This window comes from Dipodomys merriami, unplaced genomic scaffold (assembly GCF_024711535.1).
Source record: "Dipodomys merriami isolate MVZ:Mamm:240054 unplaced genomic scaffold, mDipMer1.0.p SCAF_12, whole genome shotgun sequence".
NCBI classification, from domain to species: domain Eukaryota; kingdom Metazoa; phylum Chordata; class Mammalia; order Rodentia; family Heteromyidae; genus Dipodomys; species Dipodomys merriami.
In genome coordinates, this window is record NW_027202493.1 from 9097624 (window position 1) to 9241802 (window position 144179).

The window sequence follows — 144179 nt, forward strand, 5'->3', positions numbered from 1 at the left end:
GCCAAAAAAGAATTTTAATACATATATAAACATTGCCCTACACATCATATAAGGAGATACATCTATTATAATCAATTGTGTGTTGTTATGTAAGAAATATTCTAATTGCAAAATGCTACAGAAACAGAACAGTAATGAAAAACTGTGTAGGAATATTAGGAAAATTAAGGAAGTTAGGTCTTTAAAAGTTTATTACACTCTCCAGATGAGAGACAGCATAGAAATAAATGAAAGAAATGTCTATTTGTGTAAAGAAATGATTGTTTCGTGATTATTATACTTTTCAATGGGAATAGAGGATCAAGTTAATTGTAACACCTGCACAGCAGCACTCGCCCTCAGGCCTACCTTCACCTCACCTCTTGGGGGCTCTGTGGATCACAATTTGGATTATAATGAACTATCAGACAGTAGCTTTTCTTCAAGACAATTTTTTTTTGTCTGTCATGGGGCTTGAGCTCTGGGCTTGGGCACTGTCCCTCAGCTCTTCAGTTCAAGACAAGTGCTCTACCATTGGAGTCACGGTGCCACTTCTGGTTTTCTAGTGGTTTATTAGCGATTAGAGTCCCACAGACATTCCTGCCTGGGCCAGTTTTGAACCGAAATCCTCAGATCTCAGCCTCCTGTATAGCTAGGATTACAGGTATGATCCACCAGCACCTGCCCAAGATAAATTATTAAATAAGCAGATGGATAATAAGATGAGTTGATATAGAGAGTTCTCCTCTGGAATTGCACTTTTAGGAGTTCTTTCAGGTTTTGGCATCTGATACACTCTTTAATGTATTTTTACATTGTGTCCACTGAAAGTCTGTGATGAGTTTTAATATTACCTACTTTGGGGTCACTAACTTAGTGACTGTTGTAGAAGTCTATCAAATAACTTTTATTACCTTTAACTGCATGCTACCATCAAGTAAATCGAGAAAGACTTCCCTCACTTCTGGACTACTTCTAGCTGGAAAAGGTCTTGGCAAGCCAATGGCACCTTTCTACAAATTAGAAAAAGCTAACCATTGGTTACTTAAGCACATCCAGACCTATGCTATATGTGGGCCCAATCATGGTTGGGTTTCAGTTCTAGCTTCATGAAATCTGTGCCAAAGTTGATTGAACTTTGTGTGCATAACTACATGCAAGCCATAAAATACTATTATACTTAGCTCCAACTCCAATTCATTATGAGATGCTTTAGAAACAAAAAAAAAAAGGTTTATATTTGTTCTAGATCCTGATGAAGTCTTATTTTTAAGAGAATTCCAAGCATAGGCAATATTTTAAGCTATTTTATGGCACTTGAAGACTTTAATAGGGGATTTGGGGTATCTATTTGTCCCTTTGAAATACCCTCAGTGGTGTCATTTCACATTCCAAACAATGGCTGGCACGAGAGACTGAAGCAAGCAAGGAACTGTTGGCAGGCAGGAAATGAGAGAAATACATTTCCTAGCACTCACCCTGCTTCGTAGGAATAAGCTGTAAAGTTGTTCCACACTGGATATCTTGAGGAAAAGCTTTAGGCACGATGTGCAATTACTGTAGACACAAGCATATGAGTCCATGAGTAAGAGAAAAGTTACTTTATGCATAACAAATGAATGTGAGACCTTCAAGAGAGGAAGGCTTTAAAATTATATTGTCTAGAGCTTTAAGAGCCTGAAGCATTGGAATAGAAAAATCAGCTTAGAGGAGGTAAGAACGCTTCTTAGGTACAGAGCAAGTCCAAATTTGAAACACAGGTTCTGCTACAGTTAACCACTTGAATTCCACCTGCCTCTGCCTTGGCACCTTCATTTTTACATAAAGATACTATCTCCTCTTGTGATGGTGAATACATAAGATAACCTATATGACAGTGCCTGCAGCCTAAGACATATTACATTTTTCTAAATGATTTATTATTTAGAATATGTTAATCTGAATTTTATCTTCATTCAATTTGAACCCCGGGGTCCATGAGTTGGGAATGGGGCTTTCTGACAGGATTGTCTGTAGTGATGGAAATATTATCCATTTGTGCTGTAGCCCCTAGACACCTTGAAATTATTGTAGGCCATATGGAATGATGTGATGAAGGAACTGAATTTTTAATTAATTGAATTTTTAAAAAATCATACTTCTAAGGTATGGATAATATACACAAAGATGCTCATGTCTCAGTGAGTTAGGAGATAAAGGATAATGTATGAAACCATTATTACTATACAGGACAATTTTTATGGAAACACAATTGGGGTTTCCATATGATTACACAGGATACTTGCATTGCTTTAGGTTGTCTGGCCATTCTAACAATATTAATTCTTTCAATCTGTAAACTTGTGTTTAATAACCTGAAAGTTAAATCAAATGTTGGATACTATGTGGTAGAATATTGTTTTAGAATTGAATTTAGACCCAACAGGAAGGCCTTGTCACAGAGCACTCCAATGGAACATTTTTCTAATTCTCTCTCATCTTTCCCAACACATCCACGCCCTCAAGTTAATGGTTCAATTTCTACATTTGTGTTTTGAATATAATGACTCTATTTGTCCACACTTCCTCTCTCCATATGTCTGCCCACCACCTTGACATCTCCAACCCCCCAAAATTATGTTTCATTTTAGAAATCCATTGGCTACTAGACATGATAATTTTTTACAATAGAGGTAAGAAACTAATGCTCTCTTTTGATTAGTTCTACATGTGTTACATATAATACATGCAATGTCACCTCATCTTAGTAGTTGTCTGTATTAGTTTGTTTCCATTTATAATATTATGTGTAGTTTTCAATGCAGTCTCCACATAAAGGTTTGAACATAAGTATTTGAGTATATAGGTTTGTAGAAGAGATGACATTACACAATGAAGGATTTGCCTAATAAAAAGGTAAATATATTCCTATTCAATATGACCCTTTTCCCGCAGTGTCTGCCTAATTATTACAGTCTCTATTCACAACCTAAGAGGCTTGGTGAAGCATATCCTTGGCCAATAGGATACCAATAAGAAGAGACCTATATCTTTGAAGCCGTGTTGACTAAATGCAAATGGCTCACGCTTACAATATTTCCTACTCAGGAGGCTGAAATCTGAGGAACATGATTCAAAGCCAATTTGGATAGGAAAGTTTGTAAGACTTTTATCTCCAATTAATCACAAAAAAGAAAGAAGCAAAGCTGTGGCTCATGTGGTAAAGTACTAACCTTGAGCAAAAATGCTCAGAAACAATGCTCAGGGACTGAGTTCAAGCCCCAGAACCAGCATACACACAACATACACACACAAACACAAACATACACACACACACACACACACACACACAAATCCAGATGAGATTTGATTCAAATATTTTGGTTTGAGTGTCCACCCAAAATGAAATAACTTGACTATGGAGAATATACATATATATATATATATATATTATATATATATTATATATATATATATATATAATAGAGATAAAGAATAAAAAAGACCTAAAAATAAAAGCAAAAATACCAAAGGATAAAACAAGGATCAAAGTATATATAGAAATTAAAATTTATATAACTAAGAAAGTAATAATAAAACAATAGTTTGGTAAAATATCAACAGTCATAAAAATGTTCATAATCAGTGCACATAAAGTACTTTTTTTCAATGAAACAATTCCACTTAGCTGAATTCCCAGGAGGAAGGTTTTTTAATTGAGGTTTATGGTAATAGATTGCCTAAGTAGTGAAAGAATAAAAGTAACCAAGAAATAAACATCGTTATAATTAGACAGGTCAAGGAAGATCTGACACAGCAACCAATAGGAATATAATGAAGCTACGAAAACTTAATGGAAATAATTATGTGGAATCTCGAGTCTATGTGAACGCCATGTTCTTCACAAAGATTTTTCTGTCTTGTTCACTTTTGTTCCTTGTAAGGCTTCATGTAGAACTTTATGATGTTAGTCTAGCATTCATCAAGATGAATTATGTTTGTTGTTTTACATTTTTATGATTCATTTCTGGATTTCAAGGTCTCCAAAGTTTGTGTTAGGTTTTCTTTAACATTCTGACATAGAGTTTATGTTTTTCAGTTAAAATACACTCAGCCATTGTTTTCAAGAAAAACAAAAAACAAAATTGTATGTAGACCACAAATATAATTATGTAAAATTATATAAATATGTTGATACCAACTAGAAGGAATGAAAAATAATTCTTGCAGCACAATCAGAGGCTTATAGGTGCAGTTTCAAATAATTATTCCACAAGACAGGGTTTTTAATGCATAATAGAATAAAGGAGAAAATTTGCATGATCCGTAATTCTTACCTCTAGAGATAACCTTTGTTAATACTGTGGCCTATTCCTATTAGAGCCTTGTTATATCTTTTAAAAATTATTGAAATCATTACACTAATAACATTTTCACTATACTTTTTCTCCTGTTTCACTTTAATTTACATTTTAGCTCTTTATTTCTAGGTCCACAAAAGTAGTGTGTCTAGCTGATTTTTGGCATTTTAAAGAGCAAAACAAGGCAAATCAAATATCCCAGGGAAAGTGAGAGGCCCAGAACAAAGATGTTCATTGAAATGGTTATGGGCTCTTTCAGGAGACTTAATTTGTTTTGTTTGTTGCTGCTTATAGTTGTCTTTGATTTACTTTCTGTGGGCAAAATGACAAAAGGAGCTCTCTTAGGCTCTCTAATGAACTGCAGTGAGGGAATCTATCTCTACCTGAATTAGCCTACAGTAACCAAGAGTACAGCATGAGGAGCTTTAAATACTCAAGAATTAATTTTTATATTTTATTTAAATTTAATCTGTTTAATATTATACTGAACTAGCCTGATGTAAGGAGGAGATACCATATTAGGCAGCATGGCAGTAGCAATGCCTTTGTCTTCATCTCTTTATAGCTTTCTCAATCTGAACCAAGTTGGGTTTACATGTAATGGTCCAGTCAAAACCTCAATCTTTGATGATGGTCTACCCTTGACACAATGCTGCAGGCTCATAAGGATTTCATGCTTGAAGTCTGTAATGATTCTGCTACATGAGGTCTTCGTGATGATCTATTTATTATCTAAATATGATTCACCTTTGCAAGTAGAGTGCTTATTTTTAAAATAGAAATAAGCAAAGCATAAGTGACTCACACCTCTAATCTTAGCTACTTAAGAGGCAAAAGTCTGAGAATCAAGGTTCAAAGCTAGCCTGGACAGGAAACTCCATGAGATTCTTATCTCCAGTTAAGTACCAAAAAGCTGGAAGTGGAGATGTGTCTTAGTGGTAGAATGGTAGCTTTGAGCAAAAGAGCTTAGGGACAACACCCAGGTCCAAAACTCAAGTCATAGGACTGGCATAACAAGAAAGAAAGAAAAGAAACAGAACTATAGTACCTCTTCAGTATTTCCTGGTGGTTTACTAATATCATACATGTCAAATTGCTCAGTCCTGGACTCATTTTATGTAGCTATGCCATACATATATGCATATATGTGTATTTATATATGCTTGAGTTTCATTTCCAAAAGGGAAAATTGAAGTAGCTTTTGCTCTAGTTTAAATTATTGATATTATTAGGTAGTTTCATAAAAGTTTTGAGGTTTTGAGTAAAATGTTTCTTGGTCAATGTCACCCCTTCCTTCATTCTCCCTCATATTCTCTGTCCTCTTCCTTCCCTCAAGTTGCACAGTTTATTTATTATGTAATGTACATTGAATATAATAACCATATTGGCTCACACTTCCTCCCTCATTCCTGTGCCCTCCTCTACCTATCTGCCAAATCATTAAATCAATACTGAATAATTGACTACAAACAATGTGGTGACCTGGGAATAAATATTCCATGCGTGCTAATATGCCCAAGACCAGCTTTTCTCTCTCCTCCTAGCTCTAACTGATCAGACTCTTAGCAATCTTTCATTATGCGTCTCAATATTTGCTTTCTGAGGATGGTCTTCTTCCTTTGCTTACCCATCAGAACAAATGGAATAAACGGTTCAGGGAGATGAAGTCGCTGGGATGAAACTAACGTACCATTGAGCTACTGAATAAAAGGGATGAACTTCAGCAAACCTTTGAGTGGATGGGAAATTAAGAAGGCTGAATTAAGCTTCCTGGAAGATGTACCTGCCGAGATAATGCTTCTCTGGTTCTCAGTAATGAGCTATAAGGGAAATTCAGTCCAGGGATCTTTTTCTTCCTTTGACTTCTTGCTGTTTGCCTCTCAACAAGACTAGCGCAGAGCTGGGTATGACAGAGGCTTTTGGTGGATGAAGGTGAAGCTATGGAAAGCTAGGTTTTTTAAAAAAAAAGTTTTCTTAGAACCTAAACCAATTAGAGGAGTAAATGAGAGACAAACTGCTGCCGGGTTCTGAATAGGAAATGATCTGTGAGTAAATTGAACAAGCTGGGAGACAGTAAATAGGCAATTAACATTCGCTTTGGCAAATCTGCACCTGTTGGAGCTGAAAATACAAAAAGAAACATAAAGGGAACTGACAGAGCTCTGTCAGACATCCTAGTGTCAGGAGGTGTTCAATCCTGAGCTCTATGAAATCATGGGTGAAAATAAATGAAGCTGCAAATTTTGGTCAGACATCAGGAAAGACACAAAGAAGTCATGTTTAGGCCACCTTTTGTCTATTTGAATTTGTCTGGAGAGTTGTCATGGAATTTGGTGCAGATGCTGGTGTCATTTTAGATGACTGTTATCCTTGAATTTTTGAGTCTTGATTGATCTTTTAGGGAGCGGGAAGAAATGATTTAGTGGATGCCCTCCATTGTCTTCTTCCAGAAGATGACATCTTCTCACAGAGATGCCAGGCTTACAAGGAGTCTACTAGAAATGTTAAGGTCACATTTTAGAGAGTTAATAACTCTGCTCTCCTGGGAAATGGCCTATGGTCCTCATCTTACATCTTTTGTCTTGGGTGTCCATTTCTACTATCTAAGGTCTAAGTAGCTCTTACAAATCCAACCCCTTGGACTTAGGACTGCCCTTTGCAACTCTTAGTTTCATTTCAGCAAGAGCTTTTCTGATATGCTTCCCAATGGCAAACAGAATAGATGGTTAGAAGCCTAGGCCTCACTGGAACCAAAAGAGGATATTCTAATGCAGGTAGGCATATGGCTTTAGTTAAATACATAGAATAGGGAAGCCTTTTGATAAGGAAGTCTGTAATGGGAGAATGTAACCTAACTATAAGGGATCAACTCTTCTACTGGCTACTTAAACAATGAAACATCTCTCTTCTCTAATTCTGAAATTATTTTTATGTTCTTACTCAAGAAGCCGAACCAATAGATATTTTAGTACATACCTGTAAGCTTAGCACTGTGGAGTCTGAGCCAGGAGGATCAATAGCCTAGCCTAGTGAAATACTCCTTTAAAGAATAAGGAAGGAAAGAGGAAAGGGAGGGATGGACAGGGGGAGGAAAGAAAGGAAGGAAGAAAGGAAGGAAGGAAGGAAGAAAGAAAGAAAGAAAGAAAGAAAGAAAGAAAGAAAGAAAGAAAGAAAGAAAGAAAGACACGTAGGAAGGAAGGAAGGAAGGAAGGAAGGAAGGAAGGAAGGGAAGGAGGGAGGGAAAAAACAAAGAGAGATGAGAGACAGAGAAAGAAAGAAAGAAAGAAAGAAAGAAAGAAAGAAAGAAAGAAAGAAAGAAAGAAAGAAAGAAAGAAAGAAAGAGACAGGTAGGAAGGAAGGAAGGAAGGAGACAAAGGAAAGAAAGATGAAGGAAGCAAGGAGACAAAAGGAAAGAAAGGCAAAGAAAGGATGAAAGGAAAGAAGAGGGTGAGGAACAAGCTGGAACTAACTGCTAAGACTGTGATTTATGATTTAATATCACATATCTTATTATATTCAATAGAGTATTTATATCCTGAAAAATGTCAACAGGTGTTTTCCATCGGTGGTTAGTTCTAAGAAAGCTGTGGCTCTTTATACTATATTTGAAAAGTAATAGTGAATAACTGAACAAAAATTTTGGATTATATTTTTATTTTTTGAAGTAGTTGTACAAAGAAGTCACCATTCAGCAAATCAGTGCATAGATGCATTGTCACTCCTTTTAGCATTCTCACCCATCCCTTCCATAAGGGTAGAAGATGCTTTGTGGATGCATGAAACCAGCAATCATACCAAAGTCTAAACACATTATGCGACTCTCTATTTGTTCTTAGCAACTTCAGCAGATTCCTTCTTCCTTTTAACTAAATCAGTTAATTAATTTTTTTACGGAAATGAAGGACTTATAGCTTCTTTTTTAGCATACCAATAAGTGCCAGAATCACTGTTCTTATACTGTAGGACCATTCTGTACAAATAACCTCCACACAGTCCTGTGATTTTGCAGCACTACTTCTGATAACCAAAGTCTTTGCCAAGTCATAACGGGTGGGTAGCCTAAATACTGTTGGTACTGTGAACAAAGGAATGATTGATCCCCTGAACTGGATGGAGTGAAAGAATGCAGGATTTCATCTTGCTCCTCAGCACCGTGCACAATTTACAATGTATAAATTGTTCATTTCTGGAAACTTCCATTTAACATTTTTCACTAGAGAGACATGGCTAAGAAACAAATAAACTGAAGCCGCAGATAGGGTAAAACTGCTGCATTTAGTATATTCTCTTGCTTTGTCATATGCTGTAAAAATGATGACTGAATTTGTAATATACATGTATCAGCCATGTGTTTATTCATATTATTAATTATATTATGTTATTAAAATATAAGGTAGATCATGTCATTTACTCTCTGTTTGCACAGTAGGAAATTAAGCCCGGAGAAATTAAGCAAAAATCACTTGGATAGGAAGCACATCTAGAAGCAAAATGAGTTCCCAGATAGCCCATACCTTGAGGTCGTAGTTGTAGGAGAGGACAACAAAAGAAAAATACTCATACTGCAAGACATGTGCTGTAATTCTAGGTTTCCCGTCTCCCTTTTATCACTTTGAGACTTACTTGTGTACTTTTAATATGTGTTCCTTGTTTCAATCTGTTTTATACTACTATAACAAAAGAACTGAAACTAGGTGATTTATAAACAACATATACATATATGTATATGTATATATATATATATATATATATATATATATATATATATATTCATAGTTCTGGAGGCTGGGAAATCCAAGATAAACCAAGCAGCAGGTTTAGCTGTTGGGAAGAGTTTGCTTCTGCATCCAAGGTAGTGCCTTGATGCTGCCTGCTATGGAAGGAAGGAATGTGGTAGTTCCCATAACAGAAGTAATGGGAGAGCAGAAATGAAACCAATCTCTCCCTCAAAGGCTCTTCTATAATAGCACTCATTATCTATTTATGATGACACAGCCCTTAGGACCTAAATATATCTCCCCAAACCCAATCTTGTCAACACTGATGTAGTAGGGATTATTTCCAATATATGACATTTGAGGAACACATTCATACCTTGCCCAATCATACTATGTGTCCATGTTACCTGAACACTTCCCAGAATCCTGTGCAAATCAATCTCTGCCTGCCGTATCCGTCCAGAAATGTAGAGTTTGACAATGAAATAAATATAATTAAATTCTATTTTTTATTTATGAGTTACATAAGAAACCAAACAAATCCAATTAGTAATTCAAAATTATCCAATGCCTCTATCCAGTATAACTTTAACATCTTATTTCCCCAAAATTTCAGCTAAACCATTCATCCAATCCCTCTGTCAGAAAGGAAATAATCTATGTGCTGGTGGCTCACACCTGTAATCCCAGCTACTCAGAAGCTGAGATCTGAGGAATGCATGAAAATCCATGGGACTCAAATTAACCAGCAAAAAGCCAGAAGTGGAGTTGTGGCTCAAGTGATAGAGCATCAAGCTTGAACAAATAAGCCCAACAGGAGTTCAGAGCCCTGAGTTCAAACTCCAGTATGGACAAACACACACACACACACACACACACATACACACACACACACACACACACACACACACACACACACACACACACACACACAGAGAAAACAAAAGAAACTACTCAATACCCAGATCACATGGCTGAATGGCTCATGCTCTCATTTTGTCAAACACCTTTTACCTTTACCCACATCTAGTTTATCTTCTACATTTTATGCATACAGAAGTTTCAAGGGATCAGCCTCAAGTTAATAAATCCTGTCAACTTCACTCCTGCCTTAGAGCATTTACAATGTTATATATTATCACTCTCTGCCCACACACACGTTATTCCAATACTCCCTTTCATAGGGGACAACTTATGTGACTATTAACTCTCTTCCTAATTAATTTTAAAACTGCAGTGTTTCAGTCAATGCAAACTTAAGCTCAAGAATCATGCTGTTAATATCGATAATATGCATTTATAATTACATATTTCAGTTAACTATAAAATCTATTATAATACTAATAAAATGTATGAAACTCCCAAAGCACAGCCAGGAACTTGGGGTGACTGCCACATCAGCGCATGCCATTTTACTGTTGTGCACAGACTGTGCAAATTAATGTGTAAAAAGAGTAACCTGAGGTGTCAGGAAGCTATTTTTGCATAAAATCACAACATATTTTTAAACACCAAAATGCCATGCAAGACCTTGGGTTAGAGAACGCAATAATTACAGAGCTATACACCAAACTGTGTTTAGAATAAAAAAACATAGTAGAAGCTTTGACGTGCTTGATAGAACAATCAGTAGGTACTCCTCCACTTACAGCCCCCCCCCCGCAAAAAGAAAAGAAAATACGCAGAAAAAATGAACCATAAAAATGTACTTATTACCTTACTTATGTAACTGTGACCCCTCTGTACATCACCTTGACAATAATAAAAAATGAAAGTCCTTTGAAAAAGAGGCTGCTTGCTGTGTTATTTCAGATTCTTGAAGCAAAGCTTGATATAATAGAGTAGTCCCTTACTATCATAAGTACCTACTCAGCATAATCAAACAATTGTGGAGAGAAAAATATTCAGAAAACAATTCCATTTGTACTAAACATGTACAGACTTTTTTCCTCTCATCATTATTCCTAAAACAATAGTGTGGCATAACAACTATTTGCAAGGCATTTACAATGTATTAGGTAGTACAAGTAATTTACAAAAGACTTAAGATCTCATATCGGAGGGTGGGTATAGGTTATATGCAAATACTGTGCCATTTTATACATGGGACCTGAGCATATGCAATTTTATTATCCAGGGAGGTGATTGGGAAAGTCCTAGAATCCATTCCTCCTAATTCCACTGTCCTCAGTAGATGTAGCTAGCACCACTGTATTTGTAGAATAAATAAGCCTAAGCTCCAACCAAGAAGTAATAAAGCTGATCTCTACCATACAACCAAGAAAGTTCAAGATGAGAGTCAGGGTGCATCTTGCCTAACAAGGAGGAAGTTCATATAAGAACCTCTTACATATTCTGGGCTCCGAGGTGATGAAGGTAAGCCAAAACTCTAAGCAAAGCCTTTACTCTCATTCTTTCTAGTGTTCCTTGGCTCTGTTGATAGCTGAATGAACTCAATGGAGATAATATGAAGTCCAGTATTGCCCTGAGTTAGTCCTCAATGAGAAATGCTGAGCCTGTATTCCTTCTCTTCCCTTACTGTTCTCTCACAGGAGGAGCTGACATACCCTTGTCTTTCCTGTGTTCATTCTATCTTGAATGTCTTTATCCTGCTTCCTTTGATCTATCCTACTATTATTTTCTTCTGTATCTGATTTTTATTCCAGTCATTCCTTTTATCCATCCATACAAATGTCTTGCTTTGTCAGATTAGTAACTATGAATCAGGTCTCTGTTACTTGGCATTCATGGCTCATGCCTATAACCCTAGCTACTCAAGAGTCTGAGATCTGAGAACCGTGGTTCAAAGTGAGCCTGGAAAGACAAATCTGGAAGACACTTAGCTCTAAGTAACCAGAGACCTGGTAGAGCTATGAACAGGAAAGCTAGTGTGAATGTGAGGCCCTGAGTTCAATATCAACATCTGAATAGCAATATTTTTATTTTTATATGAAAAATGATTGCATTTAATTTAAGGAATGGCATCCCAAAGCCACATATAATTTGAACTTTGCATTTGTAAAATCATATGCTGTTTACTGGCTAGAGTGGCATTAATGTAGCAGTTACAGAGTCAACATAGCTCTTGACATGTTGAGGTTTGAACAAGACACTATTAACCTGTCAAGAATGTGTAAGATGATTGCACTAATCAAGGATTGGTGGTCCAGATACCAGTGTTTGAATGCATAGTCCAGAAAGGAGTTCAGAGAATCTAGGAAGAAATACCATAAAGGTAGGAATTTAAAAGAAGAAATCAGGTCGAGACTCTGTAGGGAAAATCCAAAGAAGTACAGTGGGGAAATGAACTCTCCAGTAAGAGCAGATACAATGGAGGCAATAAACAGCATGTTTTTGGATATTGTTGATGGGGCAGGATTTTCACAGGACCGTTAGGAAATGTTGATGGCTTTAATTTTGGTGGTCATCTTTAGCCTATCACAGCTAAAGCTACAAAAGTAAATGGGTATCATTGAAAGAGATCTTTCTGAGAGAATAAGCTGTGAACAGAAACCAAAGTAGGAATCAGGAAAGAAATGCAAATCCGAAAGTTCAGTATTTTCTGAAAGATAGCAGATGAGCTTCAAGCAAAGGGATAAGCAACTTTTCCAAATATTAGAAGCCAGCTATATAAGACTTGGGTAAAATAAAAAGTGCACAAGTGACATTTAGGAAGATCTGAACGGATAGGGAGGATCAAGGTTCAAGACTAGACCAGGCAGAAAAGCTGCTAGACAACACCTCTCCAAAATAACCAGCAAAAGCAAGGCTGGAGCCTGGCTCAAGGGCCTACAGTGCCAGCCTGGCAACAACAAAGCTGAGTTGAAATCCTAGAACAGTGAGCCAATAAGCAAGAGAGGAAAGGGCAGGGGGAGAAACAGAGACAGAAACAGAGAGACAGAGAGAAACAGAGATATGATAGATGCATCAAGACATACAGGAGTACAAGCTGCAAAAGATGGGCAAGGATGAGGAAAGGTGTTAAGCTTTGCCAGAAAGAGGATAAGGGATTATGTGAAGATAATGAAGAACTTGAAACAGAGATCAAAATGGAATGAATCATCTATGGAGAACCCTTTAACTTGATTACATAAAAGTAACATCTATCTGCTGAGATCAAGTAAGATTCTGGAGCCAGAACTCGAGGTCTTGGAAGATTTAAGTCATTAAAGTGGGAACAGCTTAGCGTGAGGACTCTTAGAGAAGCCTTCAAGTGACCTTCTGATTGCAGTCTCCAGTGAGAAAGCAAGAAAGAAGGAAGCCATGTACCGTGTCCTGAATCACAAGAGCTTTCTATTTTGTATCTTACTCCCTGCAACTTCAAGGAGCTAATCTACAGTCCATCCTGGACTTCCATTACAGACTAATGTAATACATCACTGGCATTTGTGCTGTAAAGTTTTGTTTCCCAACAAAATTCAGCGACAACAGCATTTGCTTTGTATCAGAATTCCTGTAGTTTCTATCATTGCCTAACGAACTACCACAAATTTCACAGCTTAAAACAACATGCTGGTTATCCTACAATCACTGCTTATTAGGAATCCAGTAAGAGCTTACCTGAGCCCTCACCTAGACTGACTCTTTCTGGCTCTCTCATAAGGCATCATTTGAAGATTCTAGATACAGGAGGATTTCATCTGGGGTCTAACCAGGAAAAGATGTCCTGTCTTAGGCTAAGAGCTTCAACCACTTGATGGCTGTTGATCCAAAGCTAGCTTCAAGTCCTTGTCATGTGAGCCCCTGCATATCACAAAATAGCACATCCAAGTTAGCAAGGAAAAAAGGCAGTATACAAAGCCTACTGATAAGATTGGAATTATACTCCTATGTCATCTAATCATAAAAAACGATGTCTGTTACCTTTTTGCTTCTGTTGTTAGTAGCAAGTTGCAGGTCTGGCTTGAACTAAGGGAAATATATCAGGTCTTCTTTGTTTCCATTACTACTATTGAGTACTTTACTATTGTGAAGTACTATTGAGTACTTTACAAAAGAGGTTTAATCAGCTCAGTTTTGGAAGCTGAGAATCAGAGAACCTAACAGTGGTTCTGATAGAGACACCTAAGTCATATCCCATGGTGGGTGTGCACAAGTTATGCACATGGTATGTAAAAACGGGAGCCATCCCATAGTAGCATGGGACTCAGAAATGTTGCAAAGGGGTCAAGTTTGTTGTTGCATAGCAGCCTTCCTACAAGAAGTAATAATTTCTTCCCAGTGTCATGCCTCCAGTAACTTCCCATTAGTTCCCAACTCTTTTTTTTTTTTTTTTTTTTTTTTTTTTTTTTACAACTCAAGGTCGTATACTTGCTCAAACGACTGCTTTATACTGGTTAATTGGTGATGGAGTCTCATGGACTTTTCTTCTTGGGCTGGCTTTGAATCTCACTCCTCTGAATTTCAACCTCCTGAATCACTAGTATTATAGATGTGAGCCACTAACATCTGGCCTTGCCCCTCCTCCTCTTTATATTGCTATGTTGGGGCCAAGTCCCTAACACGGTAACAGGGAGGATTTGGACATGGTGGGTCCACGGAAAGTGGACATAACTAAGGACTATTTGAGAGTATTCCTGACAAACTCTCCTATCTTAGAAGAACGACATTCTCTCTGTGGCAGCAAGGTGATCTGAAAAGCCACTGGGAAAGACATGCAAGAGTGGTATAGACATTTGACTTGTGAATCCACATGTTTACCTTTGTGAAAGGCAGAGTGGAAGACCCAGGAGAGAACAATCTATGTGGTCCACATCTGTATATGGGCAATGATCGAAGCAATAAGATTAATATGGGAATTGGACATAAGTTCTAAGTAGTTTAGATCTAAGAAGTTGTAGTTTTTCCCTTATAATTAAAATATTTATTTTAAACCCATGTAATTTTTTAAGGTAATTTAGGCCCTAGCACTTGCTAGGTAAGTACTCTGACACTTGAGCTATATTTCCTTTTTACTTCCTTTTATACACCCCTTTTTACTTGCAGTATTTTTTCAAATGAGGACTTATTCTTTGGCTTAGAGCAGATTTCAGATGTAAATGTTCATGTCTCTGTCCTTCCAAATGGTCAGGATTTCATGTTGAAATGAGGTCTACCTAACATTTTGTTCAGGGCCAGCCTTTAATTGCAATCCTCCCAATTTTTACTTCCCAAGTAGCAGGGTTACAGGCGAGGACCACCGCACCTGGCTATATTCTGTATGTATGTGTGTGTGTGTGTGTGTGTGTGTGTGTGTGTGTGTGTGTGTGTGTGTGTGTGTGTGTGTGTGTGTGTGTGTGTAAGGGACAGCCAGAAGCTGTCCCTTAGCTTTTTTTGCTCAAGACTGGCACTTTACAACTTAAAGCCACATCTCTACTTTCAAATTTTTGTTGATTAATTGGAGATAAGGATCCCATGAACTTTTCAATCTGGGCTGGATTTGAACTGTAATCCTCAGATCTTATCCTTTTGAGTGTTTTAGAATACAGATGTGAACAACATCTATTCTTGATGAGTAAAAATGATTTACGTTGATATAATAAATATCAAGAGATGCATTTTAAGATACAATTTGTTAGATTTCATCCAGCTTAAAGGAAACCAACAGGATCCAGGTAAAAAATTATACTTAAATGATAAATTACAATATTATCTAAAACAGAAGTGAATAGGAAGCATAACCATATATCAGTGGGTTTAGATATCTATTCGTGTATTTATTACAACTCATTTCATGAGCTTTCTTACATGGCAAAGTGCTATTTTTGTAGCCACAATAAGAACCATCTCTAGACATGGCTGACATATAGATAGATACATACAGCAAGCAGCGTATGTGAATAATTTTGACCAAAAGGAAAGAAACTTCCCAAAATATGTTTTCTTAAAAATGACTACAAATTCATAGAAAAAGAACCTCAGGTGAGAAACACTTTAAAAGATATTTGATTTCACCAGTATTTGGAAAATATAACATAGATGATAAGACATTTTCAACTACAATTAAGAAAAAGTTTATATATTATCCATTTTTTGGCAGACGTGTAAGGAAAATGCTCTACATTGTGAGGGAATAATTCATAAGGTTTATCATAGTTTTCTATGCTCACATCTAATCTTCATGCCTACTTTCCTTCTCAGCATATATTGAAGAAGACAATATGCTTACAAACATACACAGACACAAATGTTTTACTAAGATATGTTTTTTTCTTTTCCTTTTTTTCTGTTTTTACTGGTACTTGAGCTTGAACTTACAGCCTTGCATTGAGCTTGAGCTTGATTTTACTAAGATATGTTTTTTTCTTTTCCTTTTTTTCTATTTTTACTGGTACTTGAGCTTGAACTTACAGCCTTGCATTGATACAGCTGGTGCTGTATCACTTGAGCCACACCTTCAACTTGGATTTATGCTAGTTAGTTGGAGATGGAGTCTCATGGGCTTTTCTTCCAGGGATGGCCTCTTAAATATCGATCCTCAGATCTCAGTCTCCTAAGTAGCTAAGGCTACAGGTGCTAACCACAGGCACCCAGACACACTGCTTCTTAGAGTTAAAATCTGGATGCCAGCCATAGCATTTTCAATAATACTGTCTTAATTATAAAGAGAATGTTTACAGCATTTAAATAGAATTATACATATATGTGTGTGATATATACTTATAAATATATGTGGACATGTTTCTGCAGTGACAGAAATATTCCAAAATTTGTTATCAAAATGTATAGTAGGTATATTATATAGTACATTTATTTAAAAGCTAATCATATATGTGTGTATGTAAACCATATAGGAAAAGTATTGAAAGATAAACATTTACTGATTATACAGATAACTATACATATGAAGTTCATTTTGAGACATGTGACGTGATTGATGTATCTGAGTACCAGAATTTTTATTTTTTTTTCTTGGAGTCACCAGTTTGAACTCAGCATGCTTACTTAAGTTGTTGTTCTACCAATTGTTCCTTGCCTCCAGCACAGCCTTTTTCTGATTAATTGGAGATAGAGTCTTGAGAACTTTCTGTTCAGGTTAGCTTCAAACCGTGGTCCTCTAGATCTCAACTTCCTCAGTAGATAAGATGACAGGTGCTTAGCACACTGGAAATTTTAACTGGCCAGAGACTCCCACATTTACAAGTAAGAATATTGTAGGGCTTTTTAAAAATATGTTAAATACTGTAACTATAACATAAACTAATATTTTATTTTTTATATTTTATTATCTTTATGGAGTGATACAAAGGATTTACCATCAACAAATCAGTTTCCAAATATCATGCATCTTGATTCAGTGTAACCCCTTTCATCATTCTTCCACATCCTTCCCAACACAACCCCTCCCTCTGATTTTCTTAATTCCATAGGGTATACATGGAATATTATGACTGCATTCTCTCTCCCTTCCTCTCTTCATTCAATTGAATAGCAGCATCCAAAAAAACTAACACCTGGATGTTTTTCAGGTAAGTAGCTAATCTTCTCTGTCTGTGTGTCCCCAGAAATACATCTTCTTCCTCCTCATTGCTCTCCTTAATTAGAATGGGAGGTGGCTGTACAAGGGTTGCCATCTCCACGTATCGCCTAGTAGAAATCATTGCTTGTAGTGCCACCAAAGAGAATGGAATTGAGTCCTAAGAGGTCCATGATGCTGGATCTGTATGATTTATTATTCAGTTAACACCCCTAAAGAGGGAAATAAGACCTCGTTGTCAACTCTGATTTATACTTTCTCATTTCAAAATTCAATGAGCAAGTCAGATGGGTATTGCTGAAAACTAGTTATGGATTTCACCCAAAGACATATAATTGTATTTGCATCCAAAATTTCAGTTTCATTCTTTTTTTTCATGTGATTTTATTTTTAGCCCCTTTCTTTTATTTAATTTTTATTTATGTATTTTCCTCATCCACTCAGGGCAGAATGGCAGAAGGTAGCCTTGGAGTAGTTCATCCATTTTTCATGCATCTCTTGGCTTCCATGTGAGGCCTCTCTTTCCTGCTCTGGAAACAAGCAAGCTGCTCACAATTCCCACTCCCTCCCCAGCACCAATCTACCAGAAGCTACTAAGGCGCTTTAGGTCTCCTCCAGAAGGTACATTTGCACTCTGCATCTGTAAGCAAGGGAAATAAAGTTCAGAACACATTTGGCTTTAGGTGCTAATTTTGGCTCTACTTCTATTTATGAAGTGGGATGATTCAGTCCTTTCTGGAATTATGCTTGCTGTAGGGAATAAAAGAAATTCAAGGACTCCTGCATGGGCAGAGACTCCAGCTTTTGGAGGGAGAGTTGGTAGGATCAAGTTGAGGTCCCAGAAATTGGGAATTTAGAAAGCTACATGCATAAAACCTAAATATTCATTTCATTTGAAGGTCAGGGTCCCCCACAAAGTGCATGGAAGCATGAAGATATTCATAGGCTGTACCTAGTAATTCCATTCACCAAGGAAAAGGAAGTAGTGAGGAGGAGAGGCATTGCTCATTAAGGTGACCATCGAGCCATTATTTACTATAGTAAAACGGGGGAAATCACTGGACCCAGGTAGTAGAGAAATGATGCCATAGGAGTTTATCTCCAGTCTTCGGTGCTACATGGAGACTTAAATAAGTGGCAATGGAAGTGATTTTGAGATGTGAGAATTACTGACATCATTAATGGAAGGAAAGTGACATTTAATGTGTACACCAGATAAAGCAATGCCAGAAACCGCATGGAGAACAGACCAAAAAGAAACAAAAAATTTCTTATTAGGAAGAAAGAGACAACTTATTCCCTTTTTACAAGCAAAGAAAAAGCTGGAGTTAAGATCACATATTATAATATTAAAATCCAGAACGTCCTCTATTTACATCTCTGTATTTCTATTTTCCAAATCCCACATGCAACACAGACTCATGCACACACAAACACACATGCACCAACATGTATACACATAGACACTCCTCAATAAAGAAGATCAGGGTCCCAGGCTTTCGTGGACTTTTCTAGTCTCTCTGCCAGTGATGTGAATTTAATTCAGGCTCAGTGATTTGTATTCTTCTATATCCCTTCCCCAGAAAACTATTCTTTATCCCTGTACCACTCTTATTGGAACAAAACATCAGAGCCATCTGCACTGGCACAACCTAAGTAAGTGTACACGCTCAAAGAAACAGGACAATCTCATCCCAAGCATTTTCTTCTGAGCAGACTCTAACTAACCTTCCCAAAAGCATAAGACTGATTCTGAGATAAGAGATTTAATCTATTCTTGAGTTCCCCCAGAAAGGCAATGCCTCTTTAAATCTTAGCATGAGAGACACCATACTGTCTGCCTTCATCTTTTCTCATTGCTATGAGAACATACTAAAGACTGAGAAATTTGTAAAAACATGGAAGTTTTTCTTCTCAATTCTGAAGGCTAAGACCTTCAAGATCATGGCACTAGCAGGTTGGGTGTCAAGTGAGTGCTGATTTTTGGCATTACATTGGTGTTTTGTTCCATGCTGTCTAAAATGGATGAACTCCATGTCCTCTCTCACAGAAGGGGCAGAGAAAATCCCAAGCCTAAGTCATTTCCCCCAGCTCCTTTTCAAAGTACTCCTGGCCCTCAGATCACTTATTCCAGGGCTCCAGCTGTTAGTACCACCACTCTAGAGATTAGCTCACAATATGTACTTTAGAGTGGATTTAAAATTCAAATGATAGCACCACCCCCATATATATGCAGGCACATACACTCCACATTTAAATTCCTCCAAATAACTCGATTGCTTCTGTGTAATAGAGGCAGGCTATGAGGTTTCAACTTAATTTCAGTTTTTTAATAGAATATTCTTTGGAGAAGTTTTGGGTTTATAGCCAAACCAAGCAGAAGGTATGCAGTTCCCATATACACCTGTCAACACATATTCCTAGCTTTCTTGCTATTAACACCCTAACTGGCATAGTACAGATGGCATGATTGCTGAACCTGTATTATTAGCACATCATTATCACTGGGAGGCTGTGGCTTGCTCACATCTTAGTTTGTGTCTGGCTGCTGGAACAAAATACCAGAGACCGAATGGCTTATAAACAACAAAACTGTATTTCTCATAGTTCTAAAAGTTAAAAATTCCAAAGTCAAGGCCACAGCAGAGTTTTGATTTAGTACATTCTCTATATATTTGTACCAATTCTACAAATATAGTGTCACAGAGTTGTGTCAGTGAACCCCAAGAATCCTTTTTGGCTTCTCCTATTTTTCTGTCTTCCCTTAATACTTAGAAATCATTATTTTTTACAACTTCTTTAACTTTGTCCTTTATAAAGTTATATAGTTGATAGTATTTATTTTTTGAAAATTGTCAATAAACTTAGTATATGACTTTATAGTATTTTCTTAGCAGTAATATGTGTAATCAATTACATAGAAATGAACAAAAAACTCAATTGTAATAATTCACATATATTAAATATATTTATTAATTATATTATTAATAAATATGTTACTGCATGCTACTAATATGTAGTATTTTGTGGTAATGTTATAGGCAAAGTATTAATAATTATGTTTTAATAATAAAATATAATGTATACATATTATATATTATTAAGAAAACAAGTATTTTCTTTCTGTGTCTGGCTTATTTCACTGTATCATGAAATGTAAGTTTTGGTTAACATATGGAAATTGATACGTTATATACCACATGAATGGAATATAAGATGAAAAACCACACTGTCATATCAATGGACTTGAACCAAAAAGTATTATGACTAAATTTGACATTTTTCCTTCCAGAAATTCAACAATTCAGATACATGTCCATGAAAACTCTATAACCACTGAAAGCTTTATTTCTAAGACCCAGTACCAGTATGAATGAAAACCCTGTATTTCTCTTCAATATGATACTAGAAGAGCAATGAGGCAAGAAAAATAAATGAAGAGCACATTGGAAACAAAAAGTAAGTTGATCCGTATATATTTATTTCTTTAGTTTCTTTTATCAGAGTTTGATAGTTTTCCTCATACAAATCTTGTGCATATTTTACTGTACTTAATTTTTGGACTGCTAATATAAATGCTCTTTTGTTTCTAATTTCAAATTCTATTGGTTTATTCAAATACCATTTCCTTGTGTGTGTGTGTGTGTGTGTGTGTGTGTGTGTGTGTGTGTGTGTGTGTGTGTGTGTGTGTCCACACATGTGTGCATGCTAGTCCTGGGATTGAACTCAGGGCCTGGGTACTGCTCCTGAGCTTTCTGGATCAGGGCTAGCACTCTAGTATTTGAGCTACAACTATACTTCTGGCGTTTAGGGGACTAACTGGCGATAAGTCTCATGGACTGTCCCACTCAGGTTGGCATTGAAATGCAGTCCTCAGACTTCAACCTCTGGAGTAGCTAGGATTCTAGGTCTATGTTGCTCCTGGTTTATCAGTCTACTTTTGAATATTAACCTTTCATCTGAAAACATGCTACAATCACTTAGTAGTTACAGACTTGTTGGTGGATTTTTTTCATGGTTTCTATATGAATAATCATGCTGTGAAGAAAGACAATAATTAGTATTTCTACCTTTCCAATATGTAGAGTTTGCCTTTTTATGCCTTATTCCATTAGCTACAATATCTATTATGTTAAAAAGTATTGTAAAAGGGAAGCACTGTTCCTATTTTGTAAAATTTCTTCTTCAAGTTTATCACTAGTAGGATGCTAGTCAAAGGGTTTTGTAGACAATTCTTATCAAGTTGAGGAAGTTCTCTTTATTCTTAGTTTACTTCATCTTATGATGAAAAGATGTTGGATTTTGTAAAATAAACTTTCTGTATCTATTAAAATGACCATAATGATAGTTTCATTCTTTTTATTTTTTATTTTTTTTAATTGTGAAAATACTGTACAGAGGGGTTACAATTACATGGGCAAGATAATGAGTACATTTCTTATCAAGCATTGTAGCTTCCTCCTTTGTTTCCCCTTCCCATCCCTTCCCCTCCTCCCCGTCCCCCTCCTAATCCTCCTTCACCTCTACCAAAGTTGTAAAGTTTGTTTTTGACATAACGACTTGTACATCTCATTGTTGCAATGGGTCCACCTGTATCCCTATTTAAACGATTTTTTTTCCTTCCCCTCCACAAATTATACCGACATCAAATACAGTGAAAGCAGGGATTATTCTTTTTAGACTGTTATGATGACAAGGTGTTGCTATTTCCCCAGCTAGTTTTTAATTATCCACCTCCTATCCCTGTCCTCTGAATAGATGAGATTACAGGTATGTATTACCATACACACCTGAATATGGTGGATGCCCTAGAGTTTGCAAGCAAACAAAATATATTACTTCATGGGCAATGTGGCTCCTTTTCAATAATGTAATCCTATATCTTTATTCTCATCTCTGTACCATTACGGTCATTAATTTCTTATGCATATATGTACATTTGCATGCATTGTTCTTCGTATTATATAAATACAATATCTGCAGGATCAGTTGAACCCTTAGATATGTATTTAAATGTTTTTTTCTTTCATACATCTGTTTCTAATGCATTTATAAGATTATCTCTTTGTTGCTTTGTATGTCCCTCCCCCACGGTATAACCCCTGCTTTCACTATATTTGATGTTGGTATAATTTGTGGAGGAGAAGGGGAAAAACAAGTCATTTAAGGATACAGGTGGACCCATTGCAACAATGAGAAGTACAAGTTGTCATGTCGAAAATGAACTTTACAACTTTGGTGTGGGGGGGGGGAGGATTGGGTGGGGGCGGGGGGAGGCGGGGAAGGGATGGGAAGGGTAAACAAAGGAGGAGGCTGCAATGCTTGATAACAAATGTACTCATTATCTTGCCCATGTAATTGTAACCCCCCTGTACAGTATGTTCACAATAAAAAAAAAAGAGTAGAAAAAGGTTTTATTCATTTACTCCTTTTCCAATATCCTTTTTTTCAGAGACTATACCTTCTAATATTATTTTTCTTTAAAGGGCTTCATTCAACTTTCTTTTTTTTTTTTTTGTTCAGTGCAAGTTGACAAGCCGAAAAGACTCTCTATCTCTTTTTCTCTCTGACTCTCTGTCTGTCTGTCTGTCTGTCTGTCTGTCTGTCTGTCTGTCTGTCTGTCTGTCTGTCTGTCTATCTCTTTGTCTCTCCATTCATTTGAGAAAGTCTCTATCTCCTTCACTTTTGAAGGATAATTTCACTCAGGACAACATTGTAGGTTGTTGGGGTATTTTTCTTTCAACACTTTAAATATTTTACTTCACTTCCCTTCTGTTCTCATTTCTTCTGTGAAGTCAGATGTAATTCTTAGCTTTGCTCCTCTTGAAGTAAGGTGTTATTTTCCCTCTGGCTTATTTCAGGATCATTTATTTATTTTTCATTTTTCTGTAGTTTGAAAATGATAAGCTTAGGTGTAGTTTCCACTGCCATTTATCCTGGGTGGTGTTTTCTGAGCTTATTACATTGATGGTTTGGTGTCTGACATTAATTTGGCAAAACTCCATTATTATTCCTTCAGCTATTTCCTCTGTTTTTTTTCTCTTTTCCTTATTTCTGCTGTTACTATTAGGTTCACAGTGTATATTCTGTTGCTATTGCACAGTCCTTGAATATTCTGTTTGTTGTGAGTGTTTTCAGCCTTTTCTCTTTGCTTTTCAGATTTTCAGGCTCCTGCTGAGGTATACCCAAGGTCAGAGATTCCTTCCTCAAACTCCTGATAATCACACAAAAGGCATTCTTCACTTCTCTTTCAGGCCATTTTGTAATCTATCACATTTTCTATCTCAGAATTTCCATTTTTTATTTTATCAATTTTTTACTATCTTTAGGTAGTTATACATAGGGGTTTCAATTCAACATCTCAATTTGTGAGGACAATGCATCTTTTTTTTAAAATTTTTATTGTGAAAATACCATAGAGAGGGGTTACAATTACATGGGCAAGGTAATGATTATATTTGTTTTTTTTTTATTTATTGTGAAAATACTGTACAGAGGGGTTACAATTACATGGGCAAGAAAATGAGTACATTTCTTATCAAGCATTGTTGCCTCCTCCTTTGTTTCCCCTTCTCATCCCTTCCCATCCCTCCTCCCAAAGTTCGTTTTTAGACATAGGTCTTGTTGATCATCGCCACCCCCCATCTTTCTTCCATATCTCTCAACACAGTCATCATGTCAATTTCCTTACCATTTCCTAGCTCACATATGAGTGTGTCTGTGTAATATATATATTTAAATATAAATATATATATATATATGTATATATATATATATATATATATATATATATATATATACACATTCCCTTTGACAGTTCACGTTCCAGCTTTCTGGCATTCATTTTTGTTAGACTGTAAGTTAGTTGTCTAAAAGAGTAACACTGGAATCAGAATTTTTATTTTTCTGTTTGCATCAGTCTTTATATTCTCCTTGATCTTTCTGAGGCCCTCGGCATATTAATAATTTTAAATTCCCGACATCTCTTTTCATCATTTTAAAATTATCTTTCAGTAGCTTAATTCAATATATCAATTTCTTGATCAAGGAACTTATATACCTTGAGCATGGTTATATTGCTCAATCTGTTTTTATTTTTGTTTCAACCTGTGTTTTTGCTTTGACCTATGTCCCTCCCTACAACATTTTCCTCACAACTGGACACAAAATACCAGTTAAGGAGACCTGTTGTTAATAGTCACTAGTTATATGGTGATGGAGTGTGAAAGGAGAGGCATCCTGTATCTTACGTTAATTTTCAGTTCGTAATGAGCCCATAGCTCTAGATTGTGGACTTCACACATATTTCTCAGTTGCTTTTTCCCCTTAGGTTCTTAGGAAGGGGCTATTTCTGCCACAAGGAAGGCTAGGGTTGACTATTCCCCTTTCCCAGGACAGGTAGGTTATGGTGAAATAATAGCAGGGCCGCCTTGGGTAAAAGAGTTTCTCCTGAGGGCAGACCTCGCTAATAAGAATGAATATTTTGTCATATATCACATTGGTTCTTTTTCCTCTCTCACCTCTCCCCCCTCCCACCAGAAATAAAGGAAGTTGTCTGAAGGGAATAGGCTCACACAAACCTTGCCACTAAGAACCTTTAGTAACTACAGTAGAGTTTCACTCACCCAGCATCGAGTTACTTGCTCTAGTATTGCTAGAGTATTGCTCTAGTATTGCTCTAGTAACTTTCAATCCTCTTATTTGCCTGTTTGTCTTTCTAACTGTAGGTGGGAATGGTGTCTTTCTAACTTTTTATATGCAAGTCTGGAAACCAGATTGGCTCTTTTTATCTTTTAATTTAAGATGTATAGGGACCACAGCTAAATTCAAAATTTAACATTATGATCAATAATCCACTGAATATTTACCTGTCATTATTATCTTTGATCCTCAAATCTATCATATGAATGAGAGACAGATTTTTACTGGTGAGAAACTGAGATCTAAAGGAAGTACTCATTTTTCCAAGGTCCTCCACAGCTGCAAATAGTGAGGAAGTTGGATCATATCAACCCATGACCCAAGTTCATAGCTACTGCTCTGATTCCAGCTCTTGTTTTGTTACAATCTTTATCAAAGCCACACCAGGCAGTTCATGAGCTTACATTGCTGCAAAACTCCAGTAGCACTATTTGTTTTGTGAATGATATTCTGAAGCTCTTTGTGTACTTGCATGATCTCGTTGGAAGTTTCACATCCCGCACCAGTTCAACCCTTCATTTTCATAGTTTTCTCCATGAAGCAACCATAAGAAATACTGTTTCTTCTTCCAAAATTAACATAGGTACAATAAGAAGTAATCTTTGGATTATAAAACTAACATGAATTTTTAACTCTTTATTAACACAGATTTGGGGGGGGAGGTAGGAGGGGTAAAGGACTTCAATTCGGGACCTGGGCATTCTCCCTTAGCTTTGTTTCTCAAGGCAAATGCTCTGCTACTTGAGCCACAGCTCCACTTCTGGGATTTTGTTGGTTAATTGGAGTCTCTAGGATTTGCATGCCTAGGCTGACTTAGCCCCAGTACTTAAATCTCATCCTCCTGAGTAGTTAGGAAGATTATAGTGTTGAGTGATCACCACTTGGCTAGATTTTCTTAATTTGAAAAATACCTCTATACTTCAGTATAACTACTTGAGTACTAGGTCCCAAAACTGGTACTTATTTCATGCAAGTTAGTCAATTGTATGATCTTCTAGGAAAACTACTATAATTCATATAATGAGATCTTTAGAAATGCATTTGGAAATATGTCACAAAGGCATTAAGTGTATTTCAGGCTATAAATTGTATCACTGCATACTAGGAGACTCTTCTGCAAATGAGCAAGAGCAGCTACTAAGTATCTGTGTTGATGAAAATTTAAACTAAAGTTCTTGTGTTCCAGCTCTATAGAGAAGATTTGCACTTTTATGAATATTCAATTTTGTGATCTTCTGGTCCAACCATGATGCAAATTACTGACAGTTTTAGCAATGATTTAAGAGTATGATTATCAAAATTCCTAGACTAAATCAAATACAGTGGTATGAATAAAAATAAGATTGTACATGGTGCCTGCTGTTTTTATGTAGTTATGTTCTACTTGCAGGCCTCTTCCCAGTTCTATCTGACTCTAAATGTGATTCCCCATATACAGATGGCAAACTAAAATAAGTGATGAAATAGATGAAAACACTAGAGTTCAATATTTTGTCAGCCATAAGCAAATTTTGTTGGAAAACAAAAACAAGACAAAAGAAGAGGGTGTCATACAATTGGATTCCTCTGTTTTCTGTTTGCTCAGTAACTTATACTGACCCAGGTTAACTGGACAAGAGTGTGTTAAATAGATCATAAATACTGAAAAGACATGATAAGTCAGTCTTTTGTTGCATGTACTATAATATCATATGCACACACAAACAAGCATGAATTCACTCAAAAATTCATTTAAGGAAGTATAGTCTAGATACATTATATCATAACCTTCCAACCAGGTATAGACTTCATATAAAAATGAATAGGTATATTGCTGGGCACCGGTGGCTCACACTTGTAATCCTAGCTACTAAGGAGGCTAAGATCTGAGGATCATGGTTCAAAGCCAGCCGGGGCAGGAAAGTCCATGAGATTCTTTTTTTTTTTTTTTTTTTTTTTTTGGGTCCGGTCGTGGGGCCTGAACTCTGGGCCTGGGCTCTGTCCCTCAGCTCTTCAGCGCAAGACTAGCACTCTACCACTTGAGCCACAGTGCCACTTCTGGCTTTTTTCTTTTTGCTTATGTGGGGCTGAGGAATCGAACCCAGGGCCTCAGGCATGCAAGGCAAGCGCTCTACCACTGAGCCACCTTCCCAGCCCCGTCGGTGAGATTCTTATCTCCAATTAACCACTAGAAAACTGGAAGTGGTACTGTGGATCAAGCGGTGGAATGCTTGCCTTGAGCTGAAGAGTGCAGGGATAGTGCCCAAGCCCAGAGTTCAAGCCCCATGACCGACCAAAAAAAAACAGAAAAGAAAAGTATAAACCTATGCTTTGGCCTCTAGAACTTGAGTAAGTATCCAGGAGAATGCAGGCCAGATTTGACCATTTCTGAATTGTAGGAGCTTCAAAGTCAGTTGCAAAGGCTGTGAAATACCCAGAAGAGATAGGAACTCTAGCCATCAAGATAATCTGTCTACCCCCAGGATTAACATATATTTCTGATCAGAAAGTCACATACATCCTAGGTTTCATGTACTGGTTTAACTGAATAACTATTCTTTCTCTGTGCTCAAATAGAGCAGTTGTCAAAGAAACTTAAAGAGAATCATAGGGGCTCTGTCATTCCACTGATAATCCTCTCCAATTACGATTCTGATTTTGAACATTTGAGGTGAATTGTAATATCTCGTACAGTTATAGTCTAATGTAAAGAAAAATATTTTAACTATGTTCTACAATTTATTAGATAATTACTATAAACCACACTCTACATTAAATCACATTTTCTCTCTTAACTTTTTCTATGTGTGTTTCTGGGGGTGGGGTGAAACCCAAGGTCTTGTACAAGCTAGGCAAGTGCTTTATTGCTAAATTAGGAGTGTACCCTTTCTTTTCATTTAGTGACGTATACATTACTATCTTAGCTAAACAGATCAGAAAACTTAGACCAAACGCTAAATTTGAATGATCTGCCAAATATTTTAACATTATTCTCCAAACAAGGAGCTTTCTGTTTACTCTTCATTGCATCAAATTTCTTCACATTAAAGTTCTAGCGGGGAGTGGGGAGGGAAAAGGGGAGAAAAATGAGGGAAGGGGTAACAAGTTAGACAGGAAATGTAATCACTACCTTACTTATGTAACTGTAACTCCTCTGTACATCACCTGGACAATAAAGTTTTTTGAAAAAATTATTATACAAAGAAAAAATGTTATAGGAAAATCATCTGTTTGTGTTTGCATTGCTTTTCCCTCTCTTAATCTACCTACAATAACTCACAGATTAATATTAGGTAAGTATTGTTTCTGGTGTATTTGATACAAGAATGATTTATTACTTGTGCCTCCAATCCAAACTTAACAAGGCATTTTGATTCCCTAACCGGATAAGGCAGATTTCCTACACTTATGCTTCAAACTAAACCTTATACATTAGGACTTGATTTTAAACCACCCCACCAGAGTTTCTCTTGACCTTGTTACTCCTTTCTTCTAACATGAATGTTGTCTTCTAGTAAGAACCATCAGTGTGTCATGGCTTTGACATAGGTTTTATTAGACATATTCTGGTCCATTTTTATAGGAAACCAGTATAAACCTTCACTACAAACACTTACTGACAATTGATTAGAAGCTAGGGAAAGGACAAAAGAAAAGTTCTTATCCACTATCCCTGCATAAGTAGTTGGATATGCTAAAGCAGAGTTTTTAGTTTTTGTTTTAAGTACCACTTTATTCAAACATATAGGGCCTTGCAGTCTGTCACCCTCTTCCAAGAGAGAGACAGGAAGGAGAAGAGTCAAAGTCTATCTCTAATGGGGAACCAAATTAGCACATGTAAAAAACAAACATGTCCTGCTCATTATGAATTGTTAATGGCCTGTTTACTGCCTTAGCTGTCACAGAAAAGGAGAGAGTCTGGTAAGTCAATAATTTATTTGAGACTGTGGAATTAATTAGAAAAACAATTAAATAATTGTGGGAAAGCAAAAAAAATGTGTTTAGACATTTTGTTTTTAAAACTCTTATGGATGGTTTACATGGTGGTGTTCGGATACTGCCTGAAGGGAAAGGGAAGTTTGAGACAGAAAGGGAAGAACTTCTTTGTTTATTCACAATAAGATGTTGGTGAACTCTGCCTTTTATCAACTCTTTCAAAGAAATCTCAGGATGCTACCTTAATCCTTAAGAATAGTTGAATAATTTTCTATGGAATACAAAATCTGGTATATCATGAGATTATTTTTGTTCCACTTTGAGATTCTTCAATGAATAAGTAAGTGATCATTTACTTTTGGATCTGTTACAGGAGTAGCAATACTAGATTTATTTTTTTTAATGACCATATTTTAAAACAACTGCCTTTATAGACATCATGGCACTTCATCAAAAAAAATTGAACAATCAGGTGCCACCCCTGACTGTAGGTTCACACCTACAATCCTAGCTATTCAGGAAGCTAAATTCTGAGAATTGAAGTTTGGGGCCTGTCTGGAGAAGACAAATCACTGAGATTCTTATCTCCAGTTATCCAGATATAAGCTGGGTCAACTGGTATGGCATCAGCTTTGAGTGAGAGCACTAGTGCAGGCATAAATAAGTAAATATTTAAGTTGAAGTTAAAATTCTTTAAATAACATTTTTTTTGTCTTTTCTTTTTTGGTACTGAGGATCGAACTCAGGACATTGTACTTGCTAGGCAAGCACTTTGCCACTGAGCTACATCCCAGCCCTTAAGTAACATTTTCTATGCTGGAATTACAACTCAGTTTTGTTTTCTTGATTTGCTCATATTGATACTATTTCCAGTGTTCACCCACTAAACTAATGAGGGAAACATTTGATGAGGAGGAAGTGATTCTTTACAGTAAGCACTGCAAAAGTCAGTGCTGGACTCAACAGTTAAACTGTGTTGGGCACCATGTTGGTTCTCACCATGGCAAATGTCTAACTGAAGACCTTGATACTTTGTCCGTTGTATCACAAAGTAGGAGGGAAATCATTCTGAAAGTAACCACTAAAAATCATTTTTTTAAGTTTAGTACTAGCAAGAACAAATAAAAAGATTGATTACAGAATGAACTTTTTTTTTCTTTTGTAAAATCAATACAGAAAAATCTATAAACACAAGAACAAAATTTTAAGAATAGCAGTATTCCGCTCATAGCATTTCTTTTCATTACTTAAAAGGACATCTTTTGTTCCTTTTCCACCTGATCTTCTGAAGGAGAATTCAAAACAGAAGAAAGTCAGTTTTAAAATGTGCCTTATGCTGAGATATTATTTAGATTCTTTTATAGACAAGAATTAAAAATTATTACCTATATCATCATCATCACCTTAGAAGGAAAATTGCAGATGTCCATTGCTTTCTGACTGTTGCTCTTGGTCCCCTAAAAATCAACCCCAAGAACAGATGTCTAGTGCACAGGCTAGGATTCAAAAGGGGAGATAGGATCTGAGGAACAGAATGCTGAATAACCAGGCAAGTGACCTGAAGAGAAACTCAATTATCAAGCTGCTGGTTACATATTTCTAAAGTCCATGATAAGAGATGAGGTAGGGGGAGGGGGGCGATATTAGAACTCTAAAACTGTATTTGATGTTGGTATAATTTGTGGAGGGGAAGGAAAAAAACAAATCGCTTAAATAGGGTTACAGGTGGACCCATTGCAACAATGAGATGTACAAGACGTTATGTCAATTTGGCGGGGCGGGGCGGGGGGGGGGGTGGGTGGGAGGGGAAACAAAGGAGGAGGCAACAATGCTTGATAAGAAATGTACTCATTATCTTACCCATGTAACCCCTATACGGTATTTTCACAATTAAAAAAATAAAGAAGGAGTCATGATTTTAAAATTGCTTTCCATTTATACTCTTCAATAATCAGCATAGTTTGGGCAACTAGAAATCAAGCACCAGGTCTACTTCTGGTAATAATCTAAAACGCTAGCTGTGAGAAAGTTGAAAGATATAGCTTTTAGGAACCCAGTCCTTTGGAAAGGGTTTCTAGCCTAGTAAAATTTTAGCGATGTATTTGTATATGCAAATAACCATCTTTTGGCTGAAAGAATATATGCTCATGAATTACTGATGGACTGTTGCTAAAACGATATAAGTTGAAGAAATAAATATTTACAGAGGATAAGTAACAACAAGAGACCCTCAGAGCTGAAGTCTGTGTTTTGTTCTTTAGAAATGGGTCTTTACTGGGGACTTTGCATCGAGATAGACTATTTCCACAGGCAGGCTAGAATGCTTTCTCTGTGCACTAGAAACATCAAGGCACTCAAGAGAGATCAAATCTACTAGACGCCAACCCCACAAAACTGTGAGATTTAGGATTTCATTTGCCTGAAGTCACTGGATGAAATATTCCTCAAATTTTCCTTAAGGCTCTGCTTCTGTAGTTACTGAGTTTCCTGGTCTGAAGTCTAGCATTTCCCTAGGCTTCGCCATCTTTATAGAAGCTGTTTCAGTTCAAGCAGGCTTTTTTTGTGTCTCAATTTCTTTTTATTTTTATTTTTATTTTTTATTGTGAAAATACTGTACAGAGGGGTTACAATTACATGGGCAAGATAATGAGTACATTTCTTATCAAGAATTGTAGCTTTTGTAGCTATAGTTTTCTAATCCAGGAGCACTCAACATTTTCCAGTAGATACATGCTGTTCAATGGATTAAGTAAACACCAGTTGCTGTTGAAGAATACTAAACATTTGTTTACATGTTCAGATCAATTCTCTTCTTTTTTAAAAATTTAATTTTATTTAATTTATTGTTATTGTAAAGGTGATGTACAGAAGGGTTATCGTGATATAAGTTAGGGAATGAGGACATTTCCTTTTGAACAGTGTCACCTGTTCCTTTGTTTTCTCTCATTTTTCCCTCCCAATCCCTCTCCCCCACAAATTGTACAGTTCATTTTCAGCATAGGGTCTATTAATTATCACTGATGTGTTTGTTCACCCTTTGTCCCACCATTTCTGTACTCCTCCTTACCCTCTCCAAAGTAGATAAACTTACATTCAAGAAAAAAGGTACAGAAATAAAAAACAGTAACAAAAGAGAAAACAAAAGAAACAAAATGACATAAAATATCTTCTTTCCATTTCTTGGAGTTCCTTATGATAAACATCAATTTATATGTTTATATGCACATAGCTATTGAACCGGTGTGATCTAAGAATATCCTCCTTTAGTTTCACCTTCTTTCTTATTTTTCTGCTGAAAACTTTTTTCTCTTATTAAAAATCTGATTAAATACATTTGGATTTTTGTTAATTTTGACATATTCATATTTAACAATTATCAAACACAGCACTAGTTCTAGCTCTGCGATTTCTTAAAAATGTATATATAGTCCATGAAATTCCAAAGATTAGTAATCATTTTCCAGAAAGATTATTGTGTTTTCTCAGATGCAAAGAACAGAGATTTGTATTCATAATGTCATTTAATAAATAATTACTAGTTGTGATCAGGAACTATTTTAGACATTTATCAGTAATAGAAACATTAGATTCATGGATTATAATCACTGGGAGTACAGACAGATAAAATATTCATTACTTTTCACCACCGTGACCAAAAACCCTACAGAAACAATGTAAGAGAAGAAAGGTCAAAGGGTTCAATCCACTATCATTTGGACCCACACACTTCAGCAGAATATCATGGGTGATGTGAACACATGTCAGAGGAGTTTCTTCATCTCACAGCAGTCAGAAAGTACAGATGGAGAGAAAGACACACACAGAGAGAGACAGAGAGACAGAGACAGAGACAGAGACAGAAGCAGAGCTGACAGAGACAGAGATGGAAAGCAACTGGGGACCTGGAACTCCTTTGAAGGCATGTTGCCTATGACTTACTTTCTGTAATGAGAACCAACTTCTCAAAGTTTCCACAGATTTCTAAGATAGTGCCCCAGGTGGAACCAAGGTTTCAAAACATGAACCTGGGAGATATTTCATAGTCAAATGCTAATAGGAAATTAACAAAAATACAATAACTAATTAAACTGTTTGTTACAGGTATACAAATTTGAAATGAGAAGAAATATACTTTAATGTAACTTATTTTGTAACCCAGATATACCAAAATCCATTCTAAAACTTGCATTCAGGTCTCAGTTGATTTTAGTGATGATTCAGGCAAAGATTTTTTCAAGATATTTCAAAATACAAAAAGAACTAGAACTCGATTTCTTTCCCTGGATTGTGATTATTTTTACATTATAGTAACTAATAAACAAACTAAAAAAGGAGATCAATAAATTCTATAAATTATGGTGCATCATTATCAAATCTAGCATGATCATTCACATCATAGAAACACTTGCCTTGTGACCACTTTATTTAGGGTACCAATGAGTTTCCTTTTCTCCTTTTTCCTATGATAAATTTAGCCCCAAGTTTACATTTTTGTCCCTGTATCCCACAATTCAAGTCACTGATTAATTGTAATTAGGGGAAGTAGCCTTGAACTGAGAGAGGATGGGACTGAATATGCATAGACCAACAAGCTACACTGTGGATTCCCATCAATCTCCTCCTCTCAGTCCAAAATTTGCACCTTTCAAAGCCTCACTTGTTTTCTAGAGACAATGAGCCCTGTGTGGACATGTGGATTAAGAATACAGTTCCGAAATCAAAGCAAGAACTGAACATTTAGAAAATAAATTAGCTCTCCTTGGACTGAGTTCTATTACAGTCAAGTTTTTGTAGGAACATAAATGGTTATGTTTTCCCCTTAAATTGCTGCACAGGTGGGAGATCACAGAGAGATGATGCAAATGAGCTGGCAGTTTAGAACAAATTAAAAAAACAGTGTCAAATATTAACATGCAAAATGCCAATACTGCATATGTACAACAATGTGCGAGATATGGAATAGGATTTTTATTTTTATTTGACTGCCAGCTTATGTCAGTGGGCCCAGCACAAGCTGGGAGAAGAGAGGAGAAAAGAAGAGGATGCTATGCTGATGGTTGAGCCATAAGACCCATCAGGTTTCTGCTTCCGGTGAAAGGGGATTATAGGGTAGAAAGAGAGTGGCAGAATGGAGACCTTAACGAATGGGAATGGGAGAGAGCCACATTTTGTATGCAAAGGGAAGCTTTGGGGAATAAAGCCTTCTGGTGCTGTGGTTATGTTTATACAAAATGTTTGAGGGGAAAACACAGAGCATGTGCATTTTGTAAGCGAATGATGATAATAGCAGGTTTCTCGGCGACATAAATCAGAGAAGATTCAATAAAAACAGAAAATTTTAAATATGAATGTTTTGATCCGCCTCCCACCCCAATCATAGGTTCCAGATGACAGGGTAGGGGGGGAGTAAGGAGTCAGTATTTGCATTTTCACATTCTGTGGTGGAAAGCACCACAGACCCTTGATAGGATCCCTACTTAGGTTAGGCTTCTGGCTGGAGAACAGAGCAAGGCTCCCTATGTTATGTGGGAACACCATCCTCCTCATGTGCCTCTGCCCTGTCTCCTGAGCTTTCCCATCTCTCTGCCTTCCTAACTACAGCTTGAACACCTGATGCCTGAGAATGCACACCTTCTTCTTCTTAACACTTCCCACCTAGTCAATAAACAGAGTGAACTGATCAATTCCCTTCAGCCAGTTCTGAAACATAATGTGAATACAATAATTAGTTTATATTTGATTTGGATAAGTTGCCCACTCTACCAGTCCATCTATTGATCTACTTAATAATATATACAATGTTTATAGAAAATACCTTGACATAAATAAGATTTCTCTGACTTGAAAAAGGAAAGAGTTACAATATTTAATTAAATTACAGGTCAAGTAAACAATCTCTTTTTATCCTTAAAATTATTCACAGGTGTTTAAAAATAGTCTTTCACCAAACAAATCACCTATCATTACATTACTCTTTGATATTCTGCAATTTTATTTACAGATAATCTCTGTCTGATAAACACATATTGGTGGTCACTAGATGCATAAATATTCTACAGAAAATTAACTTACATGGATCTTAGCCAATATGTTCATTAAGATTCCCTGAACTAGCTGGGTACCTTTGGCTCATGCCTATAATCCTATCTATTAATGAGGCTGAGATCTGAAGATTGTGGTTAAAAGCCACTTGGAACAGGAAAGTCTATGAAACTCTGATCTCCAATTAAGCACCAAAAAGTCAGAAGTGAGCTGCGGCTCAAGTAATAGAATGTTCTCCTTGAGCAAAAAAAGAAAAAAAGAAAAGAAAAACTCTTACCACTAAGCCACATTCCAGCCCCCCTTAAATATTTAATATATGAGGGGTTTTCTTGTTTTGTTTTGTTTTTGCCAGTCTTGGGGCTTGAACTCAAGGCTAGCACTCTACCACTTGAGCCGTAGTGCCACTTCCAACCTTTTCTGTTTATGTATACTGAGGTATTGAACCCACGGCTTCATGCATGTTAGGCAAGCTCTCTTATGCCTCCATCAGAAAGAATGACATTGCCCCATTTGTTAGGAAATGGAAAAACTTGGAAAAATTATATTAAGTGAAGTAAGCCAGGCCCAAAGAAACATAGGTCCCATGGTTTCCCTTATTTCCAATATCTAGTATATGTATGAGTCAAGTGGAAAAGGTCAGATAATGTGATGTTAGGAAAATGAACCCTTAGATGTGTATTTTAATGTTTTTTTCTTTCATGCATTTGTTTCTAATGCATTTATAAGATTATCTCTTTGTTGCTTTGTATGTCCCTCCCCCACAGTATACCCCTGCTTTCACTATATTTGATGTCAGTATAACTTGTGGAGGAGATGGGGAAAAACAATTCATTTAAGGATACAGGTAGACCTGTTGCAACAATGAGAAGTATAAGTTGTCATGTCGAAAACGAGCTTTACAACGTTGGTGAGGGGAGGGGGGAGGGGGGAGGATTGGGTGGGAGGGGGGGGGAGTCTGGGAAGGGATGTGAAGGGTAAACAAAGGAGAAGGCTGCAATGCTTGATAAGAAATGTATGCATTATCCTGCCCATGTAATTGTAACCCCTCTGTACAGTATGTTCACAAAAAAAATTAAATTAAATTAAATTTAAAAAAAGAAAAGAAAAACTCAGGGACAATGCCCATGCTGTGAGTTCAAGTCCTGGCACCAGCTCCTACCCATTCCCCCCTTCAAATGAAAAAAAAAATATTCCCTGAACTTAGGTAGCTCACTAAAAAGGTTATAAGGGTTGTACATTGTGGTACATACTTGTAATCACAGCTAATTGGCCAATGGGGATAGGAGAATTATAGTTAGGTGCTAGCACTTGCAAAAGTTAGTGAGACTCTATGTCACAATCAAACTAAAAACATGGTAGCACAAACATATATTAGGGAAAGAAAGGTAAGAGAATCATTATCGTGGGAATCATGGGCTCACGGATAAGTACCAGATCGTAACTGATTGGTGGGTTGTTTCCAGTGATAGAAGCTCCAAGGCAAGTCAGAGGGTCTAAGTTCAAATCATAGAACCCTTCCTAATAAAAAAGGTTTTTTTAAGAATAAACTTTTATGTTTATGCAAATATATGCAGACATATTAGAATATATATAACAGTAAATGTCACCTTTGTGTGTGTGTGTGTGTGTATGTGTGTGTGTGTGTGTGTGTGTGTGTGTGTGTGTGTGTGTGTGATTGAACTAAGGGACTGTGTGCTTGTTCCAATCTTCCTTTGTTTAATGCTAGTGCTTTACCACTTGAGCCACAGCTCTACTTCCAACTTTTTGATAGGTCGTTGGAATTTTACAGACTTTTCTGACTAGGCTGGATTTGAACCACAGTCCGCAGGTCTCAACCTCCTGAGTGGCTAGAATTGCAGCCATTAGCTGGGGATCCTGGAAACTTTACCTTTTTAATAAGTATAAGTAACCTGTGGTTACCGTCTTCCTATTCTGAGTCATGTTCCTAGAAAGAGCTTTCTCTGTTTCTGTTTTTGTGGGGTTTTGTTTTTGGCTTTTTCCTGATTCCCACATACCTCTAAACAATGTACCTTCTCATCTGCTCCTTCATTCCTTTATTCTGGAAATAAGGACTTATTATGTGTTAGCCCTTTCCAAGAAACATAAATTCAGAAGCATTTTAAAAAACTTCATACTGGTTTGACCTATTCTTGTGATTATAAATTCTTGCTTTTATTTACATTTGTTTTTAGGACAGCATTATTTAAAGAACCCTGAGGAAAGAGAGAAGCATTGTGGTCTGTCTCCTACCTCTGACAGAAATGTGCTGATCTCTTTATGGACACTCTACATGCAGAAAAACCTAGAAAGAGAGGAAGCCACTTCAGCACACAGAGAACCACAAGACAATATTCACGATAGCATTAGATAAAACGTGAAGAGGAAGAAGATCACTAGACTTGGAATCGGGGAACTAAGGCCATATCTACAATCTCATTGATAACTATGACATTCACAATGGTAGCCTGGCAGAATGGGCCAAGTTAATTATACTAAACATAATAATAAATCACAGTAGTTTATTCTATTTGCCAAGAACTATGAGTGCTGTATCAGTTTTCTCATATAAAATAGTTTACCAGTATTATTCTATTTTTTAAATGGGAGAACTAAAACTCTAGGGCAATCATGAAGTGTTTTCCAAGTTTTCAAAAAGGCACTGGAAGTTTCTTTTAAAACACATGCTTACTTCCTTCTCCCCTTTCAGCTGTCAGTTTAGTAACTATTGAAGATCTACTATGTATTTATTTGTTTGTAGGTTCTAGAGATGGGAAGATGAATAATACCTGGGTGAAATCATCCACCCAGGGTGAACCTGATTGTATCTCAGTGGTCTCACCTGACTCCAGCCATGTCTGGGTAGAGAGCTCCAGTTCAACCCAATTCCGGACTCACCATGTGCTCACAGGCAAGGCCTTCAAATATCAGCAGGTGGCCTTCTCCTGCTCATGTGAAATAGAAAAGTATGTGGGAGTCTTCTACTAGGACACCACTCAAAAGGCAAAAGGTGGTGAATAGCAATGGTTCTGGGAGACAGTATGTAGGTTTGTTAGGAAGTCCCTATACCTACAGCAGCAAGCCTTACGTGACATCCTGATTTTGACTTTTCCTCTTCCCTGCTCTCTTTCCTCAGCTCTCACTTTCTGTTTCTTATACTGCTCCTAAGAATCATCTATCCAACACTCATACTTCTGTCGGGTGCCTATACTGGGGCTCAAAGTCAAGTCTGGATGTCCAGCACTAGCACTCAACTTGATTGCTCACTGCCAGTGCTCTATCACTTGAGCTATGACTCTAGCCTGACATTTTGTTTGTTAATTGTAAATTAAATCACATATAATTTGCTACCCAGGCTGGCTTCAAACCAAGACCCTCAGCTTTCAAATTTCTGGGTAGATGACAGAAGTGAGCCACCAGGGCCAACTCCATGTTTTTATTATTAGGACTACTTTCAAAGGAACCCAAGTAAAGAAGTTTAGTAAGGAGTAACTAACAACTACATTTTGGAAAACGCTGAGAGAGAAATGGTGTGTAAACATACAAAGAGTGATACCTAGACAAAGAAAGAAAACTTCTGGAAGATACGAACAAAATGAGCAATAAAATGTCATTCACATTCTTCAATATTTGTTTTTGGAAGACACGCCCAACAATGCTGGAGGGAATCAGTATCTAAATATAAAAGAGATACTCACCACAAAGAAATAATTGACATTAAGGGTGATGAATATGCTAATTCTCCTCATCTGACTACATTGTATACCATAAATATGTACAAATGCTATGTGTAAACAACAACAAAAAGCTCAAAAGTTAAAAATGAAAGCACAGCATTGTCCTTGTGAAGGTGACAGACATACACACAAGCAAAATTCTGGATGAAGTAGGAAAGGACAAATGTTATAAGGAAATAAAAGCATAACAGGGTGACACAGATGGACAATGTTTTGGAGAAATCAAAGATAGCATTTCAAAACAAGGGACATTTGATCTAAGAACTGGGTGGCTCATTTTACCTAACATCAACTTATCTGACTTATTCTGCTTGTGTCAGACACATATACTAGTTATTGCAAATAAGGAAAACCATGGGACCTATGATTCTTTGGGCCTGGCTTACTTCACTTAATATAATTTTTCCAAATCTTTCCATTTCTTGTTGCTTTGTATGCCCCTCTCCCACAGTATAACCCCTGTTTTCACTGTATTTGATGTTGGTATAATTCGGGGAGGGGAAGGGGAAAAGCAAATTGTTTAAATAGGGATACAGGTGGACCCATTGCAACAATGAGATGTACAAGACGTTATGTCCAGAAACAAACTTTATAACTTTGGTGTGGTGGGTGGGGGGAGGAGGAGAAGGGGAGGCTGAGATGGGAAGGGGAAACAAAGGAGGAGGCAACAATGCTTGATAAGAAACGTACTCATTACTTTGTCCATGTAATTGTAACCCCTCTGTACGGTATTTTCACACACACAAAAAAGAACTGGGTGGCATGCCTAGAATGTAAAGAACAGACAGAACTTGATTATGTCAAATGTGTTCAGGAATCAGGAAAGGAGGCAGTGGATGGAGGAAGAGGAAGGAGACAACTGGAGTATAGCCAATGTTCCATAGGCTCAGTTATACTGTCCACACTGAGGGCTTGAATCCAACACTTTTGGCACTTTTGGGGGCATTTGGTTTACTCAGAAAGTAAAGAAATCATACATACCCAGGGTCTTTTATGATAGTAATACCCAATAATTTTTTTATTGTGAAAATACTGTACAGAGGGGTTACAATTACATGGGCAAGATAATGAGTACATTTCTTTTTTTTTTTTTTTTTTTTTTTTTTTTTGTTGGTCGTGGGGCTTGAACTCTGGGCCTGGGCGCTGTCCCTCAGCTCTTCAGCTCAAGGCGAGCGCTCTACCACTTGAGCTATAGCGCCACTTCCGGTTTTCTGGTGGTTTATTGGAGATAGGAGTCTCACGGTCTCTCCTGCCCGGGCTGGCTTTGAACCGCAATCCTCAGATCTCAGCCTCCTGAGTAGCTAGGATTACAGGCGTGAGCCACCAGCGCCCGGCAATGAGTACATTTCTTATCAAGCATTGTTGCCTCCTCCTTTGTTTCCCCTTCCTATCCCTTCCCGTCCCCCCAATCCTCCTCCCCCCTACCAAAGTTGTAAAGTTTGTTTTCCACATAACAACTTGTACATCTCATTGTTACAATGGGTCCACCTGTATCCCTATTTAAACGATTTGTTTTTTCCCTTCCCCTCCACAAATTATACCCACATCAAATACAGTGAAAGCAGGAATGCTCAATAATTTTATACCCCTTCCTCTCAGGCCTCTCTCTCCCTTCCCACCCCGGGTAGCCTTTCTTTGAATTGTTTGTGGACCGACAGGCTTCATTCTCAAGCAGAATATGATTTTTCTTTAAACTCTATCACACTAAATTTTCCTAAACATTAGTAAAATTAAAACCCTTAAAACCCTTGCCTGATCTTAAGCCTAAAAGGGACACTGGACAGTATTCTCAACATCTGCTCCACACTCATGCCTTATCCACTTCCTCTTAAAGTAGAACTTCAAGCCTCTGTCTCTCCTTTTCTAAATAGCTATTATTCCAAGTTCAGTGACAGCTGTTTCTGGGTTTATGCCAAGGCCTGAGACAGCAAGATCCACCAGTCATACAGAGCTCAGCCCAACTCTTGACAATGGGCTTTGTGAGGAATAGAAGCCAGAGACTAGAGGACAGACACTGGCAGCCAGCTTCTGTAAGGCTGACCTTCAAATGTGGTATGTGGCAGGTCCTTTCTGGAAAGTTTCTGACTGATTACAACATGGACTGTCCTCATTAAATAATGAAAGAAAACTAGGGCAGCACTTCCTTCCAAGTCAGAAAGGGCAAAATGAATGAAGGTCAGATTGGCAAAATTGAAACCAGAAAATATTTAATAACATAGGTTAGACCGACTCCTTGCTCTACCAGGATATCTCTTCAGAGTTGCTATAACCTTTTGGATATGAAATTCATCCATATGTTACACCTTTGATAGTATTTCTCATGACTGCCTCAAACATTAAAAAAAAGCACATACATAAATGGCTGATTCCAAATAAACGGTAGATTTGTCTAATGGTATGATCAACAATAGACATAATTAGTATCTCATGGATAAAGAAGAAATTCTAGGTGTTTGAACTAATCGCTTCTTTGAGCACTCTCTATGTTATACAGATCATAAGGTAGTCTCCACGATGTTCTCCACCATGGATGTACATTTTTCCCCCTTTGGCTTGAAGTTTTAAGCTGCTTACAGCATGTGGAATTCAAAGCTGCAGGCACAGGACTGTCAGAACTGTCAGGAAGATTAACAACAGGTATTCGAAAAGAAAACAGTAGGCAGTTAAGGAGCTGTTCTTGGAGTATGATTTATGAAGGTTTCCATGACAAGACCATAGTTTTGATGAGAAAACAGTACATGTTTCATGAAACTCAACTACATGGGTGTTTCAATAAATAAGTTGCTTTTGGCCATTAGATACTATTTATAGTCCTAAAACATCCTTGGGAGTAAACAGTCAAAGGGAAATAACATAGTGATAGAGGGGCAGCCCTAAGATGCATTCTAACAGAATAAACTTTGGGTGTCCCCATTTTTATGTCACCTGAACCATGGGTGACTGACCATTTATATTTCACAGATATTAATTTATCAGCCTCAAGCCGTGTCTTCTACAAAAGCACCCAGTTATTTTATTAAGTGTGGCCATAAAATAATTGATATATTAAAGATAAAAAAGTCTCATAAAACTGTGTTTAAAATATGAAAGTCCCAGGAAAGGGCTTTAGAGTTATAGTTCACCACTATGATCGTAAGAATTATTGGCATCAAAAAGGCTTAGTTTCACAGGATTCTCACCATAATATATTTAATATGACAATGAACTAGAGTCATTAAGGTGGTGTTATACACCCAACCATATAATTTGAACAGTATTTGCTTCTGGTAGTCATTGTTTACAACTAATATACTCATTTTCAATTCTATTTGATTTGGACTCTGTTTTGTGAGAGGCTATTTGAGTAATCAGCAGGTTAAAACAGGTGTTGGGGATAGAGTGCTGTGTCTACAAATTTATCTGTTGCTTTATTTTATCAGGAGGCACAGAGCACCCATCAGGACTTACCTTACCCACCTAACACCTTGGCTATCCTCTCTCTCCACTATTTTATTCATTGGTTTCCTTCCATTCCAGAGAAACAGTTCCAGTCTAAACCAGGTGCACTGCTGGAATAACTTGATTGAGAAGATTATATCTAAACAAGGAGCTGCTATTAAGTTTCATCAAGCCACATTTTTGCTCAATATCATAGAAACAGCAGGTGAGTTAGACTAGTTGCTTGCTAAAGAAAAACACATTAAGAAGGCTTAAACCTCAAGCAAGCATGGATATAGAAATGTCATTGGTGATAAAAATCTAACCCGTAGGACATTTCTACAGCTATAATCTAGATGATTGAAATGAACATTACTATTTTAGGTTTTAACACAGAGGATTTTTGTGCCTCAAGGGGTACTTTTGAATCCCAAGACAGTACCCAGCATGGCTGAAAAATGTCCTTAACACGTTCCACAGCTACATGGAATCCGACAAAAATATTTTGAACATACGTCTTCTGCAATGGGATCTGGGCTGCTGCAAATCCATCAAAGGATGGTGCTTGCACAAAGATGGGAGAAAGGAAGGGAAGTGACAGTTTTAAGGAGATTAAAAAAGCCAACCAACTTTCAGGAGATTAAAAAAGAGAGAGCCAGGAGGATCATTTATAAAAAGAAGGATGTAAATTCTTTACAATCTGATTGGTTTTCTCTGGAATTTGCTTGCTATAATGAAACTGTTAGTCCTGAAGGACTGAAAGCACATTCTTGCTGTGAATAAGGCAATATGAAGGTTGGCATATTGTTAGTCTCTGGCCTCAGGAGACCAACTCCGAAGACCTAATTAGGTTACAAACATGTGAAAATGAGTTTAGCATCCCCTGTGCAGGGGTGTGTAGATTGGCTGCTTTCTGAATGTTGGATGGCTAATACTTTCCAGAGTATTCCCTTTGCAAACTCTACATACCACTATTTTTCTGCTTCAACATAGCGACTAAATCATCAACAAAGACTTATTTTAATCAGGTTCTTTTTTTGGTGGCGAAAGCAATAAAGATGTCTTCAACTTTTCATTGTCTTCTTAAATACATATCTATATAATGTATAATATGTAATATGTACTTATATATTATATTTAATCTTTAAGTAGTTGTACAAAGGAGTTACCATTTAACAAAGTAGTTTATAAATACAATGCATGTTGATGTTAGTCATCCCTTTTAATATTCTCACCCATCCCTCCCAACCCACCCTTCCTTAACTTTTTTTAATTTTGTAGGCTATACATTGACATTTTAATGCATTTCACCCCCACTTCTCTTCATTCGTTGACTTTTTAATGGTAAAATTTGTATAAGTCTTTCCATTTCTAGAAAAAAAAATGCATAAAAAAGCTTGATTCAGCCAAACAAGCTTAACTTATTTTAAAATCAAGCAATCCATGGAATTCAACAGCAAACATATGTTCAAGATGCTGGCATTACAAAATGTAACACTATTGCACTTTTGGTGCAAATGTAGTCCTAGCAGACGTCCATATAAAATGATGCTATAGAAATGATCTCCATGCTATGGAAACAAGAGGGATTTTTGTCGTGTTTTTTTTTTCTCTTTTGTTTTTGTACTGTCTGTAGATATTTCTTTTGTCTTTTTTTTTTCTCCTCTGGTTTATTCCTTGTGAAAAAAAAAAAAGAGGGCTGGGAAGGTGGCTCAGTGGTAGAGCGCTTGCCTTGCATACCTAAGACCCTGGGTTCCATTCCTCAGCACCCCATGAGCAAAAAGAAAAAAGCCGGAAGTGGTGCTGTGGCTCAAGTGGTAGAGCGTTAGCCTTGAGCTGAAGAGCTGAGGGACAGGGCCCAGGCCCAGGGTTCAGGCCCCATGACCGGCGCCCCCCAAAAAGATGCTGGCATTCCTTCTCCCCCCCCCTTTTTTTTTTGGCCAGTACTGAGCTTTGAATTCAAGGCCTATTCTTGGTTGGCTGGTGCTCTTAATTACCAGGACAATGCTCCCCTCCCAAAAAAAGCCTAGAATTTTTGTGATTGTTTTGGAAATGTAATCCAGTGAACTTTTCTTCCGATATTAGCTTTGAAATATCATCTTGAACTCAGCCTGCTGAGTAGCTAGATTACATCTAAACCATCAACACCTAGTTTTAATTTTTTTTTAATTTTATGAACAAAAGTTTTGCTTGCTAAGAGCTTGCCAAATAAATTGCAGGTAACCTACTAGAATTCAGCAAAGGTAGTGGTAACTATACTGAACAGAATTGGCTAGGCAGTCAAAGGGAAAAAATTACTCAAATTTCCTAAGCATTTTGCAAATAATACAAGGGGAAATAATATGTTCCCTACATTGGAGGTCCTCTAATTAAGTAAGATAATTTGAGAGAAAGTAGTGGACAACTAGATTTTTTAATATGTATAAAGCCATGTAAATGCCATTGTGTATTAGGTAAATTGTTAAATAATTTACTGTAACATTGACTACTAAGATTCCTATAATTGGACCAAAGACTGAAAGAGATATTAATATAAGCTAATGGGGTTAAAATGAATGCCAATCTCCACTTAAATGAATACCATTACCTGCCAGGAAACTCTGCCTACATAGGTACCCACCTACCTATTGACCTACTAGAAATTCTTTTCCTTTAAGGTACATGGTCTCTAGTTGTACAAATAACAGCCTACCATGCTGGGCTGTTATCTAATTCTTATCATCATCTCTACTCCTATATTTTCTCATTTCCAAGAAAGAACAGAACTGGCTGTAGACATCAGATGACTCGGTATTTACAAATAAAGGACTTGGTATTTAAGAGACAGTATTTGGCTATTTTCTTCCTTTCTTTTGGTTACATGGCTTTGAATTCACAAACTTGTACTTGCTAGGCAATCCACTGGTTCCATGCCTCCAACACCAGCTACTAGAAGTTTCTTAAGGATTATCTATTTATCTCTTTTTTCACTAATCCAATAGGTTGGATAACTTCTTTATTATTCTTATTTGGGGGGGGGGTCGGTCGTGGGACTTGAACTCTGGGCTTGGGCACCGTCCCTGCACTCTTCAGCTCAAGGCAAGCGCTCTACCGCTTGAGCCACAGCGCCACTTCTGGTTTTCTAGTGGTTTATTGGAGATAAGAGTCTCACAGACTTTCCTGCCTGGGCTGGCTTTGAACCGAACCGCGATCCTCAGATCTCAGCCTCCTGTGTAGCTAGGATTACAGGCATGAGCCATCGGCGCCCAGCTTGGACAACTTCTTTAACATAGTACGAACTAAATATATATGTATTGATTGTGAGAACTAAATGAAAAAAAAAAACTAAATAAAAATCTTCCCATAAGTCAATTTGAATCTCAGTTTTCTAGCTTTTTGGTCTACAGCAGACTCCAGTAAGTTCAATGATTCCAGATGGTAATCGAGCTAGGTAATCCACACTGAGTTCGTTCTTTCTTTGACCAAACTGGTTTGGAGATACCGTACAGAGAGTTCTTGTTCTAAAAAAGGCCCTAGTGAAGCACTACAGATATCACTCTGCCAGTCCATTCCAGTACATATGTTTTATACATCCAAGGCTGCTCAGATAATGCCTGCTCTCTTTTTTTTTTTTTTTTTTTTTTTTTTTTTTGCGGGGGGAGGGTGCGGTCGTGGGGCCTGAACTCCTGGGCGCTGTCCCTCAGCTCTTTAGCTCAAGGCCAGCGCTCTACCACTTGAGCCACAGCGCCACTTCCGGCTTTTTTCTTTTTGCTTATGTGGTGCTGAGGAATCGAACCCAGGGCCTCAGGAATGCAAGGCAAGCGCTCTACCACTGAGCCACCTTCCTAGCCCCTGGTCTCTTCTTTTATAGCTTGATTTCCTTTCTTCTACATCCCAACCTCAGTACTTGTGCTTGAACCCAGGGACTGAGCATACTAGACATATATTCTATGCTCTATCTCTGGCAACATGTCCCTAGCCTTTTGTTTCTGACATTTGGTCTTACTAACTTTACCTGGGCCAGCTTAGAATTCATAATCCTTTGCCCTTGCCTTCTGAGAACCTGGGATACAAATGTTTACCACCATGCTGGGCTGTTATCCAATATTTATCATCACTTCTACTTCTTCTGTATTTGCTCATTTCCAAGCAAGAACAGAACTGGCTGTAGAGGTCTGAGTAACATTTCTTTGAAACGCAATTGAAACCTTTGCATTTGAAACCTAGTATGCACTGCAGTTGAGTAGAACAGGTGAATAAGAAAATTAATTAACCCAGGTGCTGGTGCTGATGGCTGATACCTGTGAGCCTAGCTACTCATGAGGCTAAAATCAGGAGGATTGAGGTTTGAAGCCAGCTTGGGCAGAAAAAAATCCTTTAAACTCTATCTCTGAAGTAAACAGCAAAAATCAGGTCTAGATGAATGTCTCAAGTGTTCCAGTGGCAGCCAAGTAAGCAAGCTGAGCAAGAGCCCTTGTTTGAAAAAGAGCGCATTATTTGAAAAACATGTGAAATGCACACAGTGTACAACAAAGTGGACAAGACCCTTATTTGGGCCCCTTATATTCAACAAAACATAGAACCTATGCATTTGAAGAAGTGTCACATCTCATAGGTAGACATTATTCATATGATAGATTTCCTGGCCATAGGGTCCAAAAGGAGATACAGGTCATACTAGACAGGTCAGCAGATATAATTTTACCTGCTCTTTGGAGGATGTTTTTGTTATAGAAGGGTAAGGAAATGAGCATTCTAGGAAAGAAACTACAATCTGCAAGGAAATTTTCTGGAAAAGTAAAGGATACATTTGTAAAATGTAAGAATAATCAGTAAACAATGGTGCAGAAGAAAGCATAAGGTTGAAAATCAGTATCATTTAAATTAATGACCTTTAGACTTGAGGTGGTCTCATTGAAGCCATCCAGGGCCAGGCTAGGGACCAAATATTGAATAAGAAAACACTACAGGGTATGACTCCTAGTACAGGACTTGAACAAGAAAATTTCAAATCAATCATGTTGAATTTTTTTTAAATGCTGAATCCATCAAAAAGTTAAGTCTGCTTTGCAGCCACCATTTTGCAAACTGTAGTGAAGAATGGAATATGTAAAAATAAGAATATTTTGAAATAAATAATGTCCAATCAAATGAGAAATAATGCATATTTATGTACAGACACTCAAGTCCTCTTTGTCATCAGAAAGGGGAACAAGAAATTACTTTTTCAGAAATAGAGTTACTATGTAAAGTTAATGTTCTGAGCTCTCCAAAAGAGTTAGTAAACAAGAAATTGGAATTGTCAACGTTTATCAGGAATCACATGGAGAATCTCTTCAGATTGCTTCACCCTGCTACTATGAGGGATCCAGGCTCAAGAATTAGATAGGTGATAGTTCCATAATTGAGGCTGATCTATTAACTGCACATTGACCAAATCCTGTACTCTGGACCAAACCTTGCAACTTGGGTACAATTGATAAGACAGTTTTTCTTATAAGGGACATAAAAAGAATGACATTTCGCAAATCTAAGTGCCCTTATTAACATTGTCCTATTTGGATTGACATATAACTTTGTCTAAATCTATTTATGTGGGAGGAATGAAAATAAATTTTAAGGAAATGTGCAAATGAGAAGACCACCTCCACCTCAACATCCTACAAAACTTACACCCAGCTTGACTCCTCTGAAAACATACTGTTTAGAATTAATGGGCAATGTAGAGCAGTTACATTCTACGCATCTGCTAAGGAGTTTGCCATAATTTCATCCAGTATCTATTTTTAAATTATGAAACAAGTTACATTTGCCACACTGTGCCAGGAGGGTATGCAGTATTCATATTCCTCTCTGGGTAATATGTATAAGAGTTAACATAAAAATCTGTCACTGTCAACTATAGGGCATAGCAGAAGCCATTTTTATAGTAAAGGGATTTAAAACAGAGATATTTTCAAATACTATCTTTAAAACAAATAATGTTGAGCAGACATAGGTTTCTTCCTCCAACATTATCTCAGTGAATCTGTACTCTGAAATACCATTTCCAAGAGGAAGAGAAAGCCTTGGGATTTCCAACTCTTGCCTTACAGACATCTTGAGCATTCAGTATGCCTTGGAAGAATTGTCAGCCATAAAGTGTAAACCAAAATAGCTACTTAGATGCTTTTAAATATGTCCTCTATCAGATGCACCTGGAGTGCTTGTTGAGATGTGTGTCCCCAGGGCTGGTGAATGAGAACTTCTTGGGCAGGTGAGGGCTGCATATCTGTATACTAACAAGCCACATCTTGGTGCTACAGATCTGCTTGGGAAAAATGACCTCCTTGTTATTCACTGGGGGCCGTTAAGAGAAATAGCTTGCTAGTCTACTTTGGGGCTACATTGAAGACACTGGAGGGAACTTAATGTTACATTATAAATTATGTTACTTATAGTGACTCTCAGAAAAAAATAACTTTTTATTTTGTTCTTCTATCTAAATTTCTTGGTTTGCTTTTGGGTAACTATGATAAACCATATCATACAAGACTATTTTGGGGCAGGATTGTAAAAAGCTTGGAGTCAAACTTGTATTCCACCATTAGTGAGAAAGACTACAATGAATATTTCCAACCCCTGCTCCATATCTATGGAATTACGTTGTGTATTTTCTTCTTTATTATGTTCTTTTTTTAAATAAGTTTTTTATGGTAAAAATACTGTACAGAGGGGTAACAATTACATGAGCAAAGTAGGCAATGAGTACATTTCTTATCAAACATTGTTGCCTCTTCCTTTTTTTCCCTTACCATCCCTTTCCTTCCATCTACACAACTACACTCCCTCCCCTACCCTCCCAAAATTGTAAAGTTTGTTTTTCAGCATAGAATCTTGTACATCTTATTGTTGTGATGGGTCCACCTGTATCCCTATTTAAACATTTTCATTTTTCCCTTCCCCTCCACAAATTATACTAACATCAAATACAGTGAAAACATGAGCTATACCGTGGGGGAGAGACATACAAAGCAACAAAGAAATCATCTTATAACTATAATAGAAACAATTGCATGAAAAACATTTGAGGGGAGAGTTCCGGGAAGATGGCGGAGGAGAAGCTGGAATCTGAACAAGCTCTCGCATAGAAAGCAGCTTTAGAGTTCCAGTGAACAGTCCTAAGCCAGAGAATCACACCAAGTGTGCCATCACAGGACAGAGAGTTAGACAAGAGAGGGGAAGCCAAGGCAAAAAGAAGCACCCGAGTGGTCGCCAGCAGCCGCCACGGCGGCGGCGGCGGCGGCAGGGTCGCAAGCGGCAGAGTCCACAGCCGGGGGCCATACCTGAGCGCTCACACAGAGAGTCCGGGACAAAGGAGCCAGACACAGCGGGCGAGCGGATTCTACTCAACACCAGCAAGAACCAACAAAGAGCGGACATCTTCACCCTGCAGCTTGCAGACCAGAGACGACCCATGATCCAAGACTCGGCACCAGAGACGACCCAGGATCCAAGACTCGGTGTGAGTACAAGCCTGACATCCTCACTCCTCAGGGAGCAGAGGAAGGAAGGCCACCCCTCCCCCCCCAGCACCGGTGACCTCCATCTTGGATACCGACAAAGCTCGGAGTTGCTGCTAGCTCCAGCTCAGGCCTTGGAATAAAATGAGTCATTTAGCAGGTCACAAGAACTTAACGCCGAAGTGACCTGCCAGACTCAGCTCCATCCAGGGAAAAGTCACCCAGCTCAGGCGCCAGCCTAGCCTCACTGGGTAACCAGAGCCAGAGGCTGCCCCTCCCTCTAGCAGCCACCACAATCAATTGAAAAACAGAAACCCTGAGAATGGCTCCAGGCTGGGCGCTGTGAGCTTTATCACAAAATAGCCCCAGGGAAAAGCTACTGTTTGTTGAAAGGCCTCAACTCTACTCAGAACCTAGCCTCATCACCACATCCCCCTCTTTTGTGACTCTCAAAGCAGACCACCCTCCCAGAAAACTAACCTGGGAGGGGGATCTCAAAATCTTGGGTAAAGCAGAGCATTTTTCTGCCTCTTCCAACCAACCGACTTAAGAAACCAATCAAGCCACAGGACCTCAAGCTGACCAGAGACTCCAACAAGAGACTGGTTGCAGACAAAAGGGAGATACAGGATTCTTCCCACTCCTCCCCCCCCAAAAAAAAAAATCAAAAGATTTTTTTTTTTTCTTCTTCTTCTTTTCTTTTTTTTTTTGCTTGTTTTTTGTTTTTTGTTACCTTATATATATATATATATATATATATATATATATATATATATGTATATAAATTTTTTTCCCTTCTAAAACTTTTATTAATCTTTAATTTTTGCCTCTTCTGAAAAAATAATTGTTTTCCAGTAACTTTTTTTTTTCTCATCTTATAATTTTTATTTCAGAATTACGTGAATGAGTTTTCCTTTCTTTTCTTGTCTTCTTTCTCTTTTTCTTTCTTTCTTAATTATCTTTTAGTTTTTTATCTAGCTCTACTGAACTTCTGATCTTTTCTTCTCCCTTAAAGCTTTTCACATCTCCTCTATGTCCCTCCCCTTCTCTGAACATATTCACATTCCTCTCTAAATAGACGGTCTTTTAACCTCTATAATAACATTAATTTTTACGTTTCTATTCTTTTTCTGGTCTCTCTTTATTCCCCTTTCCGTCTCTTCTTTTTCTCTCTCTCTCTACTTGCATCCTACCCAACCCATTTCCTGCACTGTGATTAGGACATAGTTAACTCTCCCTGTGCCTCCCCACACCAATCTATTCCTATTTTTTTACCTACATCTCTCACTAATCCTAATAATTTCTGGTTTTCCAAATTCTTTTCTGCGGTTCGAAGTCCTTTAACATATAGTCTTTTGATGTTGAATAGATGTATCTGTTGAACTAGATTGTATCTGTACAAATGCAAACTTTGGTTGATGGTTGCCTTAAGATAGTGTTCTAGCACAAAACTGGTGCAATCTTTATCTCAAATGGGCCGAGTAAGCCGGAAAAACACAAGAAAAATGGCAAATTCGGGTATCTCAATTCCCAACCTTGATAATCAGGGATTAGAACAGATAAAGAATAATCCAGAGGAGAGTTCCCAAATAGCTCTACAAACACTAATAGCAAACATGATAAATGAGAAGTTTGACAATGTACAAAGGACTCTGTATGAGCGTGATAGGGAGAGAGAGGAGGCATCCCAGAAGTTTATACAGGAATATCATAAGCGTGAGGAAGCTTCTCAAAAACTGATACAGGATTTGCGTGAACAACTTGAGAATACTCAAAGAGAAAGGGAGGAATGGCGTGAGCAGGCAGAGAACACTCAAAGAGAACTGCAGGAATCCCACAGAAGGGAGGAAACTAATCAAAGAGTAATTCACGAATTAAGAGACCAGGTAGAGAATACACAAAGATCACTAAAGACATTCATGGAATCCATTAACAAAGAGCTGAAGGAAGTCAGGGAGACCACAAAGGGAATGCTGAATGGAACCCAACAGAAGGAATGGGAGTCCAAAGAAACCATAACCAATCAACTAAGTGATTTGAGAACAAACACTGAACACCAAATTAAGGAAGTAAAGAAATTCATACAAGACCTAAAACAGAGCTTCAACAAAGAACTTGAAGCCATCAAAGCTGACCAATTAGAAGGAAAAGAGATAAAAAACAAAGTAGAGAGTCTTGACAGCAGGTTAGACCATGCAGAAGATCGAATCTCAGGGATTGAAGACAGCCTAGATATTATAGAGAAAGAACATACAACCATCCAAGACAAGTCCAAGAAATATGATAGGTCTATCCAACACCTGGAAGACACCATCAGAAGGCCCAATCTAAGGATAATGGGTGTAGAGGAGCACCTAGAAACAGAAGTTAATGGTCTAGGAAATTTGTTTAACAGGATCCTAGCAGAGAACTTCCCAAACATACAAAAAGATAGGCCTATTCAGATACAAGAAGCTTTTAGAACCCCAAATAGACCAGACCAGAATAGTACATCCCACAGTCACATTATAATCCACACAGGATCAACACAGACAAAGGAAAAGATCCTTAAAGCTGTCAAGGAGAAAAGGTTAATCACCTATAAAGGGAAACCAATTAGAATTACCTCAGATTTCTCAGCAGAGACAATCAAAGCAAGAAGAGCCTGGAATGATGTATGCCATGCCCTAAAAACAAACAACTATCAACCAAGAATACTGTACCCAGCTAAACTCTCCTTCATAACTGAAGGCCAAATAAAAACCTTCCATAGCAAAGAAAAATTGAAACAATACATCTCCACCAAACCAGCCCTGCAAAAGATTCTTAAAGATGTCCTACACATAGAAAACCAACAAGAACGCAACAAAGGCCAAGAAACTGCACACAAACTGAGAATCCAAGAACCTTAGGAAGAACCCAGTTTTCACAGCCCCCAAGAAGGTGGATAACATGGCAGGAACTCCCAAATACCTCTCAGTCCTATCTCTTAACGTTAACGGACTGAACTCTCCAATTAAGCGACATAGACTGTCTAGTTGGATTAAAAAACAAGACCCTTCTATCTGCTGCCTGCAGGAGTCACATCTTGCCCGTAAAAACAAACATATTTTCAAGGTTAAAGGCTGGAACAAAATCTACCAAGCAAACGGCCCTCATAAACAGGCGGGAGTTGCAATCCTAATATCAGATAAAATAGACTTCAAATTAAAATTCGTGAGAAGAGATAAAGAAGGTCGCTACATATTAATTAAAGGATCTCTCCTCCAGGAGGATATTACAATTCTAAATATCTATTCGCCAAACAATGGAGCACCCAAATTTATCAAAGAAACACTACTTTCCCTCAAATCCCAGATAGATCCAAAGACATTAATCGTTGGGGATTTTAACACACCACTCTCCCCACTAGATAGATCAACTCGGCAAAAACTCAACAGAGAAACTGCAGATCTAAACAGCTGCATAGATCAACTAGACTTAACAGACATTTACCGAACATTTCACCCAGCAGCATCAGAATACACGTTCTTCTCAGCAGCACATGGAACGTTTTCTAAAATAGACCACATTTTAGGCCACAAAGCAAACTTGTCTAAATTCAGAAACATTGAAGTTATACCTTGCATTCTCTCTGACCACAAGGGAATAAAATTAGAACTCAACACCAAAAGCCACCAAAGAAAGTCCGGTATCACATGGAGGCTGAACAACACACTGCTGAATCATGAGTGGGTCATGGAAGAGATTAGAAAGGAAATTCAAATGTTCATGCTATTCAACAAAAATGAACACACAAATTACCAGCTCCTCTGGGACACAGCAAAGGCAGTACTCAGAGGCAAGTTTATAGCTCTGAGCTCCTACATCAACAAATTGGAGAGATCGGAAACTAACAATTTAATGACACATCTAAACCTCCTTGAAAAAGAGCAGCAAGATAAACCCCAATCCAGTAGATGGAAAGAAATAATCAAAATTAAATCAGAATTAAATGAATTAGAATCCAAAAAAAACTATAGAAAGAATCAACAAAACAAAGAGTTGGTTCTTCGAAAAACTTAACAAAATTGACAGACCCTTAGCAAACCTTATCAGAAAAAGGAGAGAGCACACCCAAATTAATAAACTCAGAGATGAGAATGGAAACATCACCACGGAAACAACCAAGATTCAGAACATTATAAGGGAATACTTCTCAAAACTTTATGCTAATAAGTTTGAGAACTTGACAGAAATGGACCTTTTCCTAGCAAATATTGACATGCCAAAACTAAACCAAGATGAGTTAAACCAGCTTAACAGGCCCATATCAACCATTGAAATAGAAACAGCAATAAGAGACCTCCCAGCTAAGAAAAGTCCAGGACCAGATGGTTTTACAGTGGAATTTTACAAGGCCTTCAAAGCAGAGCTCACACCAATACTCCTCCAACTCTTCAATGAAATTGAAAGAGAAAGCTCACTACCGAACACATTCTATGAAGCCATCATAACCCTCATCCCAAAACCAGGCAGGGTCTCATCGAAGAAAGAAAACTATAGACCCATTTCTTTGATGAACATTGATGCAAAACTTCTCAACAAAATTTTGGCCAATCGACTTCAACAATTCATCCAAAAAATCATACACCATGATCAAACAGGATTCATTTCAGGGATGCAAACCTGGTTCAATATACGTAAATCAATTAATATTATTCATCACATCAACAGGAGCAATAATAAGAACCACATGGTTATCTCAATAGATGCAGAAAAAGCATTTGACAAGATCCAACACCCCTTTATGATGAAGGTTCTGGAAAAATTAGGAATCCATGGAACATTCCTCAATACAATAAAGGCTGTATATGACAAACCTACAGCCAGCATTATACTCAATGGTGAAAAACTAAAGCCATTTCCTCTTAACTCAGGAACAAGACAAGGATGCCCACTCTCTCCACTTCTCTTCAATCTAGTATTAGAATGCCTAGCTACAGCAATAAGGCAAGATGCAGACATAAAGGGGATCCAAATAGGGAAAGAAGAAATAAAACTTTCCCTCTTTGCAGATGACATGATCTTGTATTTAAAGAATCCCATAGACTCCACTCCCAAATTACTCAAGCTGATTCAAAACTTTGGCAAAGTAGCAGGATATAAAATTAACCCCCAAAAATCAATGGCTTTTCTATATGCCAACAATGAGAAAAGTGTGGCTGAAATTAGGAAAGCAACTCCATTTGTAATAGCCCCACAAAAAATAAAATACCTAGGAATTAACTTAACCAAAGAAGTGAAGGACCTCTATGATGAAAACTTTAAAATCTTGAAAAAGGAAATCAACACAGAACTTAAAAAATGGCAAAACCTCCCATGCTCCTGGATTGGAAAGATTAACATCGTGAAAATGGCAATACTTCCCAAGGCTATCTACAAATTCAACGCGATACCTATCAAAATTCCACCCTCATTCTTCAAGGAAATAGAGGAGGCAATCCAAAAATTCATATGGAACAATAAAAGACCCCGAATAGCAAAAACGTTCCTCAACGGAAAGAACACTGCTGGAGGAATATCAATACCAAATTTCAAACTCTACTATAAAGCCATAGTAATCAAAACAGCTTGGTATTGGCATAAGAACAGACCTCAGGACCAATGGAATAGAATTGAAAACCCAGAAATGAACCTACAGACCTATAGCCATCTAATCTTCGATAAGGAAGCTAAAACAATAGAATGGAAGAAAGACAGCCTCTTCAGTAAATGGTGCTGGCAAAATTGGTTAACTACATGTAGAAAACTAAAGCTAGATCCTTATATATCACCCTGCACCAGAATCAACTCCAAATGGATCAAAGACCTTGAACTCAAAGCAGACACTCTGAAAACATTACAGGATGGAATAGGAGAAACCCTACGTCTCCTTGGCTCAGGTCGAAATTTTCTGAATAGAGACCCGGAAGCACAACAAATCAAAGAAAGGTTGGACAAATGGGACTGCATAAGATTGCAGAGCTTCTGCAGGGCAAATGACATAGCTGGCAAGATCAATAGAAAGCCCACCGATTGGGAGAAGATCTTTACTAGCCATACAACGGACAAGGGTCTCATATCTAAAATATACTTGGAACTCAAAAAATTAAACCCCCCAACAACAAATCCGCAAAGAAACAACTGCCCAATAAATAAGTGGGAGAAAGACTTAAAGAGAAACTTCTCTGAAGAAGAAAGAAGGATGGCCAATAGACACATGAAGAAATGTTCAACATCCCTAGCCATAAAAGAAATGCAAATCAAAACAACATTGAGATATCACCTCACTCCAGTTAGAACAGCAAAAATCAAGAACTCTAATAACAACAGATGCTGGAGGGGATGTGGACAGAAAGGAACCTTACTTCATTGTTGGTGGGAATGTAAACTTGTTCAACCACTTTGGAAAGCAGTATGGAGGTTCCTCAAAAGACTTCACATAGATCTCCCCTATGATCCAGCAATCCCACTTTTGGGCATTTACCCAAATGTTTACAAACAAGACCACACTAAAGCTACCAGCACAACTATGTTTATTGCAGCACTATTTACCATAGCTAAGATATGGAACCAACCCAGATGCCCCTCAGTAGATGAATGGATCAAGAAAATGTGGTATATATACACAATGGAATTCTATGCCTCCATCAGAAAGAATGACATTTCTCCACTTGTTAGGAAATGGAAAGGTTTGGAAAAAATTATATTAAGTGAAGTAAGCCAGGCCCAAAGAAGCATAGGTCCCATGGTTTCCCTTATTTGCAATATCTAGTATAGGTATGAGTCAAGCGGAAAAGGCCAGATAATGTGATGTTAGGAAAATGAACCCTTAAATATGTATTTTAATGTTTTTGTTTCTTTCATGCATGTGTTTCTAATGCATTTATAAGATTATTTCTTTGTTGCTTTGTATGTCCCTCCCCCACAGTGTAACCCCCGCTTTCACTATATTTGATGTCAGTATAACATGTGGAGGAGATGGGGACAAACAAGTCGTTTAAGGATTCAGGGGGACCTGTTGCAACAATGAGAAGTACAAAATGTCATGTCAAAACCAGCTTTACAATGTCGGTGTGGGGGGGGAGGGAGGTATAATTGGGTGGGGGGAGGGGTGTAAAATTGGGTGGGGGGAGGGGGAGGCGGGGAAGGGAAGTGAAGGGTAAACAAAGGAGGAGGCTGCAATGCTTGGTAAGAAATGTATGCATTATCCTGCCCATGTAATTGTAGCCCCTCTGTACAGTATGTTCTCAAATAAAATAAAATACAATTTAAAAAAAAAAAAAAAAAGAAAAACATTTGAATACTTATCTTGGGTATCATTTTCCTAACATCAACTTATCTGAACTTTTCTGCTTGTCTCATACATATACTAGTAATTGCAATAAGGGAAACCATGAGACCTGTGTTTCTTTCTGAATGGCTTATTTCACTTAATATAATTTTTTCCAAGTCTTTCCATTTCCTAACAAATGGAGCAATTTCATTCTTTCTAATGGAGGCATAAAATTCCATTTTGTAAATATACCACATTTTCTTGATCCATTCATCTACTGAGGGGCATCTGGATTGGTTCCATATCTTAACTATGGCAAATAATGCTGCAATAAACATAGTAGCTGGTAGCTTTAGTATGGTCTTGTTTGTGATCATTTGGATAAATGCCCAAAAGTGGGATTTGTGGGTCATAGGGGAGCTCTATGTGGAGTCTTTTAAGGAACCTCCATACTACTTTCCAAAGTGGTTGAACAAGTTTACACTCCCACCACCAATGCAGTAGGATTCCCTTCTGTCCACATCCTCTCCAGCATCTGTTGTTATCTGAGTTCTTGATTATAGCCATTCTAACTTTGGTGAGGTGGTATCTCAGTATGGTTTTGATTTGCATTTCTTTTATGGCTAGAGAAGTTGAGCATTTCTTCATGTGTCTATTGGCCAGCCTTCTTTCCTCTTCAGAGAAGTTTCTCTTTAAGTCTTTAGCCCACTTATTTATTGGGAAATTGTTTCTTTGAGGATTTGTTGCTGGGGAATTTAATTTTTTGAGTTCCTGGTCTATTTTAGATATGAGACCCTTGTCCATTATATGGCTAGTGAAGATCTTCCAATCCGTAGGCTTTCTATTGAACTTGCTAGCTATGTCCTTTGCCATGCAGAAGCTCAACAATTTCATGGAATCCCATTTGTCCAACTTTTCTTTGATTTGCTGTGTTTCTGGGTCTCTATTAAGAAAATTTTGGTTTGTGCCAAGGAGAACTAGGGGTTTTCCTATTTTGTCCTGTAACGTTTTCAGAGTGTCTGCTTTGACTGCAAGGTCTTTGATCCACGTGGAGTTGATTCTGGTGCAGGGTGATATATAAGAATCTAGCTTTACTTTTCTACAAGTGATTAACTAATATTGCCTGCACCATTTACTGAAGAGGCTGTCTTTCTTCCATTCTATTTTTTTAGCTCCTTTATTGAAGATTAGATGGCTATAGGTTTGTGGGTTCATTTCTGGGTTTTCAATTCTATTCCATTGGTCCTGAGGTCTGTTCTTGTGCCATTATCAAGCTGTTTTGATTACTATGGCTTTGTAGTGGAGTTTGAAATTTGGTATTGATATTCCTCCAGCACTGTTCTTATCATTAAGGATCCTTTTTGCTATTCGGGGTCTTTTATTGTTCCTTATGAATTTTTGGATTGCCTCTTCTATTTCCTTGAAGAATGAGGGTGGAATATTGATAGGTATTACATTGAATTTGTAGATAGCCTTGGGAAGTATTGCTATTTTCACGATGTTGATCCTTCCAATTCAAGAACTTGGGAGGTTTTTCCACTTTCTAAGTTCTGTTTTGATTTCCTTTTTCAGGTTTTTAAAGTTTTCATCATAGAGGTCCTTCACTTCTTTGGTTAAGTTAATTCCTAGGTATTTTATTCTTTGTGGGGCTATTATGAATGGAGTTGCTTTCCTGATTTCAGCCATGCTTTTCTCATTGTTGGCATACAGAATAGCCATTGATTTTTGAGGGTTAATTTTATACCCTGCCACTTTCCAAACATTTCTAATCAGCTTGAGTAATTTGGGAATGGAATCCTTGAGTTCTTTAAATACAAGATCTTGTCATCTGCAAAGAGGGAGAGTTTTACTTCATCTTCCCCTATTTGGATCCCCTTTATGTTTGCATCTTGTCTTATTGCTGTAGCTAGGCATTCTAATACTAAATTGAAGAGAAGTGGAGAGAGTGGACATCCTTGTCTCATTCCTGAGTTAAGAGAAAATGGCTTTAGTTTTTCGCCATTAGTATAATGCTGGCTGTAGGCTTGTCATATACAGCCTTTATTGTATTGAGGAATGTTCCATGGATTCCTAATTTTTCCAGAGCCTTCCTCATAAAGGGGTGTTGGATCTTGTCAAATGCTTTTTCTGCCTCTATTAGGATAATTATGTGGTTGTTACCCTTGCCCTTGTTGATGTGATGAAGTATATTAATTGATTTGTATATATTGAACCAGATTTGCATCCCTGAAATGAATCCTTTTGATCATGGTGTATGATTTTTTGGATGAATTATTGAATTATTGAATCATTGAATTATTGGCCAAAATTTTGTTGAGAACTTTTGCATCAATGTTCATCAAAGAAATGGGTCTATAGTTCTCTTTCTTCCATGAGTCCCTGCCTTGTTTTGGGATGAGGGCTTCATAGAAAGAGTTCAGTAGTATCTTTATTATCTTCAATTATACCTTTTTATTTTTTATATGTTTATGTGATATCTTAGATATTTAGTGAAGCTGAGTGGTGAATACGTCTTTGAATATGAAAATAACCTATTTTTCTTTAAAAAAAAACTATTTTTCTGAAGAGATTCAGAATTTCAGTGGAAAACTCAACTATCCTTTTAGAAAATTGAAGGAATATGTGGGATTTGGAGAGATGGGAGGAATGATGAAAGGGATAATGACATATTGAATTGAAACTTCTTTGTATAACTAATTATAGATAAATAAAAAAATAAACAGTTCTTTTAGGAACAAATGAATAATTCTAAGACAGAATTAATTTAGTAACACTTAATCCTGCACTTGTTACGATTTAAGTCTAGAAGAAAGTAGTGGAAATTAGACTCTTCTGAAATTTTGCATGTGTATGTATGAATATGTGTGTGTATTTCTAAACATATTTCATTATTCCATTCCTTTGCTTTGGATATTTGAAAAGAAATCACAACTATGGAGGACCTTATAGCCAGGACTATACATTATTCTAAAATGTGAAAGGAAAAGCAAACCATTGTGGAAAATAGTCTGTATCTCTACATAACACTTGAGGTTCCTGAAGCTGACTCCCATTATCAGTTCCATCCCATCTGCATATGTGCATATTAAATTGTAGGAGAGAAACTAGCTGGTATGTAGTGTTCTCAGCCCCTTTAAATGGATAAATTTTGGGGGAGACCACCTGATACTAATGAAGAGTCAGTTCTTCTAAGAATCGGCCATATCTTAAATTTACTGCCAAGAAGGGAAGTATTTGTCAAAAGCATGATAACAAAGTAGAAGCAGCCCAAGCAACCTAGGAATAGACTGACAGTAGGGTAAGGTGGAAAAAGCACAGTGGATACCCTTCAATAGGTAAGGGACAAAAGACAGATTTTTCAAGTGGCAGCATGGTTGTTAAAAGTCTACTGTCCTCTTTTATGTTCTCATATATGAGTAGTTTAGAAAACTTTGCTGGAAACTGATGAAAAAGTTTAGTCAACAGTGAATTTATAATGCAAATTCTGATCTGATCTTAAAACCAACCACTGTTGGTCTAATTCCTAATCTGAATTTCAGATTTCTATCTCTTTCTTGTCTGTAAAAGAGAGCAAAACATATCAACCCAGAATGTAGACTTGATTTATGTAAGACAATGTATAGTAAAATAGTAAAACACAAAACAAAAGGTGTTGTCTTTAGAAATGTAAAGCCCATTATGGTAATCAAACAATATCCAACAGCTAGTCTCGGAAAAAATAAAGCCAATCCATGGGAAGGGATCACTTTTACATATATTAAGTATTTGGGTAATTGGGAAGCTTTGTCCAGATTGTTGATTCTTAGTGAGACTAAACTATCCTTTAAGTATGGATTTGACTTAATAGTAATTTCCAGGTTCCCCATTTAGTTTTACTTTATACAATTTATGTTCATCATGTCTGTCTCAAATTTCTTTTTAATGAAATGAGGGCAATAATTTTTTTAAATTTTATTTTATTTTATTTGTGAACATACTGTACAGAGGGGTTACAATTGCATGGGCAGGATAATGCATACATTTCTTACCAAGCACTGCAGCCTCCTCCTTTGTTTACCCTTCACATCACTTCCCAGCCTCCCCCCTCCCCCCCAATCCCCATCCGTCTCCTTCCCCCTTCCCCCCCCCCACACCGACGTTGTAAAGCTCATTTTGGACATGACAACTTGTACTTCTCATTGTTGCAACAGGTCCACCTGTATCCTTAAACAACTGGTTTTTCCCCATCTCCTCAACAAGTTATACTGACATCAAATATAGTGAAAGCAGGGGTTATACTATGGGGGAGGGACATACAAAGAAACAAAGAGATAATCTTATAGATGCATTAGAAACACATGCATGAAAGAAAAAACATTAAAATACATATCTAAGGGTTCATTTTCCTAACATCACATTATCTGACCTTTTCTGCTTGACTCATATATATACTAGATATTGCAAATAAGGGAAACCATGGGACCTATGTTTCTTTGGGCCAGGCTTACTTCACTTAATATAATTTTTTCCAAGTTTTTCCATTTCCGAACAAATGGGGAAATGTCATTCTTTCTGATGGAGGCATAGAATTCCATTGTGTATATATACCACATTTTCTTGATCCATTCATCTACTGAGAGGCATCTGGGTTGGTTCCATATCTTAGCTAAGGTAAATAATGCTGCAACAAACATAGTTGTGCTGGTAGCTTTAGTGTGGTCTTGTTTGTAAACATTTGGGTAAATGCCCAAAAGTGGGATTGCTGGGTCATAGGGGAGTTCTATGTGAAGTCTTTTGAGGAACCTCCATACTGCTTTCCAAAGTGGTTGAACAAGTTTACATTCCCACCAACAATGAAGTAAGGTTCCTTTCTGTCCACATCCCCTCCAGCATCTGTTGTTGTTAGAGTTCTTGATTTTTGCTGTTCTAACTGGAGTGAGGTGATATCTCAATGTTGTTTTGATTTGCATTTCTTTTATGGCTAGGGATGTTGAACATTTCTTCATGTGTCTATTGGCCATCCTTCTTTCTTCTTCAGAGAAGTTTCTCTTTAAGTCTTTCTCCCACTTATTTATTGGGCAGTTGTTTCTTTGCGGATTTGTTGTTGGGGGGTTTAATTTTTTGAGTTCCAAGTATATTTTAGATATGAGACCCTTGTCCGTTGTATGGCTAGTAAAGATCGTCTCCCAATCCGTAGGCTTTTTATTGATCTTGCTAGCTATGTCATTTGCCCTGCAGAAGCTCTGCAACTTTATGCAATCCCATTTGTCCAACCTTTCTTTGATTTGTTGTGCTTCCGGGTCTCTTTTCAGAAAATTTCGGCCTGAGCCAAGGAGACGTAGGGTTTCTCCTATTCCATCCTGTAATGTTTTCAGAGTGTCTGCTTTGAATTCAAGGTCTTTGATCCATTTGGAGTTGATTCTGGTGCAGGGTGATATATAAGGATCTAGCTTTAGTTTTCTACATGTAGTTAACCAATTTTGCCAGCACCATTTACTGAAGAGGCTGTCTTTCTTCCATTCTATTGTTTTAGCTCCCTTATCGAAGATTAGATGGCTATAGGTCTATAGGTTCATTTCTGGGTTTTCAATTTTATTCCATTGGTCCTGAGGTCTGTTCTTATGCCACTACCAAGCTGTTTTGATTACTATGGCTTTATAGTAGAGTTTGAAATTTGGTATTGATATTCCTCCAGCAGTGTTCTTTCCGTTGAGGAGCGTTTTTGGTATTCAGGGTCTTTTATTGTTCCATATGAATTTTTGAATTGCCTCTTCTATTTCCTTGAAGAATGAGGTTGGAATTTTGATAGGTATTGCATTGAATTTGTAGATGGCCTTGGGAAGTATTGCCATTTTCACGATGTTAATCTTTCCAATCCAGGAGCATGGGAGGTTTTGCCATTTTTTAAGTTCTGTGTTGATTTCCTTTTTCAAGATTTTAAAGTTTTCATCATAGAGGTCCTTCACTTCTTTGGTTAAGTTAATTCCTAGGTATTTTATTTTTTGTGGGGCTATTACAAATGGAGTTGCTTTCCTAATTTCAGCCACACTTTTCTCATTGTTGGCATACAGAAAAGCGATTGATTTTTGGGGGTTAATTTTATAACCTGCTACTTTACCATAGTTTTGAATCAGCTTGAGTAATTTGGGAGTGGAGTCTGTGGGATTCTTTAAATACAAGATCATGTCATCTGCAAAGAGGGAGAGTTTTATTTCTTCTTTCCTTATTTGGATCCCCTTTATGTCTGCATCTTGCCTTATTGCTGTAGCTAGGCATTCTAATACTAGATTGAAGAGAAGTGGAGAGAGTGGGCATCCTTGTCTTGTTCCTGAGTTAAGAGGAAATGGCTTTAGTTTTTCACCATTGAGTATAATGCTGGCTGTAGGTTTGTCATATACAGCCTTTATTGTATTGAGGAATGTTCCATGGATTCCTAATTTTTCCAAAACCTTCATCATGACAGGGTGTTGGGTCTTGTCGAATGCTTTTTCTACATCTATTGAGATAACCATGTGGTTCTTATTCTTGCTCCTGTTGATGTGATTAAAAATATTAATTGATTTGCGTATATTGAACCAGCTTTGCATCCCTGAAATGAATCCTGTTTGATCATGGTGTATGATTTTTTGGATGAATTGTTGAAGTCGATTGGCCAAAATTTTGTTGAGAAGTTTTGCATCAATATTCATCAAAGAAATGGGTCTAAAGTTCTCTTTCTTTGATGAGTCCCTGCCTGGTTTTGGGATGAGGGTTATGATGGCTTCATAGAATGTGTTTGGTAGTGAGCTTTCTCTTTCAATTTCATTGAATAGTTGGAGGAGTATTGGTGTGAGCTCTGCTTTGAAGGCCTTGTAAAATTCCCCTGTAAAGCCATCTGGTCCTGGACTTTTCTTAGCTGAGAGGTCTCTTATTGCTGTTTCTATTTCAGTGCTTGATATGGGCCTGTTAAGATAGTTTAACTCATCATGGTTTAGTTTTGGCATGTCAATATTTGCTAAGAAAAGGTCCATTTCTGTCAAATTCTCAAACTTATTAGCATAAAGTTTTGAGAAGTATTCCCTTATAATGTTCTGAATCTTGGTTGTTTCCGTGGTGATGTTTCCATTCTCATCTCTGAGTTTATTAATTTGGGTATGTTCTCTCCTTTTTCTGATAAGATTTGCTAAGGATCTGTCAATTTTGTTAAGTTTTTCGAAGAACCAACTCTTTTTTTTGTTGATTCTTTCTATAGTTTTTTTGGATTCTAATTCATTTAATTCTGATTTAATTTTAATTATTTCTTTCCATCTACTGGATTGGGGTTTATCTTGCTGCTCTTTTTCAAGGAGGTTTAGATGTGTCATTAAATTGTTAGTTTCCGATCTCTCCAATTTGTTGATGTAGGAGCTCAGAGCTATAAACTTGCCTCTGAGTACTGCCTTTGCTGTGTCCCAGAGGAGCTGGTAATTTGTGTGTTCATTTTTGTTGAATAGCATGATCATTTGAATTTCCTTTCTAATCTCTTCTGTGACCCACTCATGATTCAGCAGTGTGTTGTTCAGCCTCCATGTGATGCCGGACTTTCTTTGGAGGCTTTTGGTGTTGAGTTCTAATTTTATTCCCTTGTGGTCAGAGAGAATGCAAGGTATAACTTCAATGTTTCTGAATTTAGACAAGTTTGCTTTGTGGCCTAAAATGTGGTCTATTTTGGAAAACGTTCCATGTGCTGCTGAGAAAAACGTGTATTCTGATGCTGCTGGGTGAAATGTTCGGGAGATGTCTGTTAAGTCTAGTTGATCTCTGCAGCTGTTTAGGTCTGCGGTTTCTCTGTTGAGTTTTTGTCGAGTTGATCTATCTAGTGGGGAGAGTGGTGTGTTAAAATCCCCAACAATTAATGTCTTTGGATCTATATGGGATTTGAGGGAAAGTAGTGTTTTTTGATAAATTTGGGTGCTTCATTGTTTGGTGAATAGATATTTAGAATTGTAGTATCCTCCTGAAGGAGAGATCCTTTAGTTAATATGTAGCGACCTTCTTTATCTCTTCTCACGAATTTTAATTTGAAGTCTATTTTATCTTAGAATTGCAACTCCCGCCTGTTTATGGGGGCCGTTTGCTTGGTAGATTTTGTTCCAGCCTTTAACTTTGAAAATGTGTTTGTTTTTATGGGCAAGATCTGACTCCTGCAGGCAGCAGATAGAAGGGTCTTGTTTTTTAATCCAAGTAGACAGTCTATGTCGCTTAATTGGAGAGTTCAGTCCGTTAACATTAAGAGATAGGAATGATACGTATTTGGGAGTTCCTGCCATGTTATCCACCTTCTTGGGGCTGCAAAAACTGGGTTCTTCCTATGGTTCTTGGATTCTCAGTTTGGGTGCAGTTTCTTGGCCTTTATTGCAGTCTTGTTGGTTTTCCATATGTAGGACATCTTTAAGAATCTTTTGTAGGGTTGGTTTGGTGGAGATGTATTGTTTCAATTTCTCTTTGCTATGGAAGGTTTTTATTTGGCCTTCAGTTATGAAGGAGAGTTAAGCTGGGTACAGTATTCTTGGTTGATAGTTGTTTGTTTTTAGGGCATGGCATACATCATTCCAGGCTCTTCTTGCTTTGATTGTCTCTGCTGAGAAATCGGAGGTGATTCTAATTGGTTTCCCTTTATAGGTGATTAACCTTTTCTCCTTGACAGCTTTAAGGATCTTTTCCTTTGTCTGTGTTGATCCTGTGTGGATTATAATGTGACTGTGGGATGTACTATTCTGGTCTGGTCTATTTGGGGTTCTAAAAGCTTCTTGTATCTGAATAGGCCTATCTTTTTGTATGTTTGGGAAATTCTCTGCTAGGATCCTGTTAAACAAATTTCCTAGACCATTAACTTCTGTTTCTAGGTGCTCCTCTATACCCATTATCCTTAGATTAGGCCTTCTGATGGTGTCTTCCATGTGTTGGATAGACCTATCATATTTCTTGGACTTGTCTTGGATGGTTGTATGTTCTTTCTCTATAATATCTAGGCTGTCTTCAATCCCTGAGATTCGATCTTCTGCATGGTCTAACCTGCTGTCAAGACTCTCTACTTTGTTTTTTATCTCTTTTCCTTCTAGTTGGTCAGCTTTGATGGCTTCAAGTTCTTTGTCGAAGCTCTGTTTTAGGTCTTGTATGAATTTTTTTACTTCCTTAATTTGGTGTTCAGTGTTTGTTCTCAAATCACTTAGTTGATTGGTTATTGTTTCTTTGGATTCCCATTCCTTCTGTTGGGTTCCATTCAGCATTCCCTTTGTGGTCTCCCTAACTTCCTTCAGCTCTTTGTTAATGGATTCCATGAATGCCTTTAGTGATCTTTGTGTATTCTCTACCTGGTCTCTCAATTCCTGAATTATTCTTTGATTAGCTTCCTACCGTTCGTGGGATTCCTGTAGTTCTCTTTCCTCTTGTTCGTGGGATTCCTGCAGTTCTCTTTGAGTGTTCTCAGCCTGCTCACGCCATTCCTCCCTTTCTCTTTGAGTATTCTCAAGTTGTTCACGCAAATCCTGTATCAGTTTTTGAGTAGCTTCCTCACGCTTATGATATTCCTGTATAAGCTTTTGGGATGCGTCCTCTCTCTACCTTTCACGCTTGTACAGAGTCCTTTGTAAGTTGTCAAACTTCTCATTTATCATGGTTGCCAGCAGTGTTTGTAGAGCTACTTGGGAACTCTCCTCTGGATTATTCATTATCTGTTCTGACCCCTGATTATCAAGATTGGGAATTGAGATATCCGGATTTGCCATTTTTCTTGTGTTTTTCCGGCTTACTCTGCCCATTTGAGATGAAAATAGCACCAGTTTTGTGCTAGAACACTATCTTAAGGCAACCATCAATCAAAGTTTGCTTTTGTACAGTCAATAGTCTACAGATACAATCTAGTTCAACAGATACATCTATTCAACATCAAACAACTATACGTTAATGGGCTTCAAACCTCAGAGAAGAATTTGGAAAACCAGAAATTATTAGGATTAGTGAGAGATGTAGGTAAAAAAATAGGAATAGATTGGTGTGGGGAGGCACAGGGAGAGTTAACTATGTCCTAATCCCAATGCAGGAAACAGGTTGGGTAGGATGCAAGTAGAGAGAGAAAGAGAGAAAAAGAAGAAAGGGAAAGGGAAATGAAAAGAGACCAGAAAAAAATAGAAATGTAAAAATTAATATTATTATGAAGATTAAAAGACCATCTATTTAGAGAGGAATGTGAGTATATTAAGAAAAGGGAAGGGACATAGAGGAGAAGTGAAAAACTTAAAAAAATGCTTAAAATATTATATAGGTATAAAGAGGTAGTACTGCTTTTAAGGAATTTAAGTTTCAGAGGTTTTGAATTGAGTAATAAATTTGTGGATTAAGTGTGTACACAATGGGGTATAGGGTCTACTAGTTAACTATGGGTTTATCTGAGGATGTGCAGGACAAGTGTTAAGTCACATAAAGAGGATCAAGAGAGAGGAATAGGTGAGCAGGAATATAAAGGGAGAAAAAGAGATCAGAAGTTCAGTAGAGCTAGACAAAAAACAAAAATATAGTTAAGAAAGAAAGAGAAAGAAAAAGAAGACAAGAAAAGAAAGGAAACCGCACATTCACGTATTCCTAAAATAAAAATTATAAGAGGAAAAAAAGTTACTGGAAAACAATTATTTTTTCAAAAAAGGCAAAAATTAAAGATTAATAAAATTTTTAGAATAGGAAAAAAATTATATATATATATATATATATATATATATATAAGGTACCAGGAAAAACAAAAAAAGAAAAAAAAAGAAAAAAGAAGAGGAAGAAAGAAGAAAAAAAAGGAAAAAAAAGTTCTTTGATTTTTTTTTTGATTTTTTTGGGGAGGGGTGGGAAGAATCCTGTATCTCCCTTTTGTCTGTAATCAGCCTCTGGTTGGAGTCTCTGGTCAGCTTGAGGTCCTGTGGCTTGATTGGTTTCTTAAGTCAGTTTGTTCGAACAGGCAGAAAAATGCTCTGCTTTACCCAAGATTTTGAGATCCCCCTCCCAGATTAGTTTACTGGGAGGGTGATCTGCTTTGAGAATCGCAAAAGAGGGGGATACAGTGGTGAGGCTAGGTTCTGGGTAGAGTTGAGGCCTTTCAACAATCAGTAGCTTTTTCCTGAGGCTATTTTGTGAAAAAAAAAACCTCAGAGAGCCCAGCCTGGAGCCGTTCTCAGGGTTTCTGTTTTTCAATTGATTTTTGAGGCTGCTAGAGGGAGGGGCAGCCTCTGGCTCTGGTTACCCAGTGAGGAAAGCCACTCCAATGGCTGGTGCCTGAACTGGGTGACTTTTCCCTGGATGGAGCCGAGTCTGGCAGGTCACTTCGCTGTTAAGTTCTTGTGACCTGCTAAATGACTAGTTTTATTCCAAGGCCTGGGTTGGAGCTGGCAGCTCCTCCGAGATTTGTCGGTATCCAAGATGGAGATCACCGGTGCTGGGGGGAAAGAGGTGGCCTTCCCTCCTCTGCTCCCTGAGAAGGAGTGAGGACGTCGGGCTTGTACTCACGCCGAGTCTTGGATCCTGGGTCGTCTCTGGTCTGCACACTGAAGGATGAAGATGTCCACTCCTTGTCGGTTCTTGCTGGTGTTGAGTAGAATCCGTTCGCCCACTGCTGTCTGGCTCCTTCGTCCCGGACTCTCTGTGTGAGCACTCAGTTATGGCCCGGGCTGCGGACTCCGCCCTGACCCTGCCGCCGCCGCTGCGGCGGCTGCTGGCAGGCGCTCAGATGTGTCTTTTTGCCTTGGCTTCCCCTCTCTTGTCTAACTCTCTGTCCTGTGATGGCACACTTGGTGTGATTCTCTGGCTTAGGACTGTTCACTGGAACTCTAAAACTGCTTTCTATGCGAGAGCTTGTTCAGATTCCAGCTTGTCCTCCGCCATCTTCCCGGAACTCGAGGGCAATAAATTATGTCATATATCTTTAAAGTTCCTCCAAGCTGTATGATCAAATATATACCCAGCATAGGTATGATTCTATGTGATTCATCAATGGAAATATTAAAATGTGAATTTAACATTTATAATATGCTTATTAATCATGTCCATATTAATTGTTTCTACCCCCCATTGCCCCTTTGCAACACAAACACTAAAAGGACACATTTATAAGATTAGTGATTTTATCCTAAGTACTAAATCATCAGTACTTAGCATAGTACCTAGATCATAAAGGTATTCCATAAATATAAGAAACAGGTAGTTAGAGCACATATAAATCAGATTTGACTGTTGTTGGCTGCAATTGAAGCATAGGAGATAAACCACAACAAAGATCCTGGTGTGTGTGTGGGAGGTGGGTGGGTGTGGGTGTGGGTGTGGGTGTGGGTGTGGGTGTGTGTGTGAGAGACTTAATTCCATAGTAACAACTACTATGTCCAAAAATGCTGGTTCCCCAACTTCTGATCTTGTTGAAATCTACAGTGGAAAAGAGGCCAACAAAATGAACTTAAGCAGAAGTGTGCTGTGACTCAGAGTGGTAGAAGCATTACCCCTAAGTAAAAGAGCTCAGGAACAGTGCCCAGGCCCTGAGTTCAAGCCTCATGACTGACAAAAAAGCAAAACAAAACAAATGGACTTAGGCTGATTAGGGGGCATTTAACACATCTCAAATGATCTCTCCCAACCCTCTTCTTGACCCTGACATCTCCCACTATTGATGCTTCTGAGTCTATCTCTTGTTTTGCCCAGCTCTGACATTCCCGGCAGTCATGACTGCGGCAGTCACAACTGTAAACAGAGAGGCAAATTCAGAGGAACACCTGTCAGAGTTGTCTGTTTGGATGCATTTTCTAAAATTTGAAAGGAGATGCTAAAGGAAAATGCTAACAATATCCCGAGAAGGCTCAGATAAGTCAATCTCAAGTAAAATCAATGCTTTACAATAAGACCTATATTAAAAAATAAGAGCCACTTAAAATCAGACATAAAGCTCTGATTATTTTCTCAAGAAATATGGTTAAAAAAAAAAAAAGGTTTCCAGACTTCAAATATTAGCTAGAGCACTAGTGCAAGTCTCCCTCAGAGCTTCCCTTATTTAGAGTGAAAAATGAAACACCACCCATTTTCCTTTATCAATCTCTGCCTTAATCGGGCTGTTATAATAATAATAATAATAATAATAATAATAATAATAATAATAATAATAATAATAATAATCCATAACAGCATAGATATCATACGTATTTCCCATTTTCACATACTTCTCAAAATGGGCTAAGCCTGTGTCATCTGTTGAACTTCATCTAATCATTTTCCATTATTGAATAGTTACAAAAAGAAGTCTTTGGACTTGAACTCAGATTGTGGGCCCTGTCCCTGAGCTTTTAAGCTCAAGGCTTGTACTCTACCACTTGGACCACACTTCCACTTCTGGCTATTTTGTTGTTAATCAGAGATAAGAGTTCAAGGGACTTTCCTGCCTGGGCTGGCTTTGAACTGTGATCTTCAGATCTCAGCCTTCTAAGAAGCTAGAATTAGAGGTATGAGCCACTGTTTATCTAGCGTTAACCATGATTAAGGTGACCAAATAATCAAACAAACAACAAAAAAGCCAAATTGCTATATTCTATTTTTAGTGCATGTATTCTAAAAAAAACACTTTGTAAGTTAATATAATATTTTAGAAACTCCCTGTCCATTTGCTTCCTCATTTCTCTGCTCTGATCTATGAAGATTAAACCATACCTGGGTATCTTATATGTGAAAATTTTTAATTTTTCCTGTTTTGCTTTTGTTTAAACCACACAGACGTATACAACTTCATAGAACGTACTCTTGTCAAGGTCCTTAGTGAACTTGGGCTGTTAAATTTAATTAAAACCGGGGACTGGGAATGTGCCTTCATGATATAATGCTTGTTTAGCAAACATGAAACCCTGGGTTCAATTCCTCAGTACCACATACACAGAAAAGGCTAGAAGTGGCACTGTGGCTCAAGAGGTAGAGTGCTATCCTTGAGCAAAAAGAATCTCAAGGACAGTGCCCAAGCCCTGAGTTCAAGCCCCAGGACTGGCAAAAAACAACAAATGGTTAAAATAATCTACTTCTGATCTTCTGGCAGCTTTTAGAACACTGGTCAGTTGATCATTCTCTCATCCTTGAACCTCTTCTTGTTAACTTTCTCTATTACATTCTTCTTATTTTCCCCTTGTTAGTCCTGCCTATACTCATTCTAATTTACTGGTTCTTCTCATGGTCTGGCCTTCTGTATGACCTTGGCCCAGTCCTTGAACTTCTTCTTTTCTTCTTTCTTCAAATTAGCTCTTTTGGTGATCCAATTCTGTCATGCATACTTTGATAACTCTCTAATTAATATCCTAAGCCTGGCCCTCTTTCCTATTCCTGAACCCCAGATCTGTGTATCTAACAGCCTTCTCAGCATTTCATAGGATATCTATTAAGTAAATTAACTTAGACATGTGCAAAAATTAAAATGAACTCCTGGCCTTGTTTACTAGCTTCTCACAGCTCCCTCCAGCCTACTTTTCTCTTCATGTGTTTTTAATTGACATTCATACTTCCAGTTTCTCAGACCAAATTACTATTAATCTCTTTCCTCAAACACCTCACCTCAAATCTGTCAAGTTCCCTTGCATCTACTTTCAAAACATATCCCTCGACCTCTCTATTTTACCACCTTGCCTTTTATTTTGGGAGAGGGGAGAGAAGAGGAAGGGGAAGGAAGTGGGGAGTGGGGAGTGGGAAGAGGCAGGAAGAGGCAGGGAGGGGAGGGGCAGGGAGGGATGAGGTGATTTCAGAGCCTGGAGTGATATAAGTAGCTGTAATTTTAAATATTCAGGAGGTGGAGATCAGGAAATCATGGTTTGAAGCCAGCCCAGGTAGAAGAAGTTTGCAAAACCCCATCTCACTCAAGACTGGACAAAGTGGCATATTCCTGTTAACCTTGCTGCCAGGGAAGAAGCACAATGTCTGGGCTGGTACAGTGGTCTGTGCCTGTAATCTCCAGGGACTCAAGGATGCATAAGCAAGAGGATCACTTTCCAGGTAGCCGTTCCTGCCAGCAAGCATGAAATTCAATTCCTAGGACCTAAATTCAGCTCCTAAATTCAATTCCCAGAACCACCAAAATAAAAAAAGAAACAAAATGTAGAGGTGAAAGCAGTCACAGCCAGGTGGAAGAAAATGCAGTTGCATGTCAAGAACATTAAGTTTCCTGTTCCTAAGAGGAGCCTCTGACAAACCTAGGAGAGCATCCATAAGGGAGTCAACTGTAAAATTCCTGGCAAACTCAGAGAGCCAAAGTGTCTAAGCATAACACCAGTCAAGAAGAAATCAATTCCTGTTCCAGTTACCACTTCTTCTCTCCCTCATCCTCATTATGATGGAGTTCCTAAATCACTCCATAAGCCAGGCAATGAAGAAGAAACACTATAAAAAGGAAAAAAGAAAAATCTCACTGACATACTCAAAGGGATGGTGTAACCCCAGCAGGACCCTGTTACAGAAGTGGGCAGCCAGATTTAGTCTTTGTTTCCTTTGGCACTAGAAAAACTAATTTATCAGTTACAGATGTTTGAGTATTAGTGACCCTAAAGTTTTAGGCAAGAGTTGACTGTAAAATCCCTGGAGACTCGGTGGGTATTCTTTTACGCTCTGGGGCTAAGGGTAAAGTAGTCCTAGTTAAAACAATTAAATAGATAGTTGGCTACACATACATGGGCCTGCGTGGGCTGCCAGTGACAGATATCTTCCAAATTCATTCTGAGATGATGAGCACAGGCAAATAGTGTAGTAGTGTCCTTGAAAATAGCAAATGTTCACCTTTTAACCTAGGCTTGCTAATCTTAGTCCCATACTTTCATATCTCACTATGATCCTGGAAATTACAAGATTCATCAAGAATATTAGTTTAACTGTTACAGTTCAGGACTATGATTGTTCTTGACAGCATCAATGTCTTTTCTCAAGCCTTGCTTGTTACACTTGCACAGGTGTTTTCTACAGAGGAGTGACAGGTAGAAAAAAATGAACGGATTCCTGAATGTTGTTGGCAATCACACATTTCTGATTAGGAATTAGAAAGTTATATTGTGGAAAAATAATCAATCTATATACCTATGACCTGGAGAATTTTGAATTTACATTTGAACAGTTTATTAGAATCTTCTTTGTTTTTTTTAATGCTGTTTTACTACAAAGCAAAAAGGAATGTCATAAAAAATAAAGGACAGAGTACATTGCTGTCAGTATACCATACAGTTTGACTTTACTGGCTTGTTTTTTGTTATTATATTTTTAATCAAAAAGAAAGATCCATTGACTTGTCCTCCTATGCAGAGATTGTCATGAAAACATGACTTGATCTGGTATCATATACAATAACCCAGAATATATTCTTTCCCAGTACTTGAATACAAGCTTAGTATAAATATGAGATCTAATCAGATTCTCTGATTTGTAACTGATACCTTGTCATTAAGATAAAAATATCTACATCTAAAATACTAATGAGTACTAGAATTTCCAGCCTGCTAAATTTCTTAGGATTCAGTTAAAATTAAATACTAACAAGGATTTCCCTATTTGGAAATCATTTCCTCTCATAAATAATCCCTATATCTTATTTTATTTTATTCATATTTTTGTGCTGATACTGGGGCTTGAACTCAGCCTTGTGCTCTCACATGACTTTTTTTTGCTCAAGACTGGAACTCTACCACTTGAGCCAAACCTGCACTCCCCAGCTTTTAGTTGGAGATAAGATTCTATTGGGTTTATCTGTCCCAGATGATTTTGAATTATGATTTCTAGATCTCATCCTTCTGAGTAGCTAGGATTACCAAAAATACTGTTATTTAAAAAATGATTTCTCTCTTCAATACACTTCAAATAACATTCCCATAGCAAATACATGCATAAAACTTAACTTTTTGCTTGGCACTGGTGGCTCACACCTGTAATCCCAGCTGCTCATAAGGCTGAAATCTGATGATCATAGTTCAAAGCCAGCCTAGGCAGGAAAGTCTATGATACTCTTATCTCCAATTAGCCACAAAAATCCAGAAGTGGAGCTGTGGCCCTAAGGGTTAGAATACTAGATCAGGAACAACTACTAAGTCCAGGACTGGACACACACACATACACACACACACACACACACACACACACACACACACACACACACACACACACACACACACACACACACACTGTTTTTAGTTAATTTATTTCTTTCCATTTTATATTTTATCTATGTATTTATTCCATATTGAGATTCCACTGTAAACAAGGCATTGTTTTGTAACTTTTTGTCAGTAAACTATTTGTCTTAGTCACAAAACTATAATTATTGTCTAATTCCACTTAAAGTACTTATCTAAAATAGTTAAATTCATAGAAGCAGAGAAGAAAATGTTAGTTGTCAAAAGCCAGGAAAAGAAGGAAAGAGGATTTTTTTCCCAATAGATACAAAGTTTCTGTTATATAAGATGAATAAATTCTTTCAATTTACTATACAAAATAGTACTCAGAGTTAACAAATCACTATTGCGTATTTCAAAATTTTCAGAATATAACTCTTACATTGTGTTTGTACAAAAATTTCACAAACGAACACAGAAAGCCAGTTGTCCTGGTGCATGTAATCCCAGCCCTTGAAAGACTGAAGCAGAGGAGTAGGACTTTAAGACATAGTGAAACAATGAAACCTTGTTTAAGAAAAATAAAAATAAAGTAAAAATAAAGCAGGAATCACAGAATCACAGACATATGAATTCATTCAAATGCATCAAGATAAATATGTTAAAGGTAAAATATTTTGTACATCAGATATATCTCAACAAAGTGAAGAGTACATTTAACTTAAAAATCAATATGATTCAGACTTTCCTTGTCAACATTGACCTCTGTTGTTTTCTTTCTAACTGCACCAAATTCCTGGACACACTTGATTTTATTTTGTTGAATCATAATGTAGGGTGGAGGCTGCCTCTAATCTTTGCTAAAGTGGCCTTCAGTAAGTATTCTTATTTACATGTCCTTGAACACACTTATGGAAACATACTTACAGAAGAGAATTATAAAGAGGGATTTCAAGAGTTTTGGTCCTGAGTTTCTGTGTTGTAAACTTCAGGAGATAATACCCAAATCCACTCCTCACCAACTCAACTGGACTGTTTCCCCACTAAAGTTATAAGCACTTCTAAAAGGGCCTTTTGTTTCGGTTTCCAAGTCATACACTTGTATGATCCTCCACTTGAATGTGGGTTAGCAGACAGGATATCTCAATGATGGAATGTTACAAATTTAAATAGACTACGAGTCTCACCAGAGGCTCTCTTTCTCCATTACCCTACTTTACCTCTCTTCAGAATGGTAGGGAACCAGACAGCATTTTGCATGCATGCCATGTATGAAGACAGCAATGTGCCATAGCAAAGAAGGAAAACACTTAGTTCAACTATTCACGAAGACCTAATGTCTTAACCATTACCTCGTGAGAGGGTTTGGATGGTACCCTCACAACTGAGCCCTCAGATGATTTCAGCTCTAGCCTGCTACTTGACTGAAATCTCAGGAGAGATCTTGAGTCAGAAATATCTAGCCAAACACCTCTGCTTTATTCTCCCAGGCATATGCAGAGGGGTTGGAATTGGTTATAACCCCTTGATTTTCACCATCCACTTAGGTTTGCTACCAACCTATTGTGAATACTAACAAGGTTGACACCTACATTTGTGTATTTACAGTGTGTCTTTAAGCCCTTTGTCCTTTTCTATTGGCTTTATCTTTGGTCTTTTTTTATTTGTTGTTGTTGTTGTTGTTGGTCCCGGGGCTTGAACTCAGGGCCTGGGCGCTGTCCTTGCGCTCTTCAGCTCAAGGCGAGTGCTCTACTGCTTGAGCCACAGCGCTACTTCCATATTTGGTCTTTTTGTTGGTGACAATTTACAAAGTTTCCAGTGTATGTAATGACGAATACTTTATCTTTCATAGGTAACGCAAATATTTTTCCTATGTTTAAAAATACATAATTTAAAACCTATATATAATCAGATGTACAGATGATGCCCTTCTTCTTTTCTAGGTTTGTAATATAATTTGAAAGGCATTTTAATTTTAAGATGTTTAATGTTTTCATTACTCTAAGAATTTAGGAACCAGTTTTCTATTTACCTGTTTAATATACCTGCAGCAAGGTTGTTTTGTCATTGTTGTTCTTGGTTGTGAGACTTGAACTCAGGGCCTGGGCACTGTTCCTTACCTTTTTCTTTTTCTCTCAGGTCAAGTACCCTACCACTTTAAGCCACAGCTCTACTCCGAGTTTTAGGGAGGTTAATTGGAGATAAGAGTCTCATGGACTTTTCCTGCCTGGACTGGCTTCAAACCAAGACCCTCAGATCTCAGCCTCCTGAGTAGCTAGGATTTCAGGCTTGAGTCACCTGTGCCAGGCGCAATAAACTTTTTTAAAATTTTATTGTTAAGATGTTGTACAGAGGGGTTACAGTTACATCAGTAAGGCAATGAGTACATTACTTGTCAATCATTGTTACCCCTTCCTTTGTTGTCCCACTATCCTTTCCCTCCCCCACCTGTTTCCCCTAACCTTCTACCCTCTTCCCATCCAAAGTTGTAAGGTTCATTTCCACCATATTATCCTGTGGGTATCCTTGTTGCAATGGGTCATCCTGTGTCCTTGTTTTAGTGTTTTGCTATTCTCCTTCCCCTCCCCAAATTAGACTACAGGGGAGATGTCATAGGGGAAAGAACACACAAGGAAGCAACAACAAGAAAAAAATAAAATCACATGGTACATTTAAAACAAGAACAATAAAGACAGACCTCTTGTGTACATATCTGGGAGTTCATTTTGCTTCTCATCTTATATGGTCATATAAACATGGCTTTTGAGCTTTTCAGCTCATCTGATAAGGTTATCCTATATGTATACTAATTATTGCAAATAAGGGTATCCATGAGACCTAAATTTCTTTGGGACTGGGTTACTTCACTTAATAAGATTTTTTTCCAAGTCTTTCCATTTCCTAACAAATGGGGCAGTATCATTCTTTCTGATGGAAGCATAGAATTCCATTGCATGTATGTACCACATTTTCTTGATCCACTTATTTACTGAGGGGCATACCCATCAATATCCCAACCTCCTTCTTCAATGAAATAGGAGAAGCAGCCCAAAAATTCATATGCAACAATAAAAGAACCCAAATAGCAAAAATAATCCTTAACAGAATGAACAGTGCTGGAGGAATAACAATACCAGAGTTTAACCTCTACTTCAAAGCCACAGTAATCAAAACAGCTTGGTACTGTCATAAGAACAGACCTAAGGACCAATGGAATAGAGCTGAAGACCCAGAAATGAACCCACAGACCTATAGCCACTTAATCTTCAATAAGGGAGCTAAAACAATAGAATGGAAGAAAGACAGCCTCTTCAGTAATGGTGCTGGCAAATTTGGTTAAACACTGGTAGAAAATGAAAATTAGATCCTTATATATCACCCCGCACCAGAATCAACTCAAAATGGATCAAAGAACTTAAAGTAAAAGCATACACCCTAAAAATATAGGAAAAAATATAGAAAAAAAATAAAATCACATGGTACATTTAAAACAAGAACAATAAAGACAGACCTCTTGTGTACATATCTAAAAACAGGAGAAACTCAAGGTCTCCTTGGCACAGGCTGAAATTTTCTTAATTAAGACCCAGAAACACAACAACTCAAAGAAAATTCAGACAAATGGGATTGCATGAAACTGCAGAGCTTCTGAATGGCAAAAGACATAGCTAGTAATATCAATAGAAAGCCCACAGACTGGGAGAAGATCTTCACTAGCCATACAACAGAAAAGGGCCTCATAACTAAAATATACTTAGAACTCAAAAAATTAAATCCTCCAAAAACAAATCCACAAAGAAACAAGTGGGTTAAGACTTAAAGAAAGACAAGCAGAAAAAGTCAAGAGCTATTTACATATGACCATATAAAATGATGTTAAGCAAAATGAACCCCAAGCTAGGTATACAAGTGGTTTGTCCTTTCTTGCTATTGTTTTTTTTAACGTATTTATAATGTACTATGTGATTTTTTTGTTTATTTTGTATGTTCTTTCCCCATGGTATAACCCCTGTTTTCACTCTATTTGATTCTGGTGCCCTGCATCTTGCATATACATTTTTCTAATTTGGGGAAGGGAAGGAAAAATAACAAAATGCTTAACTAAGGTATAGGTTGATCCATTGTAACAATGAGACTTACAAGACACTATGTTGAAAACTAACTTTAGAACTTTGGGGGGGGTGGAGTGGGCAGGAGTTTGGAGGTGGGAAGGGAAGGGATGGTAGGAGAAAAACAAAGGAGGAGGTAACTATTCAATAGGAAATGTAGTCATTACCTTACTCCTGTAACTGTAACCCCTCTGTACAGTAATTTTACAATAAAAACATCTCTCTATATATATCTATCTGTATCTATATCTATATATAGAAAGACTTCTCTAAAGAGGAAATAAGAGTGGTCAATAGATACAAGAAGAAATGCTCAACTTCTCTAGCCATAAAAGAAATGCAAATAAAAACATTTCGATTCCACCTCACCCTATAATCAAAAAATCTAATAACAACAGATGCTGGAGTGGATGTGGCGAAAAGGGAACCCTACTGACTGTTGGTGGGAGTGTAAACTTGTCTGGAAAGCAGTATGGAGGTTCCTCAAAAGACTCCACATAGAGTTCCTCTATGACCCAGCAATCCCACTTTTAGGCATTTACTCAAACGAACATAAACAAGCCCATACTAAAGCGACCAGCACAATTATGTTTATCTCAGCCTTATTCACCATTGCTAAGATATGGCATTGCTAAGATAAGGTATTTTTAAGTGAAGTTGGAGAGAGTGATGATGGATGACAAAATGCCAAAATATTGAAGTGACCATAAGCTATTCCCTATTTTGTATGTCAAATCTTTTGTAGGTTGGTCCTCCTAGAAACAAATGTTTCTGAATCTTATATCCTGTTCCTACTCACCATACTGCTTATACGGTTGCAATTCTATAGTATGTTTGGTTATCTTGTTGAACTGATCTGTCATTGTTTTTTTTTTTCCTGCAAGTATAGTCTTAGAATGTTGTGCATATCTTCCTCCATAATAAACTTAAAATCATCTCACAAATTCCTTATATAAATTATATTGATCTTTTAATTTTTAAATTAATCATAATATGTAGATAATTTAGGTAGTGTTTGACTCTTATTGAATCTTTCTTAAACAAGAGCATAGTATAACTTTCCCCTCCTTCTCACGGCTTGCTTTATGACCTTCAATAAGCTTCTATAGATTTTTTAATAGGTTTTACAAGTTTCTTGTTATACCCGATCATAAGTATTTAATGAGCTTTGTGGCTATTCTAAATGAGATCCATTTTTCTATTACACTTTAAATTGGTCATTGCGTGTGTATATAAGAAAGCTATTGATTTTTCAATATCGACTTTTTTTATCTGGCTACTTTCCTAGACTCTTAGTAGTTCTGATAGTCTTTCTATTGATTTTTGTTGATTTTTCTTTTGGCAGACAATCAGTTTATCATTGTCATATGACTGTATACCTCTACTTTATTGCATGGTATGATTTCTCCAACAAATATCAACATCAGTATTAAAGCTAGGAGTCTTTTCTTACTTTTTAATTATGATAAATTACTTTACATTCATTCTCTTGGTGTCACTAGAACAAATTACCACAACCTGGGTGATTAAAACAACACAGAGGAATTATTTCCTAGTCCTGAAGGTCAGAATTGCAAATGAGTCTCATAGGATTAGTGTCAAGGGGACTTCAGAGCTGTTTCCTTCTAGAACCTCCAAGGGAGAGTTTACCCTTCCCTTGCCACTGTCAGATTCTGTAGAAACTGGCATGACTTGACTCAGAACTTCTTCTGTGAAACACTCCAGCCTCTTGCCTCCAACATCACATCTTCTTCACTTCTGTCTAAACTCCTATTGGCAGGTAACCCAGGAAAATCTCTCCATCCCAAGATCCTTAATCACATTTTCCAATTACCATTTATCTTATGGCTAAAATGATGTACTCATAATTTCCAGAGATTCAGGGAGGGGACAGTGTTCAACCCAGCATACTTAAAACTATTTTGTATTATTTGTGAAGTTTGCTTAAGGTCTTTCATAGACATTTTTAAATCAAGTTTTAAATTTTTACTTCTACATTTACTAAGGGTTTTTTCTTTGCATCAGTAATAAATATTGTAATGAATCAAATGATTTATGCATTCATTTTGAGATGTTTATTCACTTTCCCCTTTAATTTGTTAATGTACTAATTAAATTAATGCACATGTTTCATACTCTGAAATGCTTTCATATTCCCAGTATACACCTTTTGGGCATAATGTATTAGTTTGCTAATACATTCCTAAATTTAATTTGCAAATAGTTCAGTTATGATTATCATGTTTGTTTGTGAGTTTTCTATTACGTGCTATCTTTGTCAATTTTGATATCAGAGTAATATTATATAGCATGCTTTTGAAAAGGATTTTTATTTATATCAGTTGAAAAGCATTATATAAACGTGCACTGAATATCAGTGAAAATGGAACTAGGTAAATAAATTGAGGACATGAGTAAGGTTGGGCAGGGAGGGAAAGAATGATGAGATTGATCATGATGCTTTGTACTCAAAAACTGATGCGTTGAATTAAACACATTTGCACAACTAAGAATAATAAAAAGAAAAATATTATTGAACAAAGAAGTTAGCCTTATAGAGCTGCCGTTAACCTCATCTATGAAATCCCTAGAGCCTGATAGCTCCCTTGTCAGGATAGAAACTTTGACCATCTTTGCCAAGTAGCACAATTTTCTATCATCACTTTGGTAGGGTTTGTGCATGTGCCCAATAATATTAAGTGTGTTAATTTTTGTAATTAAGGTCCTCAGTTTGTAACAAAACTACATTTTAATTGTTTTTAGGAGTAGTGTATATCTTATTATCTGTAGCTTTTTAAAATTCTAACTGGGAAAAGAAATGGAAAGACTTGGAAAAAATTATATTAAGTGAAGAAAGCCAGGCATAAGAAACATAGGTCCCATGGTTTCCCTTATTTGCAATAACTAGTGTATATCTGAGACAAGCAGAAAAGGTCAGATAAGATGATGTTAAGTGAAATGAACCTCAAGATAAGAACACAAGTGGTTTTTTCGTTCTTGTTATTGTTTCTAATGTATTTATAAGTTAACAAGTGATTTTTTTTGTTGCTTTGTATGTCCCTCCCCCATGGTATAACCCTTGTTTTTACTGTATTCGAGGTTGGTATAATTTGGGAAGCAGAAGTGAAAAAAAATTGTTTTTACATTTTTAAAAATAACCTTAGAGTTTAGTCTTCATTTAATTAATACCTTCTATTTTCTATGTCTGTTTTCTCTTTAGTTTATTCCTCTCTTGTTTGGGGCAGGTGCTAACAATCAAACCAAAGACCTTTTCACATAATAGGCAAGCATTCTACACTATATTCCATAGTCTTGGGTTTCTAATTTTATCTTTATTATTTCCTTTTATTCCACATCATTTGTCAATCTTCTTGTGTTCATAATTCCTTAATTTAAAATTTTTATTTTAAATAAGAATGGTGGGTCAAGATTGTAATTCCTCTTTTTAGAAGTTTGGCAGACACCATTTCAGCTAGCTGAACTCACTGTTCAAGTCGGCCATCTTTATAGACAAAAGAAGCACAGGTAAACGAATCACACTTTAGGCCATCCTGGGAACAAAGCAAGACCTTACCTTGAAAAAACACACGAGAAAAGCTAGAGACACGACTCAAGTGTTGGAAAATCAGCCTGTCAAGCATGAGGCCTTGAGTTCAAGATCCTCAGTTTTATCCCAAGTACTGTCTTTTTTTTTCATTTTAAACTTTTTTTGTATGCTGATTTTTAATACATTTTTATTGTAAAAATATTGTACAGAGGGGTTACAGTTACATGAGCAAGGTAATGCGTACATTTTCCATCAAGAATTGTTTAAAAAATTCAACATATTATTTGATCAGATACCAAAGTGGTATCTTTTTTCGTGCCGCTATCTCTCAGGCTTTTGCTCAAGGGTAGCCTTCTACTACTTGAAATACAGTCTTCCTTCTAGTTTTTCAATGGTTATTTGGATATCAGTCTCAAAGACTTTCTTGCTGGGGCTGGCTTTCAATTACAATTCTCAGATCTCAGCCTTCTGAGTAGCTAGGATTACAGGAGTCAGCCACTGGCATCTGGCTAAAGAAGTATATTTACATTTTTTTAAGATAAAAATGTTTGTTAAGTTTAGTTTAGATTTATTTCATGGTTTATTAAGAAAAATATCTTGAAGTCAATCTTTGTAAATATTTGAAACTTCTATCACATTATATTCTGGTAATATGGACTTTCTTGTTTTAGCTTTGGAATAAATTGAAGTTTTTATTAAAGCATAATTCTTGAATTATTTTATATCACCTATTTTTTCTTTGAAATAGCTATTTTCTTTCTTTCATTGTATTTATTGTATCATACATATTAAGTATAAGTATGAATTTAACATTAAACAAAAAATAATGTGACTATCTACAAAAAAAAGTTGAAGGGAAATTAACAATATATGCCAGTGAGAGAATATACAATATTAATAACATACATATTATGTTTAAGTTAAAAATATATGGTATTGAAAATATCTTATTGAAAGTTTATCCTAAAACAAATAAAAAAGTTAATATTTGTTCCTTATATATTACTGCTTAGCATATCTTTCTTTATATATTATCTTATATATATATATACTTTATATATATGCTTTATATATACATACTTTATATATCTTTCTTTCTTTCAAATAAGTTTTTATTGTGAAAATGCTGTACAGAGAGGTTACAATCACATGAGCAGGGTAATGAGTACATTTCTTATCAAGCATTGTTGCCTCCTCCTTTGTTTTTACCCTACTAATCCTTCCCTCCCATCTCTACTACATTCCCCTCTACCCCTCTAAAACGAACTATATGTTACTGCTTAACATATCTTTCTTTAATCTTAAAAAACAAGAAGGTTAATTAACTATGAAAGATTTAGTTGTAAAACTTCAAAAGTTCTTCAAAAAATATAACACACCCACTCACTACAAAAAGAAAAAAAATCAACATACATAGCATGTATCAAATAATGTATAGCTAACAAATTGATATAATTTATATACCCTGTTTTTATTCAGTATTGTAGTAAAAGTCTTATTTAGAACAAAAAGGCAAACATGTAGATCAGAATGAATGTGCATGGAAAGAAGGAAGAAAAGAAGGAAAGAAAAGAGGAAAGGCAGAAAGAAAGCTATTTTTCCCACTAGGCTTGCTTATAACACTTGAGCCATGCCTCTGTCTCTGCAATTTGCGGGTTATTTTACAGATGATATCCCACAGACTTTTATACCTGCGATGGTTTTGAACTGTAATCCTGGAAATCTCAGGCTCCTGAATAGCTATGATTACAATGTGAATCACTGGCACCTACCTTAGTTTTCTTGCTCTTTTCTTTTGTGATACAGAGTTTGAACTTAGGGTCACAAATTTGTTTGGTGGTGGTGAGCCCCTCCTCCAGCCCAAAAGAAAACTTTTTACTTGCCTTTGCAAAATTGTCTATGTGGAAAATCTAGGGATTTCTAAAAATAATCTGCCAGAAATAATAAATGAGTTTAGCAATGTCACAGGAACAATACATAAAAGCTAATATATTTGCATATCAACTCAAATAATTGGAAATGAAAATTTCAAATTGTATTTATCAGAGCACTCAAAGAATCATATGAATAAATTTAACAGAATTTTAGAACATCTTTATACTGAGAAGTACAAAGCATGAATAAGAGAAACTAAGGTGTATTTAAATAAATGGAAGGAAGTGTCCTTTGCATGAATTATAAGAAAAAAATTGGAAAGAAGCATATTTTCTCAAATCTGATTCATATATTAAATAGTAAGCATTAAAATCCCAGGAGAACAGTGATTGAATAATATCAAGCTAATAAAATCATAGAAGAGCTAAAACAACTGGGAAAAGAACAAATTAAAATATTTTAGTAATGACCTGGTTTCAAGATTTAAAATAAAAGTTTTAATTAATAATGTGATATTTTCATACAGACAAACATGTAAAGCAATGGACAGAGAAAGTCTATGAAAAACCTGCGCACATCGGACAGATTTCAGTAAAGGCATATGTCACAACTGAATCATCTTTTCAAGTCCTTTCAAATTACCTTTTTCAATAAATGGTTCTAGAAGGATAGATAGTCACATGGTGGAAAAGAAAAAGAACCTTGGCCCTGTAGAAGTGTCTAAGATCTGAGTATCATGGCTCAACGCCAGCCAGGTAAAGGTTGTAAAACTGGAAGTGGAGCTGTGGCTCAAGGGGTAGAGTGCTACCCTTGAGAAAAAGGAGCTCAGGGACAGTGTCCAGGCCTAGGGTTCAAGCCCAGAGATGGCAAAAAATTACAAAAGAACTTTAATGGCAGCCCATATCATATAGAACAATAACTAAACAAAAAAAGACATTTTGTAACTTTTGTGTAGGCAAAATTTCTTAGTTTTTATTTAAAAACAAATAGCACCATCCACAAGTGAACAAAAAAGAATTGGAGCTCAATAAAGTCAACATATTCTGCCTTTCTTTTTTTTTGCTTTTTTGGTGCTGGGGAATCGAACCCAGGGCCTCATGCATACAAAGCAAGCACTCTACCACTGAACCACCTTCCCAGGCCCTATTCCACCTTTCTAAAAATGCCATCAAGCACACACACACACACACACACACACACACACACACACACACACACACGCATATATATGCACACACATACATATGGGGATATATATATATATATATATATATATATTTATATAGCCCCAAAATATTTGATGATAGTACCAAGTTCCTTCAAGGTGTTTTGATAGACAGTGCTAAGAAAGATGGATATACACACTCAAAAGAATGATATCTTGGGCTGGGAAGGTGGCTCAGTGGTAGGGCGTTTGCCTTGCATGCCTGAGGTCCTGGGTTCGATTCCTCAGCACTACATAAGCAAAAAGAAAAAAAGCCGGAAGTGGCACTGTGGCTCAAGTGGTAGAGCGCTAGCCTTGAGCTGAAGAGCTGAGGGACAATGCCCAGGCCCAGAGTTCAGGCCCCACGATCGGACCCCCTCCCCCCCACAAAAAATAGAATGATAGGGTCTGGGAAGGTGGCTCAGTGGTAGAGCGCTTGCCTTGCATGCCTGAGGCCCTGGGTTCGATTCCTCAGCACCTTATAAGCAAAAAGAAAAAAGCCGGAAGTGGCGCTGTGGCTCAAGTGGTAGAGCGCTAGCCTTGAGCTGAAGGGCTGAGGGACAGCGCCCAGCCCCAGAGTTCAGGCCCCACGACTGGACCCCCTCCCAAAAAAATAGAATGATATCTTCTACCTTACAAACCTCTGTATGCATCTCTTGGCCTTATTTCCACTTCAGCAAATTTATCCCATTTATTTAGCCCATTTATTAATCGGGCAGTTATTTCTTTGAAGATTTGTTGTTGGGGAAATTAATTTTTTGAGTTCTAGGTATATTTTAGATATAAGACCCTTGTCCATTGTATGGCTAGTGAAGATCTTCTCCCAATCCAAAGGTTTTCTATTGATCTTGCTAGCTATGTCCTTTGCCATGCAGAAGCTCTGCAGTTTCATGCAATCCCATTTGTCCAAATTTTCTTTGAGTTGTTGTGTTTCTGGGTCTTAATTAAGAAAATTTCAGCCTGTGCCAAGGAGCCCTAGAATTTCTCCTATTTTTCAGGGTGTCTGCTTTGACTTCAAGGTCTTTTATCCACTTGGAGTTGATTCTGATGCAGGTGATACATAAAGATCTAGCTTTAATTTTCTACAGGTGTTTAAACAATTTTGCCAGCACCATTTACTGAAGAGGCTGTCTTTCTTCCATTCTATTGTTTTAGCTCCCTTGTTGAAGATTAAGTGGCTATAGGTCTGTAGGTTCATTTCTGGGTTTTCAATTCTATTCCATTGGTCCTGAGGTCTGTTCTTGTGCCAGTACCAAGCTGTTTTCATTACTATGGCTTTGTAGTAGAGTTTGAGGTTTGGTATTGATATTCCTCTAGCAATGTCCTTTCTGCTAAGGATTATTTTTGATATTCAGGTTCTTTTATTGATACATATGATTTTTGGGACAGCTCCTTCTATTTCATTAAATCATGAGGTTGGGATATTGATAGGTATCCCATTGAATTTGTAGATAGCCTTTGACAGTATTGCCATTTTCATGCTAATCCTTCCAATCCAGGAGCATGGGAGGTTTCTCCACTTCCTTAGTTCTGCTTTAATTTTTTTTTCTGGTGTTTAAAGTTCATCATAGAGGTCCTGCACTTCTTTAGTTAACTACTAGGTACTTTATTTTTTGTGGAGCTAATACAAAAGGAGTTGCTTTCCTGATTTCAGCCCTGCTCTTCTCATTGTTGGCATACTGAAAAGCCATTGATTTTTGAGGATTAATTTTATACCTTCCTACTTTTCCAAAGTTTCAACTCAGCTTGAGTAACTTGGGAGTGGAGTCCATAGGGGTTCGTTAAATACAAGATCATGTCATCTGCAAAGAGGGAGAGTTTTACTTCATCTTTCCCTATTTGGATCCCGTTTATGTTTGCATCTTGTCTTATTGCTGTAGCTAGGCATTCTAATACAAAATTGAAGAAAAGTGGAGAGGGTGGATGTCCTTGTCTCATTCCTGAACTTAGAATAAATGGCTTTTGCTTTTCACAATTAAGTGTAATGCTGGCTGTAGGTTTGTTACACACAGCTTTTATTACATTGAGGAATGTTCCATGGATTCTTAGTTTTTTCAGAGCTTTCATCATAAAGGGGTGTTGGAACTTGTCAAATGCTTTTTCTGCATCTATTGAAATAATCATGTGGTTCTAATCCTTGCTCTTGTTGATGTGATGAATTATATTAATTGATTTGAAGACATGCTCAACTTCTCTAGCCATAAAAGAAATGAAAACAAAACAACATTGAGATTTCACCTCACCCCAGTTAGAATGGCTATAATCAAGAAATCTAATAACAACAGATGCTGGAGGGCATGTGGCCAAAAGGGAACCCTACTGCATTGTTGGTGGGAGTGTAAACTTGTTCAACTACTTTGGAAAGTAGTATGGAGTTTCCTCAAAAGACTCCACATAGAGCTCCCCTATGACCCAGCAATCCCACTTTTGGGATGTTTACAAACAAGACCACACTATAGCTACCAGCACAACCATGTTTATTGCAGCATTATTTACCATAGCTAAGATATGGAACCAACCCAGATGCCCCTCAGTAGATGAAAGTAGATGAATGGATCAAGAAAATGTGATATATATATATATATATATATATATATATATATATGAATTCTATGCCTCCATCAGAAAGAATGACATTGTCCCATTTGTTAGGAAATGGAAAGACTTGGAAAAAAATTATATTAAGTGAAGGAAGCCAGGCCCAAAGAAACATAGGTCCCATGGTTTCCTTTATTTGCAATAACTTGTATAATCTACGACAAGCAGAAATGGTGAAAAGCTATGCATATATGACCATATAAGATGTCGTTAAGTGAAATGAACCCCAAAATAGGGATGCAAGAGGTTTTTTCTCTCTTGCTGTTGTTTTTAATATATTTATAATGTGCTATGTGATTTTTTTTGTTTCTTTTGTATGTTCATCTCCCATGGTATATCCCCTATTTTCACTGTATTTGATTCTGGTTCTCTGCATCTTGTATATACATTTTTTTTTAATTTGGTGAAGGGAAGGGAACTAACAAAATGCTGAAATAAGGATAGAGGTTGGTGCATTGTAACAATAAGATTGAAGTTGAACTTTACAACCTCTGGGCAGGAGGGAGTGAAGATGGGAGGTGGGAGGGAAAGGATGGTAGGGGAAAAACAAAGTAGGTAACAATGCTGAATAGGAAACGTACTCATTACCTTGCTCATGTAACTGTAACCCCTCTGTACAGTATCTTTACAATAAAAAATATAGTAAAATAAATAAATAAATAAATTATGTGAGAGTCTCTCAAAAAAAACCGTAAGTATGCAAAAGCAATGTAAAATGAATCAATGACCAAAATATAAAAGCTAAAACCATAAAAGTCCTGGAAAAAAGCATAAAATATAGGTATTCGGATTGGAACTGAGATTTTAAGTATTGTCTCATAGTTAGACAATAAAGGAAAAATGAATAATTTGGACTTTACCAAAATTCAAGCTTTGTCCATCAAAAATTATCACTGAGAAGTTAGAATAAAACTTACATAGTAGATGGAAATATTTTCCACTTACAAATTTGATAAAAGATTACTATCCAGAATGTATGAGAATTATTATAATGCAATAATCAAGAGGCAAATATCACAGTTGAACATAGGCAAAGGTTCAAGTAGACATTTCTTCAATGAAGATGCACTAAAAGCTAATAAGCCTAAGAAAGGACACTCAGTATCATTGATCATTAGGAAAATGCAATCCAAAACCACATTAAGATATCACATTATACTCTCTATGATGATCATTATACAAAAATAAAAAGTGTTGGTGATATTTTGGAGCAATTAGAATTCTCTTACATTGTGGATGAGGATCTATAATGGTACAACTGGTATGAAAAACAGCTTAGTTTCTCAAAAAGTAAAACAGCTAATTATCATATGACTTCTAGATGTACACCCAGGAGAAGCGAAAACACAGACTCAAACAGATACTGCAATGCAAAGTTCATTATTACAGTGTTTGTCACGGAAGCCCAAAGGCAGAAACAGCTCAAGTATCTATCAATAGATGAGTGAACAAAGATGGTGCATATACACACATATCTGGAAAACAAACTGAAGTGGAAATGGCTGGAGGCATGAATCAAGCAGTAGAGTGCTTGTCTGGCAGGTGCAGGGCCTGGAGTTCAAACTCTAGCAAAGTCATTGTTTAGAAAAGATAAAGGTAAGCAACAAACTGAGGGAAATAGTATTTGTTTTATTCACCAAAAATTTATATACAGAATATATGGTATACTCACAACATAATAATTAGAAGGAAAATGAAATGAGCAGATAACGTTTTAAATGGACACTTCAAAAGAGGATAGATATATAAAATCTCAATTAGCACATAAAAAGCTGCTCAATTCTATAATTGTCAGTGAAGTGCAAATTAAAACCATTTCACACCTATTAGAATAACAAAAAGCAAACAGGACAATATCAAGTAATAATAAGAAATTGCAGCAATAAGAATCCATTTACTTCTGATGGAAGTGTAAAATAACACAACCATTTTGAAAAAGGTTGTCAATCACCCACAAAATTGAACATCTCATTACCACATACTCCAGAAATCCTGCACTTAGGTAGTTACCCAAGGAAAAGGAAGACATGAGTTCTCAGCAACATTTGTGTATAAATGTTCATATCAGCTTTACTCTTATTAGTCAAAAACCAGAAACAACTCATATCTATAAACAAATGAACCGATAATCAAACAGCTATATATTCATGCAATAAAATGATGCCTACAAACAAATGGAAGTGGAGTATTCATATATTTAGGGGCATGGATGGACAAGTTTGAAAATCCATATGATTAGAGAAAGAAATTAGATGTAAAATTGTATGCACTTCATGATTCCATTTATATAACATTCTAGAGTCAGTCACCTTATCATCACCAAAATTTACTCAGTAGTTGTCTCAGGTAGAGGGTTGGGAGGAATGGGATGCAATCAGATGCCCAGAGGTACATGGAAAAATAGAAAATAGTCTCAGCTGTAATTAGGAAGTTGTTGAAATTGGCATATGAGTATGTCAAAGTTCAATGAAGTGTATGTAATAAATATGCATCTTATTTCATATGAGTTATATTCAGTGAGAGCTAAAATACATACTTAATTAAACAAAAAAGTTACGTACAATCATTCAGAATAAAATGCTTCAAGTGTAACACATATATGAAATGCAGGCAGTGGAAGCCCCTGACTCATCTTCTATGTCTGGTAATCATCAAGTTCTCTGTATCAAATACTTTTCTTCTAACACAACAAAATCCTACAAACACAGAACTGCTGTAATTTTTTTCTTCTCTTCACTGAATATTAGCAAAAGAGTATCTGCTACCAGAAGTGGCAGGGAGTAGGTCAAGGTTTAAATAAAGTGGGAAAAAAATGTAGCACAAGCCTAATAAGTCTTTAATACATTAGGATGTTTTTCTTTCTTCTTGTAGTTTGAGAGAAAGATAGATGTATGAAGGTGCAATTGAACAAACAGTAGTGGAAGAAATACAACTCACCTAATGGAAACTATTCTTGAAGCCTAAGGTGACAGAGAGGCTAGAAATTACAGGGCCTAGCAATTGGGGGTGGGGTGAGGGAGGACACAAACAAACAGGAGATATGAAATCATTCCATTGAGTCTTCTGTGTTAGAATCAGAGTCCAAGTAACTGGTGCTTTTCCAGTGGTAGAGTGAACTTTTGATCCTTGTTGGGATCCTTGAATCTATTTGTCACCTGATTTGCCATCCTCATGCTACTGGTGATTATGTTATCACAACCATCACTGTCACATTGGCCCATGTGGCTGTCTTAGCTAATGAAATGTGGGCAAAAGTGATGATGGCCAGATATAAGCAAAGGTCTTGAGAGAAATAATGTGTGTCTGCCTTTGGAAATGCCCTCTTTCCCTCTGTTATTGCCCTAAGAAGAAAGTAAGCTAACATATTCATCTAAACATTTGAGAGGCACATGTACTCAACTTAGCATTTACAATGGAAGCATCCAGATAAACGCAGCCCAGAAGAGCTACACATCAGCCCACAGCAGGCATAGGTGTGAAATAAATGCTTACTATTATGCCCCACTGAGATTATCTGACTGCTAGAAATTACACGGACTTCCCCACCTGAACCTGTTGTTTCAGATCGCTTCATAATAGCCAACATAAACTGAGGAAGAGAGGGGTGAGTTAAATACAAAAAGCAGTTAGTAAATGACCAAAACAAAGTCATGACCAGTCAAGATAACTATTGTTTTATGTTTACCTGGCAGTATCTGAAGGTAAAAGAACTCACAATCCTATTAAATTTGGAAGAAAGTAGTATATCAATAAAATTACTAGCCTGATTTACCAAAGGCTGATTGCTCAGCTGCAAGGCAAGATGGTACTCATGGGATGTAGCTGAGACTGCTTGTGAGCCCCAAGAAAATTGTTTATTTTCAAGGGCAATTTCAGGTATGTCCAGGCATAATAATGAAAGAGGAAGAATCTCCCAGAGATCAAAGCGAGGAACAATGGAACTGCTGGACAAAGGAATTCCTCCCAGGAAATGTAATGTAGGGCACAGCGCCTAGGCCTTGAGTTCAAGCCCTCCAACACACACACACACACACACACACACACACACACACACACACACAGTGAATCATTTTGGGCTGAAATGTTGATTTCTGCAAAAATGAATCAAGGTTACTTTCCTTGTTTGTTCAACTACTCCATTTTACACTAAATTTACATTAAATGTCTAATATTCCAATACTGGGACTTGAACTCGGAGCCTCATGCTCTCTCTTAGATGTTTCCAACCATAGCTGGCATTCTTACTACTTGAGCCACACTTCACTTTCAGCTTTCTGCTTGTAAATGGCTGATATAATTCTTGTAGGTTTGTCTTTTCAGGCTGGTGTAGGTATCAATCTCCTGTGTAGTAGTAATAGCAGTAGATTTTAGGAGCATGGCATGGGTGCCCAGCTGAGATCTTTATATCTTTTATTTTTTTTATTTTTTATTTTTTTTGCCAGTTGTGGGGCCTGAACTCTGGGCTTGGGCGCTATCCCTCAGCTCTTCAGCTCAAAAGGCTAGTGCTCTACCACTTGAGCCACACCACCACTTCTGGCTTTTTCTGCTTATCTGGTGCTGAGGAATCAAACCCAGGGCCTCATGCATGCAAGGCAAGCGCTCTGCCACTGAGCCAACTTCCCAGCCTGATCTTTCTAGCTTAAGTAAGAAATTCTTACTTCTAAAAAACACAGGTTACAGCTTTTCTTCACTTTATTTTTTGAAGTAGAACAAAGGTTACTATTTCTCATAGCATTAGAAGTCTGAAAATGTGAAACAAAGATAAAAATCTCAGATTCAAATATTTCAGGCAATAATAGAACTTTTAGTTTTATCCTGGTCATTCCCTTTTTGTTTGCTTGTTTGGATTTTCTTTTGGCACTAGGTTCTAAACTGCCTAGTATTTGTGACACAGATGCTCTGCCACTTGAGCATAACCACAGCTTATTGCTCCTAGGTTATATTTCAAATAAGGTCTTGCATTATGCTCAGGCCAGCTTGGCCCACAATCCTATTTATGTGGTCTTGGGTTGATAAGTACAAACTTATATGCCCAGCTTTATATTCGTTAAAGATGGAGTCTTGTGAACCTTTTTGCTTGTGCTGACCTAAAACAATAATACTGTGATTTCTGAACTCTTCCTCTTAAATAGCTTAGATTATAGGCATGGGCCACCACATCTGGTGCCCTTTCCTTTTCTATTAGAAATAGGTCTGGTTTCAGAAACACCAACTACTTGTATTTTCAGGCAAAGAAGAGTAAATGCATTTTTCTCTTTCTCTCCCAAGTAAAGCAACGGGAAAACATGGATAGTATATATGAATCAGTCATTAAAAACAATCCTATTGAATGTAAAGAAAGGAAGCATTATTCATGAGACCCCTGAGACCCAAGAAATTATATGATATACACTTCTAGATGTTTCTTTTGCCTCTTATTTCTTAGACTATGTTCTGGAGAAGCCAGTGACCTAAGAACACTACCAACAGCAAACAAAATATGCTCTCCCCAACAAAGTCCTTTTAATCAAATTACAGTTAAAGGAATATCTAAACAGACAGAGAATTGTTAGCTATCAGTGACCCCACTGCAGAGGAAACCCAGTCCCTGTCAGCAAAGGTCAGGTGGAAAGTCATGATTTCTATCCTCTTCAGCCTGCAAAAAGATGTCCTAGACCCTGTATTAGCATATTAGAGAAGGCCATGGGTGTTTGGGGGAGGGGACGGGTGGCAGGGAAGGGGGACCAGGTCTTTCACACTGATTCAGGAATAATATGGTCTCATGGAAATCATGGACTTCTTATCCATTGCTATTGTTTGGTTCTTAAATGTCTTCCCAGAGGTTCATGTGGCAAAGATATCATAGATTTCTCATAGGAAATGACAGAGATCCTAAGGAAGTAACATAATGATTATTTCAAGGGCAGAAAGAAGGCATCCCTTAATCCCATCCCAGCAAAGAGATCCTTTAGGAAAGAAGAAGAAATCAAAATATCCTCAAATAAAGAAACACTAAAAGTGTTTGTGGTGAGGAGACCTGGTCAAAAAAGGGGCTAATGGTGTTAGTGAATCAGAAATCGAAGATAGAAAAAATAGAAAGTGTAAAAAATGGTAGTAAACTGAATAGATTTTCCTGCTGTCCTTGAGGTTTCTATATTATACCTCAATTGGTATATGAATTAACACATGTAGAGGAGACATCTGATCATTGTATTGCACATAGAGGAGGGTAAATGAATTTGAAGAATGGAAAGCTACTAAATTTCACTCAGAGTGGAAACTTCTTAATGCTGCAACTCTGTGGAGCTACAAGTGATAATGGCACAACGCTATTCACAAACATTTTTTTTAAGAATGAGCCTACCATTCACGTGTACTATTATACTGGTTTTATTTAGTAACAAGGGCTGGGAATGTGGTTTAGTGGTAGAGTGCTGGCCTAGCATGAACGGAGCCCTGGGTTTGATTCCTCAGTACCACATACACTGAAAAAGCCAGAAGTGGCACTGTGGTTGAAGTGGAGAGTTCTACCCTTGACTACTGAGAAGCTCAGGGATAGAGCCCAGGCCCCATGTTCAACCTGCAGAACCAAAACAAAACAAAACAAAAGATCCCTTCAAGACTGTAAGATATGCAATGGCATTTAAAAATTCTATAATACTATTTCTTTTAAGAATTCAAATGCCTGCTTATATTTATAATTTTTCAATTTTTGAAAATATACAAAATTAATAAAACAGCTAACTGATACATCTGTTCAGATATCTCTGTTTCCATTTTTAACCAACTACGGAGCAAATCTGAATTATTTTTCCATTCCTTCTACCCATTTTGTATCAAACAAATACAGACTTCAAACCTGCAGCTTCTTAGACCATCTGAGTCAATGGAGTCAGAAAATTACAATTAAAAAGTTAGAATTTTAAGTATATCTACACACTATTTGTGAGACCACAGACATGATAAAGAGAACACGTTATTAGGATTTCCCCCCAATATCAGGGCAATCCCATAATGCTCTTTAATTTTCTAATATTTACCTCCTTTTTAATCAGAATTGAAAGGTTGGATAAATAGAAATCTTTTTTTTTTTTAAGAAAAACTCAAATTCTATTAAAAGTGTGTGAGGTCATGTGTTGCTATTTACATGACCAGTTTTGTTATTTACAAGTCATTCCATTGATCTCAATTGTAAAAAGTAAGGGAGGCAGGGATGAGGGCGAGTGGGAGGTCTTATCATCTGTTCCCAACCTTTCCTCTGTCACTTGTGAGGATGAGCTTTTCTCCATGAACAGCATTCCAAGGAAGCTTATGGCATGAAAGGCTCTAATCTCTTCTTCCCACGTGCCTGTCTCCCATTGAATGGAACCACCATCAGCTTAGGGGTCATAGACAAAATGCTAGAATTTCAATCAGCAAGTCCTCCAATTCTAATAGTTTTAATTCTGGTATAGTCTTCTATGTATCTCTTCTACAACTTTCTGCCACCAGCATTCTGTTCTATATAATACAGTAAAAGCCTCAGTGTCCTCTTGGCATCCTCCATCACCACCTCACCTCAAGGCAGGTATCATTACTGCCACGGTATCTCTTCTAAAATGTGAGCATTACCCCCTCTCTCAAAGCCCATGCATGACTTCCTATCACCAAAAGTACAAAGTCCAAATGTTTTTCATGTCCTTTCCTATGTACTGTCCCACAAACAAAAAGAAGTTAAACTTCTTCTAAAAGTTAGGAAAAAATAGAACTTCATACCACTATTAAAAACACCAAAAGGCACTACACAGCCGTTTGAATGGGCACATTCTGACAACTACAGAAAACAGAGGGGCAAATCATATTCTTCAATGAGATTTACAAATAGAAACTAGACAGTTACCCTAAGTCCACAGGCAGAAAATTAAATCAAATCCTTTTCTGCCATAGATCTAACTCCTACATAACTCTACATATATTTATTTCACTGGTGATGTAATTCTTAGTCCTCAGATATAGTCATATTCTAAATTATATGTTGACATCAACCATTTTCAACAGATAAAATTTCAAAGTATAAGCTTAATACAGTGTAAAGTTTTTATGAGCTGTGTATTTATTAAGTCCATAATTAGAGACAGAAAGTTATTTAATTGTGAATAAGCTCATGATGCACCATCTATAAAATGCCTTGTTTCTCTTCAATTAAATGTCATCAAATAAATGAAATATTCAATTTCCTCCCAAAAGAAAAGAACTCCATTTTATTTTTAATTTCTTCGGCATTGAACAACTGGTATTACATTTACTACCCTAGTCCCCAAATAACAGGATACTGCTTTCTGAATATCCATTAGATTAGAAAATGTCTTTAGGAAACTTGTTACTTATCTCTACCTGGGAATTCCTTACCTTTTCCTACTCAATGGCAGCAGTGTTTACCAACACATACCTTACTTTGAAGGCTTACAGTATCCCATTTTCAAGGAATATGATAAGGAAAGTCAAATATTTGATGAGTAGACAGAAGGAAACCTCTTTTCACTCTCTTGTTCTCTTTCTCTCTCTTTCCTTCTCTCTTGGTCAGTAAACAAACCCAGAGAGAATAGCTTTCCAGCATGTTGAAGATTGTCTGGCAGATCATTAATCCCAGAAAAATCTCTCCAAATTTACTGATGCGTGGATTCCATTTTCAAATTTCTCATTAGTTCCTCTTTATGGATTAAATGCTGATGTTCACGAGTGAATGCACACAGCTTCAGCTGATGGATGTAATTGGGTTGTAATGGATTTTAGCTGCTGTTCCTTCTGATCTAGCCAATTTGAAATGCAGTATCAATGTATTCTCCCCATCTCTCAGTAGGGAATGAGAAATTGAAACCTACAAGATGAAATTTATCAACTTTCATAAAGTCAGCTTCAACCATCATAAAACTGTTAAACTTCTCATTATCATTCCAGTGCAGTTATTTCTTGAACTCTGGTCAGGCAGTCAAAATATTAAAGCACATTGGAATAAGTAGAGTTGATCCCTCAATATTCTGTGTGTCCTCAACATCGATTTTGGTGCTGTAAATATTACCAAGTGAAGATGACATAAACACAGCAAAATTTAACACCAGAATCATAAAATGACAAGAAAAGATTTAAAGGTTGCAAAACCTTCTGCAATTTTATATTTAAAACATGATTTGCACTTACACTAGGTTTGATAACAAAGATTGCATGTTTCAAAGTCACAAAAATTGCCACTGAGCTGTTCTTCTGGCATATTCTAATGACTAGCTGGTGATCCATGAAGGACATAGTTTAGGGGATGCCCAGGAAATTGTTAACTGTCACAGTCAACTTTCACTTTCCACACTATGGGTCCAAGTCATAACCAGTAGTTCCCTTTGATTCTATATTCATAAGCACTCTATAACTCAGTGAGATCCAGATTCTAATTGACCTCAAATAGACTGAATTTTTCTTTTATCTTTTTTCTTTAATGAGATACAAAAAAGTAAAATGTAGTAAAACATCAAGTCTATTAAGAATTCCAGAAAAGAGTATCATGGGAGAACAATTTTCTATTCCTAACTTCCTTAAATTCTTTTAAATTCATGCTGAAATTCCAGGTTCTCATACAATTCTAAAGTTTTCTTAAATAATTCAATGATTATTATAAAATACCACTAGACATTTATGCATCACTTCTGTTTTATTTTTAAGTGGTATCTTATCAGTGATAAAGTTAGAATATATAGGTATCAGTGATAAAATTAGAATATATAGGTATCGGTGATAAAATTAGAATTTATAGGCTAGTTAAAAAAGATAGGGAAGATAATTAGGTCTTCTCAGTTGTGCTTTGAATTTATGCAGTATTTTCTTTGTATTGTGCATTGAACCAAACTATACAAACACAAGTATTTCTTGAGTTCATAAAAAGTGGCCAGCTGAAATGATATACTTGTGTGAAAATAGCAAGGATTAATATCTTATTTGCTTTTCATAAATAATACTAATTGGCACACACATTCCATTTAGCATCTTCAAAGCACTTGACAAACATTAAGTAATTAATTAATTAAACAGAAGACCATGATGAACTTAATTGGAATTTCTCTAAGGACCAGCAATACTTCTTGGGTCATGTTAGTTTTGAAATAACAAGAATAACCTTTCTTGTGATATTTGACTGTCAGTTTGAGCCCGGAAAGTACCTGGGTGCATGACAATTAGATGTTTTTAAAAAAGGTCAATTGGATTTTTTGTAACCTCCAAAGTGAGAGGTTAAATTTCTCCTCTCTCTCTTTTCTCTCTATTTCTCTTTGTTACTTTCTCTGTCTCTCTGTCTAGGTCTCTGTCTCTCTGTTGGTCTCCACTCCCCTCTTCTGTTGCCTTTCATGCGCTCATACAGGAGAACACAACTAGTTTATTCTAACAAGTATAAATCCTCCCTCCCACCCAAGAGACCAAGTCCAGAACCAAATTTATTATAATTATAGTACTGTTAAAACATATCATTTTATTGTATTAATATCTAATCAAACCTACATAGAAAGAGGACATGTTAAAAAGGTAACTAGATTTACTCCTACATATTAATAGTAAAGCCAGTAGTTATGTTCTATGAAGTCAACATGTTCTTCCGATCCATAGGGAAAAATATTAACTCAGAGTAGTAAGAGATTTGTTGTCTGCAAAAAAGCAGTCCCTCCCCTGACAAGAAAGTAAACTTTAGGTTCCTTATTGCTCATTGTTTTTATTTTCTTCTATCCAAAAGATTTAAAATAGAATAATCTTCCTAAACTTTATTTTGTCAGTCATGGGGCTTCAACTCTGGGTCTGGGCACTGTTCCTGAGCTCTTCAACTCAAGGCGAGCGCTCTACCACTTGAGCCACAGTGCCACTTCCAGTTTTCTGGTGGTTTATTGGAGCTAAGAGTCTCACAGACTTTCATGACCGGACTGGCTTTGAACCGCAATCCTCAGATATCATCTTCCTGAGTAGCTTGGATTACAAGAGTGAGCCACTGGCGTTTGGCTTCTTAAACTTTCTAAAGCACCTCAACCCAAACATACATGACAAAAGTCAGAGAAGAAATGCATATGAATTTTCCTAACTATTCTGTGAACCTCGTGTTGCTCAACTGTGAGGTGAGTTCCCCAAGGTGACTCACAGCAGATCTTAACAAGAACAGTAGCCTTTTCTTCATTCTAGAATCTTCCCTTAGTGCAACAAAAACATTTCAAAGAGAAGAGGGTGGAGAAGTCTACAATACGTGAAACAGATCCTTTAATGCAATCATAATTCAGACAAATTTTGAGTTTACCTTTTTAAACAGTACTTTTATTACTTTGAATCCAATTCAACAGTAGATATTCATCAATTATTGTGATTAAAAAGTGTTATCTTCAAAGGAGATATAATTCCTTAGAAAGCCAAAAGTAAAGTTCAGCAAAATAAAACACCAGGAAGAGGTACTCCAAAGGGGATGATAGGGTCAAAGGGAAATGGTTAGCCAAATAAAGAGAGGAGGGGGAAAACTAGTCAAGAATCCAACATATATCTTAAAAAATTAAAAGTGAGGGAAGGGTTATGGGTAGGAAAGGGATGGTTGAAAATGTTGAAAGGGGTGACATTGGTCAAGTTATATTGTAGTCATAAACTGCTTTGTTAAGTGGCAACTCCTTTGTACAACTACTTAAAGCTAATAATTTGTTTTAAGATTTAGAGAAAGAAAAGAAAAAAGAAACCTCAAACACAGTGAGGGGGGGTAGTGTTATTTAGCCTTCATTGATTTGTGGACAAGTTGAATTGAGCTGTTTCTGAAAATTAATTACCTTGCTCCAAAGGCAAAAATGTTCTATTACAGTAGAAATAATTGAATGAAAATGTTTTCAATGTTCTCAGAACAACTCCCAAAGAGACATTCCAAACAAATAATTACTTAAAGTTCAGGAAAGTTTAGATTTTGATTTATTAGAAAAGGGGTGAATTTCTATATAATTATTGTCATATAGTTTTAATTCTCAAGCTGATAATCTTTCAAAAATCACTTCACTGTACATAAATTTCTTTCTCACCTCAGTGATATCAAGAGTTATTTTGCAGAACTAGCTCTGTATCCAATGCAGAGATCTGCATCCAACAGCTAAGATCCAGTGGTCCATTACTTTCAATTATAATCTTTGACAATGAAACTTGCTTATTAAGTTATTTTTTTTGGAAAATATAACTCCATTGTCTCTGATTTTTATATACTTAAAGGTAGTTCTTATAAATGTGTTAGAAACAATCACCTGAAATAAAAATAAACATTTGAATATGTATCTTAGGGTTCATTTCTCTAACATCAACTTATCTGAACTTTTCTGCTTGACTCAGACATATACTAGCTATTGCAAAAAAGGGAAACTATGGGACCTATGTTTCTTTGGGCCTGGCTTGCTTCACTTAATATAATTTTTTCCAAGTCTTTCCATTTCATAACAAATGGGGCAATGTCATTCTTTCTGATGGAGTCATAGAATTCCATTGTGCATATATATCACATTTTCTTGATCCATTCATCTACTGATGGGCATCTGGGTTGGTTCCATATCTTAGCTATGGTAAATAATGCTTCAGTAAACACAGTCGTGCTGGTAGCTTTAGTGTGGCCTTGTTTGTGATCATTTGGGTAAATGCCCAAAAGTGGGATTGCTGGGTCATAGGAGAGCTCTATGTGGAGTCTTTTGAGGAACCTCCATACTGCTTTGTATGTCCCTCCCCCATGGTATAACCCCTGATTTCACTGTATTTGATGTTGGTATAATTTGGGGAAGGGAAGGGAAAAAACAAATCGTTTAAATAGGGATACAGGTGGATCCAGTGCAACAATGAGATAGATGTACAAGTCGTTATGTCAAAAAACGAACTTTACAACTTTGGTGTGGGGGGAGGAGGATTTTCACAATAAAAATATAATAAAAAAAAGAGTTCCATTTGACAGAACTAGAACTAAAGGAAAGACTTTAATTGTTTCAAACATGGCTTTAGTGTCTGCTCTTAAGCAGGCTTTCAAGAAATGTTGGAATATTCTATTTCCTCGAAGATGGTAGAATCTTTTGAAATTTTATTTTAGTTCAAAAGGTGCTCTTACTTTAAATCTATCCTCTTTTATTTTAAATTAGATTCAGCCTGCAAAAATAGAAAATATTCTTTTGTCCTTAAAACATAGATGTCCTATAGCCAAAAGTGTTGATAGTTTGCCTGAGCAACTGGAGTAGTGAATTTTTAAGGAATGGTTGCAGCTTCTACTCCATCTAGACTACATTGAATCTAATATGTAGATTAATATGTCCATTGATTCGTTTGCCTTTACTCAGTGCTACAGATGCTGCAGTTTTGGTGAGATACAAAAGATCTTTTCCTTTCCAAATTTCACCTTATAGTTGAAAAAGACAAATGAATAAAAGTGAGCAAATAAACAAGAAAAATCCACAAAGGTTTAAGCACTCCTAGAAGGCAACACAGTAAGACAAAGAGTAGCAGATACCCTGAAAATATTAAAAGAAGGGATAGGGGATACACTAAGGCTTCTTGGCACAGGTCAAAACTTCCTATATAAAGATCCAGAAACACAACAAATCAATGAAAGGCTGGAAAATTGGGACTACATTAAACTGCAGAGCTTCTGCATGGCAAACTAGCACATAACTAGCAAGATAAATGGAAAGCCCACAGCTATGGGAGAAGATCTTCACTAGATATACAACAGACAAGGGCCTCATACCAAAAATATACCTAGAGCTCAAAAAGTTAAAGCCCCCAATAACAAATCCTCAAAGAAACAAACATGCTACTAACAAGTGGGCTAAAGAATTAAAAAGAGACTTCTCTGGGGAGAAAAATAAGACTCACCAATAGACACATGAAGAAATGTTCAGCATCTCTGGACAGAAAAGAAATGCAAATCAAAACTACACTGAGCTTCCACCTCACCCGAGTTAGTACGGTCATTCTCAAGAAAACAAATAATAACAGATGCTGGATATGGCCAAAAGGAAATGCTACTGCTCTGTTGGTGGAAATGTAAACTAGTTCAACCACTCTGGAAAACAGTATGGAGATTACTCAAAAGACTAAACAAAGAGCTGTCCTATTACCCAACAATCCAACTCCTTGGCATTTTCCCAAGTGATCACAAACAAGGCCACACTAAAGCTAACAGCACAATTATATTAATTGCAGCATTATTTACCATAGTTAAGATATGGAACCAACCCAGATGCCCTTCAGTAGATCAATGGATGAAGAAAATGTAGAATACACAATGGAATGCTACACTTCCATCAGAAAGAATGTCATAGCCTATTCAAAGGAAAAGAAAAAACTTGGAAATGAGTATATTAAGAGAAGTAAGCCAGGCCCAAAGAAACATAGATCCCACGGTTTCCCTTATTTGCAATAACTAGTATATGTATGAGACAAGCAGAAAATGTCAGATAACTTGATGTTAGGTGAAATGAATCCCACGATAAGGACTCAAATGGATTTTTTCTTTCTTGTTATTTTTTCTAACATATTTATAAGATATTTCTTTGTTGCTTTGCATGTACCTCCCCCACGGTATAACCCCTGCTTTCACTGTGTTTGCTGTTGGTATAATTTGTGGAGGGGAAGGGCAAAAACAAATTGTTTAAATAGGGATACAGGTGGACCCATTGAAACAATGAGATGTACAAGTCATTATGTCGAAAAACGAACTTTACAACTTTGGGGAGGGGGAGGGATGATAAGGGAAACAAAGGAGGAGGCAAAAATGCTTGATAAGAAATGTACTCATTATCTTGCCCATGTAATTGTAACCCCTCTGTATGGTATTTTCACAATAAAAAATACTGAAATACTAGAAATGATAAAGAAAAAAAAGATAGTTCTGGGTTTTCTGATACTATCTGTGTCTATAAACTAATAATATAAGAAAATTTCTCTAATATGTTATCCACTAGTAAAGACAAACATATAACGAGAACAAAGGAATGGAAAAAAGCAAAAGAAAGTGGGAATAGATATACCCCTATCAGGTAAATTAGACTTTAAGTAAAATAAATAAATAAATTAGATCTCGTTGTAAATAAATAAAAGATAATTCAACTTATTGTTTAATGATTTCAAAAAGGTTTAATTCAGCAAGAAAATGTAATCTATATATATGTCTATATGCATATATAGATACAAATACATATCTATCTATCTCCAACATCAGAGTGACCAACTATTAAAAGTAAATATCATTTGATCTAAAGGAGAGATAGACTCAAATTGTTGTGGATTTCAACCTCTGACTTCATTAGTCAACAAATTATCCACAGACAAAATACACAAGCAAAATTAACATTTAAACTATGCTGTAGACTGAAAGGACCCAGGACATGTTTACAGTTCATTTCATATAAAAATGTACAAAGAAATCCAATGTTATTGACTCATGTCTATAATCCTAGCTGTTCATGAGGCTGAGATCGGATAATTTTCATTTGAAGACAGCCCATGCAGAAAAAAATTAATACTTCATCTCCAAAATAACCATCAAAATGAAGAATTAGAGGCCAGGCTTAAAAGGTAGAGTGCTAGCCAAACAAGTTAGCAAGCTGAGTAATAGTGAGGCCTTGAGTTCAAACCACAGTACTGCAAAAACAAAACAAAACAAAATGAATTTTTACCAAACACATTCTTGCCATTAACACATAGAATATTCTCCAAAACAGACCATGTTTTAAAATTCCAAAATATTGAAATCAAAGCTGGTGCCAGTTGTTCATGTCTATAATCCTAGCTATTCAAGAGACTGAGATCTAAAGATCACTGTTGGAAGCCACCCCAGCCAGGAAAGGCTGTGAAACTCTTATCTCTAATAAATTCAGAAAAAGCCAGAAGTAGCACTGTGGCTCAAATGGTAGACCACTAGCTTTGAGTAAAAGTAGCTCAGAGACAGATCTGAGGCCCAGAGTTCAAGCTCCGGAACCAGAGTAGAAAAAAATTGAAATTATAGTTGCCTTTTCTCTGTCCATAGTGGAATAATACCAACAAGAGTATGCATAAATCTATGAACTGTACCTAACATTTTCCTCAACAATAAGAAGGTTCATGAAGAAATTTTCTCCAAACAACAAGAAAATCCTCACCCAGATGTATCAGATGCAGCAAGCCAATAGGAGGAGATTTTATAACAATAAGTGCCTACAATTATAAAAGAAAAAAAAGTGTTTTTGAATAAAGAACCTAATAATAAAATTTAAATAAAGGGTAAAGCAAAACCAAACCAAATACTAAATGAGTAGATGGTAACAAATATCAATAATAAAGCAGAAATAAACAAAATATACTTAGAATCAGTGAAATTAACATTTATTTTAGTAGTAAAGATGACAAAAATTTACCTAGACTAACAAAAGGAAAAGATGACCTAAACTTATGGTAGGAGAGGTTTTACAAAGGAAACATTCCAACTGCCACCAAAATGTACAAATAAGGATGATGAAATTTTACAAAGAAGAAATAAAATACATAAAAAGACCAATAAAAAACAATAAAAAGTTTGAATAGGTAATAAAATGTATCCCAACAAAGGAGATCCCAATGCTGTAGAATTCTAGTAAATTTTAAAAGAACTAACACCAGATTTTCTTTTTTTTTAATTTTAATTTTAATTTTTTTGTGAACATACTGTACAGAGGGGTTACAATTACATGGGCAAGATAATGAGTACATTTCTTATCAAGCATTGTAGCCTCCTCCTTTGTTTACCCTTCCCATCCCTTCCCAGCCTCCTCCGCCCCCCCACTCAATTCTCCCCCTCCCCAATTCTCCCCCCACCACCAAAGTTGTAAAGTTCGTTTTCGACATGACAACTTGTACTTCTCATTGTTGCAACGGGTCCACCTGTATCCTTAAACGACTTGTTTTTCCCCATCTCCTCCACAAAATATACCAACATCAAATATAGAGAAAGCAGGGGTTATACTGTGGTGGAGGGACATACAAAGCAACAAAGAAATAATCTTATAAATGCGTTAGAAACAAATGCATGAAAGAAAAAAACATTTAAATATATATCTAAGGGTTCATTTTCCTAACATCACCTAATCTTTTCTGCTTGATTCATACATATACTAGATAATGCAAAGAAGGGAAATCATGGGACCTATGTTTCTTTGGGAGTGGCTTACTTCACTTAATATATTTTTTTCCAAGCCTTTCCATTTCCTAACAAATGGGGCAATGTCATTCTTTCTGATGGAGGCATAGAATTCCATTGTGTATATATACCACATTTTCTTGATCCATTCATCTTCTGAGGGGCATCTGAGTTGGTTCCATATCTTAGCTATGGTAAATAATGCTTCAATAAACAGAGTTGTGCTGGAAGCTTTAGTGTGGTCTTGTTTGTAAATCTTTGGGTAAATGCCCAAAAGTGGGATTGCTGTGTCATAGGGGAGCTCTATGTGAAGTCTTTTGAGGAACCTCCATACTGCTTTCCAAAGTGGTTGAACAAGTTTACACTCCCACCAACAATGAAGTAAGGTTCCTTTCTGTCCACATCCCCTCCAGCATCTGTTGCTGTTAGAGTTCTTGATTTTTGCCATTCTAACTGGGGTGAGGTGGTATCTCAATGTTGTTTTGATTTGCATTTCTTTTATGGCTAGGGAGGTTGAACATTTCTTCATGTATCTATTGGCTATCCTTCTTTGTTCTTCAGAGAAGTTTCTCTTTAAGTCTTTAGCCCACTTATTTATTGGGCAGTTGTTTCTTTGAGGATTTGTTGTTGGGGGATTTAATTTTTTCAGTTCCAAGTATATTTTAGATATGAGACCCTTGTCCGTTGTATGGCTAGTGAAGATCTTCTCCCAATCCGTGGGCTTTCAATTGATCTTGCTAGCTATGTCCTTTGCCATGCAGAAGCTCTGCAACTTCATGCAATCCCATTTGTCCAACCTTTCTTTGATTTGTTGTGTTTCCGGGTCTCTATTAAGAAAATTTTGGCCTGCGCCAAGGAGACCTAGGGTTTCTCCTATTCCATCCTGTAATGTTTTCAGAATGTCTGCTTTGACTCCGAGGTCTTTGATCCATATGGAGTTGATTCTGGTGCAGGGTGATATATAAGGATCTAGCTTTAGTTTTCTACAAGTAGTTAACCAATTTTGCCAGCACCATTTACTGAAGAGGCTGTCTTTCTTCCATTCTATTATTTTAGCTCTCTTATCGAAAATTAGATGGCTATAGGTCTGTAGGTTCATTTCTGGGTTTTCAATTCTATTCCATTGGTCCTGAGGTCTGTTCTTATGCCAGTACCAAGCAGTTTTGATTACTATGGCTTTATAGTAGAGTTTGAAATTTGGTATTGATATCCTCCAGCAGTATTCTTTACGTTGAGGAGCGTTTTCGCTATTTGGGGTCTTTTATTGTTCCATATGAATTTTTGGATTGCCTCTTCTATTTCCTTGAAGAATGAGCTTGGAATTTTGATAGGTATCGCATTGGATTTGTAGATAGCCTTGGGAAGTATTGCCATTTTCACGATGTTAATCTTTCCAATCCAGGAACATGGGAGGTTTTGCCATTTTCTAAGTTCTGTTTTGATTTCCTTTTTCAAGTTTTTAAAGTTTTCATCATAGAGGTCCTTCACTTCTTTGGTTAAGTTAATTCCTAGGTATTTTATTTTTTGAGGAGCTATTACAAATGGAGTTGCTTTCCTAATTTCAGCCACACGTTCTCATTGTTGGCATACAGAAAAGCCATTGATTTGGGGGGATTAATTTTCTACCCTGCTACTTTGCCAAAGTTTTGAATCAGCTTGAGTAATTTGGGAGTGGAGTCTATGGGATTCTTTGAATATAAGATCATGTCATCTGCAAAGAGGGAGAGTTTTATTTCTTCTTTCCCTATTTGGATCCCCTTTATGTTTGCATCTTGCCTTATTGCTGTAGCTAGGCATTCTAATACTAGATTGAAGAGAAGTGGAGAGAGTGGGCATCCTTGTCTTGTTCCTGAGTTAAGAGGAAATGGCTTTAGTTTTTCACCATTGAGTATAATGCTGGCTGTAGGTTTGTCATATACAGCCTTTATTGTATTGAGGAATGTTCCTTGGATTCCTAATTTTTCCAAAACCTTCATCATAAAGGGGTAACACAGATTTTCTCAAGCTATAGAGGCAATGAATCCTTCCAAATTCCTTCTGCAATATCAGCATTATCCTGACACCAAAACCAAATAAGGACACAGACACACACAAAGAAAATTACAGAATATTCTTGATGAACACAGATATATAATTTGTCAACAAAATTTTAGCAAACTAAATCCCAGACCATATCAAAAGATGTGCCATAAACATAGTTGTGCTGGTAGCACATAGTGTGGTCTTGTTTGTAAACATTTGGGTAAATGCCCAAAAGTGGGATTGCTGGATCATAGGGGAGATCTATGTGAAGACTTTTGAGGAACCTCCATACTGCTTTCCAAAGTGGTTGAACAAGTTTACATTCCCACCAACAATGAAGTAAGGTTCCTTTCTGTTCACATCCCCTCCAGCATCTGTTGTTGTTAGAGTTCTTGATTTTTGCTGTTCTAACTGGAGTGAGGTGATATCTCAATGTTGTTTTGATTTGCATTTCTTTTATGGCTAGGGATGTTGAACATTTCTTCATGTGTCTATTGGCCATCCTTGTTTCTTCTTCAGAGAAGTTTCTCTTTAAGTCTTTCGCCCACTTATTTATTGGGCAGTTGATTCTTTGAGGATTTGTTGTTGGGTGGTTTAATTTTTTGAGTTCCAAGTATATTTTAGATATGAGACCCTTGTCCGTTGTATGGCTAGTAAAGATCTTCTCCCAATCGGTGGGCTTTCTATTGATCTTGCCAGCTATGTCATTTGCCCTGCAGAAGCTCTGCAATCTTATGCAATCCCATTTGTCCAACCTTTCTTTGATTTGTTGTGCTTCCGGGTCTCTATTCAGAAAATTTCGACCTGAGCCAAGGAGACCTAGGGTTTCTCCTATTCCATCCTGTAATGTTTTCAGAGTGTCTGCTTTGAGTTCAAGGTCTTTGATCCATTTGGAGTTGATTCTGGTACAGGGTGATATATAAGGATCTAGCTTTAGTTTTCTACATGTAGTTAACCAATTTTGCCAGCACCATTTACTGAAGAGGCTGTCTTTCTTCCATTCTATTGTTTTAGCTTCCTTATCGAAGATTAGATGGCTATAGGTCTGTAGGTTCATTTCTGGGTTTTCAATTCTATTCCATTGGTCCTGAGTTCTGTTCTTATGCCAATACCAAGCTGTTTTGATTACTATGGCTTTATAGTAGAAGGCTTGGAAAAAATTATATTAAGTGAAGTAAGCCAGGCCCAAAGAAGCATAGGTCCCATGGTTTCCCTTATTTGCAATATCTAGTATAGGTATGAGTCAAGCGGAAAAGGTCAGATAATGTGATGTTAGGAAAATGAACCCTTAAATATGTATTTTAATGTTTTCGTTTCTTTCATGCATGTGTTTCTAACGCATTTATAAGATTATTTCTTTGTTGCTTTGTATGTCCCTCCCCCACAGTGTAACCCCCGCTTTCACTATATTTGATGTCAGTATAACATGTGGAGGAGATGGGGACAAACAAGTCGTTTAAGGATTCAGGTGGACCTGTTGCAACAATGAGAAGTACAAAATGTCATGTCAAAACCAGCTTTACAATGTCGGTGTGGGGGGGGGGAGGGGGTATAATTGGGTGGGGGGAGGGGGGTAAAATTGGGTGGGGAGAGGGGGGAGGCGGGGAAGGGAAGTGAAGGGTAAACAAAGGAGGAGGCTGCAATGCTTGGTAAGAAATGTATGCATTATCCTGCCCATGTAATTATAGCCCCCCTGTACAGTATGTTCTCAAATAAAATAAAATACAATTAAAAAAAAAAAAAAGATGTGCCATGACCAAATGAGATTTATCTCAGGGACACAAGGATGTTTCAATATATACCAAAGATAAGAAGGAACAATATAAGAAGAAAGGATAAAAATTGCATTATTATTGCAATAGATGCAAAAGTGACTCAGTAATATTTGACAAAATGATAAAAAAATTTCAACACATTAAGTACAGAAGCAATTTGCTTCAATACAATTAATGTCATAGGTAAACCCACAGTTCAAATCACACTGAATGGGGCAATGGAGAAAAGCATTTCCTCTAAGATCTAGAATTAAACAACAATGTCCACTTCTACCACTCTTATCCAGCATAGAACTGTCCTAGCTACATAGTCCAGCTACAGTAATTAGGCAAAAGAAAAGACATCCAAATAAGAACAGAAGAAATCTGCTATCCCTGATTGCAATGACATGATCTCAAATAGAGGAAAATCTTGAAAACTTCACCAAAAGCTGTCAGATCTGATAAATTGTTTAAAGTTTCAGAATACAAGCAAGCAAACATCAGTAGTCTTTCCATACATCAGTAAGAAATTAACTGAAAAAGAAATCAAGAAAGCAATCTCATTTTCCATGCTTGCAAAAAATCCAAAGAATAAATTTAACTAAGGAAGAAACAAGTTCTAGAATTAAAAGTATAAAGTCCTGACAAAAGGAATTAAAGAAGACTCAAAAATATGGAACAGAGATCAGATTTATAGATTAATGTTAAAATGCCCATACTTCCTAAATCAATACACAGATTCAGTGCAACTTCTATCAAAATTCCTGGTATCATTTTTTTACAGTCCTAGAAAAAGCAATCACAAAACTAAGATGGGATCACAAAGATTCCTGAGTAGACAAAGTAATTCTGAGCAAAAAGAACATAGGTAGAAACATGATAATACTGAATTCAGAGCAGCATAGGGCTGACATTAACACAGAAACCTAGTCTAATGTTACATCAGTATGCACAATAGCTAGCTGTCCATTGTATGAATAGAAAAAGAAAATATGGGGCATATACACCATCAGGTATTGTTCAGCCACTGTAAAGAATGAAATTCTGTGCTGGGAAGTATAGCATTCTGGGTTGGATCCCCACTATCAAAAAAGACCCCAAAAAAGTTTTTAACAAACCCAGACAATAATTAAATTCTGTCATATGTGAAAACATGGGTAAAGATGAAGGGCAGTGTGGTAAGTTTAATAAGTCAGACCAAGAAAGACCATACTCCATAATCTCGTTTAGATATGGAAGCTAAAAAGTTTGATTTTGAAAAAATAGAGAACAAAATAATGGTCACCATTGCCTAGGAATGGGAGATAGAAAGAAAGAAGGTAGCCAATAGGCACCAGAGTACAGTTAGAAAGGAGAAATATTTTCCAATGTTCTGCAGTACAGTAGAGCAATTATAGTTAACATTTAATTAAGATTTTTAAATAGTCACTAGAGAGGGTTTAGCTATTTCCAACACCAACAAATTATAAACGTTTATGATAACAGATAACTGTTACCCTGACCTGATCATTTCGCATTTTTATACATATATTGGAATGTCTCATTGCTCCCATCAATATGCACAATTATTATGTATGAGTTATAAAACCTAAATTATGAGCTGGGAACCTGTAGCTCATACCTGTAAACCTAGCTACTCAGGAGGCTGAGATTTGAGCATCCCCAGGCAGGAAAGTCTATGAGACTCTTATCTTCAGTTAACTACAAAAAAATAACCAGAAGTGGACTTGTGGTTCAAGTGGTAGTGTACTAACCTTGAGTAAAAATCTCAGGGAGCTGCATGTGGGTAGCTCATGCCTGTATCCTAACTACTCAGGAGCCTGAGATCTGAGGGTTGCTGGTTTGAAGCCTGCTCAGACAGGAAAGTCTATGATATTCTTATATCCATTAAATCTACACCAAAAAGCCAGAAGTGGAACTGAGGTTCAAGTGGTAGAGCACTAGCCTTAAGCAAAAAGGAGCTCAGGAATAGCACGTAGGCCCAGAGTTCAAGCCCCATGCTCAGCACACACATATGAAAAAAAATCTAAAGTATGTTTTTAAAATACTGAACAAAGCTGGGTGCCAGTGGCTCACACCTGTAATCCTAGCTACTAAGAAGGCTGAGATCTGAGGATGACAGTTCCAAAGCAAGCTGGGGAAGGAAAGTCCCTGAGACTCTCACCTCCAGTAAACCAGCTGAAAACCAGAAGTGGCACTGTGGCTCAAGTGGTAGAGAGCTAGTCTTTTTAGCTGAAGAGCTCAGGGAGAGCACCCAGGCCTAGAGTCAAGCCCCATTACCAAATAAATAAATAAATAAATAAAGACTAAACAGATAAGTTCATAAGCAAATAAATAAATCTTTTGAATAAAGAGACAGTTGATAATGGGAAGGAGTCAATATGCTAAGGCACCAAATGAAGACCAATTTTTTAGCATAAATGTTGTGAATTTGATGTTACCAGAACTATAGTAAGTTATTAGATGGGTTTTACAGGAGTACAAGGAGAAAAGAACAAAGCCGAAGAGAAGCATTACTAGACATATAACATTTGTAGGATTTCTGTTGTTAGTTATTATTCTTAATTTTTGTCTTTAAAATTTCCTTTAGACATTCACGTAAGGTTCATGAAAGAACCAAAGGGAAAATACGGTTACACACATAAAATAGTAAACAATGTTAAATGAGTAAAAGTTGTTACATACTTTTTTATTCTTACAAGGCTCCTGTCTTTCAAAGGAAGGTTATAATATGGTAGATGCATATCCCATCTTTGTAACCTTTCATTCCTTCAGAGCCTGTGAATGTCTGCATAACCGTGGTCAGTACTTCCTGAGCACCCAGTGTATCTTCATTAATTTGTATGCATTCCATTATGAGCCTGTGTTGCTGAGAATCACATCCTTTTTTTTGTTTTGTTTTCCTCTAATCCTGCTCTCCACACAACTCAAAAATTCCTAAACTAATTATCCAACTCCATCCAATACAGGCTCTGATACTCATCGTTATATTCTCTTTATTATAAGGCTCTTCAGTCCTGCTTCAAAGGCAGTTAAAAGATTGGCAGGAACACAAGATTATACTTCAAGGACACTTTGCATTCAGTTCTTGTTAATGCTCCTGAGCACTGAACCTGATTTTCTTATCTATCTAGATTAGGTAAAATTAAACAATTCTTTGAAACAACATTTAGATATTGTTTTCTACCATTAAGAAAAAAAGATTCAAAGGAATCAATGTGAATTTTCAATATATTTAGCTAGTAAAAATGTAGAAAATTCCAAAATGATATGAGAATCTGTCATTCAACTTCTTACTTTCTATTTAATTTATGGACAGTCTACTTTTCTGGTAAAAGAAAAAGAAATCTTAAAGGAAGGGACATAAACAATTGTTTTCAGATTTCAGAAACTCTCCAAGGTACTGCAGTATCAAGAGTACTATGTAGTGACTGAATTAGATAATTCACTTGCCCAAAGCATATGTTGTATCACATATAGAGTTATGCCCAAAGTACAGCCCACAAGCTCTATCTCCTGAACTACTAAAATGTTTATATTCAGTTCACATAAATTTAGATTAGAATACACATGTAGCCAGGTACCAGTGGCTCAGTTCTGTGATCTTAGTGACTCAAGAGACTGAAATCCGAGGATCACAATTTAGACTAGTCCAGGCAGAAACATCCTATGAGCCTCCCCTCTTCAACTAGCAAAAAGCCAAAAGTAGAGGCTTGACTCAAGTGGCTAAGGGAGAGTGCCCTGAGTTCAATTCCCAAATAAAATATTAATAAATGTTAATAAAATATAATAAACATCAAGCAAGGCATCACTTAGTAAAGAGGACTGAGAATGACAGGGGCTGCCTCATGAATATGTAACGGCAAATTCAGTCTAGGAGAAGCCAAGGAAAAGCCCATTGGGTATCCAGGAGAAGGGAATTTTAGACAGCATGAAGACTATGACCAGTAATTCACACGGTGGGTGGTGTACACTCCTAACAACTTGACACAACATTTCTGCCAGGCAGAGAGCATAACAACATGCAAAGTGTTGCATTCATGAGACCCTAGTGGGCTCATTTGACTGGGGGTTCGCTGAAGGTGTTAGCAGAGCCAACGAGGTGAAAGCGACATCAACAAAAAACAGAACTGGTAACTCTAATGAATTTAACTTTTCCTTTAATTATTAAGTGAACTTGCTTTCAGGTAAGGACCATAAAGATAGAACCAAGTTTGAAAAGCCATGGCAGAGAGGATCTGTCCCTGGCCTGTAGCCACCCCCAGTTTGTGCGTGGTGCACAAACTTCTGATCCCAGAAGATCAAGAGGTGGAATGATGGTATGAAATAGATATGTCAAATGAAATTAGTTTGAATACTGGTTCCACAATTTTCTAGGTATGGGATTTAGCATTCTTTTTAAAAAGTTCAATATATTCAAGAAATGCAAATGATATTTTGGTATACCTATTATACATATATACATATATGTAGGTTATATACACACATGTAAATATTTACACATGCATACATACATATGTGCACGTACCTATTCATATTTTGGTTGGGATACTGAGAAAAATTATCACATCTTGTAATTGCTATTTTGTGAGAACATTAGTTCTTATTAGATAATCTAATATGATACAACAGAATAAAATAAATGTGATTGGGAGTCTGCGGATAATTCTGGGAATAGTTGAGTATGCCTGTAATCTCAGTACTCAGAAAAGTAAGGCAGATAGGATATGAGTTTCAAGCCTACTTGGATTACATAGCATGAAAGAAAGAAATGGAGAGGGGAAAGAGAGAAGGAAATAAAGAGAGAGAAAACCAGAAGGAAGAGAGGAAGGAAAGAGGAAAGGAGGGAGGAAGGCAGGCAGGCAGGAAGGCAGGCAGGAAGGCAGGAAGGCAAGCAGGCAGGCAGGAAGGCAGGAAGGCAGGAAGGCAGGAAGGCAGGAAGGCAGGAAGGAAGGGAGGGAGGGAGGCAGGGAAGTAGGGAGGGAGGAAAGGAAGAGAGGGAGGAGGAAAGAAAGAAAAGAAGGAAGAAAGGAAGGAAAGAGATAGAAAGAAAAAGAGAGAAAGAGAGGGGGAGGAAGGGAAGAAGGAAGGAAGGAAGGAAGGAAAAAGAAAGAAGGAAAAGGGAGGGGAAGAGAAAGAAGAAAGGAAAAAGAAAACATAGGGGTTTAGGTAGTAAACATTCTAGACTTAGAGAAGAGCAAATGCTCAGATAATAAATATTATAGACTTACAAATAGTGCAGAAACTATAAAGGAAAATAAGAAATATAAATGAGAATGTCTTCAACAAAAGCTTTCAAAAGTAGACAGCAGATCATATTTCATCCATAATCTATGGTTTACAGCCTCTGATCTAGATTTTCCCTGTCTTATAGAATTTTTTGTGTTGGTGGGTGTATCCTAGGTCAATGTTGGAAATATGGTTGCCAGTAGCAATGTTTGAATCTTGGAGTCTTCACATGAGAAGGAACTGAATTTTATGTAATTTTAATCAACTTAAATTTAAATAGTCACACAATAGCTCTGATATATAGAAAAGATAGATTTAAGAAAACATGAAGACAATAAGAAAAATGCCAGAAGTCATAGTCATGTAAGAAAAAAGCCACAGTTACTAATCAGGAATTTAATTGAAAGTTTCAAGAACTAAATGGGAATTGAGTTGAATCTTGAGATTTTGGTAGACTTTCTTCAACTCTTGTATGCAAAACCAAATTTGCAATCAGGAGTCTTTATCATAAATTTCTTCCTTTGGCAACACTACTTCATAATTGAGAAATATTTTATACTAGATCCATTCCTTTGGTGCTCTTCAATTTTTCAAGAACATGGTGGTGAAACGGACTAGGAATCCGAGGTGGCCTGGGTTTTCCTCTCTTCAGAAACAAGACTGAAGAAATTGTGTTATCGTTATTAGTGACAGCTATCTCATCTTTTAAAATGGAAGAGTTAACACAGATCTCCTAGGTCAACTATAAAAATTAGTTGATTCAATTATAATACACAGACTAATGCTAAGAACTTGGAATCAAGGCACAGAGTAATCCATATAATTTCAATCAATTATCACAATTCCATATGTGTAAGGAGGAAAAGGCATTATCACCTCCTTTATTTCAAGAGAGTTGTTATAAGAAATGTACTCATTACCTTACTGGTGTAACTGTAACATCTCTGCACAGCATCTTTACAAGAATAAAATCATAAAAAGAGAGTTGTGTGTGTGTGTGTATGTTTATGTGTATGTGTGTGTGTGTGTGATCTATCAAAATAATGTGCACAGGACCACACAGTCAATGCATGGTAGAACTCAGCACCATCACACCTACTAGAAGACTTTCTACTACCTGTTATTAATTCTCTTTTCAAAATAAACTAATGAAATACTTTGAATATCAGCTCTAAACTGAATCTATCATTTTGGTAGGTTATAAAACACATTCAGGATGATGAACCTTCATCTAACTACTAAATTCTAGTCAGGTTTCCAGTTTTGACACAAAATCTGTCCAAACTTCACTTTTACAAATTTCTACAAGATATATCCATCTGTCTGATCATTAATCAGTGCCACAGTCTGGGGCAATGAATCTTTGTATTTAGATAGATTGCATGAACCAAACATGTTAATACATCGGGTTTTGTATCTCAAGCCTGCCTTGAAATAGATTTCTATGGAGTCCTGAAGCTTGTGTTTCATTTGTATTTTCAAAACAAAACAGTAAATTATTTCAGATATCAGAGATTTCATTTTATGCCATCTCTAACATCCACAAGCACAGAACAACATGATAGTCTAACTTACTGCCAACAAAAATGCAATAAAAATGACATAAAGTAGATGTAAGCTTGTGTTTTATATCTGTACATCACAGCAGAACATAGATTAGTAAAAATAATCCAAGCAAACTGTTGAAAGGCAGGAGTGTGTGTGTGTGTGTGTGTGTGTGTGTGTGTGTGTGTGTGTGTGTGTGTGTGTGTGTGTGTGTGTGTGACATAATACATTCCTTCATTCCATCTAATTTATCCTTGTGGAACTATATACCTGAAGATACAGATAATAGGACATTTTGCTGTTGGATCAAAGTTGATGATGTTATTTCCCACTGAAGTGGTGACCTGCTAGTAAAAAAAGAGGCTGTCTAGCTCAGTGATGAAACCAACTGAATTAGACTTTCCTTTCACACCTGACACCCAAACTCTTCTTAGATTGGATAGCTACATTCATGCATCTATGTCAGTATAGCTCTATGTGTCATTTCAGGATTTGAGGTTAACAACCAATTCAGGATGTCACTGGAAGGAACACTGACAAAGCAAAGTTGAGGAAATGAAAGGATATCAGTTTGTTCCCAAACTTCATTTCTCCACTCACTTGAACTTAGGACCTTTTTCACATATGCACGTCCGCCTCCCCCTCCAGTGAGTGTTCTCACATTCAAAATTAGTAGTTCATATATAGTGTTTCACTTTTCTCCTAGTCATTTCAAAGAGAACTTTAGAAATGTAGAGCAAGAAAGAAGCCTTGAAATAATAAGGAAACAACATTTACTCACTTGTTTTATTGAATCCATATGGCTAGACTCTGGGCCAGAAGACTGAATTCTCTACCAAAAGTCTGGTGCCAATTAACAACAGAAATGTGTTTCATATCTGTGTCTAAAAAGTTTCTATATTATGTCTATAAAAGATGTCTATATTGTGTATACTAGTCCCTTTATGTATAGTCATCTCCACAAATATACCCGCAGTGTTTCAAATTTTTTATTTCTAAGAAAAAATATCATAATGTTTTAGCATCCTTTTGTGTAAAAAAGTCTCTTCTTATGAGCAATCTATGTGTATTAGAGAGCTAAAACTATAGATTTCATAAAATTCACATTGCTGTGAAATTATACAATGTTCTTCGTAAGGGGTTTCTCAATAGATTTCCATATATACATGTATATATATATATATATATATATATATATATATATATATATATTCCTGCCTCTTTCAAAATTGCAAACTTGTCAATTGTCTGAGTTCAGCTCCAGAACCACTTCTCTAAAGAATCCAGCTTCCAACCAATTCCTCTTATAAACAATCCTACAACACTTAATGATACATTCACATTGCACATAGCATTGTGGCTCCCGAACACACTGTATATAAGATCTACCCCAAAATGGAATAGATCCATGGTACATAGATTTTCTGGCATGATGGTGGAAATAACTCTTTCTCAATTATATATGAATTTGAAGGACTGAATTGGTCCTTTGGTGGCTTTAAAGAATGATTGTGACTTCCTAAAGTATTCTGAAATACGTCCAGTGCCTGGCTTATTAATTTGGTGATTGATGAACCCCAAAGTCTACTCAAAGTTTGCAAATTATTGCTCACTCAATATTCTTCTCCCCCAAATACTTGACAACATTTAGCTGAGCCAACACTCTTTGCAAACATTGATGTTTCATTCACATCACAATTTAGGAAGCTTTGTTTCTCTCCTGATGGCTGAGAATAAAACATTCAAGAAAATATCTCCATAGGACATCTAGCATTGCTTAGGAATGAATAATCTTTGGTGGCCAGAAAACATAACTTGATTATTAGTCTGAATTGTCTCTTCTTACTCCTTGTTTTCATTCCGTTAAGTCTTTCTTTTATTCTCTCAGACCACCTTACTCTGCTCTTCTCCCTCCTGGCTATGTCTGTATCTTTCAAATATATAGCAAGCTGCAGATTTTGATTGATTCCTCTTTTCTTTGTCTCCCCAAGTGCTAAATTCCATCTTCAGTGGACGCCTGTCTATTGTTCTGTGAGATGAAATCAATGAGAATTACAAATGATAAAGAATTTTTTTCACAACTCTTTCTCTCCTCCTTTCACTTTCTCATAAGACCTTTTGCCCACCTTATCTCTTTCCTTTCCAAAAAGTACCATATACTTTAATTAAATTATTACAATTCTTTTGAGGATTATGAATAAATCTTCATTTGTATTTTTATTAGCTTTAGATCTGCTTTCGTTAATTGTATAAATGGTCCCCATAGGCAGAAAAGCAATATAACTGAAATGAAGCAGGGCTTTTTGTTAAGGATAGTCAATTTGATTAACATCACTGTCAATATGATGAATAGAAGCATTTTGGAACAAGTTGCCCAGTAACTTGAAATTGACAATATAATGTGTGTGCCATTAAGAAGAGAACAATAAATTCAACAATGTATCATAGCACTGATTGCGGATGCTGCTTAGTTTCAGGTAAAATAATGATTCTCTTCATTTACAGGACGTTTATTTCTAGATTCAATATTGATATTTAAATGATGGGGAGGCAAGTGGACTTCACCAGAGTGAAGGAGTAAATGGTAGCTCAGTGATCTGAATGTAGGGTTTATGTTGATCAAAATTGATTGTTCCTGGATATATAACATAATAGAGTTAATAAGGAAATAGTTACAGAAAATATAAGCAAATGTTCATGGGAAACACTCAAAGTTTCAAAACACTTCTCTGTGTCAGCCAGATGCTTATCAATAATCACTAGGAGAGAAATGTCGGGTTAACAAGTTTCTTGAGATAAAGATATAGTTAAAAGGAAATGTACCTAAGGATCAGATTAGGAAGACTATAAAAATGTGTTTCCAAAAGGCTAATTCTCATTAACAAATCCTTTCAATCTTCTAGAACTAAATTCTACCATTTTGTTTTGTTCAGTGTTTTTGTGGTAGGTGTTGTTTAGCATGTTGGTTATTTTTCTTTTTCTTTTTTTTTAAGGCAAAGTTGCAAGCATTTTGTTTACTAGGAAAGAGAAGACAATTTATAGGGACAGAATCTCATCAAATGAAACATCAATAAAAGGAAGAGGGAAGAAGAGAGAAGTCTAGTGTGAGATTTTTATTTACCTGACAGAAAAATGAAATCAGTAGAACTATGAAATACAGAAACAGCAGTAACTAAATAAATCTGTTCTATATGAAAGAAAACATTAATGGAATGAAACATAGAGACTTCACATATGAAATCTACCTAATTATATCTCAACTTCCCTACAAAGTAGCAAATTGGTTTGGAAATTAACAGATCATATAAATCTGCATCAAGTAGTTTTAGACAATAACTGCTCTTCACCCAACCTCTTTGTTTCACAAACAAATCTCATGATACTCAGATTTCTAATTTATCATTTTAATTACAGCATATTCTATTTGTCACCCCAAATATTTATTTTAAAAATGACTACATGTTTTTCTTTTGATTAACTGGCATAGGCACACCAAGGAAAGAAAGTGTATTTTAAAAAGACTTTAAAAAATCTGTAATTAAAAAAAATTATTGTAGACCAAGAAATTGGAGTTGGGTGCTGGTGGCTCACACCTGTAATCCTAGCTACTCAGGAGGTGCTGAGATTGTGCTTAAAGCCAGCCCAGGTAGGAAAATCCAGGAGACTGTTATCTCCAATTAATCAACAGAAAATCAGAAGTGGCACTGTGGATCAAAGTGGTAGAATGCCAGCGTTGAGTGTATAAAGCTCAGAGAGTGTCCAGCCCTGAATTCAAGCCCATGACTGACAAAATAAATAAATAAATAACAAAGAAATGGTTCCAGATTATAATTAGTATGAAGATACATAAATGAAGATGAGCCATCTTTAGAGATAAGTAAAGTTAAAAACCTCTATGGGAAAAATGTTAAAAAAATCTTATAATAGTTTCAAATTTATCCTAATTGCTATTTATTTTACTCATATCTTCAGTGGACAATAAAAAACTCTCAAAGACAAACACGTGAACTCAATATTCCTTTCTAATATGCCAGGCATGTCCTATTCAGATAAGATTAAGGGAACATAAGAGTTGAAAAACAACAAATTTTGTTTAGTACCTAAAATAAACAGGCAATTTAAAAATACATGGACATGACTCAAAGCAAATTTGAAAATGATAATCAACTTATACCAAGAGGGCAACCCTTTGTTAGATTAAATTATTCAAACACTTAAACATTGAGATACATGTATTCTGAAGTAAATATATATAATTTAAAAAGTAGTAGATTTAAACCTAACTCTAAATTATATACAATTAAAAGACAGTAGGCATAATCAAATACAAAAACAAGGCCTCCCTATGATGTCCAGGCTGCCCTGAAACTCATGAACACCTTGACTCAGCCTTTCGACTCCTGAGATTTTAGGTACACATCACCATGCTTTTATGTTATTTTTACAATATTGAGTTTTAATCCAGTTGATTGTATGTACATTTCTAGATTTTAAGATAACTATCTTTCCTTTGGAAAGACTTGGGAAAGAACATTTTATAATCTGGTGTCAGTGCCTCACATCTGTAATCCTCGCTACTCAGGCCCTGAGATCTGAGGATTGTGGTTTGAATCCAGTAATATCTGTGAGACTCTTAACCTCCAATTAAACACGCACACACACACACACACACACACACACACACACCAATTATACAACAAAAATAACATAGAAGATTAGGGCTGGTGGCTCATGTATGTGATCCTAGCTACTCAGGAGACTTAGCTCTGAGTCAGATCATGGTTCAAAGCCAGCCTGGGCAGGAAAGGTTGTGAGGCTTATCTCCAATAAATTACTCAGAAAAAGCCAGAAGTGGTTCTGTATGTAGCTCAAGTGTTAAAGCACCATCCTTGAGCATAAAAAGGTTCAGGGACAGAGCCCAGGGCCTGAGTTCAAGACCCAGGGCTGGCAAAAAAAAGGAACATATAGAGATCCCATATATTTCCTGCCTCACACATACATAACGCCCCGAGATAATCAATGGCCCCATCATAATTGTACTTTTTCTGTTTTTAATCACTGATGAACCTCTACTGGAACATTATGATTACCCAGAGTCCCTAGTTCACAACATAGTTCATTATTAGTATGTGTATTCCCTAAGATTGGACAGACATCTCATGCATGCTTATGCGCATAATGATTATACCGATGTACAGAGCATTTGCTCTGCCCTAAAAGTGCTTCATACTCTGCCTATTCCTTCTTTGCCTTCCCAGTCCCCAATCCTTGGCAACTACCGATTGTTTCACTGTCTCTGAAGTTTTTCCTTTTCTAGACTGTCTTACAGTTGGAAATTTAGAGTATGCAATTTCCTCTGATTCATTCTTTCTAATATTAACCGTTGCTTCTTGTCTTTTCACATCTTCATATCACACATTTTTATGTTAAATAATATCCTACCCTCTGGTTATACCATAGTGATTTATTTATCTATTTACCTACTTGTTGCTTCTAAATTTGGGTAGTTATGAATAAAGCAACTTTAGGCATTCTTTTCACATAGATTTTTGTTTAAACCTAAATTGCAATTCTTTTGAGTAAATATCAAGACCCTGTTTGAGGGATCATACTGTCAGAGTGCTTTTGTTCCAAACCTCTGAGGTATCTTCAAAGTGACTGTGCCATTTTGTCTTCCCTCCAGTGAATGAGAGCGCATTTGTTCTATATCATGGCAGGTATTTGGTGCTGTCAGTGTACTGGATTTTGATGGCTATAACAGGTGTACAACTGGGTCCTGTTGCTGTTTTCTTTTGTATACCCTTGATGACATAGGAAATGTAGCATCTTTTCATATGCTTGCTTGCCATATGCCTATGTTCTCCAGTGAGGTGATGTATGTTTTTCTTTTTCGTTTATCTTCTTCCTTCCTCCTCCTTCTCTCTCTTGCACCCACTCTCCTTCGTTTCCTCTCCTCTCTGCCTCTACTTTCTCCCAGCAGTGAGAATAACTCATGTGGAGATGCCAGCCATGCCAGGCAGTCGCTCTCCCACTGAGCCCTACCTTTGGCTCCATGCGTTCTTTTATGATTTACTTATCATGTTTCATAGAAAAACATGATTGTTCTCAGACAAGACAAAAATAAAACATTATTAACTTGGTAGCTTTGTGCGTTAATTTCAGATAAAGTAACCAAGAAGAAATGAAGGCTGTGATGTTGTAGGTGTGAGAATTGAAGGGACATCTTTGAAAGGGCATTTTGTAGGTCAAGATGGCCAAGCCCATTCGGACTTTTTCTAAACTCCTCTGTGTGTTCAGGTCTCCTAAGTGGAGCTGGGTGACATCACTCTGTTTTCTAATGCACACAGTTAATTAATTAACTGATTAATTAATTAATTAATTGGGCCTCCTAAGGAGAAAAATGTGCCATGAATAAGAAACGAAGAGAGGCCAGCAAGCCTGGCCTGAATATTTCTTTTCATCATTTCCCTTCTCTCATGGCAGTTCCTTTCCCTCATGATTCTCAGATGCAATGCACAAGGAGTCCAGTGCCACAGTCACCTCTTGCTGTGTCCTCAGTCTCAGTCTCTGTTCCTTTGCCCTGAGGAAGGATTCCAGGACAGTGACCTTTCTTTCCTTTCTCATCAACTCCTTTTCAGTAGCTTTTGGCTGTCAGCACACTTGCTCATCTCTTTAGTTCAAATGTGCCCCTTACAAAGATATCTCCTGACCCTGACCTTTGAAAAGAGCAAAAGGAGTTTTAGCCAGAGCTAACAGCGAGCAGATGAAAGGATCAGCAGTCTCTATGGAGCCCAGAGATACTAACATTTCTCCAGGTGCATCCCATCTCTCTTTCTGCCAAATCATTGCACTTCTTAAACAATTGTAGCTAGTAAATCTGTGGTGAAGGGAGAGACACAAAATAGTCCTCCAAGTATAAATTACAGCCCATAAATAGGGAAAGAAAACTTGTGATCTTTTGACCTAACTCTCTTGGCCAGAAATAGTCTTTAAAGAATTTCCTTAAAATGAGTACTCAGTTTCTGGAAGGTACCTTGCAATGCTACCCTCTTTGTTCAAGAATGATTATTAACACCTCAGTTTCATACATAGCAAAATTTTAAGAAGGTTTTTTTTTACTGTACTGAGTTTTTCATAATTTTAAGAAAGCATACTTTTAAGAAAGATTTTTTACTGTACTGACTTTTTCTCCTCATTAAATCACTTTCAATGTAACTAAGCTATCTCCAATGTTATATTTATGATTTCCTTAGACCCCCTCAACTACTTAAATTTATCACATACACAGACACAGAATCATACACACACACACACACACACACACACACACACACACACACACACACACACACTCATACCACAAGTCACAGATAAATAATTTGTTTAACTGCACTATTCCTTTCAAAATCAATGCAACATTTTTACTACAGTATTTAATTAGTAGCAATGCAGCAGAAGATAGCTTACTTTCAGAAACTAGAAATGTACATACAGGCAGAATCTCCCTGCCCTCCCCATTATCTTTTGTATGGGTGTGTTTAATTAAATATTCTTGGGTTCTGGTGATCCTGCAGATGTTTAACACAATACCTGTTCATTAGAAATGCTTTGTACTTATCACATCTTGAAGATGGACTTATCAGCTCTTTCGCTCAACCATATGTCTCAGATTAAAATGCTTTGTGGAAGAACTTATTTGACAGGTTCAGAAGGGTTGAGAAGCAGAGAGATAACGTGGCAAATCCTGCTGGAATTGGTAAAAGGAGGCAAGAGTGTCTGTGCTAAGTCCTCATCAATAGTTCAGTCTGAACGAGTACATAGGTCATTATCTCACAGGCGCATAAAAAAGGGAACAGGAACAGATAAGAGAGCTGTATTCCCGACCTGTTGGCACATCCATGGATTGATTCTAATTCCTCTATCTGTCCGTGTCCTTCAGGAGGGCTTATTCATTTATCTCCAGTGGACCCAATGGGTTTGGATATTTTAGATGACTGCTAATGAGATGGTAATCCTCTCATTTTGAGGTTCGTCAGTGCTCCAATCCAAAATACGTCTGGATGCCTCATTATAGTTCTCGTTGGACAGGTGGCAAACCATTTTTTCCCTTCAGATTCAAGTTTTCTCTCACTTGATGGCTCCATCTGGCCCTACTGCCGAACTGACTGGAAAGAGCAGGATCATCATGAAGATGCTGCAGAGATAGAGAAGCCTCCACCTTAGTCACCACCGTGCCACGGGCACCATTTTCCCCAGCTCCCACCTGCTTCTAGACAATGCCGGAGAAATCTTCCAAGGCCACATCTCCCATATACATGACTTTCCCCCTGCCTCATTTTCAAACCTTGACACTACATAGAAGTATCTAGAGACAGCAGACAAAATGTTGGGACTATACTGAAAGAATAAAGCCCACAGCAAAGAAAGCCTTGGTCAGAAGCCTCAAGAGCTACTCAGTATCCCTGGTAGAATTTTATTTTCCTCTAAAGCAGTTTTGCTATTGGTACTTGCCAAAGAATGATGCTTTTCTTGTTCTTATGAAAAGTTCAAGGTAAAACCAGCCATGTTTATTGCAACAGGAAATATGGTACATTTGGCCCTAGGGATGCAAGAACATTGGCCACCCGCTATATACACTAGAACTAAAGCTTCACAATAAATCATGCTTCAGTTTTAAGAGTCTATGTTCCTTCCTGATTTCCAAATAGTGGCTCTATTCCTAGACTGTGATATGCACTCGGTCTTAGTCTGCTTTTTGTCCGTGTGAGAACAGTTATTTCCATGTACAAATGGGGACTCTGAAAATTATTTTTGTCACCATGCTAAGGCAATGCAAACAAACAGGCTGACAAAGAGTTATATAGATAGAGCTAATGAACTACTTCCTGTAAAAATGATTTCTTTTACTCTATCAGTTTCTTTTTGTTTCTTTTGTTTGTTTCTTTTTGTTTCTGACATTACCTGGTGATGTACTTGTCTGAGGTGCACAAAGGTTGTTTTGACTTAGAGGGCTTCACAGCAGAGGATAATGTGTGGGATTCAATGCAGCATATGATCTGTAGGTCTGCTCAAAGAATAAAGGACACTTGTGGAAAAATGCAAACGTGAATAGCTTATCAAAAGGAGTATGGGTACTATTCAAGTTTGGGGAGTAGCATGAGTTGAGATTTAGAGGTATGGAAAGGTTATGTCTAGGAAAAGGAATGGGTAAAGTAAATGAATACAGGAGTAGAGCGCTGAGTAGACATGGAACAAAGATTATGGGATGTATTGGGGCCAGGTTTCATAGTGCTACATGGTTTCTGCCTTATCCTAAAGGAAAGAAAGAAGGTCTTTGAAGTGAAGCAACTGTGTGTGCCTTGAACATATGAAGTAATAGGCATGATATTTTTGAACCCTCACTAGAATCCTTGCATTTTTGTTGGAAAAAATATAAGCAAAGTTGTTCATTATTCTCTTGAATGTCAAACAAAACACAACTCTCCGCTGATTGGCTAAGTTTGGTACCAGAAGAATTTCCTGAAAGAAGGAGATAGTAAGCATTCAGTATTCAATGAACAAATGACCCAGTGTCAGTAGGCTAGAATGTTCTGGCATGGGTTGGTACCCTTGGCCCCACTCTATATTTCTGATAGTCTCCTAATTTTCTTTTTCTAAGCTTTCTCTATTCAAAATATCATACTTTTCTATGTCTTTCTGTAATCACTATTAAATAGCCACTACTAGTGTTCTGGAATAGTAAGAAGCCTACTTTAGGCAGTATGGTAAATACAATGAACATAAGGCAGACAAAGAGACAGATAGCTTTCACTAATGAGCTATGTAAAGGTACAGAACCAGAAGAGTAAGATAGAGTAAAAAACAATTGCCACCACTGATGGAAGTCCAAAGGCAGCTCTCTTTAAACTAAAAGTATCAATGGAAGCCAGGCCCTGATTGCTCACAGCTACAATCCTAGATACTCAGGAGGCTGAGATCTGAGTATCACAGCTCAAAGCCAGCCCAGTCAGGAAAGTTCATGGGACTCTTATCTCTAATTAACCACCAAAAAGCCAGAAGTGGAACTATGGCTCAAGTGGTAGAGTTCTAGCCTTGGACAAAAATGATCAGGGACAGTGTCCAGGCCCAGAGTTTAAACCCCAGGACCAGCACACACACACACACACACACACACACACACACACACACACACACACACACACACACACACACACACACACACAAAGGAAATATATTGCTATTTCAATGATGATCTATTTTGATCATCAAAAGAGCGAAAACACCCACTTTGTATCCTTCATGTGATTACTAAAGAAAATACATTACAAATATACAGTGGACTACAGTTAATACACAAAAATGATCAAGTCTTGTCATTTGAGACACCATAGATAGAGATCATTATATTAAGTAAAGTGTGGCAGCCACAGAAACACAAGTGTTTCATGATCTCAGTCTTCTGTGGAATACAAAACTGCTGATCTCATGTATCTCCAGTGAAGAATAGTAGTTACTGAAGGTTGGGAAGGAAAGGCTGGAAGGATGAGGAAAAGTTGGTCAATAGGTTAGACAGACCAACCAATCAAGGCTAATCAATGGGTTAAGGAGAAACAAGAAGTTCTGGTGTGATACTGCACAGTAGGGTGTCCAAAGGTGACAATAAGGTGTTGCGTATTTCAAATAGTACAGGAAAGTATTTTGAATTTCTTTGACATAAATAAATAATAAATATTGGAGAGGATAGATATGCTTACACTAATTTAATTGTTAGACAATGTACATATGCATCAAAACAACCACATGGTACTCCATATCAATGTAGAGTTGTCGTGTCTCAGTAAAAATTAAATTAAAAAAAATGAACATGATGTGGTAGTTTCCCACAGAAAAGCCAGATGCTATGCTCAGGTGAGTTAAGAACCTTCACATAATGGAAAAGAAAAAGGCTAACTAGGGAGTTGGAGAAAGTGTTACAAAAAGATCCACATGGGAAGAATTTATCCAGCACTGCCAAGCTGTGTGAAGATGATGTGAAATTGTCAGACACTTTTATGATCCTTTCCTTCAGTCTGGCTTATGTACCTTTTGAAGGAGCACAGGGCTTGATTGGGAGGCAGCCTTGAAATCAATTGACAGAGCGGGGAAAACATTAATAGCATCTGCAGCCACAGGACACTCTGCTACAGTGAGATTTGTTGTAGGACAGAAATGACAGCTATATAACAACATCTTATTGATATGGGCTTCCTGAGCATAGCTAGGGGAAAAAAAAAGGATGGATACTCTGGCAGAAAGTGTTTGTACCATAAGTTAGGGGATTTGATGGAACAAACTGGACTCCCAATAAAGCAGTAAAAGAGTAGAAATGGAGACACTGCAGACATGAAGAAAGATAGTAGTCATAGAGCATGGCCTATTGATAGATGCAGCATGGCACCTCAACTCTATTTTTACCCCAACCAGTGCTTACTCTTGCCTCCTTCCCATTTGAAGCATCAGTCAATGTTGAACACCAGGGTGACTTTACAGAGATAGTATGATAGTGACAGATTAACACGAGATAAAAGCTGTCTGATACCAGAGGTAAAATTCACAGAAACAAACCTTTTTAGATTCATGCTGCTTCTAATAATAAGGTTGGCATTCCAAAATTATCATCTGAACTTACTGATTTCTTATTTTGGAATACAGAGACCTACTTTCAGTCGAGTAGCTTAATTTACTTTAAACCTTAAATTCACAGATCCTAAAATAGTGATTTGATTATTTTAAAATGAGGAAACTTCATATAGTAATATCACATCAAACAGCACACATTGACACAGGATACTTTTCTAACACATTCCAATCACAGTTCAAAATACCCCTGATTTGTTGTGTTGCTATTTTTTCCTTCCAGGGACAGTTTTGATGCTAATCCAAACTTTTCAAGGCAGGAAATGAAGTGTCTGGTCTGGTAAGAGAAGTCATTCATCAGAGTTACAGTTCTTCCTGGTTGGAAATGTAAACGGAAACATCTCAACAGTTTAAGAAAACTGATCTTATGATTGTCTTAGAAAATATATTATAGTGGCAGCATAAACTATCATTTACTTCCTCCTTCCCAGGACCTCAATACTACAAAGTTAGGGATATATAAATAGAATCGCATTTATGGAAACAAGTAAAACATTAATGTTTCTTGATTTTAATTCCTGGCAATGCCTGTGTATTCACAGAGGAAGATATCCATTTCAGGAAACACTGTGACTCCACATATCATTCCCCACTTTTCTTTCTTCCTTGAACTCCCCCCCGCCTTTTTTAATGCAGTTACATCCCAGTTGGACAACTCTCTTGGGTATTGCTAAGTCTAATTTGTGACATTATACTTATTGTTAAATCTTGTCTATTTCAACCAAGACAATTCTAAACACTACAGGAGACATACAAAGAATTATCAGACTCAGTGGCCTATCTTCAAGCAACTTACTTGAGATCTGAGGAAATGAAATGACATGTATCATTATTTTTACCACTTAGGAGGAGCTTTAGAGAAAAGATGACTAGAGACAAATGTAGCTTATGTGCTATGATGCCAGAATCTCCTCTCTGTGATTTAAGATTCAGAGATGATAGTCTTGTGACTTTACTACAGCTTCAAAATGCTGTCACTGGTACAATATATGTCATGAGTTTTATGAATGTTAATATTCAACATCCTTAGCTATCAGGGAAGTACAAATGCAATAATATTTTGTTTCAACCCAATCAAAATGACTATCATTAATAAACAACAAAATATGTTGTTCATCCCACTTTTGGTCATTTACCCAAATGTTTACAAACAAGACCACACTAAAACTACCAGCACAACTATGTTTATCACAGCATTATTTACCATAACTAAGATAGGGAACCAACCCAGATGTCCCACAGTAGATGAATGGATCAAGAAAATGTGGTATATATACACAATGTAATTCTATGCCTCCATCAGAAAGAATGACATTGCCCCATTTGTTAGGAAATGTAAAGACTTGGAAAAAATTATGTTAAGTGAAGTAAGCCAAAGAAACATAGGTCCCATGGCTTCCCTTATTTGCGATAACTAGTATATGTCTGAGACAAGCAGAAACGGTCAGATAAGTTGATGTTAAGCAAAATGAACCCAAAGATAGGGACACAAGTGTTTTTTTTCTTTCTTTCTATTGTTTCTAATGTTGTTATAATGTACCATGTGATGTTTTTGTTTCTTTGTATGTTCCTCCCCCATGGTATAACCTCTGTTCTCACTATATTTGATGTCAGTACCCTGCATCTTGTATATATACCTCTCTAATTTGGGGAGGGGAAGGAAAAAAAACCAAAATGCTTAAATAGGGATACAGGTTGACCCATTGTAACAATGAGATGCACAAGACACTATGTTGAAAAACGAACTTTACAATTTAAGTGGGGAGTGGGAGGCTGAGGAGTATAGTAGTGGAGGTGGGAGGGAAGGGATGGGAGAAGAAAAACAAAAGAGGAGGCAACAATGCTTGATAGGAAATGTACTCATTACCTTGCTCTTGAAACCGTAACCCCTCTATACAGTATTTTTACAATAAAAAAACATATTAAAAACAAAAACAAAAAAAACATGCAGCTGAAGATTTAAGGGGGAGGGCTAAAAAAATTCCTTACTTGCTGCTGGTATGTTTGGAAATAGTGCAGCTACTATGAAAATCAGTATGGAAGTTTCTCAAAAAATGAAAAATAAAACTATTGTATTACCCTGTTATACTACTCCTGAACATTCAGCAAAGGAATGGAAGTCAGCATCCAATGGTGATACTTGTACACTTACGCTTATGGCAACATTATTCACAATTGTCAGTTTATTCAATCTATCTAGGTATCCACCAATAGATAATAAAGAAAATGTGGTATGAAAATGTTTGATCCATCCACAAAGATGAAATTAAAGTATTTGTAGAAAAGTGGGTGGAACCAGAAATTACCATGTTAGGTAAAATAAGACAGATATAGTGAAACAAATATCAAGGGTTTTCTCCCAAATGTGGAATCTGAGTGGGAAAAGATGGAAAATATCACAAAGATAAAAGGGGAACTGTTGGAAGTGGGGGCGGGGATGTAAAAGGGGAAGGGGGACTGGAGCAAAAGAATAGGAGAAGGTGTGTAAGAATGAGTAATAGAGAAGTTAAATATGACCAAAGTATACTATATGCATGTGTGGATATATTATAAAAATCACCTTACTTCTATAATTGATATACATTGATAAAATAAAAATAACTTGGTCCACATATATAAAATAATGAAAATGGTGTCTATAAAAATATAACCATTTAGTGTTTTTATTAATTTCTTTATTCAAAAATCATGTACTGAAGATCAATTTGTGCTATATATACAAATATGACTAATGCAAACTCTGTGCATTTACAAAACTTATATTTTCCAGGAGGGAGAAAAACTAGTAGCTTATATATTATCTAGAAGCACTAGAAAATATCAAGTGCTATGATGGAAACAGGGGGACTTGAGGGTGAATAGGTTGATTGGACTTGTCTCGGGATATCATGGGAGTCCTTCCTGATGAATTATTAGACTGGAGCCAAAGTTACTCATAGCAACCAATCACAGTGTCAATACGAAAGGTATATTATTCAACGAATGAGGGGAAAAATGGAGCCCTGGGGTGATCAGAGGAGGCTCTTTAGAAAAGGTAGGCTTCAGTGTTGTATTTATATTAACTGAGAGAAGAATGGAAACTTCAGGCCAAGATGTTACAATGAAAGCAAAGACTCTGAGAGGAAAATCTGGAGTATCGGTGGTTACTTTGAAGAACAATTTATAGAGAAGAGTAAGACACAAGGAAAGGAGGCAAACTGAAACCAGACTACAGCAGTCATTTAGCCTCAGAATGACACATAGATTTTCCTGAATGTAAATAGAGTCATGGATGGTTCGTGAAATGAAGAAATAGATTATTTGAGCACCTGCACACCTTTATTCATTGCAGTACTGTTTCCAACAGCAAAGTCATGGAAACAGCCCAAATGGCCTATCATCAAGGAAAAGATGAACAAAATTGTTGAATTGTATTCATCAATCAGAAAGAATAATATAATGAAATTTACAGGAATATGAATGGATGTGGACAAGAAAATCATATTTACTGAAGTAAGCCAAGCTTAGAGAGACAAAGAGCTTGTATTTTCTCTCAAGGTGAAAATATAACTAAACTATAAACATAATAATACATATAAGTCCCTATGTATATTAATACAGTACCAACTAATTGATAGTATATGTAGGATTGAGATCCCACACTATAACACTTTTGAACAATCAGCAATCAGTTCAACAAAACAAATACCAGGAAGCTGAAACATGTCTTTGCTGAGGGACTAGGGACTAGAAAGTGGTGGTATAGACAAAAGAAAATTGGAATGGTGAGTGAATATAGTCTACTATACAATACAAATATCTAAGACTTGAACTAGGAATCGTGAGGAGATGAAGGAGTGATGGAAGGGGTGACTGTTCAAGATCCACTGTACATATACATTGACATGCTAAATTAAAATCCTTCTCTATAACTATTGGAAAAAAACAATTTCAAAATTTACTTGGCTGTCTACCCAATTCAATGAGGGTCTCTCAGAGAGGACATTTGGTTAAAAACTTTGTTAACTGAGTGCCTGGTTAATTAATTGAGGAATTTGTCACACAAAGCCAAAAAAAAAAAACATGTTGAATTAATAGGGGGGAAAAAAGAAGGGATGATGTCTATTCATAATTGTAAGACACATCCATCCCAGGGGACCACTCAGAGGCAGGCAGGCACAGGAGAAAGATTATTATAAGGTTTATTAGAGGAGCCATATTTCCCCCAGGAGAGAGCACATGGCCTTCATCCCCATGCAGGTAGCAGGAGGGTCTAAGAAGGAGGAAGTGAGGTAGATGGGAATTCAGATGGGTTTGGGTGGAGAGAGGGAGGGGCCAGCTGTATGGAGGGACCTCCAGAAATGGGAGGGGGAGGTCTGGGTGGAGCTGAGGACCAAAGGTGAGCATAAACCTAACAATAATGATAATAGCAGTGGTAAAAAAGTATGAGAGAGAAATCAACAGTATAGCTTGAACATGGAAGGCACTAAAGAAAGACAAGTCAAGCCATGAAGTGTCAAGTCTAAAGGATAAGTACATGATAATAACAGGGAACCGCCAATGGGTGCTTGATGCAAGGAGGGCAAACATGATAAGATTCATTTGGGGTGTGAATGCAGCAAAGAAACCTGTGAACGTCAAACAGGCAGACATGTACACTCACAGACAGAAAAATACTTACTCGGTTAAAGGGATTCCAGAATAAACCAACCCAAGGAGAGTACAAATTTCCAATCACTCAGGAATCAAAGCAAGGATGTGCCTTTAAATCCGCCAATTAGGAGACGACAGTTGATATTTGAAGAGGCAAACTCATTAGACTATTGGAGATGGGAGCTATTTTGTGTCTTTTATCTCTTTGTCCATCACACTTTTCAGTTTTCAAGAAATGACTATCAGTGAACGAAAAGTCATTATGTCGGTACTTTGTATAAAAAGCTATTTTATTTATATGTCCTTGTGTTTTGAACATAAATGTCTAGACAACATTCGTAATCACTGTAATTACCAGATTTCTCTTCTACTTTTGTTAAGACAAACGAACCATTAAGAGGACAACTACAGGGTGACTCAACACAAAACTTCTTAAGTGTCTTTAACATGGAACACTATATATGATATAACCTTTTCTGATAACTCAGGTTACTAGAGTTGATACTTTGCAGAATTTTCCAAAAAAAAAAAACAACATAGGGTAAATAAACATAGTAGGGTTTTTAAAGATAACTTTCATTTACTTGATCTTAAAAGACAAATTTAATAATAAATAAGAAAGTAAAGGACACAGGTTTTGAAGGTCAAGCTAAGCATTTTTCTTTAACAAGGTTATTTTGACATTACTAAATGGAACAGCCACAGAACTTGGAGCGGCCCTATTAGATTAATGATAGCATCAACGGCAAGAACAAGTACTATTTGTTAGGCACCTTTTCCCCTCGGTACTTTAATTCTGCTTGGGACAGAGAAAATGGAGATGAACGGCAAGGCTAATCTAACCTCGGTCATTTTATATTTCCTTTGTCCCTTTGTCATTTTTTAAAATTCAATAAAAATGAAGTAACAGCAAAAAAGAGCAATTTCCAGACAATATAAAAAATCAATAATCAATCTTGTTAGAAAAATTCAACAATATTTTCAACTTTCACTACTTTTACAGGTTAGACCATCTATATGTATAACTTTTAAAAAGCTAGATGCACAGTCTTTTATATTTTAAAAGGAAATATTTATGATTCCTATTTAATTTACTATATTATTTAACTTATTACTATTTGCATCATTATTATTTATTTATTATTATTACTATTTAGAGAAAGCCTATTTTGTTGTTGTTGTTAAAAAATTACCTTTTTAAAATTTACATTTAAAACTGAAAGAAATAAATTCCAGAGAGGTGTAGAGGGTTTAAATACAGGAGCATTGTTCTGTGCTTCTCCCAGAAACTCTACTCAAATTAGAGTAAACAAAGTCAAACCCATGAACACAGAGAGGCAGTAATCCAGATACAGTCATGCCAACAAATGATTGGAAGATGAATGATACCAGTAAGAAATGGGCTAATTAAGTCCTGCAGCAGAAGTTTGGAAAGCCTCCTGATATTCTGATACCGGACACCAATGCAAGGCTTAGGTGTGACATGTGGCTGAAGACAAAAGTCTTTGTGGGAGGTGTTTACATTCTTGGCCTCTTCCCAGAAATCTGCAATTCATTTTGTAGCAACATTTTACAAGTGCCACATTTGAGCACATGTGGTACAGAAGCTATGTGAAGAGGGGTAGCAATCTGGAGAATTGCTGTTTGTTCTATCAAATACCACCAACTTCTGTGTTTCAAAATCCATTGTGTGAAAAATCTCTTTTCAGGGAAATAACCCTAATTCACACTTTGGAATAGACTTCCCTGGGAACACTCAGGCACTTTAAAAAGACAAAAATACTGACTCTGATGAATCTAATATGAAAGAGCAATCCTCACTCAATTTTTTTTTCAGTGAAGTCAAATAGCTCCATCCATGTATACAGACACCCAGAGATTCACTCAAGGTATTTCTTGCCTCCTACATGCTAAAACCTATTCCATACTGTACATTTCCAGGGCAGAAATTGTTGGTACAATAAGCCAAATACTTTTTTGAAATTTTTAAAATTATCTTTAAATAGTTGTCCCCAAGAGTTGATATTGAACAAATTATGAATACAATGCATCTTGATTAGTGTCACCCCTTTCAACCTTCAAACCCCACACTGCAACCCATTTCTTTTCTTTCTTTTTCTTTTTGTCGGTCATGGGGCTTGAACTCTGGGTCTGAGCTCTGTCCCTCAGCTTTTCAGTTCAAGGCTAACACTCTACCACTTGAACCACAGCGCCATTTCCGGTTTTCTGGTGGTTTATTGGAGATAAGAGTTTCACAGCTCTTCCTGCCCGGGCTGGCTTTGAACCACTATCCTCAGATCTCAGCCTCCTGAGTAGCTAGGATTACAGATGTGAGCCACCGCCGCCTGGCTACTTTTCTTACTTTTGTAGTATACACAAGGAATTCTTGACTGCATTCTCTTCCTCCTCCTCCCCTTCATCTGCCTTCTTTTAAAAGAGATTAAACTATTCTACTTGGAATATGGTGGAGCATGCCTATAATCCTAATCTGAGGAGGCTTGGTTAAGGCTTGAGATCCTATCTAAAACCAAACTCAAAAGCAAAACGCCTAGGGATATAGCTCAAATGGGAAAGTACTTGCCTAGCAAGCAAGAGGTCTTGAGTCTCATGCTCCATAACACAGAAGTCTGACAATTTCCCAGTGTAATGAATGATAAATGACTCAAATCACATCAAATTGTAATTTTAGAAAGAAAAGTAAAGGATTTAAATGGCTCCCAGAAAAGAAGGAAATCAAATAACATATAAGGCATGAAGAAACATAATGATACTATATTTCTCTACAACAATATTCACATTTAGATGATAGAGAAATTCCTTTGAAATTCTGAAGGTAAATAGCTTCCAAATTATAATTGCAAATGCTACTGAATTGTCTGTCATGTAAACCTGAGAGCAGAATAATACATTTATATATGCAAGTTTGAAAAAAAAAACTCCCTTCTTCCTTTCTTTAAGAAGCTGTTGTTGGGTATGCATTTCTATAATAGAATAAATGAAGAAAAGAGACAAGCGTGGATTTAGTAAACAGTACACAATAGCCTAAGGAAACACAATGAAGTTCCACAACAAGGACTGTGCACCAATCAAGTTTCAACAGAAGCTCAGCAAGGGTTCAAGGGCCAGAGGGCTCTGGAAAATCTTTGCAGAAAAACTAGAGAAGTGATCACTTCTCCCGAAGTTCGTCTTTACTTCTACAGTCCTCTTTGTGCTAACAGATGTATACCAAATTTCTCCAGTGACTGAGAACGCAATCTGACTAGAATTCCAAGTTGTGGTTAGGGGCAGTCAGAAAGAGGTCTGGAAATGGAACACTGAAAACATTACTAACATTGGAGAGTTTTAGTGTTTAGGGAGAGGCTATGATCCTGTTGGGAAATATAAAAAGGAAAGCTGGGCACCAGTGGCTCACACCTGTAATCCTAAGGAATCAGGAGGCTAAAATCTGAGGCTCATGATCTGAAGCCAGCAACACAGGAATGTTTGTGAAACTCTTGTATCCAGAAAAAGCCAGAAGTCAAACTCAAGTAGTATACTGCTAGTCTTGAGCAAAAAGAAGTGCAAGAAAAGTACCCAAGTCAAGACCCAGATTTGTGGTATGTGGGTGTTGGGGGATGTATCACAGAAACAGAAATGAAAAGGAAATGTAATCACAGTATGATACAAGAGATAAAACCTGAATATCAATTGAACCAACATTGTTATATAACCCTGATAGGGAGACACATGAAGAGAAAAGGAAGAGCTTGTGGAAGATCACACGTAAGCACAGTAGGCTAGAACTATGCTATTGTTTGTAATTTGCCTTATACTACTTTTTGGTTGTTATTAAGGTTGGCACATATATTCTATTGACAGTAACTTTAGACTATTTTATGAATGGAATGATGAATGGCCCAAAGGAAGAGTGTATAATTATTGGTATAAACATTGCAGCTTTACTGTTAGATCATAAAAAGACAGGTTTTTTGAAATAAAGAGTGTAATTTATTTCTCAAAATTCAACAAATGAACATATTAAGTCAGAAGGAGACTATTAGAAGCTGCTTACAGGTGTGTGATAAAAAAAATCATTGAGGGTGAGAGAAAATGAGAGAAAAAGAGGAAGAAGCAATAGAAAGATAAATAAGTGAGTACATTTAACAATTTTATTAAGTAACCTGATAACTCAATCATTACAAGACCAAATCAACTCAACATCATTTGATGCTTTGCTGTTCTCTTTTAGATTAGCTCCAAAACACCAGAAATCCCTTTGGCTAATATCTTCAAAGTAACATTAAGAACATTTAAATCAATTTTCAACGAGATATAAAACAGATCCATTTCTAACTGCTCCTAATTGTATCTTACCAGAAAACACTAAAACAACCTTGCATTTGTCAACCTGGAAATGGCCAGTGGTAATCAAATTACCATCCCTATAAACTGAAAAGTGTTAGTAAGTAAACTGCTTTTTGAGAGCAAAGGCAGAGATGAACTTGGAAAGCATTCATGAGCTCAAAATGTTTACATTGTGCCTAGAGGCAGATGGATCAATAGTTACATGCCCAAATGTGGCTGGAGGCAAATCAGACTGTCTGTCTTAATGTGAGAAGGAAGGAAGGAGGAAGGGAAAGAAGAGAAAGAAGGGAAGACCATGGCATGGGGGAAGAAAGAAAAAGTATGACAATATGGAAAACATCTAATAATTTGAAAGAAGTTAAGTACCAACAGAATTAAATTAGCAATGCAGGTTTGGCCTGTACTGGAGGTGGAGGATTTTACAGATAAAGTCCAGGAAGGGCTGGCTCCAGAAGTAGATTGGCAGATACCTGAGCAACAGGCAAGGTGTAGCAACACCACATGCAGTGAACACCCTCTAACTTGTTCTATAGGATGTGATATCTACCTACATTTACTTTTATTCTTAAGAAATCTTTTTAAAAACTTTTCTGAGAGATGGAAAGGTTATAATATCCACCAAATTGAAGAACATATTAACCAAAACATACTTAGAGCTAGGCATCAATGGCTCATGCCTGTAATCCTAGCTACTCAGAAAGCTGAGATCTGAGGATCACAATTTGATGCCAGTCGAGACAGACAAATCAGAGACACTTATCTCCAGTTAACCACCAGCAAAAAGTCATATATGAAAGGTTGAAAAAAAATCTCCATTCTTTCTTTCTCTGAGAAGCTGCTGTTGGGTTTATGTTTCTATAATAGAGAAAAAAAATATGTGGCCCAATTGGTAACTCAACTGTAACTTTGAGTGAAAAAAAACAGGCAAGAGCCAGAGGCCCTAAGTACAAGGGGCCCCAGTACAAAATAATAACACTAGTAGTCGTAGTAGTAGTAGTAGTAGTAGTAGTAGTAATATAAGTAACATACTTAAAACAAAAGCCAGTATAATACAGAAAAGACAAGTAGCTCATATAAATGAAACAGTCTTTAAAAGGGCATTGAAACAAAACGATTCTTTAATAGTTGGTGTCAAATTAGTTTTTCCCATTATGTTATTAGCCTAAGTATTTCCATTCATCTACTAAGTGAAGGGGTACTGTTCTGCTAGTAACCTCAAGTCAATCTTCTTTCCAGAAGTTGATTATACAACTGGAAATGATTTAGCAGAAAACTCATCATGGTTTAAATTTATTCCAATATATAGTATGCATGAACATTCAAAGATTGATGTATTCATTAAAATGAGAGGCATTAATTCCTTAATATTTATTTAAATTAAAAAACCCTCAGTGGCACAAATATAGATTAGTTGAAATAGGAAATTACACATAAAAATGCAATACACAGTCTTGCCATAGATATCCGACCAAAGATTCAGACTAAAACATGACTTGTTTTCTTTGTCAGAAGTTACAAACTATGCATTCCTTAACAGAAACTGATCGAAACAACAGGATTTGTGCAAACCACTCTCATCTGAGATGTAGTAAATTCTTACTATATCACCACAGCTATTCTTATTCTTTCCCTGAGGCTTACCTTGAAAAGTATATAATAAACCTTATTTCTACCTTTTCATGAAATGAATACATGGGGCTGTAAAGTTCTATCTATCACACACATATTATGCAACATTGCACTTTATAGACCCCATTAGAAGATGCCATGTGGCTGAAAAATATAATTCAAACTCTTGTGAAACCATTTAAGAGTATACTAACATATTATGACAGAATGCTATATGGGACAGTATATATTGACAGTTAAGAACCAAGGAAGCACTCAATGAGTTACCAGCTCTACAGTAAATACAAAGTACTTAAAATGAGTTAGAGAATGGAGAGATAACCCAATATACATTTAATGTTCCAGGGAAATCACATGGTTAAGAAACATGCTGAACAGCATGTTGATTTCATAAATAGTCGTTCTGATGTATAGCTTGGTGGTAAAGGCAATGTTTAGCATGTATTAGACTCTGGGTTCGATTCCCAGCACACAAACATATTAATGACTCCATAAATTCATATTACACTTTACATCTTTCAAAGTTCCTTCACATATGCTATCGTTATTCTCCATCGACAAGAATAAAACTCAGTGAGATTCAGTCACTTCCTTAATGCTGTGTGGAAGCCAAATAACAGATCTCTCCTGGTGACTAGGGCACAGTACATCAGGAGATGTGGTGTAACCAGAGGGCATGTTCACCTAAAGAAAAGAGAAGACAATAGGATGGCTTGATGCATCCAAGTGTCAAATGAGCTCCTGGGGGGTAATGGTTAACCCATTTTAAGCAATTATTCATCAATTAATCATCCACTGAGGTATCAAGATGTGGGAAGTACTCACCACTATAAGGAAACCTCCTTGACTTCAGTGAATATCCTGCTTTAAATAGCATATTTTTGTCTAGGTGGGTGCCTTTCTACATATGAAGTAGAGAAAACCCTTCTCTATATAAAATAAAAGGAAAAACTCAGAAGAAGAAAAAGGTCATTGTGGGTACTAATTCAGTATATTTAGAGTAAAAACTATAACAAACCAGTTGCCATTTACAAAGTGGCAAACTGTGCAGGGAAAAAATGTGCTATAGATATGCTTCACAATGCAGTCATAATGTGAATAGATATTTCCTTCTGGGTCAAACTTTTGTTCTGAGCAAAACTGTAAAAAGAAAATAAAGGCACCTTTATCTTGTGGTTAGAAAAAGCCAGCCAAACTGATACAGGAAGGGAATAAAATTAGTGAATGAATAAAATTGCCATTCCAAGGGAACATGTATGTTTAAAATTTAATTGATAGGACAGGCCTACAGGCATCGCCTCTTGTCCACACTATCTTTTTCTTAACCTTCCTTCTGCCTTTCATTGGCTCCCAAACAGGGCAAGCCCATAAAGAATGCTGATCAGCTGAGAAGATACTATTCTCTCATTTGTGCTTTATTGAAAGCATGGTCCAAATGGGAGATGAAAGGTATTTTTCTGTGAGTAAAAGCATCAAAAATGCCTTGAAGATTCTCAGAAAACAAACATCCATGGCAATAAGGTAACATAGATACAGTCACTTTCTATCCACAACTAAGCTTTCAGGAGAAAGAAAAACCTAGGAAACTCAAGGGTACAAGTAGAGGTTATAGAATGTACTCATTAGAACACACAGCATGCAATTTCTGCACTCACAGTGCTGGTGCTTTTCCTCCAACTGCACAGATCCATCTCAGAAGCCCTCTTGGAACTGCCAATACAGTCATTATCAATTATGTAATGCAAGGGGGGAGCAATGATTAATAATTCACAGCTGAGACATCCCCATGATTTATAATCTTGCATGTAACTGTCTACAGCTAGTATTGGGAACCTGTCATTAAAAGGCATTAACTTGAGAAAATTAGAGTTCTGTATTGATTACCAAACATGTATAGTTTATTGTGGAGTGATGCTTTAATTTATATTCCAAGCAATGCTCTAGGTGAATAACATTTGCATATAGAGGACCGCATCCTGAAGCCATCTGGTTCCACAACATGACAGGAGCTGCGGGTATGCATCCTCTCTAAATGACTGTATTGCAGGGCAATAAGCAGAGAACAAACTCAGTGTTGTTTATACAGGGCAGCATTAAGTAAAGGCACAATTACTGGCCAAAGAGATGAGATGTTGATTTGACTTATGTGTGCAGAACTCAAGCTAGTCAATAGCTAGATAAATAATGTAAGGTGAATATTACCTTTCTACATTTTATATAGTTAAGCTACCTTTCTCTTCTTTTGCTCTTTCTACCTTCTAACAATTTACTTACCTTAATAACATTAGAGGGACATCACTAAGTTACTTAGCCCAATCATAAGTGTATGGTAAGATCCTAAGAGAATTGGATGAGGGAATGATCAACCCACATAATCAGATTGTCAGCACCAATCATTTGAGCAAGTACCTGAGAGTGGGGAGCTTTACTGCAGAGAAAATAAAAGGGGTTTGTGAACATTGTTTAGTAGACAAATCTCACAGCGTATAGGTGACAATGGGTTAACAGTGGCTTCCAGTCTTAGCTGTGTCTTGGGATCATCTGGAGAGATTATATAAAACGTTGATGTCTGAGCACTATCCCTTGAGAGGCTAATTTAATTGGTCTGGAGTGGACAACTAGACCCTGGATATTTTTTTAAGTTCCCAGAGCAGTTCCAATGTGCAGTCAATTTTGAGGACCACTGGTTGTGGAATGATCAAGTATATGTCAATAAATATAACACAGATAGAATGGAACATACTAGAACAACTAAGATTTTGGTATGATCACAAAAACTAGTGTTTGCAAAACATGGAGCAGGAAATAGAAAATCAGTATATTACAGAGAAAGCTGGGTGCAGAATTTGGGTTATACTCTACTGCAGTCCTAACTGCTTGGCAGAAGAAGATCAGGCATAATGTGGGGATGAGGGAGTACCCACCTTCTGGTACTTGACAGAAAAGCAGTATCCTTTATTTGGAAGCCCAGCAGCTGAGGGATGTGATGTACAACGGCTGAATATAGTGGGAATCAGAACATGCTATTCCAGGCTATAAAACATAGAAAGAGGTACAAGTCCAGAACGGGATCAGAAAATCAGATTTTGCAGCTTTGAGGTGAGGAGTGGAAAATTATTCTGCCAAAAAAAAAGAACAACAAATGTTTTTGAGAAGCTGATGAACCACATCTCTGTCTAGTGTACATCTCACAAGGGCTGCTAGGGAAAAGCTCTCTGTGTCCCACCTTTTATCTGTGCATTCATACCTGGATGTAAACAGAAAAGAAAGGGTGGTATTAGGAATGCTTATAGCTAGATGTGGTACAAAGTGATAAAAGGAGATTAAAAGAGTGTTTTTAAAGGCTTAAAACCTCAAAGATAAGCATCTGACAAAGAGCATTCAAGGCAAAGAACAATAGATTAGAGAGGTAGCTTTGATAAATTTTCATGCTGAGGAAACAAGAAGAATAAAGAAATAAACCATCTAAAAGGAGCCCAAAGACCTCTCAGCTCATGCATTATTAATAACAAAGAAGAGAAAAAATAACTAATCTTGAGAAATAGAATGATGACTGCTTTGATGTTTCTGTGCTAGTCAAAGATGAATGAAGAATATACAAATATATGCATAGTTAGGATATAATTACATTATGCAAGACATTGTCACATTCTCTCTAGATCTAAATGGGGTCTAGTTTAAATATTAGTAAGCTATTCTGGATGGATTTCAAGATATTGAGTTCCATTTGTGGTTTATTTGGTAAGCATCATTCGAGATTTGTTTCCAAATAGGTAAAGATCCTTGAGATGGCAGTCAGATTGAATCTACCAAATTGGAGCCACTATTGAATTTTTTACTCTGTCCAGTCAACAACAAACTTCTAGCTCTTGCTAAGCCATAAAGACCCACAGGTATCAAACTTTAGTTCACCTCCTCCCTTTGAGACAGCAATAATATGTTTTTTAATCTGGAGCCTGTAGAGCTTTATTATCTGGGGAGGAAATGTAATGGAAGAAGAGTGAAGAAGTGCCAACATGGCCCCATCAAATAAGGTATTGGCCATCATTTCTTGTGATTAGATTAAAGAAATCTCAGGGCACTTCAAAGCAATTTATAGAAAAACACATTCCTATTTACCTGGGGAGAAGTGACTCAGGTTACAGCTCCCAGATCCTAGCCTTAGTGCCTTAAATTTGATTAATGGGCATATTGCTTGGTATTAAGCTGCATCATGCTAGGCTGTAATGAGATGTGGTATTGACGAGGACTATTCTATTGCAACAGGTTCAGATGAGTGTATGAATTTGAAAGGAAATGAACTTGGCCTCAATTTCTTCCTAAGTCCTTTCTTTTGGAGCAGATGTTTATATTCTCAAGACCTATTTCTATTTTGTGTGTTTCTTCTCTTTGTTTTCATTTCCAAGTAACACTCTGTAGATACCAGTCTATCAGTCCAAAAAGATGTCTCAGCTTGGGTTCTGCAATCACTATGAATAGGTTCCTTTGAAATTTTATATTACATATTTAACAATGATCCCCAAGCCTTAGTGCATGCATACTCAACATATAGTATCTGGTATTTACTAGACATATTCATAATCAGGAAAACTCATGTTTATCATCTACTTTTACGCCCATAATGCTCTAGGATAGAGTATGATAAGTCTATTACACAAATGATAAAATAGAGACCTGAGGAATTAAATCATCAGGCCCAAGGTTAATAGCTATTCAATAAAAGAATGGTATTTAGGTTTTCCTTCTTTTTTTTTTTACTCAATGCATATTGCTCAGGACCTATGGACCAAAAAGCACTAAATCAAGAGTAAAAAATATAGTAATTAGAAGGATATAAAAGTACCTTTATCGATGTTTTGTTATAGTGAAGGGGAGAGATGATATACAAATAAAAATGTTGACAGCTGGGTGCCAGTGGCTCATACCTGTATTGGTAGCTACTCAGGAAATGGTGCAGTGGCTCAAAGTAGTAGAATGCTAGCCTTGAGTGAAAGAGCTCAGGTACATTGAGTGCCCAGGCCCTGAGTTCAAGCCCTACAACCAATTTTTTAAAAAGTTGACAAATTGTGCTGTCATTAAATAAAGAATAGAAGTCAGGGAGTGGCTGACATCTTGTGCCTGTAATCTGAGGTCCAAGGGAGGTGGAAAAAGGGAGGGGATAATAGTTTGGGGCCCAATCCAGGCAGAACATTTCAGCAGATCTGTTCTTTTTTTTTTTTTTTTGTGAACATACTGTACAGAGGGGTTACAATTACATGGGCAGGATAATGCGTACATTTGGTAAGCCAAGCATTGCAGCCTCCTCCTTTGTTTACCCTTCACATCCCTTCCCAGCCTCCCCCCTCCCCCCCCCAGCAGATCTGTTCTTAACCCATAGTTGAGTGCGGTGGCACACCTGATATTCTAAGCTACATGAGAGTGGAGAATGGGATGATCATGGTTTTAGGCCAGCTCAGCAGAAAGGTCAAGGATTCTTCATCACAATGGAGGTAAGCAGCTTGTAATGGTACACAGCCATCATCATCTCAGGCCAGTTGCATGCCCACACAGGAAGTAAGACCCTACTTTTAGAAAAAGATGGAACAACAAAAAGTGAGAAACTGGGCTGGAGTCATGGCTCAGCAGTACAGTGCCTAGCAAATACAAGGCTCTGAGTTAAAACTCCAGCACTAGGGGAAAGAAAAGAAATCTTTCAAAGAGGTGATCAGTAAAGGCTTTCCTGCAGAGGTGGCACAGACTTCAATCAGCTACAGAATACAGAGGGACAGGTGCAAAACTGGTACTCAGGTTGGAGAATCCAAGCAGGCCTTCCTAACCATCACACCACAGCTTCTTCTACTCCTGGACTTTCTCCAGAGAAATTGGAGACATTCATTTTTCATATTTCATTTTTCTCACCAACCATTTTTCTCACCTGTCTAACCAACCCACAGTTTAATGCTGCTATATCTTCTACCTACAATGATTTGTTATTGTCTGAAAGGGAGAAGTGCCAATAATCTACTTTCTAATGTGTTTCTCCAGGATGCTCATTGCCTTGCAACTACCTGGAGTCTGGCTTCCTTTACTGCTTTTTATCATCTACATCTCCTCACTGTTTCTCTTGTTGTCTTTCTTGTATGGTACATAATGTACCCATCTCTCCTGCCTCAAACCAGCTCTCAAAAGCCATTTTCCATCTACCTGCAACTCTTGTAAATCATAGTCTGTAATTTCTTCCCACTCTTCTCATTTCTCATTCTCTCTGTGGGCTCTGTGAACTTGCTTATCCTCCTTCCCTCCACAGAACCAAGAGAACAGATTTTTGACTCAAACAAATGGATTAGGAACTGAAGTCTGTGTCTTCAAAAGAGTTACAATCTCTCTAAACTTAATTTTATATATCTGAGAAATGAAGACAATGGAAATAAACCAACTTCACCGTTTATAGGCTGCATTAAATACAATAAATAAGAGGACAGCTTAGAACTACATATAAAGCTCAGTGTTACATATTATTATATTTAATTTTCAAGTCACTATATAACAACAGACTGATTAAAAAAAACCCAGTGGAATGTTTTCAGATCTAATCTTTATTTTCAGTTTATCTTTAATTTTTAATTAAAATTTTATTAGCATTAGTTAGTTGTACAAGAAATCTTTATTTTGATATGTCCATATATGCATTCCATGTACCTGGGTCAGACTCATTCCCTCCATCACTCTCCTTTCCCAAACCAACTCAGCAAGCTTTGCTGATAAATTT